We start from the raw sequence: 144179 nt of genomic DNA on the forward strand, positions 1-144179 counted from the left end.
ACACAGATGGGCACAACCTATATGTTCTTTGTAATACAAATTTAAGCTATTCTGTCAAAATAAGACTATGCTTGATATAGGTAATGATAACACATTTATTAATGGTGATGGTAGCAGAGGAAGGAAGTTCAAATTAACTGCCTGTATCAAAAGACTTGCCTTACTGTACACATGTACCTCACATCACTCATTCACTCCCTAACTCACTCATTCACTCAGAAAATACATTGTATATGTGTGCACACGGAAATAACATTTGTGGCAACTCATTTATTCCAGAGGTACCTGGTATGTAATGCTGTCATCAGCACTGCACTGTTACATTTCCCAGTGGCTAATTATCTCAAAGCTAATGCCACTTTACATCTGCAGATAAAAACACGCAGCCGGCCGGGGTCGGACGGGTTTCGAGGACTGGTTGGATGTGGGATATGTGTGTGGCTAGAACTAGCTGGGATTGGGCGTGACTGGACGTGGGATATGGGTGTGCCTAGGAATGGTTGGGATTTGGGCGACATCAGACGTGGGATATGGGTGTGGCTAGGACTAGTTGGGATTGGGCGTGGCTGGACGTGGGCTACTGGTATGGCTAGAACTGGATGGGATTTGAGTGTGGCTGGACGTGGGATATGGGCGTGGCTAGAACTGGTTGGGACTGGGCGTGTCTAGTGTAGGATTTGGCACTGGCTGGGCGTGAGAGTTGAATGTGGCTGAGCTTGTGGTTGGGCATGAGATGCGGGTGGGGCAGGGAGGGGGATTTGGGTGAGGCGGGGCGAGGGATTTGGGTGGGGCGGGGTATGTGATTTGGCCATGGTTGTGCCTGGTAATTCCGCGTGGGATCTGGGCGTGGTTGGGAGGCTGAATGATGACTAGACATTATTCAGGTAGGGCTGGGTGGGATTTGGGCGTTTGGGAATGGGATTTAGGCGTGAGATCTAAGATGGACGGAGGTTGGGGGGGATTTGGGCGTGGTTGGTGTGGACTTTGGCCGTTGCTGAATGCGGAGAGGTGTGGCTGCTGGGATTTGGGCTGGAGGTTGGAGAGATGTGGTGGAGTAAGGATCAGGGGACACATCAGATGGTATAGCTATATGTGAAAGCAACTTGGTGCATCATACGTCCATCCGTAATGGACTGGATTTAAATCTGGTGGATCCGGATTGAGAGCACACCTCTAGATAGCTGCCAGTAAGTGAGCTCTACAGACATGCTTTTCGAATGTTTCTGTAGTCGGTGGAAGAACTTTTATATCCGGTGCTGAGTTGAGCTTGTTGTTAGACATCTTACTGGACCAAACCACATATCAGAGTAATTGTAATGCTGTGTTTTTAAGGAGACTTCTCGTCGTAAAAACACGAGCTACTGGAACGGGGTCATCTTGCTAGACCGGATGTAATGCACTAACAAAGGAACAGGACATAAAAATAGGCAGTATACCGTATCACATCTATTACTTAGGTCCTACTCATCACAGTGTACATACAATGATATTTAGCATATAGGGGAACAGAGATACAGGATTACACTTGGCTTCACAGAATGATCACATATATATTAACACTATGGCACAGGGAGATCGCGGGTATCCTTTAATGTCACCTGGAGGATAATTATGCAACTGGGGTTGTTCGTTTGAATTAACTGTATAGAATTATTATGTCACTTCAAGATAATAATAAACTGGGGCTGTTCACTTTAAGATCACTGAGATTGGGAGTCTGTTTCGAGGATATTACCATAATAGAGGTAGGGTGCGGATAGCGACACTCGACACTGTCACCTGGTCACGGGGACACGTACACTTGCCTTTCGACTCGCCTGCGCACCTACCTCTAGACTCTCAGAAAACTCCCTGGTTCCTTGATGCGGGGAGGGACTGAATTATTTATCAATATACACTTCTTACCCTGATGACATGAGTTTCTGTTAGGCCACTGTTTAATATATTTTCCGTGTAAGCACTGTCACTGTACTCTGGATCACTGTCACTGTCACCGTCTTACCCTTGTTTCCTGGGTTGTTAGATCACTGTTTCACTTACTGTCAGGGAGGCTCACCTGTCTGGGGCCTCGACCTGAGGGGCGGCTCCTATATTAGGGCCGCGCCGGTGGGGTGCAGGGAGGCCCTGTGGTCTGGGGGCCTCGACCTGATCGGGAGCCCTCGGGACTAGGGCCAAACAGCCGGAGCAGTCGGGCCTGCTTCCTCTGCCTCCGGGGAGTGAGGGAGCCTGGATCTCCTTCGTTGTAGACTGCGGCGGCAGGCCTGGGTGTCCTGGGACTGCGGGTGCTCAGGGGGAGAGGTGCCGTCAGGGCTGGGCTGCAGCAGCGTCTCCTGTAGGGCTCCGGCAGGGTCAAAGAACTCCCGGGTGTGGGCTGTAGGTCCGTTATCAGGCCTTGCCACCACTCTAGTGTCTCCTCCGGGCCTATAAGCCCAGATGGCGACGAAGGGCTCCCCGAAGGGAAAGAGGCTAAAGGGAGACTCACGCTCTTCGTGGTCCCTTGAGTGTGTCTATAGGCCTGAGCCGGGGCTCTCCTTCCCCTATTGTGCACTTTGGCTGTAGCCGTGAACTTGCCCGGCGTACAGGGGACACCTATAGGGTGATCGAGGTCGCCCTTTCGCCGTGGCAAGGTACCGCCGGCGTGGTGTTCCTCCCGCAGTAGGGGACAAGCTGGAGTGAGGGGCTCAGAGGCCACACTCTCTCCAATACGGACAGATCCTACCTGCAGGGAATTCTCCACCCTGGTACGTGCCCTAGCCAGAGCCGAGTGTCTGCCCGTACGGAAGACGACTAACGGGTAAACTGGTTCGCCCGTCCGTTGCGGCAAGGTACAGACCCCGGGACGCCGCTTCCGTAATTGGGTAGCGCTACACGTATGGTAGCAGGGTCTCTCTACCCTGGACCGTATTCTGGCCGTAGCCAAAGAGCAACTGGAGAGGGATGCACACAGGCAACTCTCTCTCCTCAGTGTGTTAAGGCCGGAGCCTGGGATCACCTTCCCCTCTACACACTCTGTTAGGCCGTAGCCTATGTCTATCACACTCTGTTAGGCCGTAGCCTATGTCTATCACTTTCTCTTTCTTTAGGCCGTAGCCTTGGGCCTCCTGCCCTTGGGCCTCCTGCCCTAGAGGGTGTAACAAGACCGTCAATACGGTGTTACCTGGGACTGAATTCTTTTCAGTCCCACCCCTGGTCTGACGATCACTACCCCGCCCGCACAGTAGTTCGGTTTCCCTGAACACCTGGGGTTGGGGCACTTGCGGGGAATAGGGGCTCAGGGCCGGGATGCCCCGATGACCCTCTTGCCCGGAACTACTAACCTCACCAGTGTGTCCTCCTGGGGTGGTGGTGGGGTGGCGGCTCGGTGGTGGTGTGGGGGGTGGTGAGGTGGGAGGTCCTGCGGCGGGCACGGCGGGCATTTTACCACCCTCCGCGTCGTTGAAGTCACGGCCCCGTGACTGGAGGTGGTAGGTGGTAGAGGTGGCTGTCTGGTAGGCCGGGGTAAGGTGTTGGGTGAAACTGACCCAGTGAGTGGTGAATTGGTTGGGCTCCTGGTGGGGGTTGAGCGTGAGGTGGAGGGAGGACAGCTGGTTGGTCCGGCGTAGGAGGCATAGCAGGTGGTCGGTGCCTCTGACTCTGGTTGGTGGGTGGTTGTACGGTTGCCATCGGACTTTCGTCACCTTCATCTCGGGGAATGGTGCCTGGTGGGGAGATGAAATTTGAATGCTGGAGAGTGATGGGAGGTTGGTGGTTTTATCTGGGCTAATTTGGTGGGAGGAGCGTTGTCCTTTGGGAAATTGGGAATTGGGAAAGTTCCAACGTGCTTGGTGGAGGGGTAGGGTTATGGGGGAGGTGTTGGGGGTGGGTGGGGAGGATGGGTTTTGGGGTGGGTGTGTGATGGGTGGAGGTGTCGGGGTGTATCTTGCGGGTGGGCGTGAGAGTCGTCCTGATCTGGTGGTGGTAGTGGTTATGGTGGGTGTGGGTGGTGAGGCTGGTTGAGTGCGCGGTGGTGGTGAGGGTGTACGGTGGTGAGGGGGGGGGGATGGTTGGTGGTGCGGTGTGGCGCGTATAATGGGAGTGGTCATGAGGAAGGGCGGTGGTGGGTGTGGGGGTGGTGTGGCTTTCGGGGGGGGGGGTTGTGGTGATGAGGGCGGCCTGAGTGGAGTGGGTTGAGAGGTGGTGGGTGGAGGGGTGTTCGGTGGGTGAATGTCAGGATGTGAAGTAGTGGTGGTGGTTTCAGGCTGTGGTGGTGGTGTATCGGGGGGTGGGCTGGTTGCTGGAGAGTTTGAGGAGGGGGGTGAGAAGGAGTAGGAGTAGGAGTCTGGGGGGTGATTCTGAGAAAGGTCGGGGTGCAGGTAGGCTTAGTGCGGGGGTGGGTGGTGTCGGGTGGGTGGAAGGGACGCACGTGGCGATTTCTGTATGTGCGGTGTTGTCCTTGTTGATCCACAGTGACTTGGTATGGGTTGGGTACTCGCACAATTTTGTAAGGTCCGTTGAATCGGGGGGAGGTCTTGGGTGGGGTAGGCAGGTTTGCAACAACAACAGACTGGCCAGGTGTGTATGGGTTGGAGTGGGTTGTGTCAGGTGCTAAGTCTTGTTTTGAGTGTAGGTGGTGGAGGCGGCGTTTGAGGTGGTGGAGAGGGTCGGTGGTGGAGGGTGGAGAGGGTCGGTTGTAGGTGGTGGCGGAGTGGTAGGAGTAGGGGTGATTCTCCGAAGACTCTTTCGTGCGGGGTTATTCCATCTTCTCTTGGGCACGTATTTAATCCCCATTGTATGATCTTGACGTGTGCAGGCCAGTCTTCGTTCCCCGTTTGCATAAAGCGTGTGCGGACCCGATTCATAAGGGAGCGATGGCTTGTCTCGCATATGCTGTTGCCTTGGGGCCAGTAGGGGGATGAGTGAGAGATGTTGTATCCGAATATGCTAGCTAGTTCTTCCCAGATTTTTCCCATAAATTCTGGAGCATTATCCGAATGAAGGGCCTGTGGAATCCCAAAATAAGGGAAAACATGTCGGGTGAGGGCGTCGGCAACTGATAGTGCGGTGTGATCCTTGGCGGGGCAGGCGATGATGAACTTAGAATATCCATCCACGAAGGTAATTATGTACTTGTAGCCTGCTTTTGGTGTGAGAGGGCCGACGACGTCTAGGGAGAGTAGTTGCCACGGTTTTTGTGCTGTTAGTTTTCCTGTAGGGCCTGGTGTTCGGGTGATGTCCTTTCCAAGGGCGAACGCTCGGCATGATTGTATGATCTTCTTTGCGATGGTGGATGGGTTTGGGGTCCAGTACATATCGTTAAAGACTTGTAGCAGCTTCTTCGTTCCCAGGTGGATGCCGTTGTGGGCATGGAGGTGGAGCATGGTGTCGTGGGCAGTGGCTGGGCTAAGGACAATGTGTCCGTTCGGGTCAAAGAGATGTTCGCCGTGTGGGTGGAGTTTAGTGAATGTGGTCCGTGGAATCCAGGTGGGGCGTTGTTTATTGTTCCACATTTGGACCAGGTTGGGTTCTGTCTTGATGGCGTTGATTGGGAGACGGGATAGGGCATCGGCGTTGGTGTGGAGTTTGCCTGGTCGGTATGCGATTTCGAAGTCATATTCTTCGAGGGTTTCTCGCCAGCGTATCAGTTGGGCATTGTTGGTGTTTGATTGCCGTAGCCATTGTAGGGATTGGTGATCCGTAATGACTACTACGTGGGTGCCTGAGATGTAGGACTTGAAATATTCTAGGGACCAGATGATCCCTAGGCACTCACGCTTTGTGGCCGCATAGTTTCGCTCTGCCGTATTCAGGGTGCGACTGGCACAGGCGATGATGTGTTCTCTCCCATTTTGTACTTGTGCAAGGACAGCTCCTATGGCGATGAGGGACACATCGGTATACAGGCGGAATGGGAGGTTGTAGTCTGGGAACGCGACTACTGGGGTGGTGGTTAACTTTGATTTGAGGGTGGTATATGCCATTTTTCTTGTCTCGGTCCACACAAAAGGCTCACCTTTTTTTGTTAGCTCGTGAAGGGGTTTTGCGATGTCAGTGAACCCTTTGACGAATCGTCTATAGTACGATGTTAACCCCAGGAAGGCTCTGATCTCATGCACGTCGCGGGGCAGGGGGATGTCTGCGATGGCTCGAAGTTTATCTGGGTCTGGTGAGATGCCTTCGGCATTAATAAGATGTCCCAGGAAAGACACGGATCTCTCCGCCAAGACGCATTTTGTAGGTTTCAGCTTTAGTCCTGCTTGGCGTATGCGGTGAAACACTTGCTTGAGGCGATGAAGGTGGTCGGTCCACGTACGACTAAAAACGATGACGTCGTCGAGGTACGCCAAGCAAGTCTCCCAGGTTAATCCACTAAGGACGGACTCCATCAAACGGGAGAATGTGGCAGGGGCGTTGCAGAGTCCGAAAGGGAGGACGTTGAATTCATAATGTTTGCCATTCGATGTGGAGAAGGCGGTTTTGTGTTTGTCGTCGGGATGTACAGGGACTTGCCAGTAACCCGACTGCAGGTCTAAGGTGGAGAACCATGTCGAGCCATGTAACGAGTCTAGTGAGTCGTCGATGCGTGGTAGGGGAGTGGCATCTTTGATTGTGACATCGTTGACTCGGAGGTAGTCAACACAGAAACGCATTGTCCCATCTTTTTTCCTTACGAGTACCACCGGAGAGGACCATGGGCTAGTAGAGTTGGAGATTACGCCGGCATCTAGCATGTCCTGGACCTGCCGGTCTTTTTCCTCTCATTGCTTAGGATTCTTTCGTCGCGATGGTTGGCGAATTGGAGGTCCGGTCTTGTGTATCTCATGGCTGAGATAGGTGGTATGGCCAAGGTCGGTTGGGCCGGAGGAGAATAGGTCTTGAAAATCCAGGAGGAGTTGTCGGAGGCTGTTGGTTTGGGCAGGGGATAGGTGTGATGGTAGGGCAGGGAGAGTGGGCGGGTCAGGGGGTGGCGTTTGGCATGGTTCGGCTTCTTCAGTATCGCCGATGATGAGTCCTCTTGGTAGGGTTAGTGGTGTAGTAGCGAGGTTGGCGATACGGATTTCATGGGCATGTGGGGGGAGGAAGGTGGGGCTTACTAAACAGGAAGAGAGTGGTCCGGTGGGGATGGATGGTGAGAAGAGAACGGAGGTATGGGAAGGTTTGTTTAGTTTTACCCAAGCTTGATGGTGTGGTGGAATGGTGATAGAGGAGGCGACAGTGGCAGGAAAAGATGGGGAGGGATGCAGATGATGTGTGGTGGGTGGTGGTGACGGGGGTCTAGTGGTGTGAGGGGTTGGGTTGGGGTTAGGTGTGTGTGTGGTATGGGACAGGTGAGTGTTTGATGGTAGTGTCTGAGGGGGGGTGTTCTTGTTGTGCCTTCGATGTTGTTGTTTTTTTTTCTCTTCTTTCTTCTTGACTGCTGGTTGGTTGGGGTGGGCTGGACTGAAGTGGAGGCGGCGTTGATGGCAGTCAATGGTGGCGTGTAATTTCTGGAGGAGGTCCAGCCCTAAATATCCATCACTCTGACTGCATGTCGAGTCGAATATGATGAATGGGTGGCTAGTGGATATTTGCTGGTGGGTGTGGGTTTGAAGGGCCTGAGTTTCCCCACGGATAGGCAGGGGGCCGTCCCCTGCGTCGACGAGGTTGGCTGAGGTGGGGAAAAGAGGGCCGAATGCACCCATGTGGCGGGAGTAGAAGTGGGAGTAGAGGCACGATCTGGCTGCTCCCGTATCCACTAGTAGACGTGCCTTGACCCCGTTTAGCCAAATCTTGTCGTAAACTGGGGGTCTGTAGTTCTGTGAGGTGGCCCCCGCCACCGTGGGGAGGTGCGGGGGCGGGCCTAAAAACCCATCTGTTGTGGAGTGGTGTCTTCTTGGTGGTCGTCGTCCGTTCCCGAGTAAAGTTGTGGCGGTGCGTCGTCTTCTGGGGCGTCGTCTTCCGGGGCGTCGTCGTCTAAGGAGGAGACTTTCTTGCGCCCTTGTTGAAAGGTTCTGCGCCTGCTAGCTTTAAGCTGCTCCCTAATGTCGTGTAGAGGGCAGGTGCGACTGCAAGCCGTGAATTCCCAGGGATTAATAGTGATGAGGTTTCCTTGTTCCCTGGGGTTTGGGCGTTTCTTCTGCGGGTAAGCTCTAGGGACTGTGGGAGGCGGCTCAGTAGTTGGCTGGTGAGGCGGCAGCTTAGGTTTGGAGGGGGGGTGTTGCTTTGTTGGAAAACGTGTCACCACGTGGAGTGGCTGTGGTGCGGGGCGGGCGGCAAGCAGACGTTGGACGAGTTGTAGGTCATTTTCCATGTCCCCTGAGGGGTCGTAGATTGAGAAATGCTCCCTGACTATGCTGGGGAGGATCCTCAATAGAGCATTGAATGTATGGATATCCCGGGCATTTGGAGGTGCCTCAGGATAGGCAGCGCTGACGAGGCGCCGAGCCTGGGTGAATGTGTCATCCAGGTTTCCGTCGTAGGTGAGGGCGTCGAGTTGAGAGAGAGCGACAACTCGGCCTATTGATGGCGTAAATGCCTGTCTCACTATTTGTGAGAATTGGTCCCATGACAGTTCTGGGACGATTTTTGGTGCGACACTAGTGATTATTTTACCCAGGTTAGGTAGTGTGACTGCGATCTTTTCTCTGTCTGAGTCGAACCCTATGTCCAGGAGGGGTTTGACCATGTCTAAATATACATCTATGTCGCACAGGTCCGGGTTGAACCTCGGCAATTGGATGTGTGGTTTGGCTGCCATTGTAAGTTTCCTTTCTGTGTTCCTCCGTGCGTTACTCGGATCTAGAACCACCGCTTGCCACCGGTGTAATGCTGTGTTTTTAAGGAGACTTCTCGTCGTAAAAACACGAGCTACTGGAACGGGGTCCTTTTGCTAGACCGGATGTAATGCACTAACAAAGGAACAGGACATAAAAATAGGCAGTATACCGTATCACATCTATTACTTAGGTCCTACTCATCACAGTGTACATACAATGATATTTAGCATATAGGGGAACAGAGATACAGGATTACACTCGGCTTCACAGAATGATCACATATATATTAACACTATGGCACAGGGAGATCGCAGGTATCCTTTAATGTCACCTGGAGGGTAATTATGCAACTGGGGTTGTTCGTTTGAATTAATTGTATAGAATTATTATGTCACTTCAAGATAATAATAAACTGGGGCTGTTCACTTTAAGATCACTGAGATTGGGAGTCTGTTTCGAGGATATTACCATAATAGAGGTAGGGTGCAGATAGCGACACTTGACGTTGTCACCTGGTCACGGGGACACGTACACTTGCCTTTCGACTCGCCCGCGCACCTACCTCTAGATTCACAGAAAACTCCCTGGTTCCTTGATGCGGGGAGGGACTGAATTATTTATCAATATACACTTCTTACCCTGATGACATGAGTTTCTGTTAGGCCACTGTTTAATATATTTTCCATGTAAGCACTGTCACTGTACTCTGGATCACTGTCACTGTCACCGTCTTACCCTTGTTTCCTGGGTTGTTAGATCATTGTTTCACTGTCAGGGAGGCTCACCTGTCTGGGGCCTCGACCTGAGGGGCAGCTCCTATATTAGGGCCGCGCCGGTGGGGTGCAGGGAGGCCCTGTGGTCTGGGGGCCTCAACCTGATCGGGGGCCCTCGGGACTAGGGCCGAACAGCCGGAGCAGTCGGGCCTGCTTCCTCTGCCTCCGGGGAGTGAGGAAGCCTGGATCTCCTTCGTTGTAGACTGCGGTGGCGGGCCTGGGTGTCCTGGGACTGCGGGTGCTCAGGGGGAGAGGCGCCGTCGGGGCTGGGCTGCAGCAGCATCTCCTGTAGGGCTCCGGCAGGGTCAAAGAACTACCGGGTGTGGGCAGTAGGTCCGTTATCAGGCCTTGCCACCACTCTAGTGTCTCCTCCGGGCCTATAAGCCCAGATGGCGACGAAGGGCTCCCCGAAGGGAAAGAGGCTAAAGGGAGACTCATGCTCTTCGTGGTCCCTTGAGTGTGTCTACAGGCCTGAGCCGGGGCTCTCCTTCCCCTATTGTGCACTTTGGCTGTAGCTGTGAACTTGCCCGGCGTACGGGGGACACCTATAGGGTGATCGAGGTCGCCCTTTCGCCGTGGCAAGGTACCGCCGGCATGGTGTTCCTCCTGCAGTAGGGGACAAGCCGGAGTGAGGGGCTCAGAGGCCACACTCTCTCCAATACGGACAGATCCTACCTGCAGGGAATTCTCCACCCTGGTACGTGCCCCGGCCGGAGCCGAGTGTCTGCCCGTACGGAAGACGACTAACGGGTGAACTGGTTCGCTCGTCCGTTGCAGCAAGGTACCGACCCCGGGACGCCACTTCCGTAATTGGGTAGCGCTACACGTACGGTAGCAGGGTCTCTATACCCTGGACCGTATTCTGGCCATAGCCAAAGAGCAACTGGAGAGGGATGCACACAGGCAACTCTCTCTCCTCAGTGTGTTAAGGCCGGAGCCTGGGGTCACCTTCCCCTCTACACACTCTGTTAGGCCGTAGCCTATGTCTATCACTTTCTCTTTCTTTAGGCTGTAGCCTTGGGCCTCCTGCCCTAGAGGGTGTAACAAGACCGTCAATACGGTGTTACCTGGGACTGAATTCTTTTCAGTCCCACCCCTGGTCTGACGATCACTACCCCGCCCGCACAGTAGTTCGGTTTCCCTGAACACCTGGGGTTGGGGCACTTGCGGGGAATAGGGGCTCAGGGCCGGGATGCCCCGATGACCCTCTTGCCCGGAACTACTAACCTCACCAGTGTGTCCTCCTGGGGTGGTGGTGGGGTGGCAGCTCAGTGGTGGTGTGGGGGGTGGTGAGGTGGGAGGTCCTGCGGCGGGCATTTTAGTAATGTCATATTCTCCTCAAGTGGGAATCCATAGCATGCAGCAATGAATTTGATGGCCTCACACACTTCGTTCGGTGTTTGATCTTCAATGTTGCCCAACTTACTAAGAGTTTTTTAGATTTCAGAATATTGACCACGGTAGATTTGCCAACAAATTAAAGTCAATGACATTCCTGTATTTGACACATCACTAACATACTTGTGGGTACTGGGCTTGCAAAAGGCGAGGGACAACCTGAAGGATGTGCTCTCATATGAGTAGGCAGGGATACCACCATCAGTGTTTGATGCGAGGTCAGGTGAGATGCGCATACAATCATCAATATCTACTCTGAAGAAAAAGCTGTCAAGCTGAGGTGAGTAACCCTACATCATCTCCAGCTGATGGTATAGTTCTAGATGGATGTGCTGTTGTCTGGGTTACTGCCTGGGCAGATCGTGGTGTTGTAGATTTCATTAGAAATGTAGTGACCTACTTTACTGGGTGCCTCCAGACTGCTAACACTCACCTAGTATTGATAGATATTACAGCAAAAGCATCAAGCAGATCACACGAACTGCTCGAACAGGAAAAGATGCCTGCCGTCACCACCAGCTATCTCTTGACACCTCACTACCACCTAATAAGGTGCGCCTCACAGAACCAGAGAACAAGGTCCAGCTTATTTCTGTCATATGTGATTACCTCAGCGATAAACATCATCTGCTGCCACATAATGGAAGGGGACTGGTAGTTACAGCAGCAGAGCCAACACCAGTAGAAATATGTAATGGGGACATGGCAGAGACCAGGCGCGGGATTCACTAACACTGATACTACGCCAAGCGACTATGCTCGCCACTCATGTCTCCTTACACCCTCCAGTGCTGCCCGCGCTAGATGATATTCACAAAGCAGAGTGTTAGCTCAGCTGATCAGCCGTAAGGGCGAAAGTTTGAATGCGCATGCGCCATAATCTGGCCAATCACGCAGTTTCTACTTGACGTTATGAGTTAGAACTGACCATTCACCGCGAATCCAGTGATGACGTCACGAGCAAAACACGCGCTTTGAAAACATTGTACATACATCGCCACTCGGTAATTGTTCGTCATGCGCTACATAAAACACCAACATGGAAAGGAAAGTGATTTATCACCGGAGGAAAGACAACTTCACCCCTCAAGAGTGTGATATACTCGTTAGTGAGGTAGCTTGTAGAAAAACAATTATTATGGAGAAGTTATCTTCCAGGGATAGTGCTCAGCAAAAGAGAGCCACATGGGAAGCAATAATCACTGCAGTGAACAGCGTGGCCCCCGGCATCAGAAATGTAGAGGAGGTCAAAAAAAGATTCAGCGATTTGAAAATGCAGTTGAAGAGGAAGGAAGCAGAGAGAAGGCGCTCAGCAGCTCAGACTGGTAAGTTAAAAATACAGCAGACAAAACCGTCATTATCCCCAAGCATGCACATGACTGTCCTATGTTACATAATTTACAAGTACATCCACAATGGCACCAAAAAATCTAATAAATCTACCGTAGTCATTGTAGATCTTGCTGTGTTCATGTTTTACAGTGTTCATTATTTGAATATAGGAAAAAATGGCACATTCTTCAGGCTAGGAAAAAATGGCACATTTTGAGAATTTATTCATACACTTTAACCTCAAAGTTTACATATTTCTTATTACCTTACCTAACATAACCCAACCCAACCCAACCTAACCTAACCGACTTATCCTAACAACCTAACTTAAACCTAACCTAACCCAACCCAATCTAAGTCAACCTGACCTAACCTAACGTAACCCAGCCAGCCTAACCTAACCTAATCATAATTCTTATGTGCCATTTTTTTTCCCTACACAAGAACAAGTTAGGTTAACCCTTTAACCGCAGGCATTGTTTTGCCCCGACCGGCCTCTTCCGTGGGGGTTTCAGCCAAATGTAAACAAACCTTTAAACCTTAATAACTCTGCACAGAATAAAGCTAGAGAAAAAAATAAGGTACCATTAGAAAGTACTAACCTTCAGCTTTGCAGTGATGTAGGTTTCATGACTTTGTTGACTTTCACAGGACGGGCAGTGCCATTAGAAGTGAGGGGTGTAAAATCACTATTTTACGCCCCACACACCAGTACCAAATGCCAACCACTCTCTGATAATAGTACTATAAACATATATGAACACTGCACATACGATAAACACCCACTCTGTGTTCACTGATGTAGGTAAAAGGCACTGTAATTGCCCGCACTTCACTGCGGCATCACACGCTCACTGACGTTTGGTTAGCGGCGATGTTTTCATTATTTCTAACTTCTATTACTATTTTACATATAATCTGGGCAATATACATTATATTTACACTGCACTTATTACTATATTGCGTCACTGTCGCATCACAGAATTACAGCAGTGCCGCAGATTTTCTTATTACCATATCACATACACTGGCCATATTTACATAATTTTCTAGGTAAAATATCTCTTCTTACTATATTATGCAATTACTGGTAAAGCACGTCACTGTCGCATCACAGAATCACAGCAGTGCCGCAGATTCTCTTATTACAATATCACTTATTATACTGGCCAATATTTACATTGTTTTCTAGGCAAAATATCCCTTATTACTACATTATCCCTTATACAATTATTGGTAAAGCACGTCACTGTCGCATCACTGTATATCACTGTCACTGTCAGTATTTACTCAGAGAGTGGTACTCGGCAAAGCACGGAGTCACACAGAGAGCGACTTGGCATTCCTGGCACTGGTGTGTGCTCATTTTCTCGTCCGAGGCCTCCATGTGGTGTTATGACACACTCTGCAGCGGCCCTGTGACAACCTGCCGCCTGCGGTGAGAGGCAATTTCACAAGCTGGTGCCGGCTCATGTAATTGCGGCACTCAAGACGGTCAGGTTGTGTGTCAGAGTGTCGCCTCGGGACCAATGCCGTCACCTGACCAAATCGTGCAAGCAGCTGCTGCACGACAGTCTTGGAGAACTGTCTCAGGGATGGTTGCCTTATGCCCCCGACTTGTGTCTTGTAGAGGAGGAAGGCGTTGAGCATGCACATATCGAGCATGTGGAGGCAAGCCTTCCTGTACCATCGGGTGTTTCTCCTGAGACAGTCTATTTCGCCAATCATCATGTCAGACTTATCAACAAGTCTCATGTTGATATTGTAGTCAATGACGGCATCGGGCTTCATGATTGGCTCTCCCGTCCTGTAGCTGACCTTTCCAGTTCTCTGCAATTCCCCCTTGTGGATGGTGCTGAGCATATTCACGACCTTCTTGTCGTGCCACCTGATCGCCAGAAGCTTGTCTGACTTCTTCAGGTGCACATCTCCCTTGGATGAGGATGATGCTTCTGGGAAACTTGGCCACGCTTTCCTATGGCTCCGTACAGTGCTCACAGTGCCAATGCCGTGTTCAGCCAGGTATTTGGCGAGTTTCGGTGCTGTGTAATAATTGTCTGTGTACAGCACATGATTCCCACCAAAATACCTCTCCATCAGCACTTTTACAACAGAGCCAGAGAAGCCAAGGAGGTCTTTCCTGTCCACGTCCATTGTACTTGCAGAGTAGATCACGAAATCAAGGATATATCCCGTCTCACAGTCACACAGCACAAAGAACTTTATCCCAAAGCGGTGGCGTTTGCTGGGGATGTACTGCATGAATTTGAGACGTCCTCTGAACAATACCAGGGATTCATCTATGACGACTTTTTGCATAGGACGGAAAAATCGCATAAATCGATCCCTAATCCTGTTGAGAAAACCCCTCACTTTCCACAAAGGGTCAGTTTGGGACGGGTTTCCATTGTCAGCGAAGTGCAGGTATCCTAGTAGCTGTCGGAACCGATCTCGTGACATGTACTTCCAGAATGTTGGGATAGAAGTAATGTCATCAACCAGCCAGTACTCCTCCAACTCATGTCTCTTGATATGGGGCATCAAGAACATGACAGCAAAGAACACATACAGCTCTCTGATTCCGACAGGCAACCACGACACTTGCTTTGGTGAGCCAATAGGTCCCAGCCCTTCTGTTGCATACTGAGCTGCATACCTATTGGTCTCATCGCTGACAAACTGCACGATTTCGTCATCCATGAAGGCCAGGAAGTAGTCCACAAAGTCATCTCCTTCGTTGCATGGGAAGGCAGGCTGTATTCCAGCATTTGTCATGTCAAACGGCGGATTGTGTGGCTGAAAATCAGCACCGTCAGATCAAACAAATGCATCCACTTTCCCGGTGCGTGGTTCAGTGGCAGTGGCAGGTCGCATTGCACTCTTTTCCCCGTGAGAAGGAGCTGAGGTGGCGGCAATGGGTGAGGCAGGAGGTGAGCGGGACGGGGATGAGTGGGGGGGTGGCGAGGGTGAGGGAGCTGGGCGGGGGCCAGGCGGGGGGGTTACTGACCTGGTGTGTGGTGAAATCCGACCCTTTCTTCCCCGCTTATCACCCCGCTTTGCCCTCCTACTGCCACGCATCCCCTTTGTTCTAGGCCGGCCTGCCCTGCTTACCCTGCCTGCATGGCCTGCCTTCCCTCGCTGTGAAGGCTCTGGGAATTCATATTCCTCAGATGATGTAGACTGAGGAGAGGGCACGGCAGAAGATGAAGAAGATGTGAGGGCAATAGGGCTAGGGGAACGGGAAAGTGGTGGGAAATGCTTGCTAGGGCCTGGTGTAGGAGACGTAAGTTTACGCTTCACTCCCTTCCCACGTGCAACACCAATTTTCCCCATAGGCGCCTTCCCTTTCCCAGAGTAAGTTGGGGGCGGTGGGGGGGAAACAACATGTTCACTTTCATCAATGTCACTGTCAATGCTAAACGGTTCACCACCAATCACTGCAAAATCATCACTACTACTTGCTGTAAGTGTATCACTCTCACTGCCACAATCCAGAGTTGTACTTACAGTTTTATCCAGCTCTGTCCTAATTTCTGGGGTGCTCAACCCCTTCTGCCTCGCTGTCGGCAGTTCCTTCCTCGGTGTAGAGGTCGAAGGCACACTAGCACTAATTATTTCCGAGGAGGAAGCGAGCGACAATGACTCGGGACGGAGCGCCATTATCACTCACAGAGCTGGACAGATACTGACAGATGCATGTCAGGGCAGGGGTGGGGGGGGGCCCCCTCGGGGTGGGAGGAGGGAGGTGTAGGATGGCTGGCGTGAAAGAACTCAACAGCTACTCTTGCGTGAGACAATTTGCGCACAGGAAAAACGCGCGGTGTTCAAAATATTCATGAACATTCCAGAATGACACCAGCGGTTTGGTCCAGTTTTGTCGATGTCATTCTGGAATGACACCGGCGGTTAAAGGCCCAGGGTGCTTTGTGGGTGTGCTTGTAAATATATACCATAAAACAGGCATGGATATTATATTGTACATTGCATTATAATTTTGAAAATTGATAAAGGGTCTAAGTACATTAGATGCAGTGCACATATTTTTATATATACACTATTGAATTATGGGAAAGTTAGGTTTAAGTTAGGCAACATCTTTAGTGCATGACTTTATTTTTTAAGAGAGACAATGAATGGAGGAAGGAAATATAAAAGGTCCATTTTGAACTGTTGCAGATTGAATGATTCTGGAAAGCAACTCCAAGGAAGTGAATTCCAGAGTGTAACTTAGTAGTTCTGAGGATAAAATAATTTTGATAATTGGAAGTTCTACATAGTGGTGGTGAGAGTGTAAAATTATGGGCATTCTCAGCAGCCCTAGTACTGCAGGGAAACATGCAAAAAGGTGGTACAATGAAGTAAGTTCCTCGGAACATTTGCCGTAATATTATCTGTAGAGTAAAGCAAGGAATGCAACATTTCTTCGCATGAACAATGGAGGAAGGTCCTGCGTGACTGCAGGGTTGTTGATTAATCTAGTAGCTTTGTTTTGAATTTTGTCCAAATGCCTCAATGCCACCACTCCACAAGGGTGAGCAGTATTCCATCTGAGAATGCACATGCCTTTTATATACTATAGTGACCAACTGCTCATGTATGAAGAATTCTCAAACTCGTTACAGTAGTCCCAGTTTTTTAGAAGCAGCTTTAGCAATAGGTCTGACATGAGATGTCCAACTTAGGTTGGCTGTCAGTGTTACTCCAAGGATATCAATACCAGAGGAGACAGGGATATTTACATTATTAAAAATTATAAGGGTGTCACTACATGTGTAAAACATGCAGCATTGTTAGCAAAAACAGTTTTTTTTCCTTAAGTTTAGGGAAGGGACCGCAATTACAGTACCATACAGTATACTTTAGTGTCAGTGTATCCTGCTTGTGGTTTTGAAATTTCATGGTGTCCTTTCAACGATGAAAAAATGAAAGAATTTCCTGTACATCTAATGCTGGTGCTTATTATTTTAGGTGGAGGGCCACCGGACTGTAAGGAGCGCACACCACTGGAGGAGATCTTGCTCTCTCTCGTTGGCGACAAAGCCATTGAGGGGCAGCCGTTGCCAGAGACTGACCCATCTCATCCAGCTACCCTGCCTGTTGCTGCAGCTACCTTTCCCTTCCCTGCTTAGCCTGCTGCATTGACTCAATTTAATCTGCCTCACACATCTGCCTCTCAGCCAGCACCAGTGACTCCAGCAGCCCTTCCTGTTCCTGGAACTGCTGCTGAGCAAGCATCAGCACCCCGTCATGTCAAACGATGTCTCTTGGCTGAATATCCAGCACATGCAGCTACAGCATCAAACAATTCAAGCCTGCCTGATGATACCCTTGTTGGAGGTAAGACTAGTTCAGTGTTGTGGTGATGATTACTGAGCAATCAATACATGTAATTCCTTCTTCCTAATGCACTGCGGCATTTATAGCCGGTAAATCACATGCCTTGCTTTAAGGCTGATGTTCAGTACAGAGCCGTACTAATTATTACTTATTAGGTTTGAAATGTTGGAATGGCTCTAATGAATGAGGGTGGGGTGTGGGAGCTTGTGGTGTTGTCAGCTGATGATATTGTATTGCTGAGATTAATGGCATAATAGGCTTACTGCAAAACCTTTACTGGACTGGGAGAAGAAGAGGCAGGATAGTAAAAGGTATACTGTGTATATATATATATATATATATATATATATATATATATATATATACAGTATAAATATATATATATATATATATATATATATATATATAGAGAGAGAGAGAGAGAGAGAGCAACAAGTTAGTGGCTGGGTTGGGGTTTAGGTTTAGTGAATGGAAATGTCAGCAATGAAGTGTTTTAAGGGAGGTCAGTCAAATGGTGAGCGGCTGGCATGAAGACTTGTGTGTGGCATCCCGTTCTAGGAAATTTACACCTTTTGTTTCATACATTAAGCATGTCTTTTTATTTCAGGTGTAACAGAGGACACACCTTTTGAGGATGTGGGTGCACGGCCTACACCTAGGAAGAGGAGGCGTCGTTCACTTAGTTGTAGTGTGGCTGTGAACAGTGACTCCTCCAAGCAGATTATCCGCCGGCAAGAAGAAATGCTGACTGCAGTACGAGGGATGGAGGCAGGCATAAATACTTTAAATACAACGATGTCCTCCATTGATAATTCTTTTAAGTCTTTAGTGAAGATTTTAACCAGAATGGCACCAGAATAGCCTTTGACAATGGTGACATTCCTAAAGCAATCTGGCCATACAGCCTAGAGTCCCTAAGGAAGGCCAAGAGTGGGTCCCCACAAAGCAGCTTTGCAGGAAAGCCTGGGTAACTTATGCCACTCCCAGGTTCTTTGGCCTTTATTATTTAGTACTATCTGTACTATGGGTAGCCAGTATAAAACTGTGACAGTGTACTGAATGCAATGCAGATAACTGTGACAGGTGTGAAACTGTGATAATGCAATGAAGTCAGCACAATAAATAACTGTGATAATGCAGTGAAGTCAGTGCAATAAATAACTGTTATGGGATTTAAACCTAAGTACAAATCTTTTCTTACTACACTTTTACTTCATTTATATAGATAGTACAGTAGAAGTCCGATTTTTCGGCATCTATGGGACCAGGCAAGTGCCGAAATATCAAAATTGCCGAATTATCGAAAACCCTACCCACTCAGTACCTTATATGTTTCGGTGAACACTATCATCATTACTCATATCATTACAAATGTGTTTGGAGAGAGTACTGTATACTGTTTGATACTGTACAATACTGTAATGAATACAGTACTATACAGTGGAAGCTCGATTATCCAGGCTCGGATACGATAGCTCCGGTTTAAACAGGAAGCATCCAGTTTCTAGGGAGAGAGACATGGATAAACCAGAGAGAGTCTTGCTCACCCTGCCCCCACCCACACCTCCTGCTCACAACTCGATCACAAGGGTGGTAGGATGGAGTTTGGTGAGGCAACTGTTACTCCTGACGTAGCCTAACCTTGCTTAACTACTTAATAATTTAACCTAACCTGACCTAACCTGGGCTCCAGTTGGGAAATTGGGAAACTAAATCCACTTTTGTGTACGATGAGTTTCATCCATTATGCCCGAAGCAATCGTAGGTACGGCTTAAAGAACGTGATAAAAGAGAAAATCTTTCAGCAAGAGAAGGTAATTTACTACCCTCAAAATAGAAAAACACAGAAAACAAACTGGAGGAATATGAAGTGATTTGGTGAGGTCTTTAGGCTGTATGCTTAGACGAAAAGTAATGGGTTTCCTAGTTTTAGGGAACGAAATGAAACAAGAATGTCTGCTAATCAGAAAAAAAAAAAATACTCATGTGTTCTCGTAAGTTAGCATTGAGTTCTGCATTTTTCGTTAGGTATCGCGCCTCCCAACACATTTCGGACCAACAGAGCATTGTTATTTCTTCCTCTTACATTTACTGTTCACTCTTTTGTTCGTTCTTAAGTGTACTGTATGTGTGAGAGAGAGAATTAATACAAACAATAATGCATTCCATTAACCCCATCATAGCTGTCAGCCTCGAACAATGCTTTACTGTACCGGTGTCAGGGATGTTGGGTTAGGGAGAGCTATAAAAAACTGCGAACAATTATGGGAAGGGAACGAAGGTCACTGGTATGTTTTCACGACCCTCCTCTACCATCTCAAACAGTCAGGCGGCCTGCCACTTCATCTCAGATGTTTTCACCGATATGTTTAAATGCTAATGTAACATGCACCCTAATTATGAGTAAGTTTCTTCCAATATGCCCGAAACAAACGTAGGTAAGGCTTAAGGAACGTTATACAGTAATAAGAAAACAAACTAGAAAAATACAAAAACAAACTAGAGAATATGAATTGAATTGGTAAGGTTATTACGCTGTATGCTTGGACGAAAATTTAAGAGTTTCACAATTATAGGGGACGAAATGGAACAATTATGTTTACTAATAAGAAAAAATACTTTCATCTCAAGTGTTCTTGTAAGGTGGCATGCAGTTCCACATTCATTGTTCGATGTTGCTTCCCAACACATTTCGGACCGACAGAGCATACAGTTATTTCTGCTCCTTACAATTAAGTGTACATTTATTGCACATTCTTTTGTTCGTTCGTGTATGTGTGAAAGAGAGTACTGATACAAACAATAATGTATTCCATTAACCCCTTATGGCTGTTAGCCTTGAACAATGCTTTACTGTACCGGTGTCAGTAACGTTAAGTTAGGGAGAGCCATAAAAACTGCGAACAATTATGGGAAGGGAACCAAGGTCACTGGTATGTTTATACGACCCTACTCTACAATCCCAAACAGCTCGGCAGTCCTTTCATCCCAGATGTTTTCGCCGATATGTTTAAATGCTAAAGTAACATGCACCCTAACTTTATGTTTAAATTCTAATGTAACATGCCCCCTAATTTTCTTTCACGAATCATAACAAATCACAAGATGGGTTTAGGGAGGAGGGGAAAAAGCCAGGTGTACCAGACGAGTCTTTTCACATCTGTAAGAAAAAGAAATTGACTTTATAACTTTGAAAAAATGGTTTCAAGGTCTGCCACGGGAGTACACAAATTTCTGAACTCACGAACATTGAATATTTGAGGGGGGTAAACATACGCTTTGCTGTAAGCAGTAAAAGCACCTTACCAAATCAGTTCATCCTGATAGTCTATTTTTCTGATTATTTCTGGGTTGGTAAATAAACATTTCTTGTTAAATCTTTCCCCGCTGTTTTTATCTGTTCTGGTGTGACGACTCTTTGATTCGTTAACGTAATGGCAGAAGACACTGTTCTAATCTAAGTGTTTAAGGCCTAACCTAGCTTAACTGCACCTAATAATGTAACCTAACCTAATCTTCAGTTGGGAAGTTGGGAAACGAAGTCCACATTTGAGTACGATGAGTTTCGTCCAATGTGCTGGAAACAATCGTAGGTACAGCTTTAGAACGTGACGATACTAACAGGGAGGAAATCTTTCAGTAAGAAAACGTGATTTACCGAACTGAATATAGTCTGAAAAATACTGAAACAAGCTGGAGGAATATACATTGAACTGGAAAGGTCTTTCTGGTACTTAAATGTTCAATTACCGGTAAATAAATCAGTCTAACAGTACAGTACTTGTGTTTCCGCCGGATTAATCGTGCTTTCGGATTAATCAGCCACCCCTCAACACCATGTAGCCCGGATAATCGGGCTATCTCTGTACATGAATATGAAAAATAAAGAAATTAGTGAACATACTGTATATAAATGTAATGGTACAGTAGGCCTACAAGTTCACATGCACTTACCTAAACTTATAGTAGGTTCCTTATTTACATATGTACAATAGAAGGGGTTGATTGGAGTCTGCTACTGCTGGAAGAAGTCCCCAGCACACTCGAATAGTAATTTCAGAGGTATTTCGGTACGAAGTTCACAAAGCACACAGAAGAATCAAGAGAAGTCGGCAGCAGCACGGCAACAACTCGGAAGAATGGCGGAAGAATGGCGAAACAGATTCTCTTTCCCATGCTAGACCCACTTCATGTTTGTCCTCTCTTTATGCTATAGGAGAAAGAGCTAGCCTCTGAGCTTCATGGCAGTGGTAGACTCGTTCCATCACTTTCACTATCTCACTCACTAAGGCGGGTAAAGGCAGGTAGCTAGCTGGCGAGCCTCATGGAGAATTTCAAGACTGACGAAAAAAATCGGAGAATCTGCCGAACGATCGGAGATTTTCGTAAATGGGACTATTTCTCAAAACTGCCGAAATGTCAGATTTGCCGGGGAATTGGATGCCGAAATATTGGACTTTTACTGTAGTTAAACTATAGTGTACTAACTTCTCTTATCCTTGTGAAATAGTTTAAACAGGCTGGGTTCATCCAAATAGTCTAGTTTGTCTCTGACTACAGTGAAAAGGGGTTGCAAGAAATTCGGGGAGGATGGGACTGGTTTGGTCATGTGTAGAGGATGGGAGAGAATAATAGGGTGCAGAGAGAAGGAATATAGCCAGTTTATACGTCAAGTGGGGTTGGTGGAGGATTAGTGCCCCTCCCTGTAAAACAATTAACTCCAAGCCCTTGGCCACCCCATTTGGGATACATGGTGTCTGGCAATGAATGATGAAAACCGTGATAATGCAGGTAATTTTTTTTTTTTTTTTTTTTTTTTCTGATTTTGGATGACTCCTCTGTAAAACCTAATCCTTCAAGCCAGTATTATAAAGACTGATAATGCAGTTTTTTTTTTTTTTTATTCCTCTGTAAAACCTAATCCTTCAAGCCAGTATTATAAAGACTGATAATGCAGTGAGTGTGTAATAAATAACTGTGATAGGTATTTTTCTTATTACAATACATGTATTTTGTATACAAAATAAAAGAAACTACACTATACTAATTTTATCATATCCATGTAAAATTAGTTAAGAGGCTGGGTGCTCTACTTGTATTAAGGCCATATGGAAGTGACAAATAACGTACTGTAAATCTTACTGTACGTTAAAGTTCTAATGACGAGAGGGAGGATTCATACAAATAGTCTGGCTTATCTCTGACAAGAGAGGGAGGGTTCATCCAAATAGTCCGTTTTATCTCTGACAAAGAAGTGGTTGCACGAAATTTAGGGAGGATGGGACTGGTTTGGTATCAAAGACAAGTTTGTCTTTTTACCAGGACATTTCGTGAAATACTATTACACTCCTCAAAGTTCCCGTTATTCACTTCTTGTTGTCAAGGAACTCCTTGACATCATTGTAATATCTTGTGCTTTGGATGACTTCTAACCATTCAAGCCAGTCTTGCAAAGGCTTTGCAAGAAGCTTATTAGACAGGTTAAAATGCATTTTTAAATTATAAAAAAGTTATATAGCAGCTGGCCTACAGTTAACACCAAGGAGGATTTTACATAATCCCATACTCCACCTGAAAGTTGAGTTCCCTCCCATCTCCAGAGAGGAGTTGTTTGGGTTATGGGCCTATTTGCACCACAAATGTGGTGGGTGCTGGGGTTTCAATATCTCTACACCTCATCCCTTTTAGATGTTTGTTTAACCAGCCTAATGGGCTTACTGTAAAGCTTTAACAAGACTGGAAGAAGAGAATGGGTTAAGAGAAAAGGGAAAAAAATACAGAGCAGGGAAGAAAAAGAACCCTCCCCATTTATCTGGCCTTGGGACTGGCACCAAGGTAGAGGGGGTCCATCTCAGGTGTGACATTGTATCATCTCATGGTAGCCTAGCCAAAATTTATCACCTCGTGGGAGAATAACTGATCATGCAGTGAAATCAGTGGAAATACGTAACTTTACTGGGTATCATCAAATGGATTTAAACCAAGTACAGCATTTTTCTTGTTGTTTATTACTTTACATATATAAAACATATTTAATACAAAACACTGTCTCCTGTGCTTGCGGGCAGTGTGCCCCCAAAGACGAGCAGGCACAATCTCTAGTGTTCCCCAAGCTGTCTGGCTGAACAGCCCCTGGGAGTTCAAGAAGGCAACTGTGAGGATTGGGCCTTCCCACAAAGCACTTCCCAGGGAAAGCACCAGGCCCGTCTTCGGCCGACTGAAGCCACTCCCAGGTTCACAGACCCCAAAAGGGGGCCGGGTAAGTGTGTGGCAGTTTGGCCCCCAGGTTGTCGCCTCTCCCTTGTCGACAACTGCAGGGGGTGGACCCGGGAATGTAAATGCTGTCACGCCAGGCCCTCTTCACTAAGTCCATACCAACAGAATAAAAAATCTGGTGGTGCTGTTCCACAAGCTGTATGGCCAAACAGCACCTTGAGAGAGTAACATCAACTACTGCACTCTTTATGAAAAGTAGGACCGTACAACCTGCAACCGCTTTTCTGCTCCCATGTTGCCTCTTTGAACTGGAGGAGGTTCTACTTCAGGGACAGGAAAATCATTTTGAAGAAGGTCCTCCTCAAGGGGTATATTTCTGCTGATGCATCGATTGTGGAGGAAAACACAGGCATAAAAAATTTTGCCACACTTAAGGGGGATCGTACTGCAGTGCACCACCAGATTTGTGCAGACATCGGAACCTTGACTTAAGTATCCCAAATGCCTGCTCCACCACAACCCGAGTCTTGCTATGGGCCCTGTTGTATCGGTCTTCTGCTGCAGATGTTGGGTTAGAGAAGGGAGTTAGCAGGCACTTCTGTAAGGGGTACCCACTATCTCCTGAAAAAAAAAAAAAAAATATATATATATATATATATATATATATATATATATATATATATATATATATACAGTATATATATATATATATATATATATATATATATATATATATATATATATATATATATATATATATATATATATATATATGCTCAGCAGTCTGTTGGTGATGCTGATTAAATTAAATATATAAAATTAAACAGGTTTATGCTGAAAAGCAGTTCTGAACATATCTTGTTTGCTGTGCAAGTGGCACCCCTCCTGCCATTGGTAGCACACCCAGCACTGATGCACTGGGGAAAACTTCGGGACACCACAGAAACTGGCTACAGGGAGCTGGAGCAATTTTTACATCCCGAATGCTCTATGTTACAGGCAACCAACATTTATCTGGGCTTAGGAAAGCACCGGCCATGGAAAAGCCTGGGCAACCAAAGCCACTCCCAGGTTCTTAGACCCCAAAAGGGGGCTCCTGTGGCAGTTTGGCCCTCAGGTTGTCAACTATAGGGGGAAGGGTTGGAAAGTCACAGAGACTTTCCAGTCAGCCTGGTAGGCTGATTTAATATATTAAAAAGAAATTGCATACCTGAGTAAAGAAAATGACTTTAGTAGATTAGCACAGTTTTAGACTTTCCGGGCAATTACAGTATATTGTTCCCTGTTATTGTTCTGTTGTCATGATTGTAAATCTCATTATCAATGGATGGATTTTTTATTTTTTTGTTCCTCTCGTGCAATTTATAGAGCCCAACATGGGCTGAATCAAGTCTAACTGCCTTTTTATAGCTTGATGTCTCAATCCGAGAAGGGGTGGCTACAGACATAGCCCCTACAGTATTATGTAAGTCTGCTTGCTTTCAGATAGTGGAAAACTGCAACCTTTTCAACCTGGTTGATGGCAAAGTATAGTCACACTGAAGTTAAATAATAACACAGGAAGATTCGAACCTACATTGTTTGTTTGTTTAAGTTTTGCAAATAGTGAAATTCCACCATTTGATAAACACATTTTTTTCCTTCCCATATTAAACATTACTTACCCAGTAAGTAGGACTGCCCAAAGTCACCTCTGATGAGCCTGTTGTGAAGCTCTGAATTTCTACAGATGAAACTGTCGTGGGATGACCCCGGATATCTTGCTAGACAATGTGTGATCTCGTATTGACTATTGCACACCATCTGAACATTAAGTGAATGGTAGTGCTTACGGTTAATATACACTGCCTCATCTTCATGTGGTGCTTTTATAGCTATATGGGTACAATCTATAGCACCTATAACATGAGGGAAGTTAGCAAGTAAATAAAAACCGTGTTTGACTGCATTCATTTCATCATCAGTCACAGGCATCCTTATGTCTCTCATTGCTTTCAAAAATTATATTTCAGTCACCTTCCTCACGACTCTGCTTGTGCTTGCTTGACTTAATCCTGTCGTATCACCAACCACAGACTGGAAGCTACCACTTGCAAAAGAACCTTAGGGCAGCTAATACTTGAGTATGTACCGGGAGTGCTCTAGATCTATTTGTTGGTCTCTCTAACCCTTCCCTCAGTTCATCGCAAATCTGAAGTATTTCATTGCGTGGGAATCTATAATATCTTAGCAAATGTTGATCATTCACTGCCAGTGGGTCTAGAAGATCTCTAAAGATACGAGGCACTACTGCCCTGCGACGTCTTGCACGTGCTTCTTCCGCCTGTGCCACTGCTACGAATAATAATTCCATCTTGCTGAGTTGCTGGGTAAATGGAGGTAGATGCAGGACAACTCTCACGTGCCTCTGACTTCAAAACCCATTAGAGGTGTGGGATAAATACGTTTCGGTGATACAGTAGTTTCAGATGTAAGCGTGGTTCTTCATGGATGAATAAGTATTTTAGTGGATATGTGTATCAGTGAGTAGTATTTTGATAAATATCTGATAAGCATTTCTAATAAATAGGATACTTTTCCTCAAGATTGCGTTTGCTTGAGCCGAGGTACTTATGCTACCGGTATGGAGATCCTTTTGTTTTGGGGCCGTCGATATGCCATATCTATTCTTGCATTTTTTTACTTTTTCGAGAATAATGTGCTACTACCCATAGAAATGTACACAGAATATCAAGTTTATTGAAAATGTTACCAATGTTGCATGATAATTTGCCATTATATATAAATATGTTAGTATCTCCACTAGAGTCCCAAGTTGATGGTGTATTTGTAGAAATGTGACAAGGTCGCATTAGCGTAGTATGCTTTGTGAATACCCCCTACGCTCAACATAGGGTGTACGCTCAGTGTATGCCTTTCGTGAATCCGGCGCCAGATCTTTGCACCATACATGAGGAGGCTGACGTAATCATCATCCAACAGGTTGTTCATATGACTGAGACAGGAAAGAAGACCATCAACGTTACTGCGGTTGATACCGATGTGTTTGTTTTGTTGGCTCACTTTTACGAGTATATGGAAAAAACTGTACCGTACCATCAGCTGGAGATGATGTAGGGTTACTCACCTCAACTTGGCAGCTTTTTCTTCAGAGTAGATATTGATGATGGTATGCGCATCGCACCTGACCTCGCATCAAACACTGATGGTGGTATCCCTGCCTACTAATATGAGAGCACATCCTTCAGGTTGTCCCTCGCCTTTTGCAAGCCCAGTACCCACAAGTATGTTAGTGATGTGTCAAATACAGGAATGTCATTGACTTTAATTTGTTGGCAAATCTACCGTGGTCAATATTCTGAAATCTAAAAAACTCTAAGTAAGTTGGGCAACATTGAAGAACAAACACCAAACGAAGTGTGTGAGGCCACAAAATTCATTGCTGCATGCTATGGATTCCCACTTGAGGAGAATATGACATTACTCTGATATGTGGTTTGGTCCAGTAAGATGTCTAACAACAAGCTCAACTCAGCATCTGATATAAAAGTTCTTCCACTGACTACAGAAACATTCGAAAAGCATGTCTGTAGAGCTCACTTACAGGCAGCTATCTAGAGGTGTGCTCTCAATCCAGATCCACCAGATTTAAATCCAGTCCATTACGGATGGACGTATGATGCACCAAATTGCTTTCATCTATAGCTATACCATCTGATGTGTCCCCTGCTCCAGTAGAGGTGCTGAAGCTGATCGAATGTGGATGTTCTTCCTCACAACCCTCTTCAACATCCTGATGTAGTTGTGCCTCAGCCCATTTACCATGCTCCCTCTTCTGTGCGTGTTGTGGTGGTGATGAATGCAGACACCAGAGAACAATTACTGCAATCTCAGTAATAATGATGATAATGAGGATTTTGAGTAGATTCTTGAGTGACTGGAAACTAGTGACAGTATATCATGACAAATGGATAGTTATGAAACATTCTAAATCTTATGCTATTTTATCAATGTTTATGTTTCCCATGATATTATAAATTTAATTTTTGTTTATAATGGAATACTATGCATTTAGAAAGAACATCTCTAGAAGTTATTTGAGGATATGTACAAAAGAGATCTCTAAGTCAACTGGTGGCTCTTGTAACCAAAAATGTATTCCGACAACTTTATTTTTGCCAGTTGAAGAGAAGTCTAGTAAAATGTTACTGGATGTTTATGATATATGCTTCAATCGATTCCTAGCCCCTGAAAACATATGAAATGACACCAAAATCAGAACTCTAAGAAAAAAATAGGCCGCGTTATGGTCTCAAATGTGTCGAAGGCGGCCATTTTGAATTTCGGTAATAAAAAAATTTCCTCAAGAGTGCAAACTTTGCACTCGACTGATTTATGATCAATAGGGTCAAATCTACCAGAAACAGCAATAAAACACTGTATATGTCTCAAATCCGGATTCATTCGTCTTCCACAAGACTATGTAGAATAGAACTACAGAAAGCCTTGATCAGCTAACCTAACCTTTTGTAGGCTGGTGCCCGCTGACCCTATCTAGGTCAGTATAAGGTTAAAAGAGAAAATCTATTTCTAGTGGATGGCTGTCCTTACATTACACTGTACTATTCCTCACCAACGTTCTTGTGATTTGCAAGGGTTGTTAAGACTAATGAAGTTTCAATAGGATTGGGTTGCTCACAGAAAGAGAATGGAGCTAAATGAGAGAGAGAGAGAGATGGGGGGGGGAATCAATCAAAACACCTCTCGCACTGCGAGTCGTAGATGTAATCAGCTCAGTGACTGGACAACAACAATGACTGGCATATATCACGTTTACAAAATGGTAATCTTTATAAGACACGACCATCCTATTGTATTTTGCATTTTTTTTTTTTTTAACCTTCGTTTGCCATGAGATTAAGTACTGAGTATTTTCTGACCGCATTTTCGTTTCGATTTTTTTTTTTTTTAATGATGAAAAGAGTATAAAAAGCGGTTTGTTTACAGTCCCAAAGACAGGACACCATCTTGTGGGATGCGAGGAGATGGACGCCATCTTGTGGGGCGTGAGGAGAGACGGACGCCATCTTGTGGGGCGCGAGGAGACGGATGCCATCTTGTGAGGCGCGAGGAGAGACGGACGCCATCTTGTGGGGCGCGAGGAGAGACGGACGCCATCTTGTGGGGCGCGAGGAGACGGACGCCATCTTGTGAGGCGCGAGGAGACGGACGCCATCTTGTGGGGCGCAAGGAGACAGACCACTGAGCTCTATAACATGAGGAGGCTATCTCCGCAGCGAGCGTGTAACTTTAGCCGCCACACTGAAACACCTGCACTCGTCGCCTCCACAACGGTAATGCAATTGGATCACTGTTCTTAGCTTGCTGTTTCTGTTTCGCTGTTGCTTACATCAGCTACCGTAAGCAGTGGGTCATGGCACTATGTTTTCCAAATTCATTGGCTGATTTCAAAAGGTGTGGGCGTCGGTGGTGTAGATAAATATCAGCGCCGCCCTGGGCCCCTGGCGGCGGTTACACAAACTACATGATATTACCCATGAGAAAGCCTCTCCATACCAAGGTGTATATAAAGAGAGGTGTCTTCACTCCCACTGAGGTCTGTAGTTAACACATTATGAAAATGACTTTTTAAGGTTTAATGTAGATCAAACACTTAGTTAAAATAAATAAAGCAGGGGAATTTTTGTTTTATTCCTGATACTTTTATTAACACCAAATAATAAAAATAATTCTCTATATAGCAGTATCTGGCAGTCCCATCTGTGTCCTGACTGGCAAGCTATTATGAAGTCACTAGCTCCGCCCCCTTACCACACGTCTCTTGGCGGGAAAGCGCCTTGTTTGTGTTTACAGTCTACAGTATATTTGTAGCAATTTTGTGTTGTGCTGTCGCTACATGCAAAGTTAATTCGAGAAAGAGAAGAAAGTTTGTATCTTTTCATGTACTTCTGCGAAACCAAGACAAAAGTAGCTATAGATGCCTGCAAAAGAAAAGATCTATCACACGTCAAGCAAGTAAAACCATGGCATTTCACTTGCTCTATGGATTTTCCCCCTAAGTGTTTTCACTTTCACCTGTCATGTGACAATGTCAAGCTCTCTTTACAGCACAGTTCGAGCCCTACCTTAAATCTACCAAGCCTAGGAAACATTCGCAATCCTGTTTCGTATGAGGATCACATAAAGTAATTATTATATCAATGCCGACTTTCTGCTTTCAGAACATTAGATTTTTATTGGAAATAAAAGATTTAAGCTTTCGGTACCTTTTCAGTTACCCACTAAGTGACGCTATGATAATACTTGTCAGTTTCAGCATTACTTGATAGTTCTCTGGATTTTGTTTTGCACTGCTGTGGAATTGCAGTATTTTCATCAGACTAGACTATCGCTTTCACTGCACAGAATGGGCTACTGAATATGCAGGCTGTTTAGCAAGTATTGTCATTAATGTTATGTATGAAATAATGTATATATGGAATATTGCAATAGTTTTCCAATATATTTTTCTTTGTTTACACGATAGACAATTTTCTATGAATAACAATACCGAACAATTGTGTATGACTATTGCAAAAAACATATGTTAATAGAACTTTTCTTTTTTTTTTGTTGGCTTAAAGTCTTGAATACTCATCACCAGTTGCTAATGACAAACTCGCTGAACACTGTATTTGCTACTGTGTAATTAACAGCAGTTGGTTCTGTCGTTTAAATTCTTATATAATCAAGGTTCTTATCAGTAATGTCTTAGCCTATGCCTTCCTTATCGCAAGTTTGACAAGATAAAATCTTTCAGATTACGCTTTGTATTTATTACAATAAGGCATGACCACTGGGCATGACGGAGTGAGGATTATTTTAACCCACTGGATCCCAGGGATGCTGGGCGAGGCATGGCAGTGGGAGAGTACTATGCGTACCGCCCTCTGCCTATCGGCTCATAGTCGCGAAGCTCATAGGTCCTTACCCGGGGGTTCCCTACTTTATAAAGACCTGAAAAATCCCAGTTCTGTCCAATACTCAGGACACTGGGCTCCACTGGGATATAGTTAGGACGTTTTTTTTTTTTTCTTCCTAGTTTCGGTTGGTTTTGTTTTTAAGTTTACCAGGTTACTACAGATTCCTATACTGAGTACTGTCTTTGCTAATATAATTGCAGTATCAGTTTTATGCCAGGGTTTTTCCCCAGGAAGCTACTGCTATTTTATATCTGTGCGTGTACGGATAGGCTGTGGTAAGGGGGCGTGGCCAGGGCGGGCCAGAGTTAAAGTTGCCAACTAGTCAATTTCCTTGAGCCCCATAAGCATACATATCTCTTTATACACACCTTGCTCCATAGAGCTCAGTAGGAGACGGACGCCATCTTGTGGGGCGCGAGGAGAGACGGACGCCATCTTGTGCAGCGCGAGGAGACGGACGCCATCTTGTGGGGCGCAAGGAGACGGACGCCATCTTGTGGGGCGCAAGGAGAGACGGACGCCATCTTGTGGGGCGCAAGGAGAGACGGACGCCATCTTGTGGGGCGCAAGGAGACGGACGCCATCTTGTGGGGCGCAAGGAGAGACGGACGCCATCTTGTGGGGCGCAAGGAGAGACGGACGCCATCTTGTGGGGCGCAAGGAGAGACGGACGCCATCATACAACATTATTTTTGAACGAAACTACAATTATCTGTGCGTACTTTTCCAAACCTAATTTTTCTAAACCCAACTTTAATTATCCTATCCTAACCTAACTTATCCCTTATGTACCGTAATCATATTTTCCTTGTTTATTGATAGATCTTCATACTCGAAAAAGCACTAACCGGTATTATAAGTACTGCACACCTTTACAAAGCTGCTGAATCAGTTCAAAGGAAGATAATTTTCTTAAAGTGGTCCTGTCTCCTTAATGATTTGCTACAAAATAAGGCTTGACACAGGAAGGTAAGTGCTACGCTCAACATACCCTTTAGTCTAAGCACCAGAAATACCTTACCGATTCACTTCTCCCAGGTTGTTTTCTACGTTTTTAATAAAAGTTTTTATGGTGGTAAACTTATTTATTTTTTCCCCTGTTGGTTTTGCCAATGCTCATTCTGAATCATTCATGATGGTTTATCAAGCGTTGTGGCCGACTTAGAAAAAACGTACTCAAATCAACCGAACTTCATTTTTACAGCTGTACTATGGCCAAGCTGGTTTGAAGGTAAATGCTCCACCTCTGGGATTTGACGCCAAATTAATTTCATCTGGGGACAGCAAGTATAAGTCAACTGAACATGTTAAAGGGATTATGGTAGATCTAAACTTATGAGGCAGTCCTACCAGATGTCAACATTTCTCTCTCTCTCTCTCTCTAACAGTAAAAGGAAAGAGAACCAAAAATAGAGGCAGTATAGCATGTCACTTAAATATCAATACACAATTAAAATAAATAAATAAAGCTCAATACATTTTGAGACGCCTGAGCACATAGCATTTTGCCCCACAGCACCTCTTTTAATATTTCATTTTTGCTCTCTTTGATGATTTTATTCACATTAATACTGACCCAATGAAGTCGAGGGCTTAGAGACAGGCTTAATAAACCCCTTTAATATTCACTTTAATATTGACCCAGTGAAGTTGCGGGCTTAGAGACAGGCTTAATAAACCCCTTCAATATTCACCTTAATATTGACCCGATGAAGTGGAGGGCTTAGAGACAGGCATAATAAACCCCTTCAATATTCACCTTAATATTGACCCAGTGAAGTTGCGGGCTTAGAGACAGGCTTAATAAACCCCTTCAATATTCACCTTAATATTGACCCGATGAAGTGGAGGGCTTAGAGACAGGCTTTATAAACCCCTTCAATATTCACCTTAATATTGACCCAATGAAGTGGAGGGCCTAAAGACAGGCTTAACCCCTACACCGCGGGCATGTTTACCAATGTTTTGCGTGTCCCGCGGGGTTATTTGGGCTCCGACAGACTCTCAAAAAATATTTGCCAAAAATCAGTTATTAGTCATAGAATATTAAAATTACATATGCTTTTGGCACATACCTTCAGCTTTCTCCTGGAATGTTTGTTGAGCCTTCGTCGGTTACCGTAGGACTTGTGGAGACCTCTGAAATTGGGTAACGAAGTCTCCACTTTACACTTCCCGACAACCCGTAATATGATTACCATAGCCAGATATAAACACTATAAACACTACTCTATGATTTTCAAGTAGTTTGGGATCCATACTCCAAAAAAAAAAAACACTGTGAAAGCAATGGAAATTACGAGCGCGTTTGATCATCGCACTTGCGCTAGTTCGCTCTTGGTACTCTGTCGTTTATTATTCATAAAACCCCTCACACTTTATATTTCTATTACTATATCACACTTATATATATCTGGAGTCTTTCTCCATAAGTTTCCTTCAGTCGTATTAGTTTATTGTCACTGAAGTCATTCAATTTTTCATTCAGTAAAATACGTAGAGAGCCACGGATTCACTTTCACTGTTATAACATAAATTATTTGTACTCATATTCTTATATTACTAATTACTTACATTACTATTTACATTTTCTATTCTATTTTCAATATTTACCCTTCTATTTTACTTACACTATGTTATTCACTGTCACTTTCAGTAAGATAAAACTATAATACACTGTTCAATCATATGTACTGAACATCCATTGCTTTCACCTGCTATTTACATATTATTTCCAAATTATTCTGCTTTCACACTTGCACTGTTAGAACTGCTTCTGGCTGTGGTAATCGAAGAAGCAGGTAACACAGAAGGGAACCTGGCACTCAGCGCACTGCCCAGAGGTGCGTTTGTGCTCAGGTGTGCGGCGGGTGGTATGTGCACACATCTGACACCTGCGAATCGCAGCCTTCCTTTTCCCTGTGGCAGGCATAAGCTCAAGTCTGTGCCGATCCATATACGCCCTCCGCTCAAGTCGGTCGGGAAGTGTTACTGGATGGCGCTTTGGAGTTGCTGCTGTCACCCTACCATATCTTTCTAGCAGCTGCTGGACACAAGTCCTGGCGAACAACCTCAGGGAGAAGGACTTGGGTGGCTTGAACTTCATCTTGTACAGGATGAAGGCGTTCAGCATCGTCATATCTATGAGATGAAGAAAAACTTTCCTGTACCACCTAGTATTCTTCCTGAGGCAGTCGATCTCACCAATCATCATGTCAGACTTGTCCACCAGCCGCATGTTGATATTGTAGTCCAACACAGCATCAGGTTTCATCACAGGTTCGCCTGTCCTACAGTCGACCTTCCCACTGTCTGTCATCTCCCCCTTATGTACGGTGGTGAGCATGTGCACGACCCTCTTGTCATGCCACCATATTGCCAGCATCTTCTCAGACTTGCGTAGGTGCACGTCTCCTCACTGTGAGGTTCCTGCCTCTGGGAATTTGGGGAAGTGGGCACGATTACTTTTGACAGTGCCGCAGGAGCCAATGCCGTGCTCAGAAAGGTATTTGGCAAGTTTCGGTGCTGTATAGTAGTTGTCTGTATACAGCACATGATTCCCACCAAAATACTTTTCTAGGAGCACTTTCACTACACAGCCTAAGAAGCCAAGGGGGTGTGTTTTATCCAGATCGACAGTGCTGGCTGAATATATGACGAAGTCAAGGATGTACCCCGTCTTACAGTCGCACAGTACAAAGAACTTAATTCTAAAGCGATGGCATTTGCTTGGAATGTACTGAACAAACCGAAGACGTCCTCTGAACGAAACCAAGGATTCGTCAATGACAACCTTCTGAAAGGGGTGGAAGAATGACAAACTTATCCTTTATTCTGCTCAGAATCTCCCGCATCTTCCAGAGTGGGTCGGTTCGGGAAGGTACATCGTTGTCGGCGAAGTGCAGGTTTCCCATGATGTTCTGGAAGCGATCTCTGGCCATGTACTTGTTGAAGGTGAGTGAGGGTTGTAAGGGGTCCATGGACCAGTATTCTTCCAACTCATGCTTCTTGGAGTGTGGCATGAGAAGCATGAGGGCAAAGAACACATACAACTCCTGCACTCCCAGCATGGACCACTGTTGCATCTTGGCTGCACCTGTACCACTTGCAGCACGTTGTGATTCATACCTGTTGGTCTCATCACATATGTGCTGCATGACTTCGTCATCTAGGAAGGCAAACAGGTAGTCCACACACTCAGCATTTTCGTCAATAGTGAAGGCAGGCTGAACTCCTGAGGAGCTCTCATCAAATACTAAATTTTCAGGCACAAAATCTGACCCTTCCGTCCACGCGAAGGCGTCCAGTATTCCCTGTCGTGGCGGTGTAGGGCGGGTGGTGGTGGTGGTGGTGGAGGTTGGCTGTGAGGCAGATTTATCTCGTTCAAGGTCACTCGCACTGACCCTGGGTTGCCGTACAGCACTAGCAGCTCTTACCCTACTAACTACACTACTTTTCACTGTCCTTGATTTACCTCTTCCTCTACGGCCTGCCTTCACTGTTGATGCTGGTGGTGACTCCGACGACGAAGACTCCGGAGATAACTCAGCCGACGATGATGAAGAAATGAGTGAAGTGGGGCTTGGGGAACGGGGAGGTGAATGCACTCGTGACTCATGGCGGGCTGGGTCACGTGGGGGCATTGTTCTGGGGCTAACATGCCGCCTTTTCACTCCCTTCCCAAATTCCTTGCCTTGCTGCACTAAAGGCTCCTTTCCCTTGGAGCTACAGACTACTTCTGACACTGAAGCACTCATTGCAGCAGTTTCTGGCACAATAACCTCACCCAGCTCATCACACGATTCACCCGAATCGTCAAAATCACTGTCCATCATCACCATGGACAATTCTGCAAGTTCACGTGCCACTGCAGAGTCACTAAGGCCTTTCCTGCTTCCCTCACTACTTTTCTTAGGGGTAGAGGTCACGGGTCCCTTTGCAATGGGCGCAGAAGCGGCAGGAATGGCGGGGCGCGAGTGCGACATGGTTTCACTACAGCAGAGGACAAGGAACTAAATGCCGCGGCTTATCTGAGAAGGGAAGAGTTGACAATGACACTTAGGCTGACTGCTGCTAACTTACATGCTAATTTTTTATAGGTAGAAAATCTCGGCAATACATAAAGAGATAGGTAGTTCCAGGTGAATGTAAATGTCACTTAGGCTTCTCCCTTCCTTTCTGATATATATTTTTATTACAGACATCGATTACAAGGCATAATTCAAACGGGAAATTACCGTGGTAATGTAGCGAATGAATGCACGTGAGGTGTTGTCAGGTGATAATTAGCCAATTCCTGGTATATAACACTATCACTTACCTGAATTTTTTTTGGTATATATTATTTTGTATAAGTATAGGGCATAGGGCTTATTTCAATGGATGAAATCTGTGGAAAAATCCGGGGGAAATTTGCGTAGCACAGCGCGGCGTGGGAGGTGAGAGGACAGGGTAATGGAGGCCAGGTAGGGAGGGGAGTCATGAAGGGGGTAAAATCGCTAAAATGTCAACAATGGATGGGAGTACAGATGAGATTTGGAGTGCTGACTAGTGTTGGACATTGGCAGTACTGATAGATGATACAAGCCACCACTTGAGAGCCCGAGATAATTCAAAATAACACAGAATCACAAAAGTGACGCCCTGCGGTATGATCCATTGTGGCCGAGCGTCACAAAAGTGACGCCCCGTGGTTAAGGGGTTAATAAACCCCTTCAATATTCACCTTAATATTGACCCAATGAAGTGGAGGGCTTAGATACAGCCTTACAAAAAAATCCACATTTATGAACTGGATGGGCAAGATCTTGGCTTCAATAAAATCCTTCAATATTCATGACCTGGGTGGGTTAGATCCAGCTCTTCCGATGCTGAATATAACTGTGTGGCAGCAACAGCTGTAAACTAAAAAGGATGTAACCTGGCCTGAAAGGGTAAAAGACTGGAGGCCATAGGGAGGGAAAAAAAAATTCCACAGTTAACCAGTTGTGTACATGTAATAAGAGTACCAGCTAACACTTACATCAGAGAGTTGGGACTATACTTATAAGTTTATTTAACACTGCACTATCATAACATCAGTTACAAAAAATATCTCTGGGAGCATTTGGTTCAAACTTCTGGTTCCAGTACAGCACCTGAACCAGAAAAAATAATGGCAAACAGCAGAGCTGTGAGAGAGGTTTACAAAAAATTACAAATCAATCAATCAATCAAGAAAGGGTAAATGATGCGGGGTTCATAGCCTCACTCACCCTCCAACTCCACCCACGAGGGTCCCTTTGTGCAACCCTCCAGGCAGTGACTCTTCCTCCTCTAAGTATCTCCCGACAGGAGTGATCGACTTGCTCCAGCCGTGAGTTATGTGGCCTTCCCCTTGGCCTCCTCCATCCTGGGTTAACTCATTCAGAGATCACCCTGTGAGCAGGAGCAGCCTCAGGAATGCAGGCCACTTGCCCATATGGCTGGAGTTGGCGTTGACGCATTGTGTGGGTAACAGGCCCTGATTCAGTCTCACCGAGTAGTTGCTCATTACATGCCCGGTTGTACCGGCGATATCCCATGCTCATTCAAAGACACTTAGTACCAAAGGAGTCAATTTGCCACTTCAAGTCACTGTTTAGTGTCTCTGTCTCACAGCCATAAAGTATGACAGGGTGCAACAGTGTCTTGAAGATGCGAACTTTCGTCCTTTTACACAAATAACGAAAGCACCAAATACCCGAACTGAGTGAATCCCTATTCCCGTAGGCCAGATCAATGCGACGAGAGATCTGTCTGATCTACTGTTGTTATGGACCACACTTGGAGGATAGGTGAATCTTTCCAAGACTTCTATATCGTCACCCTCATAAAGACTGCCTACGTCATTTTTCGGCGATTTCTTAATTTTTGCCTATATCAATTCGTCATCACGTGGCGCATCTATTGGTATAGCTGTCTTTGCCCGGTCTAGGGTGTGAGTGGTTTAAAATGCGCCTTAAGTTTCTGCCTATGTCATTGAAAATTAAGAAAGTGACTTTTTTCTTTTTATTTCCCGAATAATGACTTAGGCAGTTTCTTTATGAGGGTGACGATATATATCCTCACCACATGCTTACACAGACTGAACTGCTGCAGCCAACAAGCCACCAAATGCCTGGACCTCGGTCTTGACCCAACAGACCTTTAATCCCAATGGCTTCGTATTCTCGTGATATTCCTCAAGAGCAATCAGCAGTGTTTCCAGCGACTCTGCTAGGATAACAGCATCATCAGCAAAGTCAAGGTCAGTAACTCTGAAATTGCCAGTTGATACCCCAAAATGACTTCAGCTCTCAGCCCGGTCCAGTACCCAATCTGTATGTGTTGAAGAGTGTAGGGGCAAGAACACATTCTTGTCTTACACCAGAACTTGCTGGGAGAAAGTCAGATGTCCCCCCCCCCCACTTGGTTGAGTACAAGCCAGCAATCAGTTGGATTATCTGATTATCCCTGTGGGGATCCCATGGAGTCACAGGAGTTCCCATAGTACCTCCCAATTTACTGCGTCAAACGCCTTCTTGAGAATCTGCTTGCAGACCTTGTCGAAACTCATGATGGCATTCCACAAGAACTCAAAGAGGTACGATACGGTCAACAGTAGACTTCCTGGGCATGAATCCGGATTGCTCAGGCCTCTGAGACTTTGGCAAATGTCCTCGGATACACATCAGGAAAATGTGAGCAAGAACCTTGCCCAGCACACTGAGCACTGTAATATCACGGTAGTTACTACAGTCACGCTGGCCACAAAGACCGGCTGCTCTACCATTTTTCAAGCTAGCCACTGCCTTCCTGATTTCATCTGGAAAAGGCACGGCTTCATCAAACTGCGGGACTGCAGTCAATGGTTGTACGTACATCAGCCGATGGAATCTCTCCATTGGGAGGTTCAACCATGTACTCGTACACCTGCTCATCGCCAAACGTGCTCTATAATCACTTGCCCCCGACACGAGCCATCAATCTGCTGTCCGAACAGAGTTAACTTGAGAGGTGGGTCTGGGGTGGTTTCTTCAGGGCTCGGTAGGCGAGTCAAAGGTCATATGCATGAAAACTGCCTTCCACCTCCTCAGCGATTTCCCTGACATATCTCTCCTTGTCCCTTCTCAGTGAAACTCGTGCCTGTTGAGACAGAAGTCTGTGCTGTTCCTGACAGCTATATAATGAAGCGAGCTTTAATTCCGTACAGTTGGCTCTCCATATTTGTAGGCTACATTACAAACCTATTTGTGACAAAATAACATATACATAACTGGCATCCCATCTAAAGTGGCCACTGCTGTTGTAATTATCCATGTGATTGCCTAAAAATACCTTTCAGTACCACAAAACATCCTCATGATCATCAAATGTTAGAATCTAACATACTTGTTTATAGTGTGTTTCAGGATGGCTTAACAAAGGTTGTTACACCACTTCCGTCAGGGACGTTCCACAGGCAATCTTCTCACCTACCTTTCAGACTCCTGGTCATCCTCCTTTCGGGACTTTGGCGAAAGCTTTGCCATTGCACTTGACATCTCAAAGGCTTTCGATCGAGTCTGGCATAAATCTTTAATTTCCAAACTGCCCTCTTACGGTTTCTATCCTTCTTTCTGTGTCTTCATAATCTAGCTTCCTTTCTGGTCGTTCTATAGCCGCTGTTGTAGACGGCTATCGTTCTTCTCCTAGATCTATTAACAGTGGTGTTCCTCAGGGCTCTGTCCTATCACCAACTCTCTTCCTTTTATTCATCAATGACCTTCTAAGCTGTACATCTAACCCTATCCACTCATACGCTGATGACTCCACCCTTCACCTTTCCATTCGATTCCCACAACGTCCAGCTCAGCAGTTACTTCACCAGGCAAGGGATGAGGCTATGGCACACCTAATGTCCGACTTGGCTTGTATCTCTGACTGGGGTAAAATTAATCTGGTTGTTTTTAATGCATCAAAGACTCAGTTTTTGCACCTATCAACCCGACAAAATCTTCCACAGGTATACCCACTTGTGTTTAATAATACTCAACTTAATCCTGCATCATCCTTGAACATGCTTGGGGTTTCATTTGCTCGGGACTTGTCTTGGAAAGATCATATTACATCTCTTGTAAAATCTGCTTCCAAGCGATTGGGCGTGCTAAGCCGACTCCGTTCCTTCTTTGCCCCTGCACAATTGTTGACTCTATACAGGGGTTTTATCCGTCCCTGTGTGGAGTACAACTCTCATGTGTGGGGAGGCTCCCCACATACAGCTCTTCTCAATAGCGTGGAGTCAAAGGCTTTTCGTCTCATTAACTCTCCCCCTCTTACTGACTCCCTTCAACCTCTGTCTCTTCGCCGCAATGTTGCATCTTTATCTCTTTTCTATCGCTACTTCAATGGTCACTGTTCCTCTGAACTGTCCGCATGCATTCCTCCACTTCTACGACGGGAGCGTAGCACCCGTCTAGCAGCAAACTCTCACCCCTTTTCTGTCCAACTCACTAATGCAAGAGTTAACCGTTACTCCCAGTCCTTCATTTATGCAACAGGTCAACTCTGTAACTGTCTCCCTCTGTCTATATTTCCTGCTTCCTATGATTTCCAGTCTTTCAAACGCAGTGTGTCCAGGCAGCTCGAAATGAATGGATCTTGAATTTGGCTCTCTCTTGTATTTTGTTTTTCTCTTGGAAGGAACAGTTCTGCGGGCTCATGGCCTTTGGTTCCTTCTTCCTCATAAAAAAAAAAAAACTTCACAATACAATGGTCTGCTCCACCAGACTGGGGTTGATCAACAATACAATTCAATTTCTATTTATCTATCTACTGCCAGAAGCCATAATCCCGTAAGGGGTGGCCACAAACAAACTTCCTCCACATTGCCCTGTCCAATTCCAATGCCCCGTTCCCAGCTTACACCCCCCTCTCTCATGTTCCTCTCCACTCCATCCCTCCATCTCATCCTCGGCCTCCCGTTCCCTCTTCCCCCTTCCACCTCAGTTGCATACACTCTCCTCATTAGTCTCTCGCTCTCCATCCTCTCCACATGGCCAAACCACCTTAGTGTACTTCCTTTAAAGCCTTCTATCACGTCCACATCCACAACACAACGCTCTTTCACTTACTCATTTGTTAGTCTGTCTCTCCATGTAACTCCACATGCTCCTCTCGAATAACTCATTTCCACTGCTCTCACTCTCGACTTGTGTCCCTCCAACAAGGTCCAAGCTTCACTTCCATACGTTTGAGTTGGTATCACAACACCTGTACTGTCATCCAGCAACTTTTTTACTTCCATGCGCACTTCCCTATTCCTTATCACTGCTTTCAAAGAACCAGCAACCTTTCTTCCTTGTTGTACCCTTTCAAGCACTTTATCCTCTAAACTTCCATCCTTACTCATCACACTACCCAGGTACTTAAACGCACTCACATTTTCCATTTCCTCCTCATCTAGCCTCACTGTACATTCAGTGGTTCCATTTCCCTCAAAGACCATAACTTTACTCTTCCCTACGTTCACCTTTAGATGACGTTTCTTCCACACTCTCCCAAACTCATTCATCAAGCCTTGCAGCTCCCTCTCGTCTTCACTTAACAATACATTACATCTGCAAAGAACATTACAGGGAGTTTCCAAAAACTGCCCTCTCTCATTAGGGTCGTTCCAATATCCACTGCCCTGCCTTGTATCACTTTTATAACCCCATACATATACACTGAACAACCGTGGGGACATGACACATCCCTGTTTCAATCCAACATTGAGATAAAAATTTAAACAAGTTTATTATTTATGGCTTATTAAACTACAAATAGTTCAATTCACAAATAGCCAACCTGTAAACATGGATTGCTGCCTGTATCTAGCCCATGGCACCAGACTGAAAGACTTTGCTTATTGCATGTGATTTCTGACACTACTTCCCATTGATACTATCCAACAAAAGAACCACTGGCAGTTCAATCACTCACTCAAGACAAAAGCCAAAGTGGCATAGCCTCACCCACCTTTTGGTTCCACGTATACAATGGTCCCTCTGTGCATGCCTCCATGGAGGCAGTGACTCTTACCCTCCCAAGTAACTCCCAACAGGAACACTCGACCTGCTCCTGCTGTGTTTAGTAGCCTTCCCCTGGAAAATTTAGAGGGAAGATAGGATTGTTTCAGTCACACCAGATGTTACCTAATCCTGGGTTTTTGTTCAACTTTGTCTACATACATTTTTATCCAATGGTTTTTCTTACAGGAGTGCATTATGAAATTTTATTTTCTTTCCAGTGGTCGTCACATACAGTTTTAAATATATATACGCTACCTAAACTATTTTATAAAAATATTTAATGGAATGTTGGTTATAAAATGAAACTTACAAAGTGGGGTTCAAAAATGTAATTTAAACAAATCCACAACATGGACTTCAAACCTCCACACCTCCCTCTCTTAAGGAGCAATGTATCTAAGCCAGCCAGAAATCAGTGCACATAACCTTGTGCCACTGCTGTCATCCATAACCACACTCCATGACCAACATCATACCTGCACTATACTCTGTCTACTTTTTAATTTGGCATAAAATCTTATGGTGTTATCTGGAAAAAAAAATACAATCTACCTCAGTATATGAATGACTAAAATCCAAGCTTTGCCTATCTGGATTGCTGTTTTTTGCACCAAAACTCTTCACTCAAATCAATATTCCTCTTTACCAATATCCTGCCCCTCAAAAAATAAAATCTTCATCTACACAAACCACTAGATATGGAGATACGCACAGCCAACTCCTCAGAGACTTTTCCTGGATTATATTTTTTGCAACCAAACCCAGTCGGTGTTTCAGTATTTGGGTTTACTTGAGAGTAACCCTTTGTGATCACGTAACCCCATAAAACCCATGTATTACTAAGTGTTATTCAAATGCAGTTGCAGGTATTGTGCTGCTGTGTGTACAGAGTATATTATGTCTAGATATATACTTGGAGTGGCACATGAGAACTATGGCCACTGGGCATAGCTCTATGCAACCCATGTATTAAAGTGATTATCAGTATCATCGAAGTTATTATGCTGCTGTAATGTGTATTATGACTGGCTCTGTACTTGGCGGGAGGTAACCATCTATGGCCATTTGTGATAACCCCGTATAACATATGCATTACTGAGTGATAACTGAATTCTGCTGTGGCTCTTCGCTGCTGTAGGTGTGTAATGGGTATGATGGACATTTTCCTGGGGGAGGGTGACCAAAGCCACACAAGAGTAAAGCTGTATGGCTACATCACATAATCCCTTGTAATCCATGTACCAGAAAAAACAAATAAAACTAATGTATCTGAACAAACTTTACCTGAAATACTGCTCTTGGATACAGGAGTTGCCTGAAGCAGAGAGCACCAAGCAAAGGTTAACGGAATGTCCAAAGCCCAATCAAATCCATCCACTTAAGTGAATGTTTGTGGACACATTGCCAATAACTGATTCCAATTTCAGTCCATTATGAAGCCCAGATAACTCAGACTGGCAGCATAACAATTTGCTGATGGCTACTCATTTTAATATAAACCCAAATCTGTTCTGTGAGTGGATGGTTTAGCTAGAGAATTTGCAAAAAAACTGTGCAACCAACTTCAGTCCATTATGCAGCCCTGATGATGCGGGACTGGCTGGGCAGCAGTAGTACTTGCAACCTGAGTCCATTATGCAGCCCTGATGATGCAGGACTGGCTGGGTAGAGTCCATTATGCAGCCCTGATGATGCAGGACTGGCTGGGCAGCAGTAGTACTTGCAACCTGAGTCCATTATGCAGCCCTGATGATGCAGGACTGGCTGGGTAGAGTCCATTATGCAGCCTTGATGATGCAGGACTGGCTGGGTAGAGTCCATTATGCAGCCCTGATGATGCAGGACTGGCTGGGCAGCAGTAGTACTTGCAACCTCAGGCTCAATGAAGATGCCCTCCTCCTGCAGTCCACCATCCTCCTTTTGGGGGATGGGGAGATGGGGGACATTAATTTTGTATAACAGCAGAGGATCAGCTCAGTTATATCAATGCCACTACATGAAGGCATCCACGGGTAAAACGGCCAATATACAGAAAAGATACATCACTTGGAACCTCCATATTGGATGGTTAAGTTACGTTAGGTTTGTGTAATTCCCATAATAAAAACAATTTCAGTCTGCAGTCCACTGGGTTCATGTTTACATGAGGGATTTGCTGCATAATCGGTCAGTACAGTATACAGAAAAGATCATCACTCAGGACCTTAATTTTTTGGAAGGGTTAAGGTAATAGATCTGGCTTGTGTAATGCCTGTAAATAAGGGCAACTTCAGCCTGCAGTCCACTGGGTTCATGTTCTGGTGAGTCTGGAGCCACAACAACCACCTCGCTAGTGTGATGCTCAGGTGACGACTGAAAAATGTCAAAGTTGGGACCAAAAAACGCCAAAGTCAGGATTTTAAAAAGGCAAAGGTTAGAACTGAAGGATGCCATTGTTATAACCCCAAATGCCAAAGTTAGGACAAAGATGCCAAGGTTAGGACTCACATTTGCCAAAAGTTAGGACCCTAAATGTCACTAAAGTGGCAATGGTTATGACTAAACAATGCCAAAGGTTAGAACTTAAGAAATAGCAAAGTAACAGATCAAAAAATGCCAAAGGTAAGGAATGGAAAACGCCAACAGTTAGGACTGAAAGATGTCAAAGTTAGGACCAAAATGGCCGAAAAAAAAAAAAAAAAAAAAAAAAGGCAAAGTTTCCGATGTAAAAAAAATGTCAAAGGTTAGAACTGAAAAATGCCAATAGTTAGGATAAAATGCCAAAGTTAGCACTAAAAAATGCTAAAGTTAGGACTGAAAGTTGCCATAGTTAGGACTAACAAATTCCAAATGTTAGGATGCAGAAATAATAAGACTTAAAACTCGGGAAATGCACAAGGGTCACCCCCTAAAATGCCAAAGATTACAATTAAATATGCCAAATGGTAAATTAGAACTCGAGAAATGCCAAAGGCTAGGAGTGAGAGATGCCAAGGTTAGTACTGAAAAATGCCACAGAATCCAACAAATGCCAAAGGACTGGACCACAAAATGTCATGTGTTGTCTAGCCTGGGTTGGGGTAAGATTAAATACATTAGTTTTCCAGCAAAACACTAAATAAACCAATCAATAAAGTGACAATAACGGGCCCAGTAGTGAAGATGTATTAAAATGAAAGATGGACGGAAACACGAGTGGTGTATATAATCAGTATGGCACCAAATGCTAACTGTCAAGGCCGGCCTGTATTACTGGAGAAATATACTGGTGAAATTCTTCTGCCAACTCCCTAACATTGCCAACCACACGCACTTCATCATAGGACTCCGGATCAGTCCTATATGCTTTGGCAATTTGCTCACAGGTCCAATCCCATCTATTGCTGATGTACATGGCCACATTGAGACTGTGATATACACAAGTACCGTAATGATTACTCTGCAGCTAAATGGAGTTACAAACAAGCCGATCAGGGGGGCAATAGTTAACAAGATATTGAATAACTTGTAATGGTGGTGGATTACCTTCACTGTCAAAATAGTAAAAGCCATCATATTGATCTCTGTAGAGAACCACTGCATGTGTCCAACTCTCACACACATCCAGTATCAGAATAAACCCACAACACCGATCCAGAACATACTCGTGAAGATGCCCCTCCTCCACCCAGCAGAACCGTCCCTCAAAACGATGCCAAGTTAACAGCAGAACAACTTCATCTTTGTACAACAGCCTTACCTTATCCAGCTCCGGCACCCAGCTGTTTACACCCCTTACTAATCCCCTGCCAGACATTCTGTACAACGATAAAGGTTTCAGACAATAATACACCCGATAAGCAAGGAAAAGCTATGAAAGCGGAGGGAATCAGGAGAACTCACCAACAAACGCCCTTCTCTGATCACGATTCCACTCCAACTGAAGCATCGTTTTCTATCACATTATTTTATACTGGCCAGTCCAGGGTTACTACTCAGTTTAAAATTTACCGCCCGTCATATCTTCCGAAAGAGGAGGACGTGTTGGGGGTCGCTCTGTCTTTGACCCCTTTGGAAACCTAGATTCCGTGGCTCATTCTTTCTTAAGACATTCCTTCCTAGAGCATTGACCAAGTGGCTGTTATATCCGATTGTTATAATTGCTTGCACATCTCGGGAGGACTACAAAGTTTGAAAGCTACAGCGAGACATCCCGGAACGCTGCACATTCAAAATTCAAATCTGCCAAATTCAAACCAGCCAAATACAATCAGGACGGGCAAGGCTGGCGGATCGACATGGCCTCGAAGGACACCATTGGAGTGAAGCATGGAGGTGAACTGGGAGTTGTATCAGTAGCACAGATGAACTTGGCATTGTCTAGCGAAACGAGTGAGGATCCATTCACGGCTAGAAAGAAGAGGAAGAACAAGAAAAAGTCGCAGGGTTGCCAAATACAAATAGCTGATGCAGCAAAGAGTAATAACGACGATGAAAACTCCTTAATCAACAAGAAGAAGAAAGTAGACAATGACGAATGTGTGGTGGACAACTTTAGATCTGGAGCAGTCATGGATGTGGATAAGGAAGACACAGATGCAACCCATTTCTTCACCAACCAGAAAGACACTAATGAGGACTCTGGCCAAAGAAAGCGCCTGTATTTCCCCAGTGTGCTTGATATGGACTACCAGAGCAAGATGCAGTGGACGGTAAGACTTTTTAAGAAGTATCCTGATTTTGAGGTCTTATTTAAGGAGGGTAAATATAGACCGTATGTAACTGTGAAGGATGATAGGGCAGTTACGTTTCTAACTACTACAGGCTTTGAAGAGATTGTTTTGGAGAAACCTAGAGATGATGGAAAGTTTACCAAAGTGCTTGTGTTCAACTACCCAATATGTCTGGATCCGGAAGATTTGCTTGTTGATGAGCGAGTTGTTTGGGCCAAGCGCCGAGAGCTTAAACATAATGGTCAAACTAGTGTAAAACCGCAGGTGATTGCACTCATAAGAGGTGACATTCCAGAGAGAATATTTGTTCCTTGAATTGGGTTTAGGAGAGTGTCTGTATATGAGGAAAGGCCTGTTTTATGTTTTAAATGTAGTAGATGGGGTCACATGGCATTTAAATGTCAAAACAACTTTAGATGTAGGTTTTGCAGTAAGTACCATAGTTCAAAAATTGTTTGGATAAAATCAAGGAAAATGTGAAGATTGTGCCTAAATGCTGTAACTGTGGCGGTGAACACAATGCAAATTCAAGGCTGTGTAAAATGAGACCAGCTATGGGAGGCAACAGATCAGTGAACTCTGTGCAGTATTCATTAGCCAGTAAGCAGGTAAACAATCTTGTTACACCAGCTGTTAATGTATGGGAACGCAGAGAAGAAGAAAGGCGGCGACAGAGTGGAGTGGTCAACCAAATGAGAGAGAACTTGGCTTGTGATACACATGACAATAGTGTTATGCATGCACTCCAGGCAGAGATCAGGGAACTTAAAAAGGTAATTATGAGTATGCAGGATAAGATCACTAAAGTTTGTAATGTTAAAGACGTGCCTTCTATTGGAATTCGTAATAGTGGTGATTTCCAGAATGTTTCTTCTTCCAGGCAAAGAGGTGGGGGTAACCATTCACGTAAAGTAGTTGGAGTATGTGAGAGTACTCATGTACAGAATGCTTCTGGGTGGAGTGATGAGGGTAGCAGTTCAGATATGGTTGGTCAAACTAAAGTACTTTCTACGGATGTGAATCACTGTGAAATAAGGAATACTTTGCCACTGGAAAGGAAAGAAGTTAATAAAAAGCTGGTTAATAGGCTTGTTAGATACAGTATTGGATTATATGCAGCGGCCAAATGATCTGAAAACAAATGTAGTCACATTTGCCAAGAAATTTAGGGAGGAGATTATAGTAAATGGAGGGGTCGGATCTTAAAATTTTATCTTGGAATGTTAATGGTCTCCAAAAAAGGTCAACTGATGTCCATGCTTATGTTCTTTCCCATGATCTTGATATGATAACTTTCCAAGAGGTTGGTGTTAATGGTATAGGTTTTAAGCTGGCAGGATATCAAAGTTTTGAAATGCATGCAGATAATGCAAATAATACAAGAGGTCTGATGACACTGGTTAAGAATTGTATTCCTTCTGATATATTTACAGCTACGGCAATCAATGGTACTGAATGTCTATGTGTTAAGTTATATTTGAGGGATAGTGTGCTTTACGTAATCAATATGTACAATACGTACATACAGGCAAGTTAGATCTCGAGAATTTGTCCCTGTGTATTTTTGATGAGTGCTGTTTATTGGTAGGCGATCTGAATGGCCGGCATCATAATTTGGGAAGTAGAGGTAGTCAAAATAGGAATGGTTTTATATTGAATAACATCCTTAACTCACTGGAGAATGTACGAGTCTTAGGGAACGGAAAACCTACACATACAAGAGGTGGCAGGATTGATTATGCATTACTTTTTAACGTGTGTGAATATACAGGTGATGCTTCTGTTGTTGGTGAACTTGTGAGTGATCACTTTGCAGTTGAAGTTTCTTTAGGCATAGGTAAGATATCTCATAATAAAAGACGAAAAAGGTATAACTTAAAAACAGATAAAAAAGCTGCATTCATACAGAAGGTTGGCGAGTGGTATAGAAATTATAAGTATGTTAATGGTCATGGTAATGATGAAAACAAATTTTATGACGACTTGCTGTCTGTGGTTGATGGTATTTTAGATGCCCCTAAGCAGAATTGTAACAGAAGTACGAAAAAACTAATGTATGCAAATGACAAGGTGGTTCAGGGTTGAAACAAGTTGCTACGAAAAGCTCAAAGTAATTGGAGCAAAAATCCGGATGATAATCGGAGTAGAGAAACTGGTGCAAATAGCTGATGGCACATCAGAGATAAGAAAGAAGATGAGAGGGAAATATTGGCTTAATTTCTTGGAAGCTATTTCCTTTACTAAAACCATTGGGGGTGTATGGAACCAAGTCAATAAAGTGAGAGGGAAAAAGAATAGATTTGTTGCTCACCCCGTCCCGAAGGGTGAGGCAAATGAGTTGATGAAGAAGTGGGCTACTGCTGCTAGTTTCAGTGGTCTCCCACACAATGTCCAAGCTTGCTTGAGGGATGAGAGGTATAAAAGAAGACAACTTGTGACACTGCAAGCGGCAGTGAATGATGAGACTGGTTTACCATTTACACAGGATGAACTTTTGTCTGGCATTAAGAAGGGCAAGTCAACTGCTCCTGGTGAAGATGGGATGACATATGATGTGATTAATTGTTTAATTTTGATGGAAGATAGCCCTTTGTTAGATTTAATTAATCTTTCTTATAAGAATGGTAGATTACCTATCAAGTGGAAACATGCTCTTATTGTACCTATACCCAAGGGGAATGGACAGTATAGACCTATTTCATTAACATCTTGTTTATGTAAACTAATGGAAAGACTTATACTTAATAGGTTATTATTTGTGATTGGAGACCAATTATCTCCAAATATGTTTGGCTTTATAAAAGGGAGAAGTACTTCTGATTGTGTTATCAAGGTTTTAAGTAGTGCTAATGTTAAGTGTAGGGTATTTGTGGATTTAAAAGGCGCTTTTGACTGGGCCAATAGTGATGTTATTTTAGAAGAGCTTGATAACAAGGGCGTTAAGGGTGCTTTACTGAGGTGGACTGAGAGCTATTTAACTGAAAGGAGAGCAAAGATATGGTATCAAGGATGTGAATCAGAAGAAATGATGGAATTAGGCACGCCTCAAGGTAGTGTGCTTAGTCCTACTCTATTTAATGTCCTGATGGATAAAATAGCTAGGCATAGTTTTCCCAGAGGTACTGAAGTTACTATTTATGCTGATGATAATACAATGTAATAACGAAGCAACCTTGACAAGGGCTATGGCAGAATTACAAAACCTGTACTTGCGCATGGGACTGGTGGTCAATGAGGATAAATGTAAAATTCAATCAAGGATGATTAATGGAAATAACTTTGTAATTAGCATGGGACTGGTGGTCAATGAGGATAAATGTAAAATTCAATCAAGGATGATTAATGGAAATAACTTTGTAATTAATGAGAGTGTTGGAAAAAGTCAGCTCTTATAAGTACCTTGGTATGTACATAGGTTTTAATAAGACTGTGGATGAAGTTAATTACTTAAAAGATGTTTGTCTGGCAAGATTGAGACCCTTGCAAGTGTTAGCAAATAGAGGTAGTGGTGCAGGGGTTCCCGTCTTAAGGGTGGTGTACATCACCACGGTGCGTTCAGTTACTGACTATGCAGCGCCGGTGCTGATGAATTACTCCGAGTGGGAACTGAGACCTTTAGAAATTATACAAAACAAAGCTATGAGAATAATTTTGGGTTGTTCTTTAAGTACAAGGGTACAATTAATGAGGTTAGAGTTAAACTTGCCAAGCATTATAAACCGAATCCAGGAGGTGGCTGCTGTAGCTGCTGTTCGTATGATTAGGAGAGGAGAGAAAACCCTGAAAATGGCTGTTGATACCTTAACAGGCTATACAGGTGTTCCTGTTAAATGTAATACTTATATTAAGCCACTGTACAGAGTTATGATGAAATATGGTATTGTAAAGTACTGTGTCAGACTGAAAAAAGGAGTATGTCTTAAGCCTTGGTTATGTTGTAGACTGAATGTTAATATTTATTCTTTGGAGTATAAAAAAAGGGACTGGAACAACTATGAGTTGAAGCAATTATTTCTATCCAAAATTAGTACAGTGCCAAAATGTAACTCCATCCACATGTACTGTGATGGTTCTGTTAATGATGTGAGGGTTGGGTGTGGAGTTATTGTGCGGGAATATTATGACAATGATGCATGTGTTGAAATGCTGTCCAAGAGAATTGAAGATGGGACTTCCACCACTGCTGCTGAATTGCATGCCATTCATGAAGGCCTGAAAATGGTGGTGAATAAAAGAAAGGATGTGTTTGTTTTTGTTGATTGTCAGAGTGCTCTGTTTGCCCCAAACAGTAAAAGACCTGTCGACACTGATTTAGTTACTCAATGTAAGGAATTAGTATATGTGATAGAAGGGCATGGATGTTTTGTAAATTTTTTCTGGGTACCCTCTCATGTTGGTATTCATTTAAATGAGATTGCTGATAATTTGGCTAAGGATGCAACTAATAAGGATGTTATTGATATAAAGAGTATCATAAGTCTTAACAGAATTGAGAAAGGAATGAGGCTTAAGAAAGGTGTATGGGAATCAGATGAGGTTCAAAGAATCATAAACAATGGCAGTGCAAGTATGAGGCATTATTTGTTTGTTTCAGAGAATACACACAGCACATGGTAAGGCTTTATCCAAAGTAGACACATTTATAATGAGACTGCGGTTGGGTTATAAATACTGTTAGCAGTATATTGATGGTGAGTGTTTCTTGTAAATTATGTGGTGAATCACGTAAGCATACATTACAACATTATGTATTGGAATGTAATAAGTTAGCAGAATTTCGGAATACCAGTATTGGTAATGTAACACACCAGGTCTGTTATTTCTTGAAAAATGATGTATGTTCTAAAATTGTTAAAAAGTTTCGCAAGTTTTATTGGAATAAGTGATTTAGGCACTGTATCATATGTAAGGTACCGGGTATATTGATTAGATATATTTTTTTTTTACTCTGTTGGTGGGTATATTAGCATGCTAATACACCCCATTTGATGTAAACCTTTACATCAATAAATCTTTTGAATTTGAATTTGTTCTTACTTCTTTAAATTAGACCTGATTTGTTGCATTATATGGGAAGCTAAAGCAAGAAAAACACGGATTCTGCTAAATAAAACCTATTTGTGTTGTCAATATTTTTCTTCAATTCAAACAAATCACAAATTCAAGGCAAATTTATTCATTAGTATCGCTATTATAATTAATTCCCTATTTTATGTAAAACTTTCAAATTTTAATAATAACCAGTATATACTTCTTGTCCTAATTCAATGACTACGATGGAAGTGTGGAATAATGAAGACTTTTTTTTTTTTTTTCGTTAATTTTGAAATGACTATATTTTGTTATACTTCTTTTACAATAATCTAATCCTGACTGTCGACTCTAATTTTCATGTAACCTAGCTCAGCTGCAAAAACGGACAATGCTACAGCTCTACAGCCTTTCCATAGCAGTTCTTTAATCACAGTCTAAGGATGACTTGTTACAGTTCAGCAATGATGACGGGCAGATTGCAATTGTCGGCCAAGTCAGAGGAATATAGTTAGGATTAGTGGACTACTGGTAGCCTATATCCTTGTAATGCCCTAAATAAGTAAGCTATCTGAGGAATAACTATTTCACAAAGGATTTTAACTCAGCTGCAGGATTAACAAGTCTCCATACCAGAATTAATATTGTTGGACATTTAGCTTTGGTGTTGGAGACGGACGCGTATCCCCTAAGTTAGCCCTGCCTACCTACTGGCCAGTGGTAATTTACGGGTACTGTACTTATCTTGGCTGATGAATGTTTGGGTATACTGGCGGTTGTAGTACCACCATATGGTTAGTACACTGCTGGCAACTATAATTATGTTATATTGTCATCTCTCTCTTTCTGTCTCCCATTCTTTATTTTCTATATTAGCTCTCGTTTTACTTTGCTTTGTTTTCTCTCATATTCTATCTTTATTTTTACATTATCTCTTTCACGCAAAACTTTCTTTCAATTTTATCATCCTTTCTTTCTGCGTTGTAATACATCATCACAAACTACAAGAGAGGTGGGAGGCGATAGGAAATAAAATGATCATGATTAGTACTAACCTACTTTACCAGCGCCATCATCACAGGCATCATCATCACCACCATCATCGCTACGATCACTACCACTTTTATCATCGCATCCACGATCACTGTCATCATCATCATCATCATCATCGCTACGATCACCAACACTTTTATCATCGCATCCACGATCACTGTCATCATCATCATCATCATCATCGCTACTAAAATGCCCGCGACCGGACCTTCCGCCCCGCCACCCCCCACACCACCACCGGGCCATCACCACCCCACCACCCGAGGAGGAGATAACGGTCAGATTAGTGACCCGGGACAAGAGGGTCATCCGACCACCTCTGACCTGGGCCCCTTCTCCCCGCAACTACCCCAACACCAGGTGAGCCCAGACCCGCAACAAGTTATACGGCGGGTTAACCCTCGACAGCAGTGGGGTGGGACTGATACGTCAGTCCCTCGTAGTCTTGTGGTGACGACCACAACTTCACCCCAACGGGACAGGAGGTCCCTAGGTGAGCCACGGGGTGTTTCCACCTACTGCCACCGCGAGCCACGAGGAAGTCCCTTCCTCTGCCGCAGTAACCCACGTGAGCCACGAGGGGCTTGTCTCCTCTGCCACAGTGAGCCACGAGGGCGTAATACCCTCTGCCACTATCAGGACAGGAGGTCCTTTGACGAGGGAAGAGAGCCCTCTATAACAAATAGGGCAGGAGGCCCAATAGTGGATTGTACGGGGCTCACGCCCCTAGCCACTCTAAGGGTAAGAGACCCTCACACACCGCCACAAGTGGGTCCCAGTACCGATCAACCTGGTGCCACGGCAATTATAAAGACAAGAGAGAGAGTCGCCTCTGTGCTGCCCTCCATAAGTGTAAGACAGACCACGGCCTCCGTGTGTCCTCTAGAGCCAGCTAACTCCTGCAGGAGTAGCCGGACACCACCCGGGGGAGTTACCCCTAAAGTGTCACCTGAACAGAGGCCTGGTCCCAGTCGGGACCTACCTCCTACCCCCGGGAAATTCTTGTCCTCCCCAGGTACCAGCGGGAGACGAGGCCGCAGCCCACACCTGACGGCGCGTTCCCCGGTAGACTTCCGCAGTCCTCGGACCCCTAGGCGAGCCCGGCAACCCGTCAACGCCGACCTCCCCCTGCCGCAGACCCTACGACGTCAGGCCCGTCTGCTACACCTGTTTGGCCCCAGTCCCTAGGGCCAACACAGACAGGCCTCCCTTCACAGTGACCAGAGGAGGGCCTATAACAGGTCGAGACCCCAGGCAAGAGGGTCTCCCTGTACCGTGACCAGAGGAGGACCTACAACAGGTCGAGACCCCAGGCAAGAGGGTCTCCCTGCACCGTGACCAGAGTGGGGACCTACACCTTACAGTGACAAAGTGATATCGCCCCAGAAACTCGGGCAAGAATAGTGACTTCCCCTTCCCTGTACTGATCCAGTGACAGAGTGAACCAGCGGGAATACACCAAAAAGTGTCCGTAAATACCTTCCCCTAACAAAGACTATAAGTTCTGGGTTCATCCGAACAGTGCTATCCCAAAGTCCAATCTAGAGTAGTCCCCCCCCCATTGTCAGTGTACGCACGGGCGAGAGTTGCCGCGCCGAGCCTAAACAGTGAACTCTAGTGCTCTACCTCCCTTGCTAACTTATAGTAATAATCCCTCCTCGGCTCATCAAGCCCAGACATCTCCATTGCCCCGACACGCTAAGACCTTTTGGACTTTGATACAAGTGAATCCCATCCACTTACGGACTCTTAACCTATTATAAAGCATAATTAAGGAGTGTGTGAATATCCCATATTACATTAACGTAACTCTGTATGTCTGTATCCTCTGTTTATAATACCATCCTATGTGATATTGTTAAGGTGTTGTAATTAAGGTAATAGATGTGTTAAAGGTGGACTGCCTAGTTTTTATGTCCTGTTCCCTTGTTAGTGCATTACTTCCGGTCCGGAAAAAGGACCCCGTTCAGTAGCTAGTGTCTTTAGTACGAGGAGTCGGCCTAAAAACACTCAGCATAACAGCTACGATCACCACCGTTTTTATCATCGCATCCACTGTCATTGTCATCACCACCACTTTTATCATCACATCCACTATCACTATCATCATCATTATCGCTACGATCACCACCACTTTTATCATCGCTTCCACTATCACTGTCATCATCATCATCATCACCATCCTCATCATTGCAACGATCACCACCACTTTTGTCATCGCATCCACTATCTGTCATCATTATCATCAACATCATCATCATCATTGGTATGATGTCACGGAACCTCCTAACTGGTTCCAGCGGGGGTAAGGCTGAAGGGAAGGTCCTAGAGAAACGCAGAGGACTGGGGACGACTTTATTACTGAAGATACAGGCAGGGCAGAAAACAGGGTACCAGCGTGTAGTAACAGGGAGAAAAGTGAGGAACTAACTGAGACTGGGCTGGCTAGCTAGATGCGGCGTTGTCACGTCTAACTGACACATGGGACATATATATACAAGTCATTGAGTCAGCGAGACACAGTACATACAGTACAGTAGTATGGCAACATGGTATTATTGCATATCTATTCCTTTACAGGTGGCTTTACATTGAGTGACAAGCCAAATGGTTTCCTGTAAGCCAAGAAACCATTTACAACTCTGGGTGATAACCATATGACCAACTCATACGTGCTTCCTACGTGTCAGCAAGTGGGTTGGTGGAGGGTTAGTGCCCCTCCCCGTAAAACAAATAACTCAAAGTCAAATGGCCATCCCTTACGGGATTATGGCGTCTGGCAATAGATGGATATCTATACACCTCCCCCCTCCCTTTACGTTCTTAGTTCACTCTCGAGCGGATCTTACGAGACGAGTAGAGCGGCGAGGGTCAGTGGAGTGGTCAAGTGAGGACCTTGGTGTCGTCTGCACGGAGTGACTTATGCTGGAAGTTACTGTTCCGCTCAGTGCGCATGGGCAAAGTGGCCGTTTAGCTTCTGCTTTGAAAGTATCCGTATGTTATCTCAAATTTTGCGCCATTTATCAAATACATGTGTCAGGAAGATAGTTGGATGTCTTATCGACCTGTAGGTAACTATAGGTCGATATATAGATACATATAAATAAAGATATATATGTATGTTACAGGCAGATTGTGAAATTAGTCATTTTGTGAATTAAGATTAGCTTAGTTTAGGTTTATTTAGGTTAGGTTGATCTAGGATAAGGTTAGGTTGTTAGGTTAATTTAGCCTTAATAGAGAAGGAAACGGTAACTTCCAGCATAAAGTCACTCCGTGCATATATATATATATATATATATATATATATATATATATATATATATACCGTCTGCTCAGGAAGATTTAAATATAGAAACAGGAGAGTTGAGGCTTGCAGAAGTGGAGAAAGCAGTAAAACAGTTAAAGAATAATAAGGCACCAGGGGAGGATGGTTTATTTTCGGAAATGTTTAAAGTGGAGGGGGATAGATTAATAATGATCTTGACCAAGCTATTCAATAAGATATGGGTGACGGGGTTACTACCATCAGTTTGGAAGAATGGTGTAATTGTTAAAGTTCCGAAGAAGGGAGACCTGAGTGAACGTGGTAATTGGAGGGGAATCTCTTTGTCACCGATAGCTTTGAAAGTTTTCAGTAGAGTGTTGTTAAATAGGTTGGAGCCGGTGGTTGAGGGTATTCTGAGGGATGAACAGGCTGGTTTTAGAAAGGGACGTGGTTGCAATGATCAGATCTTTATAGTTAGGCATTTGATGCAGCAAGTTAATGAAATGAGAGTACCGTTAAGTCTTTGTTTTGTTGATTTTGAAAAGGCTTTTGATAGTGTTTCGAGAGAGACTATGGGGAAGATCATGAGACATTATGGAATACCAGAGGAGTTTGTGAGGGTCATTATGAACATGCATGAGGACACATTTTGTGAAGTGATGGTTGATGGTTGTCTGAGTGATTCGTTTGAAGTCAAGTCCGGAGTAATTCAAGGTTCTATCGCCTTTACTATTTATATTGGTCATTGATTACATTATGAAACGCGTTGGAACAGAAACCGGTGCAGGTATACTTTGGGGAGAGAACAGGAAACTTTTGGATTTAGATTATGCTGATGATATAGTTTTGATTTGTGATGGGCCAGAAGAGATGCAGAGAGTGTTGGACTGTTTGGTGAGTGAAGGTCGCAAGGTGGGTTTGGTTATTAATTGTGGAAAAACTGAAATAATCAATATGAATATGGAAAATGCACAGGAATGTGTAATTGGAGGTATGGTTGTAAAGCAAGTTGATAGGTTTAAATATTTAGGTACTTATTTAGCCAAGGATGGTTCTTTGAACTTTGAATTCGAGGAAAGGTTAAAGAAGGCTAATCAGGCAATGGGAATGCTTAAAAATATTTGGAATAATAACAATTTCTCTGTGCATACAAAAATCAAACTTTATAAGGTAATGGTTAGGAGTATCTTAATTTATGGACACGAGTCTTGGTACAGCACAGTGACTATGGAAAATAAATTCTTGGTGTTTGAAAATAAAGCACTTAGAAGAATATTAGGAGTTAAGTGGTGGGAAAGGCTACCAAATAGTAGAATTAGAGAAATAACGGGAGTGCAGCCGATCGATGAATATGTTAGATTCTCACGATGGAAGTGGCTAGGACATGTGTACAGGAGACAGGGAATAGTACGAGGTACACCAGGGTGGGTGGCACTTGGTAGGAGAGGTAGAGGAAGGCCAAAAGAGACGTGGGTGAGGACAATGAGACGGGAAGCTGGAGATGAGTCTTGGGGAGATCTTGAGGAGTTGGCACAAGATAGGATGTGGTGGTGTGAGTTCATCGAGGCCCTATGCATCCCCGAGGGTGCCACAGGAAATGATTGACTGATTGATTGATATATATATATATATATATATATATATATATATATATATATTAACCCCGAGAGCAGTTATCATTTTCCCCATTCACTGGAGTAAAAAAAAAAAAAATCCACATATTCTTTGAAATTGCAGAACTTTCATTCACATGTCATGTTTTAGGTTGTTATGTACCCATTGCCATGCGGTATCCAGTCTGCCCATTTGCTCTGATACAGGATCGGTGAAGCAGAGTTAAATTGTTTTTATTTACCCTGATAGACTATACTTGAAGTGAAGTCTGACAAACTGATCCATATAGCGAAGACCCTCACGGCATGGTACAGCAGCAGGCACATGATTTGGTGGTTCATCGACATCCTGCTGATCTTCACCACCATTGTCTTCTGCAGGGAGCTGTCCTGGTAGCTGTCCAAGTATATTGATATTTCCATCTTTGCTGATGTTATGCAACATAGCACAAACCACAATGATCTTGCATATTTCTGTTGGAGGGCTGACTCATATTTCAATGTTGAGAACAGGGAATCGACACTTCAGCTGTCCAATTCCTCTCTCCACAACACTTCAGGTTTTCTTGTGTGCCCTGGAAAGAATGGTGTAGTTTAGTAGAAGTGTACTGTACTTCAAGGTACATTAGCGCATAAAGCTAAAAAAAAATTAAAACTGGTAAAAAAAAAAAATAGTATCTCATCCAATATTTAATGGACAAAATGATTGGGTTAAGCAATGTTTATTCAAAGTGTTAGAGGAAGTTGAACTCGTATGAACCATAAAACTGACTGACTTTTTTTTCTCTGTCTCCATATATATATATATATATATATATATATATATATATATATATATATAAGTAATCCCCCCAATATCCAATGTACTGTAATAGAGCCAAAGGCACGTCCGGAAAGTGGTCCTGTCCGGATATTGGGGCCCAGCCTCCTGGACTTGTACTTATGGACCCTAACTCAGAAAAACACCAATACAACTCCCTCTGGACATGCATTGCACCTATTTAAGACCCAAATCACAACAATTAGGGACATAAAAGACTGAAATAAATGCAAAAGAACCATAAAACGAGGTTTTTGAGGTGAGTTTATACAATATTAAACATTCTGGGTACTTACAAGTCCCTGGTTCCTGGACTGGTAGTTATGGACCCTAACCTAGCCTAACTCAGAAAAACACCTCCCTACTGCACATGCATAGCACCTAAGACCCTATTCACACCAATAAGGGACATAAAAGAGTGAAATGAGGTGTTAGAGGTAAGTACAGTATGGAAAATACAGTACAATATGAAACATTCTGGGTACTTACAGCAAGTCCCTGGCCATCTCAATGAATAATCCGCCTCCTCTCAGACTCTGACAGTAAGAAGGAGTTCCTGAAGCACTTGCAGTACACTGTCCATGAAGTCTTGCACTGGACTTAGTCATTTGCACTTAGAATTCCATTCTCTTAATACTGCGCACTCTTGTCTTACTTGTGCTCCATTGTCTATCTATCTATATACCTAGGCTGCTTCCCCCCAGGAAAGGGAGGTAGCCGAGACAGGACGACACACTCCCCATTTACTCATCCACTCAAACACATTCATTAGCATCTTAGCCCCAAAGAGGAGAACGGACAGATCCTCACCGCACCACACCAAACAAGGGTCAACTGCGCAATGCAATCAGTGACATCCGCAACAGGGCCCGACAGCAGAACTGGTTTACCCCTGCCACATCATAAGAGACCCATCCCCTTATCCGCACCTGACCTGACTAGCTGATCAGACCAAATGCGGGAGAATATACCCTCAGGGCTGCGTCATCACTTATTCATTCACAATTTCTCTCCATTTATTTCTGTCACTCTTCCTTGCTCAACAGACATCCCTCTCGCATCCAGTGCTCTCTTCACATTGTCCATCCATCCTGTTCGTGGTCTTCCTCTCAGCCTTACACCTCTCACATCAGATCTAGTTATCTTTTTCACCAGTCGCTTATTATCCATTCTCTCCATATGCCCAAACCATCGCAACACCCTCTGCTCAACTCTATCAGCCATCTCCCGAACAACTCCAGTTCTCCTTCGCACTTCATCATTTCGCATTCAATCCATACACGTCACTCCACACATACTCCTCAGACACCTCAACTCCATTACATTCAAACTTTTCCTCTCTGCTACACCCATATTCCATGTTTCAGCCCCATATAACGCAGTCGGTACCACAACACCCTCATACAGCCTTCTCTTTACATCCATTCTAAGCGAACGACATTTAAACACTTTTTTCATTCCTCCCAGCACCTTTCCTACTTCATTTATTCTAAATTTCACTTCTGCAACTATTCTTCCGTCCACAGCAACATGTGACCCTAGATATTTAAAACACTCTACCTCCTCAAGCAACTCACCATTCAAAACTATATTCATCCCCCTACCATCTATCAACCTCGTACACTTCATCACTTTACTCTTATTCTCATTTACTTTCAATTTCCTCCTTTCACACACCCTTCCAAACTCCTCTACCAACTGTCTCAATCTCTCCTCTGAATCAATCACCAGTGCAGTATCATCTGCAAACAGCAGCTGCTTCAGATTCCACTCTCCACCATCAACATTCACCAGACTCAGACCTCCACCTATAACTCTTGCATTCACCTTACACCATCCATGTAAATATTAAACAACCAAGGCGACATCACACATCTCTGTCGCAGCCCCACTCTCACGGGAAACCAATCACTCACAGCATTTCCTACTCTTACACACGCTCTGCTATTTACATAAAAACTTTTCACCCCTATTAGTAACCTACCATCAAGTCCATACAATCTTAACACAGTCCACAAAGCTCCATTGTACCTTAATGAAATAAGTGTTGCACTCAGCACTTAAAAGTCTTTCCACACATAAAACCATTTTCTAAACATAACACACTCTAGTTAATTTATGTTACATTGAAAGTCAATTAAATCTTTGTCTTTTCACTCAGAATTCTAATTCCTTAACAATATGCACGTTTTTTTTCACTGCACAACACTGTAAATTCCCGTGTGGTCTAATGGAGAAGTTCTAGGCGTTTAATCACTGGGGCCCAAGAGCCCCATCTCCCTGTCGCAGTCCGGGTGTTCCAGGTAGTCGAGAACAAACTCTAGGTGTTCCCGGAGTGCGCTCAGCTTGGGGATGGCTGGAGTTGTGTCATGCTGAGAGGAGTCTGCATCATCGTCGCCGTCCTCGTCGGAATCTTCAAGCTGGGTACTGACACCTGCAACTGAAGATGCGATCTCGATATCAGACAAGGTCTGATACCCAGGATCACCCTCGTCGTCATCCAACCACTCACACACATCGTCCACATCAACATCGTCGCCATGCGTACGTAGACGTGCATGGAAGTCATCCACGTCAAAACCTAGGAAATCGTACTCCACATCCGTTCCGAGAAGCAGACGAGACCAACCATTTTCCATAGTCTTGACAGGGATTTCCTTCCACGCACTGGCCCAGTTGTAGATGGCAGACGATGTTGTAGCGGCGAAGGTTTTCCAAAGTCTGCTGGCCTAGAGTGTCCCATCCCTCCCTGCGCTCGTCCTCGTCCTCGAAAACAACCATCACCTCGTCCAGGAACTTCCGTCGGTACAGCCTCTTCGTTGCCACGATCACTTCTTGGTCCATCAGTTGGATGAGAGCAGTAGTATTAGGTGGCAGAAACATGCACCTAATGCGGCCATTCTCAGCCACAAAGTCCTTGTTGCACGGGTGAGCAGGTGCATTGTCGAGGAGAAGGAGGGCCTTTACCTGGTCGCGAGGGATTCACAGTTTCTCTGTCTGGTAATGGATGACCTCCTTGACGAAATGGCGGTGGAACCAGTCTTTGAAGATCTTGGCAGTGAACCATGCCTTCAAGGAATGGTACCAGACGACAGGAAGGACATCCATCACCCCACGAAGACACCGAGGCTGCTTTGCACGGCCAACAATAACAGGATTCAGCCGTTGCATGCCATTAGAATTGGCACAACACAAAGCAGATATCCGTTGCTTGTAGAGCTTGCGGCCAGGTACACGCTTCTCCTTCTCCTCGGCTAGAGTGTTCGTAGGCAAAGAGCGATAGAATAAGCCAGTTTCGTCAGCGTTGTAGACTTGACCGAGAGTGAGGCCCTCCCTGTTGATCAAGCACTTCACCTTGTGCCTAAACTCATCTACTCCATCCTCGTTGGCGTCCAAAGCTTCGCCATGAGACTTATGGTTGGTAAGGCCACGTCGTAACTTGAACACGAAGAGCCAACCTTCGGATGCCTTGAAGTCTAGGGCATCATGAAGCCTTGCGAACTTCTCAGCAGCAGCCTTCAGCTCCATACCACGCACCATCACACCAGCAGCACGTTGCTGTTGATACCAAATCAATGTGGAGCGGTCAACTTTGCATACTTGGGAGTAAACATCACCTTCCTCTCCATGTTACATTTGCTTTTCAATGAGAAGTCAGCCGTGTTCCTGCATGAGTTTGTCTTGGGATCTCTTGATATCAAACAAAGTAGATCGAGCCAGGTTGAATTCATGAAGGATGCGTGAGGAAGACCATCCCGCATCCACCTTGTCCAATATCTCCCTCTTCTTCTCCAGAGTCAAAACCACTCTCTTCCTCTTCTCAGGCGGCGGGGCCATCATCACACACACAAAGAAGAGGCACGAGAGCAGCAGGAGAGCCTGCAGCAGGTAAGGTACCACCACAAAAGCGAGCACGTGGGCGGCCATGACGACGAGCGTGCACACACAATGAGAGACGGGCGGTAAGTGGGGAGGATGCAGGGGCGCTGTAGCGGACATCGGTGGAATGACGCACCAAAACACAGCTGGCTCATGCCGCGCGCGCCAACTTCAAATTACAGGTGGGTAAAAGTGATTTTTTTTTTTTTTTTTTTTTTTTTTTTTTGGGAATATTGGATCCTGGGACGAAAATTTCCGGTAATTGGGGATGTCCGGAAATTGGGCGTCTGGATATTATGGGGATTACTTATATATATACCGGTATATATATATATATATATATATATATATATAGTAATCCCTCTAATATCCGAACGCCCAATATCCGAACATCCCCACTCACCGGACATAATCGTCCCGGGATCCAATATTCCCAAAATGGTCCGAAAACCGCACCCAAAAAAAAAAAAAAAAAAAATCCCGCCCATAATTTGAACTTGGCGCACGGGACAGCTTTGTTGTGGCGCATCATTCCTCCGACGTCCACTAGAGTGCCCCTGCATCCTCCCCACTTTCCACCTGTCTCTTGTCGCAAGTGCACGCTCGTCGTCATGGCTCCCCACGTGCTCGCTTTTGTGGTGGTGCCTTACCTGCTGCTCTTGTGCCTCTCCTTCATGTGGGTGATAATGGCCCCGCCGCCTGAGAAGAGGAAGAGAGTGGTGTCGAGTCTGGAGAAGAAGCGGGAGATATTGGAGAAAGTAGATGCGGGGTGGGCTTCTTCCCGCATCCTCCGCAAGTTCAACCTGGCCCAATCTACTTTGTTTGATATTAAGAGATCCTGAGACAAACTCATGCAGTACACGGCTGACTTCTCATCGAGAAGCAAACGCAACGTGGAGAGGAAGGTGATGTTTACTCCCAAGTTTGCTGAAGTCGACCGCTCCACGTTGATTTGATACCGACAACAATGTCCTGCTGGTGTGATGGTATGTGGTATGGAGCTGAAGGCTGCTGCTGAGAAGTTCGCCAGGCTTCACGACGCCCTAGACTTCAAGGCATCCGAGGGTTGGCTCTTCGCGTTCAAGTTACAGCATGGCCTTACCAACAGTAAAGCTCATGGCGAAGCTTTGGATGCTAAAGAGGATGGAGTTGACGAGTTTTGGCACAAGGTGAAGGGCTTCATCAACAGGGAGGGCCTCACTCTCGTTCAAGTCTACAACGCTGACGAAACTGGTTTATTCTATCGCTCTTTGCCAACGAACACTCTAGCCGAGGAGACAGAGAAGCGTGTACCTGGCCGCAAGCTCTCCAAGGAATGGATATCTGCTTTGTGTTGTGCCAATGCTAACAGCATGCACCGGCTTAAGCCCGTTATTGTTGGCCGTGCAAAGCAGCCTCGGTGTCTTCGTGAAGTGATGGATGTCCTTCCTGTCGTCCGGTACCATTCTTTGAAGGCATGGTTTACAGCCCAGATCTTCAAAGGCTGGTTCCACCGCCACTTCGTCAAGGAGGTCATACATTACCAGACGGAGACACTGGGAATCCCGCGCGACCAGGTAAAGGCCCTCCTTCTCCTCGACAATGTACCTGCCCACCCATGCGACAAGGACTTGGTCACTGAGAATGGCCAGATTAGGTGCATGTTTCTGCCATCTAATATGACTGCTCTCATCCAACCAATGGACCAAGGAGTGATCTTGGCAACAAAGCGCCTATACCGATGGAAGTTCCTGGACGAGGTGATGGTTGTTCTTGAGGACGAGGAAGAGCACAGGGAGGGACGTGACACGCGAGGCCAGCGGCCTTTGGAAAACCTTCGCCACTACAACATCAAGTCTGCAATCTACAAATGGGCCAGTGCATGGAAAGAAGTCCCTGTCAAGACTCTAGAAAATGGTTGGTCTTGTCTGCTTCTCGGAACGGATGTGGAGTACGATTTCCTAGGTTTTGACGTGGATGACTTCCATGCACGTCTACGTACGCATGGCGACGATGTTGATGTGGACGATGTGTGTGAGTGGTTGGATGACGACGAGGGCGATCCTGGGTATCAGACCTTGTCTGATATCGAGATCGCATCTTCAGTTGCAGGTGTCAGTACCCAGCTTGAAGATTCCGACGAGGACGGCGACGATGATGCAGACTCCTCTCAGCATGACACAACTCCAGCCATCCCCAAGCTGAGCGCACTCCGGGAACACCTAGAGTTTGTTCTCGACTACCTGGAACACCCGGACTGCGACAGGGAGATGGGGCTCTTGGGCCTTGTGGAGGAAGTGCGTGTTTCAGGCAGCGCATCATCAATCGTCAGAATCGTCGTTCCTTACGTCAATCAACGATTGACAGTTTTTTCAGGCCCATGACCCCTGCTGTGCCCAGCCCTGGCTCCACTCCGTTGCCTCCCCAAGACAGGCCCTCATGCTCTGAGCCACAGGCGAACACATCAGCCACGGTGGAGTCACCGCTCGACGTGAGTTTGCGTCTGTCTTCAGAGTCGTCTGCAGTGGGTATGCCATCACCACGACCCAGCGACACACCCCTAGGTCACCTGCCAGTGATACTCTCAGACTCTGACAGTGAATAGACGCCAAGAACTTCTCCACTAGACCACACGGGAATTTACAGTGTTGTGCAGTGAAAAAAACAGTGCATTGTGTTAAGGATTTACAGTTGTGAGTGAAAAGACAATTTTTGAACTAAATTTAACATAAATAGACGTGTGTGTTTTTGCTTTAGAAAATGGTTATAAGAGTGGAAAAAGTTAAAGTGCAGAGTGCAACACTTAGTAAGTTACAATGGAGCATAAGTTAGACGAGTGCGCACTGTGAAGAGAACGGACTTCTGAGTGCGAATGACTAAGTTCAGTGCAAGACTTCATGAACAGTGTACTGCAAGTGCTTCAGGAAATCCTTCTTACTGTCAGAGTCCAAAAGGAGGCGGTTATTCATCGAGATGGCCATGGACTTGCTGTAAGTAGGCAGAATGTTTCATACTGTACTCTACTGTATTTTCCATACTATACTTACCTCAAACACCTCATTTCACTCTTTTATGTCCCTTATTGGTGTGAATATGCTGTGTCTTTGGTGCTATGCATGTGCAGTAGGAAGGTGTTTTTCTGACTTAGGCTAGGTTAGGGTCCATAACTACCAGTCCAGGAGCCAAGGACTTGTAAGTACCCAGAATGTTGAATATTGTATGAACCTACCTCAAAAACCTCATTTTATGCTTCTTTTGCATTTATTTCAGTCTTTTATGTGCCTTATTGGTGTGATTTGGGTCTTAAATAGGTGCTATGCATGTCCAGAGGGAGTTGTATAGGTGTTTCTCTGAGTTAGGGTCCATAAGTACAAGTCCATAAGCTGGGGCCCAATATCCGGACAGGACCACTATCCGGACCTGCCTATGGCTCTATTACGTCGGATATTGGAGGGATTACTATATATATATATATATATATATATATATATATATATATACTCTTGAGTTTTACCCCATGAACCATCCAAATTACTATTGTGGGAAAGTGAAATACAGTGACCTTTTATCCAGTATGGTAATCGGATCACACATCATTGCCACACTGGACTAACTCCACACTGAACAAATAATAAACTTTATGGGGAAAATTATTTAGATAAGACAAGACTAATTCATGGCAAAAAAATCACCAGAATGTTGTAAACAGTAATAGGCAAACACAGAAAATTGCAGTTTAACATATGTATTGCAACACCATGAGATTATTGTATGGCATGAGAAATTAGGGCAGGTAGGAAAAAAAAATGTCCAACATATGGTGAAACTGCAGGAGAGTCCCTATGCACAGAATTTGCATTTGTATTTTTGTCACAATACTAAGTATCACTGTGGTAAATTTAAAAAGTTGCAGAAATCCATACAGATACTTTTGAATCTATCAGCCTGACAACGTATCAGTTTAACATGGCAAGTGGTCACCTGCCGTGTCAGAAATAAAGGCTGATTCACCTTCTTAGTCAATCTATCAGCCTGACAACTTATCAGTTTAACATGGCAAGTGGTCACCTGCCATGTTAGAAATGGAGGCTGATTCACCTTCTTAGTCAATCTGTCACTAATTGCTCATCCCTACAAACCAAACCTAATATGAACTAACATAATGTAACCTAGCTTAATTTAACCTAACTTTAGAAAATGGAATGATCTGGGTCTAATGAATTTTGGATCCAAATCAATCCATTGTCCTCTGCAGGATGCCACTGCAAACATCAACAAACCTAACTTGGTGCCCTTTAGTACAGTAACATAAATGCTATTTCTACAGAATTTGGGTGTCATAAGTGGATTACACAATTATGAAAGATAGTCCTTGTCAAAACGTTCATCATTTATTAATGGGAGCTCTCCTGCAGTATATACCAACATGTTATTATGGTGTTGTGCCAGACAGCACAGGAAGACTGACTTGATGATATCACATGCAAATGAATGTTTTGATTGGCCGCTGCACCTCTCCTGGCCAATGCATGTCCTCAGTCGCTGCAGCACCTCTCCCTGGACATATGGGACTAATGGACTCCCCCCCCCCAAAAAAAAAAAAAAAAAAAAAAAAAAAATCTTGGATTTTGTTAATGTCTTGCATTAAACTAATTTATTTACTGATTTTTTTTTAGTGTGTACCACTTTAAAGGGGATTAGTAGTAAAGAAACGTCAGATGCAACACCACTGTATTAGCATGAATACAGTGAATGCTGAGGGTAATGCAGAGTAGGTGGATGTCAATTCAGTACATATGACTGATGGTAGAGATAAAAGAGTTCCAGTTTACTGGGGGGAAAAAATCCAAAGCCTCCTGATTCTAACAATTTTGGATTTGGGGAACTGCACTGTATTCTAAATGTCAAGGATCACCTTCACATGAAAGGGAATGACTTATGGTACTGCATCAGTACACAATACAAAAATCCCTTTAAAAGAATCCACTTAGGGGTGACTTCAATCTGGTGGGGAGGTTACATACAGTCTTCATTTATCCCTTCATCACCACTAGACATAATTCCAAACTATAAAATCACCTGGAGGTTGTAAGAATAAACTAAAATGATGCATTACGACAGTTAAGGGTTTAATGATCACTCAGTCATAGTCCTGACCAGAAATAAAAATTAAACATAACATATTAGTCAGCTATAAGCAAGAGTCCCTGAGGGAATGCATTGTTGAACGTTGTCTTGTAGATGATTCCCCTTTGATGGCTATGTGCCATACTTCTGTAATGTTGAATGTATGATCTCTCAATCACCATACTTGCAATACCAAGATTATTTTATTTTTTTAACGAAACAACTCATTATTTCTGTACTGAAATAATATCCAAGGGGTGGTTGGGGTTTATTACTCATGTATTGCTAGTCAGGGATGAGTGAGGGTGGTCACTCTCATCTTCAATGTCAGGAAGTGCCTAGCCCCGGGCTCCTACACTCCTCATGGGGCAACACTGGATCAGATGATGAACTAATGAATAACTAAGTTCTCTGTTACAAAAGGTCTCCCCTGAGCTTAAGAAATCTGACCACAGTATCATAATTTTAAAATGTCATCCTACTCCTGAAAATAACAGTGAGTAGTGCCACAATTTTTTATTATTACAATGAACCTCTCATCAGGTGATTTAATTTTGCTTAGGGAACTCCAAACCCCCATAATAGTTAATGGAAATGGTTTCTAAATACAGTACTTTAATACTCTAGGTCTCCCCTAACCTGGATATAAACCTTCTGGCAATTGCAAGAATTCATCATTCAATCCTGTATTACTCCATCAGGGGCATACAGGGATGCCAACAGTATCTGTTGTTCCCAAACTTCCAAGCAGACACCAATACAAGTACAGCAATGCATTAACCAGATCCAACACTAATTAACTTGGCTGATTTAACAAGAAACTATGCACTCAATGCAGTAAGACCACTGACATAATGCAAACATAATACTGTAAACAATAAGCTAGCTACATGTAGGTTGAGTGACTGGATAACATCAACACTGGAAGGTACTACACCATCAATATCTCTGCAGACTTGCAACTTCTTACATTATGTAGCTACAGTAAGTGGGAGTAATTGCAGTGAGGCACTTGGCTGCAGTTCTAAAGCTTTGCAACTTGTGCCTCTGAGCCTGTGACCTGTTATTCACCTATTATTCTGGGATACAAGGCCACTGTACTATTCAGGTTACCACAATTATCTTCCCCAGGTCATTATCTTACCTACCAACCCACAATAGGTGAATGGACACCTGTGTTGCTTGGCACCAGCTGCTCACACCAGGATTTGAACACTGGTGCTATTGGGCCATCAGCTTCATAGCTAGTAAAGCCAACCATGTAGCCATTGTGAATAAGTGGTTAACAAGCATTATTTTACATACAAGTATGAGAAGTGACTTTAAAAACTCATCTTCTCTGTAACTTTATATTTATAATTATGGAAAATTACCTCTAAAACTCATCTTCCCTGTAACAACCAAAAAAAAAAAAAAAGAAAGAAAGAAAAAAAAAAAAGACCACTATAACCCCATGGGATAAAGATGCTCACCAGCAAGCATTATAGCTACATTACTTGCTTTTAGCAAATGCTGGACATCTGGGGGCTCCTGGAAAAAAAATCATATATGGTAAATACAGTACTTAACAATAACTTCAAAAAACACCATCTCACACATGTAAGAATATGTCAAATATCAATTAATCTGATAAAAGAATACAGTATAAAATTCCAGAAAATATGAAGAGGAAACTTGTGTGACAAGCCTCAATTTGTACATACATATGGAGGGAGTCTGTGAACCACAGGAACACATGGACAATGTAGACTAAACTGTACTATTCTGGGACACCTTTTTGTACCTATGATGACTGGAGCTAATTATGCTGGTCTAATAAAAAGTGGTGTGTGACATCTCAATTTTACTAAACCATCTTCAGCTAATTTAAGATACTTCTGTATTATGCAGAAATGCATACTGCTTTATTACAATGGTTTCTAGGAACTCTTGATCCTTTGGCTGTGAACCTCCTCCACCAACCGGGTCTCACAACTTTACAAGTGAAAACTGATTGTACAGTAAATTGGTGGATACTATGATAAAATTCTCCATTTTTTAGATCATCAGATTTAATGCCTTTTTATAATCTTAGGGCCCATTTTAGTCTACCCTCCTGCCTACACATCCTACCTCTCTCTTTCTAGAGGAGATTTTGTTAAATGTTACCACCCAAGCTCCCTCATTCTGTCCTCTGCTTAAGATCCTTGTGGTAACTCGTGTCATGCTGAGATACATCATGGCCAGAGTGAGGTGACCATAATGCAGCATGTGTGACAATACCCTCTACAGAAGTGACACTGCGACCTGCCAAAAGGAGCCAAAAAGCTGAACACAGCTCTAGAATTCAACAAGCGAAGGAAAGCACCTGGCATGTTTGTAAAGATGTGACACATCATAAGAGTTGGTAGCAGAGTGAGGTGTCAGTGATGCACCATACATGATGCTGCATTCCTCATAACAGGCACTGCATTCAACCTAGACACCAAAATGCTGAGCACATCTCCATCCATCCATCTATCATCCAATCCTAAGTTGCCCCATGAGGAGTGTAGGAGCCTGGGGCTAGGCAAGTTGGTCCTGACATTTAAGGTGAGAGTGACCAGCCTCACTCATCCCTGAGTGACAGTAGGTGAGCCATAAACCCCAACCACCCCTTGGATATAAACCTTCATCGGCTCAATGCAACTGGAGCACTGTAATTACCCACTAAGCCACCTGGCGCCATAATTTGGTTATATGGTTATCACCCAGCGTAGTACATGGTTTCCTGGTGTACAGGATAACCATCTGACTTGTCACGGAATGTAGAGTCACCCACAGGCAGAAGAAAGAAATAATGATGGAAAGAAAGACAAAAGAGGGAGTGTAAAGTCACCCGTAGGCAGAAGGACGAGGAAAGAATAAAGGAAAGAAAGACAGAAGAGGATGGAAGGAAAGAAGGATGGAGGATAGGAAAGGGTGGACACCGGAGAGCAGCACTATATCAAGCCAAGGATTAAAAAAGAAATGAAAGAAAGCTTCAGGCAGCTGCAGACAGGATGCTATGTGACACCTTGTGGTGACCTGTGCCATAAGCCCATAGCGTGCCAGACATAGTGTTGTCTCCTGACATGATGCACCTAAGGGAAAAAAACTCAAAGCAGAGTTTCTTGCCTACCTCTGTCAGGCCAAGGGGTGAGTCAAGTCACCAGGAACAACCTAGTGTGATGTATCCCTAATTAAAGGGATTTGTGAGAAAGCAGTTCTTCCTTCACTTGGTATGTCCCACGGCAGACAGTCTACGGAAAATTATGCCAAAGGAAAACACAAACCCAAGTGAAAGCAGCAAAACTAACAACTCTAAGGGTAAGAAGCAAGAAAAACAAGAAAAAAAAATTAAAACACTCGGAAAATACAAATAACAAACTACAATGGAAAAGAAATCACTGAAGGGGATACCAACCCAGCAAAATCAAATAAGGCAGCATATTACATGGGCTACATCAACAAAGGCAAGCAGTCTGTCCTGGGGGGCAGGGGGACTGAAATGTCAGGCATGTCCTAACTCAAGAAAAAGCTAAGAAACCCACCTAGAAAAGGCTCTGAAAAACAAGAACAAACAGGGGAAAAAACAATGGCAGTAGGACTAGATGACACAACAGATAAGTGAACAATGCTATGCACCTACAGTTTCATGGCTGTGTTTGAATGCACAAGACCATTCCAGAGGTGGTTAATGGCAAGGAAGTGCATACTTTGCCAACTATTTTAAACTTTAAATTCTTTTCCCTGCTGAGTGATGTAAAGAAAAGGATGCTTACCATATAGGATGTGCTCAGGTATACACTACACCCTTTGTGCCAATAAATAGAGGGTTTTACTCTAAAAACCTGCCAGTTTCACCCAGTCCATCTGCTTATGACATTTCCCACTCCCAATGTGAATACCAGACACAAGCAATTAATAGCTCTTAGAGATGGTAATGGCACTGGTACTATACCTAACAGCTCAAGCACCATTACAGACTCCTCAGTGTTATAAAGTCTTAGTGCAGATGTTTATGATTCACAACACAGGAAAGACAGAAATTATCTTCATTTTGAGTGAATATTCAAGTGAATTTTACCTTCATTTTTTATCACAGTACGAAATCTATGCAGAAAGTATCTGACTTTAGGCTCTAAAAAATAAGTAGCAAACCTGTTGAGCTAGGACACTAATCCCCATCCAAGGAGGCCCCTTCTGACTTGACACATAACCAAGCATTCCTTCCATTACCTGAAACATTTTTCAGTCAGTTTTCGGTACCTCCCGCAGGTGCTTAATCACATTCATGATCTCTTGGATGAACATTGGTCATGTCATGTTGGAGTGTGCAAATCACGATCCCGACTTTCTGAAGACTGCTATCACTGGAGATGAAACTTAGATGTGTGGGTACGACCCAGAAACCAAAGCACAGTCATCCCAGTGGAATCGTGCAGAGTTGCCTCGGTCAAAAATAGCACGACAGGTCCACAGCAAGGTGAAATGCATGTTGACAGTTTTTTTTCTTCTTTTTTTTACTACCATGGCGCTGTGCATCACGAAAGCAGTACACACCAGGTCAGACTGTTTACAAACATTACTACCTCGACGTTATCCATCATCTTCATGACTCAGTTCGGCAGAAGAGACCAGACCTTAGGAAAGTAGCAAGTTGGAAGCTGCACCATGACAATGACCCTGCCCATTCTTCTCAACTGATTCAGGAATTTTTGACCATGCACAACATCCCACAGGTCCAGCAGGCTCCCTACTCAACATACATGGCTCCATGTGACTTTTGGTTATTCCTCATGTTCAAAACTCCGCTGAAGGATTCCCGATTTGAGATGAGAGAAAAGATCATGACAAATGCAACGAAGCACCCACAGGAGATACCGAAAACTGACTTTGAATAATGTTTCAGGCAGTACTGGAGAGAATGCTGGGCTATCTGTGTCAAGTCAGAATGGGCCTACTTTGAGGGAGATTAGTGTCCTTGCTCAACAGATTTGCTATATATTCTTTTAGAGCCTAAAGCCAGATACTTTCTGAACTGACCATGCATATAAAGCAACCTCCAGAGGACAGCCAAATTTCTCCCCGAAATAAATTTTCCTCTAATTATGAATCCACATTCTACAAGTAAACCTGGGGTGAACAGATTCAGAAGCAGCTGACATGCAAGTTGCACTGGTAAGTCTAGCTTACATGGATGCTCTGATGAGTGGCAATGTTCACTCTAAGGGTATTTTAAGTGCCTGGGTGATGTAGTTAACCAACATGAATGAGATTCTGACCACAGTGATTAGGAGATATGGCACCCTGTTTTAGGCACAGAACCGAAACACAACACTGCAGACACTGAATTCTTTTACCTAGTAAATGGAAAGGAAGCAGAGTACAGTACAAACTAGCCCAGTGACATCACACTCCAACTGCACCTTGTCCTGGCCTATCTGCAACTTGCCTTCCTCAATGGTCCCTTGTTTACCAAATGGATGATTTTCACAGGCCTGTGTATAAAGAGTAAGGTAACTATGCCTTATAGTAATTCATTTTTATGTTGCCTTTTATGCTATAAATCTCTACTGCTAGCCACCTAAAAAGCTGATATGATAGTTTCTCCCATTTCACAGTACCGGTACCAGTTGTAGCTATGTCAAAAGTTGTGCTACTTTGAGCACACCCCTGATACATATGGATGAATTACAGTACCATACATTCAGTGTTTACCACGGATATCTACCCTTCTTTTTAATGCCAGATGCCTACCCAGTGTTCATGAAAGACAGCTTAAACAAAATAACCATCCAGGCTATAACAACATATCGCCATTCCATTATGCCACCTTCCCTTCTGCACTCCTCCATGATAACTTTCCACCAACATTCTTGTTTTTCTTGCCTTAGTCTCCCTTCAACTTCACCTTTGTAAACTCTGTTAACATTTCTTTCCTCATCCATTACATACACCCATACTTCTTCAACACATTAGCTACAGTATAGTGCTTACAGGAAAAATAATAGTATATAAGACATGAAGGCAACATCACATCATCTTTTGGTAACAAAGTTGAAAATATTGTTCAGATGCAAGACTTAAACTCACAACTGGAAAAAAAAAAAAAAATCTTGGCATAAACTTTACTAGGAGAAGTTTTGGCCTGACATGCTGTCTCTTCATGTGTAAGGACAGAGACTATGGGACTGACAGTGTTGTATCTCCCAAAACAACCTTACAACTACTGGCATAATTATTCCAATACCATGTCTGCACTGAACTGATTATATATTTCTGAGAAAACATGTCAGAGGTACCATATTGCCTTAGCCCTTACCAGCGTCTAAGTTAGTGATATAAATCAGAGGAAGACATCAGCAGCCATTCCCATATACTGCATAGTGTCCCTTCAGGTCGCTAAGAGATATGCCTTCATGTGCTGGCAACAATATGGGTTGAACAAATAGCTCCCTTCCTATCCTTTGACAGGAGGGTGGCAGACTAGCAAGAGAAAGCAACTTCAGTCTAGTTCACCACAATCATATTCCAATGAGTCTAAGGCAACAGCAGCAACAACTACAGGCTGTTTGGGCCTGCAGCTAGGTTATTAGTTCACAAGATCTGAGAGTAAACAAAGAACTTACTACTGTACTTCCAATACAGAATTTCAGGAATTTAGTTTATGCTTGCTTATTTTAATCATCCACATCCTGTCCTGGGCTGCATTCACATTACCTTGGCAAGCTGTCATCAACAATGGTAAATGCACTGCTTGCCTTCTGTCTGGCAATCATGGTTGTTTCACTATCAGTCCACATGCAAGCAAAGCAATCATGTTGGGATGTGAAAAGATACCATGACAACAATGCTGTCATCTTAACATAAAGAAACATTTGCCACAAGTGGAAATTCATTCACAAGAGTAGGACCTAACGTTCAGTCAGATTCTCTTGGTGATATTTTGTTTCAACTGTGAAAAATTTACCGAAGAATGAAAGCATTATATTAGCAAAAGAGATAAGAAAAATAAGGTTATTGTCAACACCAAGTGCAGGCTCAAAACTAGAATTTCACAGTATCTTTCAGACATGACAGAAGTTCTGTAGGAGGTAGTCTTAGGTAGACAACAGTGTCCATGATGGTGTTGTCATTTACTATAATTCAGCAGTCACTGTTACCCAGCACCAAACATAGCATCCAGTATTATGATTGCTTTTGTTTCCACGACAGATGGTGTGAAGGGAGTAATCACTCCTGCTCACCCTGCCTCAACAAGCACCAATTTGCTGATATGCCTGCAAAGCTATCATGATCAGCAGGGGTGAACAAAGCCCTGGTTTCTCATTTTATACAAAACAGCAGGATGGTCAGAGCATGATTCTGATCTCCCTTCAGACTCATACTTGGTACAACAAATCTGTTAAAAAAAAAAAAAAAAATCCACATTGTAAAATTTGTGAGGATGATTACAGCAGACTACTTCATCTTTCATATATCAAGAGAATGCTGAGTGTCTAACAACAACTTATCAGAACAGCATCAGCATATAAATGTACATGTTTTGGTCCAACCCAACAATTGGTCTCTCTCTCTCTCTCTCTATTTTCTTTATGATGCCTGGTGGTCTAGCGGGTTAAGGTACTCCAGTTGGATGTGGCCCATAAGTGCTTACATATGAGGGGTGCTTGGGGTTTCTTACTCACAAAATCCCATTCTGGGAAGAGCGACTGGTCACTCTTGTGCTTAATGTTGAGAATTAAGATGCTTAGCCCCAGGCCCTTACACTCTGAAGGGTCAAAAAATGGGTTGGGTGATGAATGGGTGAATACCACCCTCACTACACCATACACAACTAAAGAATTCCCAACCAAACACTCTCTGTATGCACTCCACCAGTTTTCCAAAGCCATTTGCTCCCAATTCACTGACCCTACGTGGTGAGTGACAAACAGGGAGGTCTTAGACATTGCTGTGGATGTCTGGATCAAATATTTGCAAAGATAAATAGTGCATGTGAGAAAGACTGCACACACTTTATGGCACTGATGAACCAAGAAAAATTGTATGACAGGATAAACAAGGTGATTGTAGGCAATTATACATACTATTGTGCTGCATCAATGGAAAGCTGCTGAATGATGTGATTTTTTTTTTTCTATGATGGGGACAAAGCAGGAGTAAAAGTACGGTAGTGGTTGTCTGGGTATGTGGTTCAGTATCAGTGCTGGAGTAATGTCACCATGATTGTTCAATATGTGTGTGAAAGAGGTTATCAGTGAGGCTAGGTAGGAAGAGAGGGATGGGACTGATACTGAACAGTGAAGAATGTTAACTTTGATATGATGTGTGCAGAAGATGCTATGTTGTTTGCTGATGGTGAAAAGGAACTTTAAAAATTAGTTCAGAGATTTATGAATTTCTGTGGGCATAGTGTTTTAAAAGTACAGTATATATTTATAACATGGTAAGGTCACTCACTGCTACAAAAAAATGTCACCAAACAGTTCCAACAGAATCACCATAACTAGTACTTCTAATTTAAAAAGAAAAAAAAAAAAAGAAAAAAACTACAATATCTAAAACTTTAAAATAAACATTTCTGTACAAGTTTTGATTTTTTAAATATGAAAAAAATAAAGAACCAATGGCCAGGAGCCCACAAGGGTGTTCCCTAAAAAAAATAAAAAAATAACAAACAGCCAAATTCAAGATCTCTTCATAGCTGTACTTTGGAGCCTTGATTCCTCACAATCTGCTTTGTAAGTTTTTATCATTATAAAAGAGTATCTCTGGTCTACTGCAGCCACTTTTTTAAAAGTTGGGTTCCTCTGAAGCCTTAGACATCAGGAAATAAATATACAGTAACTGAGATCAACATACAAATAAATTATTTATGTGGTCATTTCTGAGAATTTGTACATTTTTTCATATATCATCTGAACTAATGATGTGGCATACAGACAGCAAATTTACATACCAGAAAGACTTTTGACAGCAGTAGAGCAGATGGCATCCTCGGCTGTTGGCTGGTTGAATGACATTATGCTTTTTGCTGAGAATACTGTATATCAAATGTCACTTCCTTTACTGTTTGATGACCAACACCTCTGAAAACATAATTTTACAATTTATCAAAAAATGATAATATGATGTATCCAAGTTTAACAGGTGTATGAAAGAAGAAAGAATATTTAAATTCTAAATATGGTTTACACTGGCAATACTGTGTATGAAATTACTGTATGCTAACCACTAAGGGTATTACTGTATTTCAGGATAACATCCAACTAATGGACACTGGAATTAATATGTTACCGTACTTGCTATCTATCTATAACCAGAAGCCTTAATCCCACAAGAGGTGATAAGAAATAAGGAAGTGGGCATGGAAGTAAAAAAAAAAAAAAAAAAAGTTCACTGCATGATAGTATGGTACTGTAGTGATACACTCTTAACATATGGAAGCAAAGCTTGAGCCTTGTAGGGAGTACACAAGTCAAGAGCAAGAGTAGCAGAAATTAGTTATTTGAAAGGAGCATGTGGTGGTACATGGAGAGACGGACTGGCAAATGAGGAAGTGAAGAAGCAATGTAGTGTGGGTGTTGATGTGATGGAAAACATTAAGAGAAATAAACTGATGTGGTTTGGGGAAGATGGAGAGTGAAAGACTAATGAGGAGAGTGTATGTGAGTGATGTAGAGGGGGAGACCAAGGATGAGATGGAGGGATGGAATGGAGAGGTATATGAGGGAGGGGGGCATAAGCTGGGAGGAGGGCAGCAAAACGGCAGGGGACAAGGTGACATGAAGGCAATTTGTTTGCCATCACTCCTTACAGGATAAGGTGTCTGGCTAACAGACAGACCTTGAGTTTCAAATACTGTACTGTATATTTTATCTATTCACTGCACAACTCTGGTACCTGGACTTGTAAAATATGAGGAAGAACTGTTTTAAGGATAATAACTTATAGCATCCTTGAAGTTTTCAAAATCAGAATGTTCATATTTTTATTCTGGATAATACTATACAAGTAATGTTTTTCAGTACTCCTTACTGTCTGTGGCTTGGTGATAGTAGTAGCGGTAGTAGTTGTTCCCAAGCAGTCTGGCCAAACAGCCCCGCGTCCCTATGGAAGGCCACGGCCAAGACTGGGTTTTCCCACAGAGCTCTCAGGGAGTGTATGTTGTGTTGTTGCTGCAGGCGTTTGTGTGCAATGCAGTCTTGATTGAGGTCACTGGTGTAAGTGTGTTGCCCAGTATACTGCTGGATCACACTGGCATCTGCCAAGAGAAATGTCCACCATTTTTCTCAAAGACACTGGTCTCAAACAACAACAGTAACCCTAAATTAACATTTTTGCAGAAGTATTTAACAAATGATTTCATTATGTGTATATTTGACACAAAACATTTTAAAGTGCAAACTACAATATATGAGAAATATGAGGACAATCTTGATTAAATATCCTGGTTGGTTTTGCATAATTCTGGATGAAAAAAAGATAAATGCAGCCTGACTAAACTGTTATGCTAGGTGTTTCTAGATTGGCTTCCCGCTCTAAGAACGCCTAGGGTGCAGCTGGGTTACCTTTCTAGACCAGAGCTTAGACACAATCTGAGAGGAACAGGACACAAAAACACAGGGCAACAACCTTACACGTATATTGACAAATTCTTTGATGTGGAACAGGCAGACAATACACACGATATGCTGAACAAAGTTAATACACAGGTTGAGTGATGGATTTCATGTATCACGCAGGATAACAGATAGGCAATGGGCTCTGTCTGAGTAGAGGCAATACACTGTTTTCACAGTCCTTGTATGTGGGTCTTGCTTCAAAGTTAGAGGGAGAAATATGGGTTCCGCTGTGCACGGGATAGTTCAAGAGTCCCAGAGGTGGCACGGACTCAGTTTCTGAATCTGTGACACAGGGATATGCAGTCACTGGATTTTATACTGAACAGATATACACTGCCACAGAGTTATTATGATGACACCAAGTTTTGCCTCTTGTTCTATATAAGGTGAATATTCACTGTCACGAGTGTCCTTTATCACTGCACTGGATTTCACTATTATCCTTACACTGCATAGTCTCTGTCTCTCACTTGCTGTCTGTAGGAACCACCGGTATGTATTCTCAGTCACTGGACGAGCACAGGGGAAGGGGGAAGGCCTGGGGACTCAGAATGAGTGGCCTGGAGTGGATGGAGTCCCTTCAGGAGTCCCTTCGTCCCACGGCCATGGGACAACTCGCAAGGGCGTCGTCTCTCGTCGAGGGCTCGGGCTGGGTGTGGTAAAGAGCCCCTCACTGTCGGGGCTGGGGACACGGGTCCGGCCCTCAGGGCTGGGACCGAACAGGTTTTGGAGGCGCTCCCTCAGGCACTTGGTGGAGGAAGGGCGTAGCCTTCGTCAGGAAGGGAAGAGGTCTTGCCCTGAAGCTCTGGGGGCATCCTCGGAGGTCCGTTGGTTGCGGTCTCCTTCTTGTTGTGCCACCGTCAGGGTAGGGCTGTGGTGTTGCTCCCGGCAGGGGTCCGTCAGGTGGGGGTCCTCTTCGGGGGCTGACTGGATGAAGAATAGCCCTGGGGATAACACTGGGCCTCTCCACCAGTCCTCTAGGCAGAAGTCCTCCTCCTGGAGGTTGCCTTGGTCTGGGTGGACAGGGGCGTGGCCTGTGCTCCCGCCGTTAGGCAGGACTGACCACCGGTCACCCTCACATTGCAGAGTCACAGGGGGCGAGGGACTTTGGCATCCCTCCCCGGCATGGCTATTGTTCGTCGTCGAGTTCCCGTGGGCAATAGATGGAGGGCGGCTATGGGCTGTCGTTGGGGCCTGACTCCAGATGGGACTGCAGACAAAACGTGGCAGTGGGCCGTTGCTGGACTGTGGCTATGGGCCATTCCCAGAGTCCTGTATGGAAGGCGACGTGCAGACAAGGAGCGGCTATGGGCCGTCTCCTGCCTACTGGCACAGCTATAGGCCATCGCCGGTGTCGTGCCCTCCGAGTTAACTGCAGAAGGAGGAGGAGTTTACTGTTCTCTCCCCTCATGTGGCTTTTGGCCGTCACGGGCTCTGCAGGGGGGTTGAGCTACATCTGTCAGAGCGGCTATGGGCCATCTCCTCTTTTGGGGCCTGGCTATAGGCCATGGCCTTTTTACTGTGCGGCTATCGGCTGTCACAAGGGAGCGGCTATCGGCTGTCGCCTTTTTGTTGGAGCGGCTATTGGCTGTCTCTTTTTGCTAGAGCAGCTATGGGCCGTCTCTTTATTACCAGAGCGGCTATGGGCCATCTCTAGGGTTGTGCAGCTATGGGCGGTCGCTGGGGTGCTGCTTAGAGCTGGTAGTTCAACTCCACCCCGATCCTGGCAAGGGTTAGCTCGCCCGGAAGGTATGGTAGTGCACTCAGACTGGGGTGGTCGCAGCAGGTGCACTCCGGGGAATAGGGGCGCGCAGCCCAGGGGGACTTATGACCGTACTGAATGGACATGGCACGCACACCATCTACCCCTCCGTAGTCTCCTTCTGGGGGTGTAGTGGCGCCCTGTGTTGCCATGGCTGGTATTTCATAAATGGCTAAAAATCTGATTCATCAGCCTGGAAAACAAATTACATTTTTAAATACAGTATGATATTGAATCAACAGGACCCTTTTGTTGTGTGCTGGCCTTTTATTTTTATATATATATATATATATATATATATATATATATATAAATGCATATTTTTTTTTTTTTTTTTTTTACCTACACAACGGCACAATGTTAAGCTCCATCCACACTAGGGTTGAGCCGCGTGATCTCTTCCGCCCAACTCATGTTGCTGATGCTGGTGATCTCCATACTAGGACAGTGCAATGGGCATCAAATACCAGTTACCACTGAGCTGCAGGAGGGTGATGATGGATAACAACATCACAGCAGGTCATGAGACTGTGATGGACACTGTGGCACTATGTTGTGCCAAAGAGAAAAGGAATAGGAAAAAGAAGACGTGGTGCAAGAATGGATGTCTCGACATTGTTTTAAATTTGCATTTCTTAAGTTCTTGTCCTTGTATGGCTTGTTTTTCATCTGCCAGATACATGGATGCATTTTCAGCAGTTCTACAAAATGTTGGGTGTTGCCCCTTGACCATTCAATACCAGTACCATACGGTACTGTAGATTCTTCTGACACTGCCTTGTACTGCAGATCAAAAAAGGCCATAACAGAAGCCAGACAGCTACTGTGGGGGCATTGTGGCAAGTGCTGTTACCATGAAATGTCCCTTGGCCAGATATACCAGAAGCATGTGGCACAGACCCACCGCGGCAACAAAACCCGAGTTGGGCAACATAACGTGCAACAGAGCGTGACCTCTAGTGAGGGCGGGACTTTAGTCTACACAGCAGATCCACTATGGCTGGTGGTGCTGTGTTGAAACAACTCACATTTTGGCATTGTGCACAGTGGCTACTGTATATGGTACACGAGTGTACCAGTTCCCCACCTGACCTAACCAACCAAGTTCACCACCACAGGACAGTTCATCTGATCCACTGTGGTTCCTGGTGTGGTGATTGGGTAATTACGTGTTGGTGTTGCACATACAGTAGCTAATTATTGTACACAAGATTGTCAATCTTCATGTTTTCCAGATCCCCTGTCTTTTACCATGTAGTGTTATTATTATCACTTTGGGTAGGGGTTAAAAGAAATAATAATAATAATACTTTGCCACAAGGTCACTGCCTTTCCATATTTCCTATTAAAACTAGTCTTTCAGAGGTTACTTGTTATGCTTCCTAAATTACCAGAGTTTCAGAGAATTCTTTTTAATGATATCTGTGAAATACATAAAGACTGGTTTAGGCTATATAACATCACACATTCTGTCACCTCAACGAAGGTACCAGCAAGCGCTAATCTTGCTGCCAAACATATTCCTTACTTTTGGCATACTTTGAAATTTCCAGCTGATATATTAGGTTTGGACAATTTCAGTTATGTCAGGAATGGTTAGGTATTGGTTAGGTTATGACAGGACTGGATTGGTTGTTTCAATAAATTAGGTTATGAAAGAGTAGATTACGGTTATTGAGGCTCATACTTGGGATTTGGCCTGACAGATATTTGCGGGGTCTCTAGGTTAGGTTAAGTGGCAATCCTAGGTGGTTAACCCGCGCCGTCCCGAGGACGTACTTCCACGTCCTCACGTTTTGTCACAGCTAATCCCGAGGACGTACTTCAACGTCCTGCAATTGCAAGGTTCATAATTTCCACAGTTTTCAATTTTCGCGAGTCATTTTTGGTACGTATACACGGGACACCTTCCTCAACAAGATGCCAGGCAGAGACAATGCCTTACCCAGCATGACCTCCTCCCCCCCCCCTGCATGCCCTTTTCTCAGCAATTCACCTGTTATCAGTGACCTGGCCAGTATAGCCATGTCATGCCACGGTACGAAATTCTGGGCCAGAGTGATTCCCCAATCAATGACAATGTGGAGGACAAACTTTACATAGCATTAGAGGAAGAAACAGTTAGAAATGATGATCAGGTAATGTGGCAAAAAAGGTCAGGTATTAGTGAGTGAAACAATGCTTATAATGCCTATATTACTGCTTGAAAACCAATATACTCTTGTACTACATATAAATTCGTAACAGTAAATAAATAAATACCGTTTATGAGTGGTGTGAAATAGTTATCCTCCCATAGAACTCGTTTTCTTTGGTGCCAGCCTGATAGAAAACCCAGTAAGGTAAGGAGGCTCTCCTACCTGTAATGAGTATTTTAAACCTCAGGTGAGCGATTTCTCTATGAATTTTCGATGTTTCTCACCAAAAGCGAAAGTTATAGCAAAAAAAAAAAAGGATTGAAAAATGGTCGGGATTGGGGGGTACCAGTGGTCAAAAAGTGGTCGGGACGGGGCGGGTTAAAGTCAGGGGTGTATGGGGGCGAAGCCCCCAGTTAGGTTACTCTAGGTAAGGATGGGTTAGGTTAGGCTGGATTAATAGACTTCCTACAGATTTGAATGTCTGGTGCACTAACACATCTCATCGACAAGATAGTCAGTAATCATTGCACCATCAATAAACAGGCTGCCACAGGCAAACTGGTGGCTTCATTAAATAACCCAAAAGAGGTGTAGTCTCTCGATTATCCGGATGGCCATTACCCGGACAATCCATTAAGCAGATGCTGTGGCCTGGCTGTTTGAAACCATTATTTGTAGTGGTATATTTTTTCATAATATCTGGACAAAAACTTGCGTCTGGGAAGAAATTATGGTCACGCAAATAATTTCCACCCAGACGGGCGGGAATAGCCCGCTGGCGCCACCATGTCTGGCTGGTTAGTTTACCCAGCATCCTCTAGAGCCACCCCCCCCTCGCTCAGTCTCAGTTAATGCATGGCGGTTGTTTAGAAAACATTTCCTTATTTCCTCTCAAACAGTTGTTATGGCAGTGCATGTGGTTGCTTTTGTGGTTGTTTCCCACCTGCTTTAGGTCTTGCTATGCCTTGCATGCCTCTTCCTATGGTGTGTTATGATGGCCCCTGGTGAAGGGGCCATCATAACACATAGATATTCAAATACAATTAGTGACTCTGGAGAAGCAGGAGATCTTGGGTAATATTGATGCATGATAGTTGAATTGCGAGTGCTGCCACTGATTTATTCTAGCTTACTATATTGTACCATGATTTTATTCTATATTACCATGATTTTATTCCATTTTACCATTTTGTGTGCCCACTGCATTTTTCTTGTGTAGCCATTTTTTCATGTTTTCATGTCACTGCAGGGTATGGCCCTGCAGTGGTGAAGTGGTTGATGGGTCTTCTTGACAATGGTAATTGCTCGGCTGTGGTTTATAGGTCTACTTGACCAGACAGAGTTGTGTTAAACAACAAGAACAAATGATGTACGACGTACTGTTGTGGCCTTTAACACTGGCTTTCAAAAGGTTATGTACAAAGAGGGGCCAGGGGAGAAGTCCATTATCTGAACGGAGCCATTACCCAGACATGCCTTTGGCTCTATTACATCAGATAATCAAGGGATTACTGTACTGTATTTTTCCTCTACACTTTTTGCTGTCTAAAATAACTAGATAGCTATTTTTGTTGCATTAATAAAATTACTTTCCTAAAGATCATGAGATTGTAAGACAGTTGCAATTGCTCCACCTATTTTTCACCAAAAAAAATTAAAGAAAACAAAATGAGAGTCTGTCCATTATAAAAAAAAAGTTATACAGAGAAATGCAACAACACAGCAAGAAATATTTGTAAATAAAAACAGCAAAATGTATTTTTCCCCCTTTAGAGCAGAGGGGCCTGAGGCTGGGCTGGTGTAGTGCAGAACACTTAAGGACAGAAGGCTGACCTACGCCCCTGGTAGTGTGTACAAGTCAGAAATACCTGTGGGACTCCAACCACAGCACACAGCCACAGGCCACTGTCCATTGTGACCCACACCACCATTAAAAAGGTAACAAAAGTGGTAACAAAGTAACAAATAACTCAGCACAGAAAGTATACTCCCTCTGGCTACCTCTGGAACTTGAACCACAGCACATTTTGACCCGAGGGCTCTACCTCCACGCCACCATTAAAAAAAGTAACAAAGTGGGTAAAAAAGTGAGTAACAAGTAACATCAAAGTAATTGTCCCTCCAATAAGACAGAGTAAACTGAGAGTAACAAATAACATCAGAGAGTAATATCTGTCCATAGAGAAAATTCTCAGCACTGAGCAAAAAGACAAAACAAAATGTATATTCCATTAAAGTAAAACAAAAACTTATAAGATGAATCAAATCACACCAGGTGTGGGGGTGGGGCCTGCCGCTGTGTGTGGTGGTGGTAAATCACACCAGGTGTGGGGATGGGGCATGCTGCTATGTGGGGTGGTGGTAAATCACACCAGATGTGGGGGTGGGACCTTCTGCTGTGTGGGGTGGTTTTAAATCAATCCAAGTGTGGGGGTGGGGCCTGCCACTGTGTGGTGTGGTGGTAAATCACACCAGGTGTGGGGGTGGGACCTGCTGCTGTGTGGGGTGGTGGTAAATCACACCAGATGTGGGGGTGGGGCCTGCCGCTGTGTGGGGTGGGGGTAAATCACACCAGGTGTGGGGGTGGGGCCTGCCGCTGTGTGGGGTGGTGGTAGCGATGGTTCAGGTACAGTGCCAAGACACTGACCAACAGTTTGACCACAAACCACGCCACCACCCCCACCCAAGCCCCATTCCACACCTCCCACACCTGTATCACCCCAACTATGGCCTCCAGGGGGTGAAGCAGCTGGGCACAATAGATGGCACTCAGTGCCCGCTGCCAACTCAGCATACTGAGACCCAGCATTACACTCAGCACCAACAGCACAACCTGAAACACGTCATTTTTGACAAACCAAAAGCCAACCCAAGTGGTGAGGAACCAACAGTGATAAACAATAAGCCAAGTTAGACCCGCGTTGAGCTCATACCGCAATTGTGAAGAAATTACCATCCCGGTCAATTCAGACAACATTAGCCTACCGGGATAGTGACTATATTGTTCTCCTAATGACTTAATTGCCCAGTTAAGCCTTAATGGCTCAATATTATGTCGCAAAATTGTGTTAAGAGGAACACCATTCTCAACAAATTTGTCAGCAATATCTGAAATATCTTTACGGAAATAGGGAACACATGTTTTGACAAAAATGGTGAAACCTAAATCAGTAAGTGACAAAATTACGAAGCAACAAGTTATGAGTACGAACAATATCTTTTTGAGGAGGGGCCGAATCCCGTTATTGTTGACGGGGATAGTGGTGGGGCGGTAGACCCCGTTGTCCATGTGTACAACTGTGTGCCACATTTTGGGAGGAGCTAACTCATGCACCGTCTCCCTGACATGCAAGGTAAAGGTGGTGTCAGCATAAGTCACTCCGTGCATACGACAGGTACTGGGATAAGGGAGTAATTTTTTTAAATATTATCGAAACGTATCGTAATTACATATAATTTTAAAATTAGTTAAACTAGCACCAATCTGAAAACCTGAAAATAATGAATCCCAGTTGGTGCATTGTAACCCCATTGCGCCAGAGCAAACATTCAAATGCAAAACTCACCGCAACCGGGATGATAATAGCGGTAATTCATGTTTTATAGAACTAAGGTACTGTATATATAATAAGTTTGAAAGTTAAACGCTGCCAAAAGAAATACACCCGTATAATGATAAGCCATATTTTTCGTTAGGTCCTTAGATATTCAAATCCAATTAGCGACAATGTAGCGACCAGCTACATATTTTTCCACAGGTGTAGCGAGATTCCATACTATTATTCTAGATGGCGTAACCCTTGAATGCGGTGACGTCGTTTTTAGTTTATTCCAGTCATATCCTGACGATTTTATTCGACTCAGGAAAAACTCTTGCAACTGTAAAGATCAGTTATATCCTTAAACCCCTTCAGTGCTCAATACAAGCGCTCATTGGTCTATCAATCTATCTATCTATAGCCCGACGCCCTAATCCCGCAAAGGGTGGCCGCAGACAAAACGCCTCCAAGTCGCTCTGTCACCCACCATTTGACTACCCTCCCCCAACTAACCCCCCCCTCCCTCATGTACCTCTCAACTCCATCCCTCCACCTCATCCTCGGTCTACCCCTCATTCTCCCTCCCTCCACCTCACCTACATACAATTACACCTCTTAGTCAGTCTTTCCTTCTCCATTCTCTCCACATGTCCAAACCACCTCAGTGTATTTCTCCTAATCTTCTCAACTACTGTACATCCACATCCACCCAAAACGTTCCTTCACTTCTTCATTCGTCAACCTGTCCCTCCATGTCACTGCACATGCTCCTCTCAAGTAACTCATTTCCACTGCTCTTACTCTTGACTTGTTCCCCTCTTGCAAGGTCCACACCTCGCTTCCACACGTCAGGGTAGGGATCACAATACTATCATGCAGTGACTTCTTAACTTCCATACTCACCTCCCTATTTCTCATCACTGCTTTCAGTGAACCAACAACCTTCCTTCCCTGCTGTACCCTTTCACGCACTTCATCCCCCAGTTCCATCCTTACACATCACACTACCCAAGTACTTGAATGCACTCACACTCTCCGTATCCTCACCATCCAACCTCACTGTACATTCTGTGGCTTCATTCCTCTCAAACACCATAACTTTACTTTTGTTTACATTAACTTTCAGCTTCCTCCTCCTACGCACTGTCCCAAATACATTCACCAAACCTTGCAGCTCCCATTGATCTTCACTCAATAATACTGTATCATCAGCAAACAGCAACACCGGAATCTTCCAAATCTCACCCTCATTCATTAGAGCCACCCCCACATCCACTGCCCTACCCTACAGCTCCTTTACAACCCCATCCATGTATATATTAAACAGCCATGGTGACATCACACAACCCTGTTTCAGTCCCACATTGAGATCAAAGAACTCACTCAGCTCACCATCCACTCGCACCGTAGCCCTAGCTCCTTCGTACATACTCTTCACAGCATTCAACAGTTTCCCCTCCACTCCATATATTCTTAGTACCTTCCACATACCTTGCCTATCTATTCTGTCATAAGCTTTCTCCAAGTCCATGAAGGCAGCATACACTTTCTTTCCCTTCTCTACATACTTCTTCACTAAACATCTTAGAATAAATCTCTGATCTACACACCCTTTTCCCTTCCTAAATCTCCCTTGTTCTTCTCCAACTAGCTCCTCTGTCATATGCCTAACCCTATCAGTGAGTATTCTACCATATATTTTACCAGTCACACTAAGGCAAATACCCCTATGGTTACCACATAGCCTACTTCTCTCTCCCCTTTTCCTTTATATAAAGGAATAATTATACCTGATTTCCAGTCCTCTGGAACCCTTCCCTCTTCCCAAGCCAATCTACACAACTTCCATATCCACTCCACAACAATCTCACCCCCATACCTCATCATTTCACCACACACTTCATCAATTCCTGGGGCCTTTCCCAACTTGACCTTCATCGCTTCCACTACTTCCGTCCTACTGATCTCTTCCTCCCTCCTCTCATCTCTTCTTCTCCCAGCCATTCCCCAACCACTTATACTCGCACTGCTGTCACTCTCTACATTCAACAAATCCTCAAAGTGCTCCTTCCATCTCCTCAATTTCTCTCTCTTCTCCACCAACAATCTATTATTCCTATCTTTCACTCCCCTACTATTTCCCCTTTCACACTGCCTTACTTTCTTTACCTCCTTCCAAAACAATTTCTTACTTTCCCTCCATTTCACACTCAGATTCCTCCCAAACTCTTCATCCACTTTCTTCTTACTCTCCCTCACCAGTCTCTTCACCTCCCTTCTCCTACTCACATATACCTCTCTCTTCTCTCATCTTCTCCCCTACCTCTACTCGCTAACCATTCACTATATGCCTTCTTCTTTTGTTCCACAGCTCGTTTCACCTCATCATTCCACCATGCTGTCCCTTGCACACCCTTGCATCTCCTCCTCACTCCACAAACCACCTCACACGCTGCGTCTATCTCTTCCGTAAATATCTTACATACGTCTTCCACCCCTTCCATCTGCTCTAGCTCATACCTTCCCAATCTTTCTTCCACTATGCTCTTATACTCTGCCATTTTCTCACTATCTTGCAAATTCTCCACTCTTCTCACAGGAGCTGTTTTCTCCTGTCTTCCCCTTCGTCTCCTCAACCATTTTCTTTGCAGCTCTACCTTGGCCATCACTAAGTGATGGTCCAAGACTCCATTCCCAACCCTCTCCACACTCTTGCATCAAACACTTGTCTTCTCATTCGCTCATCCACACACACGTAGTCTATCATTGCCTTTCGTTCAACAGGTTCACCATCCATCCTCCTCATTACTCCATGTATACCGGTGGATCATCCTATGTCGAAAGAAGGTGTTGGCTACTGCCAACCCCTTACCAGCACAGATGTCCACCAAAGCACTACCATTCCCATCTACGTCAGCTGGCACACCCCACTGACCAGCCACTCCATCCACTCGTACATCTGGTAGCAGCAAGAATAAACAAAAAAAGGATGTCACAGGATGGCACAGTACTGGCGCTTTTACAATCTCTTGCATGTTGATTAGGGAAACTATGTTGATACTACAAAGGCATAAACAACATACAAGAGAAGAGTAGATGTAGTAAGCATAATAAATCGCTAAGGAAGAGGTGCTAGGGAGCCAACTTAACCAACGAGGATATGGGTGGTGATAGCCTTGGTGGGGCCACCTGTGCTGCATTTGGCGAGGTATAAGTGCCAGTGACCTCTATCCCACAGGCGTTATGAAGTACAGTACATGTTTGCGTGCAACCTTTGGACTGTCAGCAGATGGAACTTTTGAAGCCTTCAGTAATGAGTTATAGTCGATCTGTTTTCACCTGACTAATAATTACCTTTTTTTTTCTTTTCGGTTAATGGTTAAGCGCAGATTGGAGGGGTGGCTTGTCCACTAACAATGGAGACTCGTTCCTATATCACAACTAAGGGTCATCGAATTTTATGCAATCACGATTCAGTATTTCAATTGACTGGCCGTTTCTTCAGATAAAAACAATTCCATGTAAAAACAACCCATTTCACTTGATACTCTGTTAAATGTTATACTTTTGTGCTTCTTGTTTAACTTTCTGAATTCTACCATCTCATGTTGTTGTTGCTGCTGCTGCTGCTCCAGGCTCATCTGGATGTGAACCAAGTGGACTGCAGGCTGAATTCGACCTGCTGCAGTCCACCATTGACCTCTCGGGGGAAAGGCAGTTGAAAGACGCTTGTATAACCAGGCAGCAGAGTTGCCTGGTAACATTTGTGCCACCACGTGAAGGCGTCCCTCTCCAGTAACTGCGGCAAACAGGATTAGCATGATGAGTCCCATTGCTGCCTTCAGTACATTTGTTAGTTTGGTAGCCTGCTGGATCCTTTGCCCCACTTATACCTACACACCATCCATCCATGTTATTGCCTGCTGGATCCTTTGCCCCACTTATACCTACACACCATCCATCCATGTTATTGCCTGCTGGATCCTTTGCCCCACTTATACCTACACACCATCCATCCATGTTATTGCCTGCTGGATCCTTTGCCCCACTTATACCTACACACCATCCATCCATGTTATTGCCTGCTGGATCCTTTGCCCCACTTATACCTACACACCATCCATCCATGTTATTGCCTGCTGGATCCTTTGCCCCACTTATACCTACACACCATCCATCCATGTTATTGCCTGCTGGATCCTTTGCCCCACTTATACCTACACACCATCCATCCATGTTATTGCCTGCTGGATCCTTTGCCCCACTTATACCTACACACCATCCATCCATGTTATTGCCTGCTGGATCCTTTGCCCCACTTATACCTACACACCATCCATCCATGTTATTGCCTGCTGGATCCTTTGCCCCACTTATACCTACACACCATCCATCCATGTTATTGCCTGCTGGATCCTTTGCCCCACTTATACCTACACACCATCCATCCATGTTATTGCCTGCTGGATCCTTTGCCCCACTTATACCTACACACCATCCATCCATGTTGAAGCCTCCTCCTCATCATCATCATCAGTATCAAACCATCACCATGTTTATCATCATCATCCACAACATCATCACCATCAATATCATCATCACAACCATCATTACAATCGTAATCATTGTTTCCAAAATCATCACCACCATCATCATCATTATCAAAATCATTATCACCATCTTTAGCATCATTATCTACATTATCATCACTACCAATATCATCATCCCCACCAAAATCTTAACCATCGTAATCATTGTGACCATAATCATTATCATCACCACCATCATTATCACTATCAAAATCATTATCACCATCTTTATCATCATTGTCTAAATCATCATCACTACCAATATCATCACCACCACCATCATCTTCACAATCGTAATCAGTCACCATAATCATTATCATCAACATCATCATCACTGTCAATAATCATCACCATCTTTATCATCATTATCTACTTCATTATCACTATCAATATCATCATCACCACCATCACAGTCGTAATCATCATCATCACCATCATATCCTCGTTTGTTCATTTCAGGAAAACAAATCACAGTTATGACAGGGTGTTGGCAAAGTGTTTGGACCCATGCCATATAAAAGGCTGTAGTGTATTTGACGTTGTTCTTATCAGGATTACAAAACACAGTTATGACAGGCAGTTTTGTAGATCTGGACCCATGCCATATAAAAGGCTGTAGTGTATATGACGTTGTTCTTATCAGGATTACAAAACACAGTTATGACAGGCAGTTTTGTAGATCTGGACCCATGCCATATAAAAGGCTGTAGTGTATTTGACGTTGTTGTTTTCAGGATTACAAAACACAGTTATGACAGGCAGTTTTGTAGATCTGGACCCATGCCATATATGAGGATGTAGTGTATTTGACGTTGTTTTCAGGATTACAAAACACAGTTATGACAGGCAATTTTGTCTCTTCAAAGAAGACTGGAGATAAATAACTTTTCACCGAGACTTATCCAACCTCCTTGGAAAATATCATGCATAGTTATGACACCTGACCTACCACAATACTAACCTATGGTTCTGTGGCTCCATATCTTTTCCATTGCACCTTTTCGTGACTTGCACCACAGTCTAAGTCAGTGCTAATCTCTTCTTACAGGTCCACACGGAAGATTGTTAGATGGCAATTTTACGTCAAGTACACACAGTTTAGTATCGTCACTGCTGTACTTTCCTCTAACTTCTCCTAAAGGCCCTACTTTGATCAGCTGGACTGGTGATAAAAGTAAACAGCAGATTCTGTAGCTAATAAAGGTGCTTTTAAAAACAAAATCAAACAATTTATGGATGCTGTGAGCTCTCTCCTGCTACAATTAGGGTGAGGTGGGGGTCAACCGTACTATTAGTGGCAAAATATTCACCATTCAGAACAATGTTTTATTATTAAATGTAAATACCAAAAGAAACTTCAGGAAAGGGGCTACCTGTATCTTTGGGATGGTTATCACTTCTTTGTAAAAAAAAAAAAAAAAAAAAAAAAAAGCTGACGTAAACGTGTATTTTCAAAAAGGTAGCCATGTGTATAGATAGTGGGGGTGAAGCCTACATCCTATTTGACAACACTTTAATGTGTTACCAAAGTAAATCTAAGTTTATATATGAAGTAGGCAATGTAAGAATTCAGAGCAGGACATTTATCTACTCCATGACTTTCATATTGCCTTATAAGCAACACAAAAATCTAATATCCCATTATTAAATGTTTAACCTGGCTGAATACTGAAATGTGGTGCTAAATTATTGTAAAAGTAAATGACATACTTTGTCCCAGTACAATAATGTTAGCCACATGTTATAGAAATATATATGCCATGAATGATGAAAAGCAGGCCAGGTTAAGATGTAGGACTGTTATTATTTTAAAAAGATATATGCAAAAACACTAATAAATAAAGGTGAAGTACTGCACTCTTTAATCTATCTCGGGTGTTATGCCAGCATGTTAACCTGATGTTACAAGTCTATTTCATATTGTACTGAGTTTAAGCCACATTATATTTGTCTGGCAAGCCTCTGAGTTACCTATCCACCAATCCCTATTGACAAACAAGGCACCTTGACAAATCTGTGCAAGACATATTACATTTCTTCACACACACACACACACACACACACACACACGTTTTTACTGATATTTTGCAATCTGTGGGGGTGGACCATACAGAAATGAATTGGCACTGTACGCCCTACAAATATCGATAAAAATAAAAGGACTTACTATTTTTATTGGGCTGTAAGCCAAACAGTTCAATTTGTAAGACTCAAATGCATATGTCAATTTAACAAAATTACGTACCTACAACATCTATAACAAAACCGTACCGTATAACCGAAAATCATACTGCACCAAACTCATGTATATAATGTCATGCTGACTTGCTACCAATAATGTTCTGTGAGTATCCAGGTACTTTCTAAGTATTTATTATGTTTGATATGCCCAATACCCACGCCATATTATTTATGAAGTCGACACCGGCCATGAGTTTGGATGGTCACCAATTTCTTCAAATTCTATAGAAGACAGACTCTAATTAGGATAGAATGCACCACCATCAGAATCTACCAGTATTCATAGTCGATATAAGCTATATCAGCAGTGCTAAATATTATACCAGACATCTGAAAAACTGATAAACTCACATCCCACACCCAGCTATCCAGCTGTAAACATGGCGCCACCAAGCAGGCCCGAGCTGGGCCAGCTGTCGTGCCGCGTTTTCTTCTTAAGCGGTTGCTATACTAGGTGCTAAGTGGTGGCAAACATCATCCACTCACTTGATGTAGTGCTACCTACTTCCTCCTTCAACTTTATCACTCTTTTTCTATGTCTGGCTTCTCTCTTCCTATTTCTCCCAACTTTCCTGTCACTTTCAATTACTCTTTTTCCTTTTCAAGTGCAGGGCTTTACACTGAGTGACAAGTCAAATGGTTTCCTGTAAGCCAGGAAATCATTTACATTGTTGGGTGGAATTCATCTAAGGGTAACAAAGGTGTCTTGGAGACCAAACATCAAAGGAGTCCTACACCAGGGAGATAACACAGGAAGATGTGACTCGGCCAGTTACTTACATGGGCAATGAGAGAGACGGAGAAGGAAGGCATGGAGAACCTACACCTGGCGTCCATTTCCCCAGCAGACAGTCTAGGGAAAATGACGCCGACAGCAAAACACAAACCCGAGTGAAAGCAGCAAAACTAACATCTCTATGGGTAAGATGCAAGAAAAACATGGTTAAAACACATGGAAAACAATCAGAAAATACAAATAACAAACTACAGTGGAAAAGAAATAGCTGAAAGGGAGACCAACAAAAATGAGGTAGCATATTACATACATAAATCAGCAAGGGCAAGAAGTCTGCCCTCAAAGTAAATGGAAGAAATGGAAAAAAAGAACTCGTTTAAAATGGATGATAAAAGAAAAACCTGAAATGCGACGCATATCTTAAAACAAGAAAAAGCTAAGAAACCCAACTAGAAAAGGCTCTGAAAAACATAAAACAGGAAAAAAACAATGACAGCATGACTAGATGACAACACAACATATAAGTGAACAATGCTATGCACCTACAGTTTATGGCTGTGTTGGAATGCACAAGACTTTCCCAGAGAAGGTAAATGGCAAGGAAGTACTGTACAGTATATGCCTTGCCAATTATTTTAAACTGAAAATTCTCATCCTTGCTGAGCAATGTAGTTTACCACATTCTAGGCTGTACTCGGGTATACTGTACAGCACTACACCCTTTGTGCCATTAAAGAGGGTTTTATTCTAAAACCTGCCAGTTTCACCCAGTCCATCTGCTTATGACATTTCCCACTCCCAATCTGAATACCAGACACAAGCAATTAATAGCTTTTATTCGTAAATACACTTGCACAAATGAGGCAAGGGATGGTAATGGCATTGGTACTATACCTAACAGCTCAAGCACCATTACAAACTCCTCAGTGTTACAAAGTCTTACTACATATGTGTATGATGCTGACCCACAACACAGGAGAGACGGAAGATTCTCTTCATTCTGAGCAAATGTTCAAATGAGTTTTCCCTTTTAATTTTTGGTCATAATACACAAAACAGCCTCCGTGAATGCCCAAATTTCCCCCTGAATGAAATTTTTACCAAATTATGAATCCACATTCTAAAGGTAAACTACAGATGAACAGATTCAGAAGCAACTGACATGTAAGTTGCACTGGTAAGTCTAGCTTACATGGATGCTCTGATGAGTGGCAGTGTTCACTCCAAGAGTATTTTAAGTGTCTGGGTGATGTAGTTAAACAACAATGTGATTTTGACCACAGTGATTAGGAGATAGGGAACCCTAATTTAAGCACTGTACAGAAACAAAACATTGTAGGCATTAAATTCTTTTACCTACTAGTAAACGGAAAGAAAGTAGAGTACAGTACAAACTAGCCCAGTGACACCACACTCCAACTGCACCTTGTCCTGGCCTATCTGCAACATGCCTTCCTCAATGGTCACATCATGTCTTGGTAGCAAGTTTAATAAACTGTTCAGATGGAATAATTATACTCGCAACTGGAAAAAAAAAAATTATTGGGATTAACTTTACATGGGAGAAGTTCTGGCCTGACTTGCAGTCTCTTCAGGTGTAAGGATAGAGACCAAGAGGCTGAAAGTGTCTGCACACGGGTTTATTGTATTTTATTCCTGCTGTCTGCACACGGGTTTATTGTATTTTATTCCTGCTGTCTCCACACGGGTTTATTGTATTTTATTCCTGCTGTCTCCACACGGGTTTATTGTATTTTATTCCTGCTGTCTCCACACGGGTTTATTGTATTTTATTCCTGCTGTCTCCACACGGGTTTATTGTATTTTATTCCTGCTGTCTCCACACGGGTTTATTGTATTTTATTCCTGCTGTCTCCACACGGGTTTATTCAGTTTCCGGGACAGGCAGATATTGAGGCCATTGCTGCCGCTGATTATTTTGAACTTGTGTGTTTTCTTTACTGCGATAACGTGTCTACAGTACATATTTCTTTACTTGCTGCTGCTGGTGGTAGGTGGTGGCCACCATCATCCACTCACTTGATGTAGTGTTGCTTACTTCTTCCTAAGGTGACTCTACAATGAGTGATAAGCTTAATGGTTCCTTATAACCCATGAAACCATTTACAACGTTGGGTGGCAGCCATATAATATGAAATTTGGCTGACGTGGAGCCTGCTGAGGCGCCCCTGTTAACTGGGTGAAGACGCAAGTGCGCAATCCATCCAGGAACCTAACTCTCACTCTCTTACCTGCGCCTCGATGTGCGGAGACGCTGGCCATCGCAGGGGAACATCGGTTCACTGCATGGGACAACCCTGCAGGGGCAACTGTTTGCCTATGGTTGATGGGTCTGCTCCCCGAGACAGACCGAGGCTGCTCCATTACTACTGCTTGCTGCTGCCACAACATTTTATTCAGCGAAGGGAAAGCAGATGTAATTTTCAGGTCAATTCGTCACTACCCATTCGCTACGGAAGGTTTTTCGTAAGTTGTGTAAGTTTCTTGTGTATAAGATGGCGTAATTATTTGTTACACTTCCTGCTGCCAGACGATTTTATTCGGCTTAGGAGAAAATGGGAGAAATGGAGTTCCCCCGAGCTAAGCCCTGTATTGGACTATATAGCCCCGCTAGGGTTACAGGAGGGAGCTACCCCTCCCGGCACGGCAGCCCGGGCGAGGCTCGAACTTGCAATCCCCCGATCACAAGTCCAGCGCGCTACCACTGTGCTACCGCGCCCCCCATTCAGCTTACGAGAGCGTGCTGACAGTGAAAGGATTCATGAACAGCTGTAACCTAACCACTGCTGATCGTCAAGTGTGTTCTAAGCTGAGTCAAGCCGTCCACTGATAGCCGGAATAAAACAAAAATGACGTACTCGGGGTAAAAGGTATAAGATCCATCGTACTGAGTCAACTGTCAAAGGCAACATTCAGTACGTTGACGTCTTTCATTGTCCTCTTGCTACCGCCAGACGATCCTGTTGGTGGGATCTGTGCCAGTGAGTGGGTTACAAGCAGCCTCCATAACACCCTTCAGTACCATGGCGTCTTATAGGCTTGCTTAGAGTCCATGTGTGACGCGGGCAATAAACAGTACCTTGGAGCGGCTAATTAGTTTCTTGGTGCTGAGTGACCTCCAAGGATAATGAGGTATCGCTGGTATGCCCAAGTGCGTAATGACCCATTACTCCACCACTCTGAGTGGAGGCCAACTTCCTGCATAATATTACGTGAACGCCAACCCCGTCTACATGGGCACGCGGCACGTTTCCCTGAGGCTGATCTTTCTCATAGGATGATATCTGAAGGAGTCAGCCTGGAGTGGTGAAGACCAAAGGAACGGCCGCAACACTCATGGCTGCAGCAAGTGGAACGTTCCTGTCGGGGTTTACTTAGGGTAATGGAGGAAGAGTTGCTTCCTGTAGGCGTGCAAGGGAGGGACCCTTGTGGGTGGAGTCACAAGCTGGGTGAGGCTTTGTTCTGTTGCAGGGTTCAGCCAAGTCATTGCCAAACGTTCTTATTTTCATCTGTCTCTTTGGCAGTTTATGGACTTGGTTGCAACTTGTGTGTCTGTCCAGGTCTCAATGACTAGCTCTTTGTCGAAGTGTGGGTGCCATGTTCTTGTTGTATAAGACATACCCACCACAACACAAATACACACACATACATCCACTCACATCCACGCAAACATTCTTACACACACACACACACACACACAAACGTACAACTTAAGTGTTATTTGCTTCTTACCTGTGTCATTTTCTGTACTTGACACGTTCATTTATTATCATATTTCTTGTATACAGACACTCAGTATTACCCAGTGCCAGAGAGAGAGAGAGAGAGAGAGAGAGAGAGTGTGTTTTACTTCGTGTAAGGGATTAGATACAGTCACCATTTGCGTCTTCAATACATGTACATCTAAGCATTTCTTTCTAATTAATATCACACCTTTACTTAATCTGGAAAACCACAATGATAGATAAATGTGTAGACAGAGACAGAAAGAGATACGTAGAGAGACAGAGTCAGAAAGGGATATGTAGATAGACAGAGACAGAAAGAGAGAGATATGTAGATAGACAGAGACAGAAAGAGATACGTAGATAGACAGAGACAGAAAGAGATATGTAGATAGACAGAGACAGAAAGAGATATGTAGATAGACAGAGACAGAAAGAGATATGTAGATAGACAGAGACAGAAAGAGATATGTAGATAGACAGAGACAGAAAGAGATATGTAGATAGACAGAGACAGAAAGAGATACGTAGACAGACAGAGACAGAAAGAGATATGTAGATAGACAGAGACAGAAAGAGATATGTAGATAGACAGAGACAGAAAGAGATATGTAGATAGACAGAGACAGAAAGAGATACGTAGATAGACAGAGACAGAAAGAGATACGTAGATAGACAGAGACAGAAAGAGATACGTAGATAGACAGAGACAGAAAGAGATACGTAGATAGACAGAGACACACAGATAAACGCACGTAGCTAGATAGATAGCTAGATAGATGCGGTTCTTAGTCTTATTATTAGTTATAAATATTATTATTATTATTATTACTACAATTTCTATTATTATTGTTATTATTGTTGTTCTTGTTGTTGTTTTTGTTGTTCAAGTGATGTCTTGCCCCCGAGGTCTTCTCTTCCCCGGGGTTGTCTTGCCCCCGAGGTCTTCTCTTCCCCGGGGTTGTCTTGCCCCCGAGGTCTTCTCTTCCCCGGGGTTGTCTTGCCCCCGAGGTCTTCTCTTCCCTGGGGTTGTCTTGCCCCGGGGTTGTCTTGCCCCCGAGGTCTTCTCTTTCCCTGGGTTGTCTTGCCCCCGAGGTCTTCTCTTCCCCGGGGTTGTCTTGCCCCCGAGGTCTTTCCTCAGAGGTATTCTTGTCCCGGGGTCTTCTCTTTCCCGGGGTCGTCTTGCTCCCGGGTTCTTGTCCCTGGTTCATTAACCCCAAGGGGTCGTCTTTGTCAGGGGGTCTTCTCCTAGTGGTCGTCTTGCGTCTTCCCCATGGGCTCTTCTTGCCCTCAGCTGCTTCTCTTTCCGGGGGTTGTCTTATCCCCGGGTTCTTCTCTTTCCCGGGTTCTTCTTTACCCCGGGTTCTTCTGTATCCTGTGGTCGTCTTGCCCCAGGTTCTTCTGTTTCTCGGGCTCTTGTTGCCCCCTGGTTCTTCTTGCCCCCAGGTTCTTCTGTTTCTCGGGCTCTTGTTGCCCCCTAACCGGTTCTTCTTGCCCCCAGGTTCTTGTGTTTCCTAGGGCATCTTGCCCCCGGGTTCTTCTCTTTCCCGGGGCCGTCTTGTCCCCGGGTTCTTCTCTTTCCCGGGGCCGTCTTGCCCCCGGGTTCTTCTTCTCTTTCCCGGGGCCGTCTTGCCCCGGGTTCTTCTCTTTCCCGGGGCCGTCTTGCCCCGGGTTCTTCTCTTTCCCGGGGCTGTCTTGGCCCCGGGTTCTTCTCTTTCCCAGGGCCGTCTTGCTCCCATGTTCTTCTTTTTCCCAGGGCCGTCTTGCCCCTGGGTTATTCTTCTCTTTCCCAGGGCCGTCTTGCCCCCGGGTTCTTCTCTTTCCCAGGGCCGTCTTGCCCCCGGGTTCTTCTCTTTCCCAGGGCCGTCTTGCCCCTGGGTTCTTCTTCTCTTTCCCGTGGCTGTTTTGCCCCCGGGTTCCTTTTCACGAGGCCGTCTTGCCCCCGGTGTCTTCTATTTCCCCGGCCCGTCTTACCCCCGGGTTCTTCTGTTTCCCGGGGCCGTCTTGCCCCAGGGTTCTTCTCTTTCCCGAGGCTGTCTTGCCTCCGGGTTCTTCTCTTCCCTGGGGTCGTGTTGCCCCCGGGCTCTTCTGTTTCCGGGGCCGTCTTGCTCCCGGGTTCTTCTCTTTCCCGAGGCCGTCTTGCCCCCGGGTTCTTCTGTTTCCCGGGGCTGTGTAGCACCAGGGTTCTTCTTCTCTTTCCCGGGGCTGTCTTGCCCCCGGGTTCTTATTCTCTTTCCCGGGGCCGTCTTGCCCCCGGGTTCTTCTCTTTCCCGGGGTCGTCTTGTCCCTGTGTTCTTCTCTTTCACAAGGCCGTCTTTCCCCTGGTGTCTTCTGTTTCCCGGGCCTGTCTTACCCCCGGGTTCTTCTCTTTCCCGGGGTCGTCTTGTTCCCGGGTTCTTGTCATTCTCCGGGCCGTCTTGTCCCCGAGTTCTTTCCCGGGGTCGTTTTGTCCCCGGGTTCTTCTCTTTCCCTGGGTCGTCTTGCACCCAGCTTCTGCTGTTTCCCGTGGTCTTCTTGTCCCCGGGTTCTTCTCTATCCCGGTGCTGTCTTGTCCCCGGGTTCTTCTCTATCCCGGTGCTGTCTTGTCCCCGGGTTCTTCTCTATCCCGGTGCTGTCTTGTCCCCGGGTTCTTCTCTATCCCGGTGCTGTCTTGTCCCCGGGTTCTTCTCTATCCCGGTGCTGTCTTGTCCCCGGGTTCTTCTCTATCCCGGGGCTGTCTTGTCCCCGGGTTCTTCTCTATCCCGGGGCTGTCTTGTCCCCGGGTTCTTCTCTTTCACGAGGCCGTCTTGCCCCCGGTGTCTTCTCTTTCACGAGGCCGTCTTGCCCCCGGTGTCTTCTGTTTCCCGGGGCTGTCTTGCTCCCGGTGTCTTCTGTTTTTTGGGGTCGTCTTAACCCCGGGTTCTTCTGTTTCCCTGGGTCGTCTTGCTTCCAGGTTCTTCCCGGGGTCGTCTTGTCCCCGGGTTCTTCTCTTTCACGAGGCTGTCTTTCCCCCCCGGGTTCTTCCTTTTCCCGGGGCCGTCTTGTCCCTGGGTTTTTCTCTTTCCCGGGGTCGTCTTGTCTCCGGGTTCTTGTCATTCTCGGGGCTGTCTTGTCCCCGGGTTCTTCTCTTTCCCGGGGCCGTCTTGTCCCCGGGTTCTTCTCTTTCCCGGGGCCGTCTTGTCCCCGGGTTCTTCTCTTTCCCTAGGTCGTCTTGCCCCCAGCTTCTGCTGTTTTCCGGGGTCGTCTTGTCCCCGGGTTCTTCTGTTTCCCGGGGTCGTCTTGTCCCCGGGTTCTTCTGTTTCCCGGGGTCGTCTTGTCCCCGGGTTCTTCTTTCACCGGCAGTCTTGCCCCCGGGTTCTTCTCTTTCCCGGGGTCGTCTTGCCCCCGGGTTCTTCTCTTTTCCAGGTTGTCTTGCCTCCGGGTTCTCTTTCCCCGGGCCATCTTGCCTCCGGATTCTTCTATTTCCTGGGGTCGTCTTGCCCCTGGGTTCTCTTTCCCGAGGCTGTCTTGTCCCCGGCTTCTTCTTTTTCCCGAGGCTGTCTTGCCCCCGGGATCTTCTTTTTCCCGGGGCCGTCTTGCCCCATGGTTCTTCTCTTTCCCGGGGCCGTCTTGCCCCATGGTTCTTCGCTTTCCCGGGGCCGTCTTGCCCCCGGGTTCTTCGCTTTCCCGGGGCCGTCTTGCCCCCGGGTTCTTCTCTTTCCCGGGGCCGTCTTGCCCCCGGTGTCTTCTGTTTCCCGGGGTTGTCTTGTCCCCGGGTTCTTCTCTTCCCTGGGGTTGTCTTGCCCCCGAGGTCTTCTCTTCCCCTGGGTTGTCTTGCCCCCGAGGTCTTCTCTTCCCCGGGGTTGTCTTGCCCCCGAGGTCTTCTCTTCCCCGGGGTTGTCTTGCCCCCGAGGTCTTCTCTTCCCCGGGGTTGTCTTGCCCCCGAGGTCTTCTCTTCCCCGGGGTTGTCTTGCCCCCGAGGTCTTCTCTTCCCCGGGGTTGTCTTGCCCCCGAGGTCTTTCCTCAGGGGTCTTCTTGTCCCGGGGTCTTCTCTTTCCCGGGGTCGTCTTGCTCCCGGGTTCTTGTCCCTGGTTCATTATCTCAAGGGGTCGTCTTTGTCAGGGGGTCTTCTCCTAGTGGTCGTCTTGCGTCTTCCCCATGGGCTCTTCTTGCCCTCAGCTGCTTCTCTTTCCGGGGGTTGTCTTATCCCCGGGTTCTTCTCTTTCCCGGGTTCTTCTTTACCCCGGGTTCTTCTGTATCCTGTGGTCGTCTTGCCCCAGGTTCTTCTGTTTCTCGGGCTCTTGTTGCCCCCTGGTTCTTCTTGCCCCCAGGTTCTTGTGTTTCCTAGGGCATCTTGCCCCCGGGTTCTTCTCTTTCCCGGGGCCATCTTGTCCCCGGGTTCTTCTCTTTCCCGGGGCTGTCTTGTCCCCGGGTTCTTCTCTTTCCCGGGGCCGTCTTGTCCCCGGGTTCTTTTCTTTCCCGGGGCCGTCTTGCCCCAGGTTCTTCTCTTTCCCGGGTTCTTCTGTTTCCCGGGGTTGTCTTGCCCCAGGGTTCTCTTTCCCGGGGCCGTCTTGTCCCCGGGATCTTCTGTTTCCCGTGGCTCTCTTGCCCCCGGGTTCTTCTCATCCCCGGCACCTTCTTGCCCCCGGATCTTCTGTTTCCCGGGGTTGTCTTGCCCCAGGGTTCTCTTTCCCGGGGTCGTCTTGTCCCCGGGTTCTTCTCTTTCCTGGGGCTGTCTTGTCCCCGGGTTCTTCTCTTTCCCGGGGCTGTCTTGTCCCCGGGTTCTTCTCTTTCCCGGGGCTGTCTTGTCCCCGGGTTCTTCTCTTTCTTTGGGCCGTCTTGCCCCCGGGTTCTTCTCTTTCCCGGGGTCATCTTGTCCCCGGGTTCTTCTTGCCACTAGGTTCTTATGTGTCCCTGGGTCATCTTGCTCCCGAGCTATTGTCTTCCCCAAAGTCGTCTTGCTCCTGAGGTCGTCTTTCCTCGAGGTCCCTCCTCCTCCCTACGACGCTGCTCCGCCTCTTCCTGCCCCCTGCGACGCTGCTTCGCCTCTTCCTGCCCCCTACGACACTGCTCCACCTCTTCCTGCCCCCTGCGACGCTGCTCCGCCCCGCATTTCGTTTTCACGACGCCTGCGTTCGGCCTCCTCCCGTCGTTCCTTTTCCAACGCCTTCAACCGGAGCTGGGCGGCCTTTTCGCGTCGTTGCACATCCCGTCGCAGCTCATTTTCCTTCCTTTCTCGCTCTTCCACCACGCGCCTCTGCGCCGCATCCCGTCTCTCTTTGGCCTGCTGGCGCTTCTCGTCCAACTGCTGGTTGCGGCGCCGCTCGGCCTCCTGCCGCCGCGCCTCGGCCTCCTTCATCATCTTAGCCTCGTCCCTGACTCTGGCGGGAGCGAAGCGCGGGGTCTTGGGCCCCTCTGAGGAGGTAGTAGAGGAAGGGACGTATGAGGAGGATGAATTGGGGTGGGAGGAAAGGGAGGAGGAGGAGGTGGGGGTGGAAGAGGGGGCAGCGGTGGTGGTAGAGACTGTGGGGGTGGAGGTGGGGTCGCTGCCCCTCTCCTTCCGCCACTTGCGCGCCTGTATCCGACCACAAAGTCCATAGAAGGATCGAGTGAACGCCATTTTGCACTCAATACAAGGCGCCCCTCGACCCCCATGCTGGCCCACTCACCCTCTCACACCCTCTACCACGCTCTCTCCCACTCCCTCCACCACTCACGCCCCCACGCACCTTCTCACTCGCACCGGAAGCTGTCGAAACAATAACCATTTTTTGTTTGGCTAAGTTTTGTTGTGGAGCCGAAGTTATGGACCAGCGACTAAGAAATAGAATTTGAGTGGCGGAAGGGGTGAATTATTAGGGGAACTGGGATGAGAGAGAGAGAGAGAGAGAGAGAGAGAGAGAGAGAGAGAGATACAGACGAAGTTATGTTGGTGAAGGTTTGAGCTGTGTACAGGTGTAGTAGTGCCAGGCCGCTGCACCTTACTTCATCTCGCCTCCTGTTCTCCTGTAGCTTGTGATGCGGATATATAATGCCAAGATCTAAGGAGTTCATAGTGGCGATGGTGGTGGTGATGATTGTCGTGGTGGTGATGATGATGATGATGGTGATAGTAGTGATGACGGTGATGATGTTTTCGATGATGGTGATAATGATGAAGCTGAAACTGTATAGATATTGATGATGATGATAGTTTTGCTGTGTTGCTGTAATACAGAGAAGGAAGAAAGGAGACGAGAGAAACAGCGGAAGGACAAAAAGACACACACACACACACACACACACACACACACACACACACACACACACACACACACACACACACACACACAACTTATATTCACCCACATTCCTGTTACTATTATAACTATTACTAGAAAACAAAAAATATTCTTCTAAAATTATTGTTAAGAAGTAGGAATGGCAAAAGAGCACAGATAAGAGATGAAAAAAGCACAGAAACAAGAGAGCATTCAGGCTGGCAGGAGATTGTAGACCTATACCCATTACTACATTGCACCAGCTACAAGTTTGTGGCTAAAGTGTGCAATGTAGTAATGGGTATAGGTCTACAAATCTCCTGCCATCCTGAATGCTCTCTTGTTTCTGTGCTTTTTTCATCTCTTATCTGTGCTCTTTTGCCATTACTACTTCTTAACAATAATTTTTGAGGAAAATCTTTGTTTTCTAATTTATGATCTTTTTGTGGAAGTATATTTATGCATAAAGCAAGTGTTAGAGTTGGATTGTTACATGCATAGCATACTGAAAGACTAATACGAGGCTGCCTTCCCGTGAAAAGAAGTGTTTTGGTCCGTTCATTAACCGTAAGGGGGTTGTAGCTAACCAATATTGCGCAAAATGGCGTACTTAATGGTTCAGGCTGCAACTCGCCAACAGCAGCCTGAATGCTTTTCTAAACATGAAAACAAACATCTACATTTGAGAAGCGGCGTTTTGGTGTAGTACGCTCGCGTACGCGTTTTTGTTTTAAACATGACAGATGAAGAAGAAACAACAAAATCGATATTTTTGCGGTTCGATTTTGCGACTCCTACGGAAGTTAGCAAGATTTTGCGAGTAGTTTTGCACTCGGATAGCGAAGGTCTTTTAGTTCATAAGCTTTGAACTGGGTTTTGCGACAGCTTTTGCGCGAATGCTCCTTCACCCTGCGTCATTCCTACCGCACTCCGTCATTATTATTATTATTATTATTATTATTTCAAAATTATAATTATAATCAGTAGTAGCAACAATTGTAGCAATAATAGTAGTAGTAGTGTTGGTGGTGGTAATTAAACATACCACCACCACCAATGCTATTACTACTAATACTGCTGCTACTACTACTACTACTACTAGTACAAGTAGTACTTCTACTACTACTACAACGTTGGCTTTGTTTACATGCTACTACTACTAGTACTATTACTACTGCTACTACTACTACAGCGTTGGCTTCGTTTACATACTACTACTACTACTATTAGTACTACTACTACAGCGTTGGCTTTGTTTACATGGCACTCCCTGTGCATCAACCAGACTGATGTGATGCACCAATCCACCATAAACTTCTCTAGCGCTACTTTTCTCTGCTATATAAATGATATATCTTATGGATTCCTTTACATTATATAGTATATACTCTACCTACTAAATATATGCTACTACATCTCTGTTTGCTGAAGGGTGTGTGTGGCCAGACCCACCACCTCCTTTTGTTGTACACTGTATGTACAAATTTGTACCACACACTGTATAAATGTGCTTGCTGAAGGGTGTGTGTGGCCAGACCCACCACCTCCTTTTGTTGTACACTGTATGTACAAATTTGTACCACACACTGTGTATAAATGTGCTTGCTGAAGGGTGTGTGTGGCCAGACCCACCACCTCCTTTTGTTGTACACTGTGTGTACAAATTTGTACCACAGACTGTGTATAAATGTGCTTGCTGAAGGGTGTGTGTGGCCAGACCCACCACCTCATTTTGTTGTACACTGTATGTACAAATTTGTACCACACACTGTGTATAAATGTGCTTGCTGAAGGGTGTGTGTGGCCAGACCCACCACCTCCTTTTGTTGTACACTGTATGTACAAATTTGTACCACACACTGTGTATAAATGTGCTTGCTGAAGGGTGTGTGTGGCAACCCACACGTCTTCTGTATATCTTCACAACAATAAATATTTCAATCAATCAATGTCTTACCCAGGAATACACAACCAGTTGCCACAGTTTCATCTGTTCCTCTTGCCAACACACAAATATCAGCAATAACATTAACACGAATACACCTGAAGAACTCTAACATCTCTGCCACACTGGTAATAATAATAATATTAATAATAATAATTATTATTATTATTTCTATTATTATTATTATTATTATTATTATTATTATAAATAATACAAAAGGTTGAATTTTCCTTAAACTGAACGAGACTACCTGTACTTCCTATTGGTCCCCATAAAGAATAAAACCACGAGATTTGTTACACGTGCCCTGATCGACTATCATCTGTCCTTTCACACCTCACACACTCATTACTGTATACTCTTTACCTTTACCTAAAACTGCCATCTCTCTGTCTGGAGCTGCAAGAAATTAACACTGGAATATGATGCTACGTCACAAAGAAGCATTATGGAAAGGATTCAAAGTACTTAATCTCATTCTGCCACTAAGCTCCAAGCAACAGGCTGAATGAAAAACACATCTGAGACAAGTTAAATTGAAAAAAAAAAAGAAAAAAAGTGACGAAACTGTTGGGTTCAGTAACGTATTACTTGAAGAAATCAACAGTAAATTCAGTATAACAAAGTGTAATGTTGTTGTGCATCATTCCGTATCAAATAGGGTGAAGGAATGTCACTCAAAACACGCATTACTTGAATGAATCAACAGTAAATTCAGTATAACAAAGTGTAATGTTGTTGTGCATCATTCCGTATCAAATGGGATGAAGGAATGTCAGACTCACAACATGTATTAGCTGAATACATCAACAGTAAATTCAGTATAACAAGGTGTAATGTTGTGCATCATTCCGTATCAAATGGAGTGAAGGAATGTCAGACTCACATTATTCTGGACTCACCGTGTTACTTGGCATTGCCTATAACGCATTACTTGAATAAATCTGCAGTAAATTCAATATAACAAAGTGTAATGTTGTGCATCATTCCGTATCAAATGGAGTGAAGGAATGTCAGACTCACATTATTCTGGACTCACCGTGTTACTTGGCATTGCCTAAGACTTATGCTAACCGGGATGATTGATGCCACAAGTTGCAGCTGCAATAAACGGATCTGAGGAGGGTCACAGCTATCAATGTGAAGGAAAACATGGCCAGAGGTAGACCAATTAAAGACTTAGGATGAGGTTCTGCATGGGAATTGTCGGCATTGTGGGTTTGAGGATGGAAATGACTCAATATTGCGACACGAAAGAGCTGCCATCAAATGAAAAGACCTATACATGCCAGCATAGTCCATGGCCTTTAGACATAATGGTAATACAGTTGTTCATCTAAGTGTACGAATAGCAACTGTTAACTCTTGTGTTAACCAACTAGTTAGTTGATCAGAAAAATGGTGAAAGTGTGTGTGGATAAGTACGTGTGTGTGCCAGCATGGTTCATGGCCTTTACACATAAATAGTAATACAGTTGTTTACTGAGTGTACGTATAGCAGTGTATTAACTAGCTTGATAGCTGATCAGAAGTGTGTGTGTGTGTGTGTGTGTGTGTGTGTGTGTGTGTGTGTGTGTGTGTGTGTGTGTGTGTGTGTTTTGTGTGTGTTTTGTGTGTGTTTTGTGTGTGTGTGTGTGTGTGTGTGTGTGTGTGTGTGTGTGTGTGTGTGTGTGTGTGTGTGTGTGTGTGTGTGTGTGTGTGTGTGTGTGTGTGTGTGTGTGTGTGTGTGTGTGTGTGTGTGTAACCCATAATATGCACACTATAAAGGAAATGCTACGGTGTTTGGACAACACAATAAGGGGCTGATGGTGCTCATGCAAGTGGTGCCAACGAGTGCACAGTTTGCTCAGTGAGAAGGAACCGTGACAAGATTGATGTTGCAACTCGGATGGCATTGCAACGTGTGGAAAGATGCCACGTGAGGGATGATGTGTTGATTTAGAGACAGAATATTTTAATGAAGTATATCTGTGTCCAACGTAAACATAATCTGCCCATCAGTGACAGTTGTGTCACATGAACAAGGAAGTTTATGGTAAAGTTGTACATCACCAACAGTTGTGTCAAAAGAACGAAGTTTATGGTAACGTTGTCCAAGTAATGTAGGTACAATCAATCCAAGAGTTTTGTGTAAGCTGAGGGTGGCTGACCAGTTTGTCAAGCAGAATGTGTTTCACTACGATCAGTTGCATGGTAAAGCATCTGCTGCCTGTCACTACTATTCCTCTTGTGAAGACACTGATAGGAAGGTGGCTACAAAAAAGCCAAGATTTTCAATATGGATAAGATTGGGCTATTTTGGAAGTGCCTGCTTTCCTCTATACTGTACTTTTCTACCACAGGAAGAAAGGCAGGCCAGTCATTGTCGTTTGTCAAGGTGACTGACACAATTTGCTGCTTTATGCCCTTATGATGTTACTGTTTTATGCTTCGTTTTGTTAGTGAATAAAAAGGCAAATATGTCTATAAGAGGCAGGTCAGTAAGCAAGTTTGGACAACACCCTTTGAGTGTGGGGGAGGGGGGAGTGAGAGTCAGACTTGAGATATAATTACCACATCAGCTTCTATACGCCATACAGAATATTAACGGGTTTAATGGATTGAGATACAACGGTTGGAATTACACGTAACCTGAGGTTATTATATATGCCTTGTGTAACAGTGGTAGGTGGGGGAGCCCATCATCCACTCACTCAGTGTAGGGATGCCTTATGGTCTCTACATTGAGTGACACGCCAAATGGTTTGCTGTACCCAGGAAACCATTTACTACGCTGGGTGGTAACCATATAACCTGGGCTTCTGGCCGGGTTAAGTGTCTCCCAGATTTCCCTATTTCAAATCACTAAATCATGGCAGTCGTTTCGGAGAGCCTCGGGGGGCCCAATACCTGCCCAGGGCCCCAACCAAATGGGCAGATTCGCATGGCCATGTGGAATGTGAGAGCTGTGAATGAGGACAGCAAGAGGGTGGAAGTGGTGAATGTGTTCAAGAGTGCGAGATATACCGTGATGGCATTGTGTGAAATAACGATGAAAGGGTGTAAAGTGGAGGAGTGGGAGGGTGTGAAATGTGAGGGGTCGGGCATGAATGGTTGAGGAAGATGCGAGGAAGGAATTGCTTTGTTGATGAATGAGGTGTGGCAGAGCGGAATGAGAGATTAAAAATGTGTCATCGCGAGATGTATGCATTTCAAGTCTGAGAAGGTGAAAGTGGCAGTGACTGTACAGTACGCACCATGTAATGACAGGAATGAGACAGGTTTTGGGATGAGCTGGATGAAGCAGTGGAAGATGCCCAGGAGTTATATGGAGATTGTAATGGGTGATATGAATGGAAGAGTAGGCACTGGTCCTGTGAGTGATATAATGGGTTGTAATGGAGTACCAGGAGAGAATGATAATGGGATGTGACTGAAGGACATGTTATTTCAAACACAAAGATGCCCATAAATATATATGGTATAGAGGGAACGGAGACCATGTTGAAAGGAGCCTGACTGATCACATGCTCGTAGAAAAATCGATAATGGGAATGGTTGCTGATACGAGGGCCGTGAGAGGACGTTGTGGAGGTTTGTCAGATCATATGACTGTGGTACGCAAGATCAAGCTGAAAGGTAAGAGGTGGACCAGGAGAGAGTGGAGCAGTCAGGGAGAGACTGAAAGTCGAGAAGATGAAGGTCAAAGACATGGCAGATTGTCACGAATCAATTCGCGACATTTCCTTTTTGTGAGAAGCCACGAACTATTAGTGGAAAACTCACTGTGTATCGCTCAGTTAACCGTTTCTCTCTCCATTTCGGGGTATACTTTCCAAATCATTCGTCACTTTCAAAAGTGACCGATTTAATGCACGCCACTAAGTGCGTTACTGAGCGATATAATTGTTTCTTTATCGTTCGCCTCTGCTTGCATAAACCGTTAGCCACGCCTTCTTTTGGTGGCTTGTCGTCCTGCCTATGCATTATTTGAATTCAGTTTAGTGTTTGCTGTGACGGAGACAGGACCTGTGCAGCAGTGCGAGAGGTCAGCTAGTACCCAAACTCCACTTACAGTTTCTCCAAGCTCCCACCTTTAGTTCTCCAGCTTTGGGTGATACACCGCATTCATTGACTAGTATTTCCTTTGTGTATTTTGTAGTCTTAAGAGTTTAGTTAAGGTGTTTTTCCTAGGCGTAAGTATTTAGCTTCTGTGTGAGTGAGCGAGTGCGTCTCATTTAATTTGATTTGAAATGTAATGTTAAATTTGTTTTTGTAATTAATAAATTTAACAGTTCTATTTCTTGAGCTTAATGTAGAGTAAAAATCTTGTTTCATTTCTCCATAATTAAGCTTATTTTCCATATAGCTCCTAGCTTGCATAAACGTTTGCTTTCATAACTGGTACTTAGACCAGTCTTGTTGTATTAACTTAAAATCCGTTGTGCCAGGAGTTAATGCATCAGCAAGAACCTGATGTTATTATTATTAGTATTAGTTATTTATTGTCAGGGGTGATGTAACTTTCTCCAGAGGCTAACAGTACAGTAATTCAGCAATTGTGAGTAATTAGTCTCTGCTGTGTACTGTTGAGAAAGTTTATAAATTCTCGTTCTTAGAGAATCGTGCACAAGCCAGCGTAAAGTAATCGTTGCTTGATGTAGCAAGACAATCATTGTCTCTGCGCTTCAATATTATTGAATATAAATATCAATTTAAATAATATTTAACCATTTATATCAAAATTACCGTGATATTATAAAAACCCCCGTGACAATTGGCGACCTCGCCAGGATATTAACTCCTAGCTCTAAAGCTATTCACGAGATAGTGCTCACTCATTCATATTTAGGTATTTATCATTAAAGTTTATAGGCACAAGCTTACTGGTGTTTACCCTTAATTTAGCAAGTGAATTTTGCTTTATTAATCAATAGAATACTTAACTCTAGTTTATTTTTGGTAACGCCAGACAATTTTATTCGCTTCTGGGAAGTCGCCGTACCCATTGTGTTTATTATTGAGTCTTCCCAGTCATTTACATTTTTTATTTATTCTTTGCCAGTTAACTGGATAAGACTGGTCACCACTAGCTTGTGTCTGTACTCTTTACTTGTGTTTATTAGTATTCGTCGCTAAGCAGTCAGTACTCAATTTCGGTTTTGCTTAATAAATTAGCGCCATGGCTACCGCTGTATTTGTACAGGAAGCCAAAGATATGGGTCTCACAGACCCAGAGAAAATACAGAGTTACGTTCTCTCACGGTTCAATTACGAGCAAGAACGTGAGAAAGATGCTCGTGAAGAGCGTAGGATTCAGCGCGAATACGAGCGAGAACAGCGTGAGGAACGCGAAAAGGAGCGCGAACACGAGCAGAAACAACGCGAGCTCGAGTTAGAAAAAGAGCGAGAACAGCGCGAACACGAGCGAGAACAGCGCGAATACGAGCGTGAACAACGAGACAAAGAACGAGAACATGAACTTGAAGTGCTGAAGCTCAAGCGAGATTCCTTGGCTTCAGACACGTCTGGTGCAGTTGGTCAAAGCTCCACGAGCGTTCTCCCTGCACATGTCCTGGCGACCCCACGCATCAAGCTTCCTTCATACAAGGAAAGCGAGCGAATCGAGCCGTACATAGCTCGTTTTGAGGACATGGCAGACTTATATCAACTGGATGAGGCAGCTAAGCGGCTTCAGTTTCTTAGCCTATTTGAGGGCCCTGCCCTCGATATTCTCCACAGAATTCGTGGAGACAATTTCACATATGAGATGATGAAAGCTGCACTCATTAAGGCGTATGGTCTCACAGTAGACGACGCCAAAGTTCAGTTCATGCGAGCTCGTCTCCAAGACAAGGAGACAGCTGTTCAGTTCCTTGATCGTCTCACAGCTTACTTAAATGAGTGGATGGAGAAAGATGAAACTCCTTCCACGCGTGAGGGGATAATTGACCTTATGCTGCGTACACAGCTAGAGAGGTCGTGGCCTGCTGAGCTCATAGCACAGCTTAAGATCTGCCAGGTGAAAGATGCCAGCCAAATGGCAGAGAAGGCTGACGCATTCTTTACTGCATACGGGTATCAACCTCGTAAGCAAAACACCTGGAGCAGAAAAGATACTGCCAAGTCTGGGAAGCCGTCTCAGACTGAATCCCAGCACCAAGGCCGTTCTCAGAGTAATGGTCAAGGTCCAAAACCGCAGTGGAAGGACCAGGGGCAAAACACTCAGAAACCTGAGTGGAAGAGGTACAACAAGTACCCTAACCAGCAGCAGTATCAGCCACGCAACCGACCGACGGGACAAAGTTTTTCACCACCAACTCAAAAGAGGCAGGAAGCGAATGCAGCCTTCATTCCTCAGCAGCAGCCTGGTGGTCACGTCCCTACCAGTGTGGGTACTTCCCCACAGTTCACTAGTCCCACAGTGACAGTGAATCCCTCCACAGATGGCCAATGTTCCATCTTCCCAATATAACCCTCAAGGCACAATGTTTGCCACATCAATTCAGCAGCCTCATGAGTGGCTAGCTGCTTCCTCCACAGGCCCTCCCACAGGTGACAGTACCTTCCTTGTTCAGCCAGGGTTTGTGGGAGACATTCCTGTGAAGGTCCTGAGAGACAATGGTTCCTCAGGTTGCTCTGTTAAACAGAGTTTAGTTCGGCTTGAGCAGTATACAGGTCGACAGATCCATGCAAAGCTTATTGATGGATCAGTGAGATTGTTCCCTGAGGCATGTATCCAGGTGGCATCTCCATTTTATACTGGTACGACACTTGCGGTTGTCATGCCAGAGCCTCTATTTGACTTAATAGTAGGCAATATTAATGGAGTCAAGGATAGTTGCTCCGATGACGCTACTCAGACTTCGGCTGCTGCGGTAACACGAGCCATGACTGAGGCTCAAGACTGTGTCACCCCAGTGATCATTGAATCGCCGCAAGATCTGATGTGTAGTCAACTTGTTGTACAAGAACAACATTCTGACCCGACACTTGCTACCGTGCGGAACAAACAAAAGGGTCGAGTGATAAAGTATTCACGGGGAGGTCGAGCCAAGTTCCTTCGTAAACAAGGACGGCTCTACCGTGAGTCACGAACACCCGAGGGCGAGGTTCGACTGCAGTTTGTCGTTCCCGCCAAGTACCGCCTAGCAGTGTTACAATGGGGTCATTGTTCAGCCTCAGGAGGTCACATGGGCAAAAGGAAGACCCAGGGCCGTATCCGAGCTGACTTTTTCTGGCCAGGGATGGGACGAGACATAGATAGTTTTGTCCGTTCCTGCAGTGTGTGCCAAAGTATCACCACTAATCAGGGACATGCCCTTCCTGTGCCATTCATAACCACACCCGTAATCTCCGAGTCAGTTGAGAGACAGGGTAGTGGTGAAGTGGGTGCAGACCTGACGTCTCGCCCATTGGCTCCACAGGACACATTATGTCCAGGGCCTGTACATACATATTATGTACCGTAAGTTAAGGGGGAAGTTGAGAGGCGACTTGAGGCTATGGAAGACCCAAGTTTGCATAAGGATTCTCAGCTTCCCAGTACTAATAGAAGTATCGTAGGTTAAGGGGGAAGTTCGAGAGAGAACTCCGCAGAGGCGACTTGAGGCTATGGAAGACCCAAGTTTGCACAAGGATTCTCAGCTTCCCAATACTAATATAAGTATTGTAGGTTAAGGGGGAAGTTCGAGAGAGAACTCCGCAGAGGCGACTTGAGGCTATGGAAGACCCAAGTTTGCACAAGGATTCTCAGCTTTCCGGTACTAATATAAGTATTGTATTGTAGGTTAAGGGGGAAGTGAGAACTCTGCAGAGGCGACTTGAGGCTATGGAAGACCCAAGTTTGCACAAGGATTCTCAGCTTCCCGATATTAATATAAGTACTGTAGGTTAAGGCACAGGTTGAGGACCCGTGTGCGGTTCGAGGCTATGGAAGACCCGAGTTTGCACAGGGATTCTCAACTTGCCGACCATAATCGTGTGCTATAATTAATGGCGACCTCGAGTGTACTTTTCATAGCATGTACTGACTGCTAGCCAGAGAGAGTAATTGTAACATAATAAGAATTTTGTCTCATTGACACTTTTGATGCTCCACCTTAATTGGTTTTGCAGGTTCAGCAATGGGTGTAGCAGTTTTGCTGTGCGGGCCAGCTGATCGTCTGCCGCACGCTGCCGCCTCTTCTCCTCTGCCTTCGTCGTCGCCATATTATTTACTGTGTCATTTTACACGTAGGTACAGTTACACTACAACTGTCACACCTACACCGCGTATTACATACACCACGCTACACAACAATTAGTTGTCAGTGTAAATGTAGCGAATTTTCGCTCAGTTTGACCTGAGTACAGGATTTTCACCGTCGTCACGGAGTTTTTCCCTCAAGCTTGCTTCTATTAACGTAAATACGAGGTTTTTTCGCTCACTGGCGACTGCGATTTTCTCCTGTAGCAGGATAGCACACACACACCACAGTGTGAATCTTGTGTGACTGAGTTAGGATTTATATATATGTATATTGAAATCTTTCTTCTGAAGGAAGAAAGATTTAATTTTCATGGGGCGTAATGTCACGAATCAATTCGCGACATTTCCTTTTTGTGAGAAGCCATGAACTATTAGTGGAAAACTCACTGTGTATCGCTCAGTTAACCGTTTCTCTCTCCATTTCGGGGTATACTTTCCAAATCATTCGTCACTTTCAAAAGTGACCGATTTAATGCACGCCACTAAGTGCGTTACTGAGCGATACAATTGTTTCTTTATCGTTCGCCTCTGCTTGCATAAACCGTTAGCCACGCCTTCTTTTGGTGGCTTGTCGTCCTGCCTATGCATTATTTGAATTCAGTTTAGTGTTTGCTGTGACGGAGACAGGACCTGTGCAGCAGTGCGAGAGGTCAGCTAGTACCCAAACTCCACTTACAGTTTCTCCAAGCTCCCACCTTTAGTTCTCCAGCTTTGGGTGATACACCGCATTCATTGACTAGTATTTCCTTTGTGTATTTTGTAGTCTTAAGAGTTTAGTTAAGGTGTTTTTCCTAGGCGTAAGTATTTAGCTTCTGTGTGAGTGAGCGAGTGCTGTCTCATTTAATTTGATTTGAAATGTAATGTTAAATTTGTTTTTGTAATTAATAAATTTAACAGTTCTATTTCTTGAGCTTAATGTAGAGTAAAAATCTTGTTTCATTTCTCCATAATTAAGCTTATTTTCCATATAGCTCCTAGCTTGCATAAACGTTTGCTTTCATAACTGGTACTTAGACCAGTCTTGTTGTATTAACTTAAAATCCGTTGTGCCAGGAGTTAATGCATCAGCAAGAACCTGATGTTATTATTATTAGTATTAGTTATTTATTGTCAGGGGTGATGTAACTTTCTCCAGAGGCTAACAGTACAGTAATTCAGCAATTGTGAGTAATTAGTCTCTGCTGTGTACTGTTGAGAAAGTTTATAAATTCTCGTTCTTAGAGAATCGTGCACAAGCCAGCGTAAAGTAATCGTTGCTTGATGTAGCAAGACAATCATTGTCTCTGCGCTTCAATATTATTGAATATAAATATCAATTTAAATAATATTTAACCATTTATATCAAAATTACCGTGATATTATAAAAACCCCCGTGACACAGATGAATACAGGGTCAATGTAGGGTACGAGTTGGAATCAGTGAATTGCAATTTATGGAGCTGGACAACTCGTGGAATATAAATAGGGATTGCTTAGTTAGGAATGCTAAAGTGGTGTGTGGCGTGGCAAGAGTATCAACAAAGAAGAAAGGTACGGCCTGGTGGGATGAAGAGGGTAAGAGAGCAGTGGAGGAAAAGAGGAAGAAGTGGCTAGAGTGGTCCCAGGACAGGGGTTCAGCTGAAATAAGACCTGAATATACTGAGAGCAAGAAACACGTAAAAAAACAGTGAAGAGGAAAAAGAAGGAGGTAAATGATGATCTAGGAAGAAAAATAAATCAAATTACTCTGAAAATAGGAAGTTTTTCTGGAAAGAGGTGCGGAAATGTAGAAGTGACAGTGGAAAGAAATGTATACGTGTGAAGGATGTAGGTGGTAGATTATTAACCCATGGGGATGAGGTAAGGACAAGATGGAAAGAATATTTTGAAAGTCTGTTGCATGGGAATGGAGAGAGCAGAGCGGCTGTAAACATGACTGGTTTTGGGGGTGTACAGAGAAGGAATGCAGTGCCAGGAAACGTGACACTCGCAGAGGTGAAGAGTGCTGTGAAGCGGCTGAAAAATGGGAAAGCAGCTGGGGTTCATGAGGTGTATGCAGAGATGATTACGTGTAGTGCTGAGAGCGGAATGAAGTGCTTGTTGGAGATATGTGAGGCATGGATGAGTGAAACTGCCAGTAGACTGGAAAAAGGCTGTGATTGTACCCCTGTACAAAAATAAAGATGAGCGAAGGGAGTGCATGAATTATTGTGGCATAAGTCTGTTGAGTGTTGTAGGGAAGGTGTATGGAAGATACATTACTGAGAAAGTAAGAGAGATGCCAGAAGGCCTAGGGCGCAGGTCTAATCCTTGCTGCTCCAGCCACCTCGATGTTTTGTGAGGCATCACGACTGGGCACGAGATGCAGGGTGGCTTTAGGTGTGGCAGAGGATATGTGGATCAAATATCTGCAGTGAGACAGACAGTGGAGAAGGCTTGCGAGAAAGACTATAAGGTATTTATGGCACTTATGGATCAGGAAAAAGCATACGACAAAGTGAACAGAGAAGAGTTTGGAAGGTTTTGCACATGTACGGTGTAGATGGTAAGCTGCTAGGTGTAATGAGTTTTTATGATGGTAGTGAGGCATGTGGAAAGGTACATAGGCATCTAAGTGAATGGTTCACAATCAATGTGGGTGTGCGACAGGGTTGTGTGATATCCCCATGGTTATTTGAAATATATGTGAATGGGATGATGAGAGATGTAAAGACAAGAGTAAGGGAGTGAGGGATGTCATTGGTAATGAATGGTGATGGATGGAATATCTCAAATTTGTTGTATATGCAGTGCTACTTGCAAATACCGGACAAGACCTTGGTAGACTAGTGCAGAGTTTTGTAGATGTCCGTGGGCGTCGTGCCTTTAAAGCAAATGTAGAAAAGAGTAAAGTGATGGTTACTGAGAGAGAATGTGACTCCCAGTGCAATGTTTCAGTGAATGGAGGGCCTAGAATTGGTGAGAGTTCAAATACCTGAGTACAGTGTTAGAAAAGAGAGGAAAACGTGCCAAAGAAGTGGAAAGTACAGTGACACAAGGAAGGAAAGTAGCTGGTGTTATGAAGGCCTCGTTAAGAAACACAGACTTAAGTGTTGCAGCTGTGCGAGGTTTACATGAAGGAGTGTTAGTGCCAACTTTAACATACGGGTGTGAGACTATGGTGTGGCATGAAAATGAAAAGTCTGGAGTAAGAGCAGTGGCGATGGGACTGCTGAGAATTGTATGTGGAGTACAGAGAGCGGATAGGATACGGAATAATGTGATTCGTGAGAGATGCGGAGTGAGAAAGTCTGTGAATACCAGAATCAAAGACAGTGTACAGAGATGGTATGGTCATGTGGAGAGAATGGATGACAATAGAGTGGTGAAAACTGAGCGAATCTGAAGGAAGGAGGCGAGGTAGACCAAGAATGTGGAAAGATATGGTGGATGCGTGTGTGAGGAGGAGAGGTAAGGAAGTTGATGAGACTAAAGGACTGATTAGAGATCGAGCTGGCTGGATGAATTTTGTGCGAAGCGCAGGACCAGGGATTTGACACCCCTTTTTAACGTGACAGCGTTCGGATTGGCTCTATCGGATAAGTATATATGAAGCTACAGAACGTGGTGAAATTTCTTGGCCTATCAGATGGAGCCAGGATTCCGTGGGCTTGAATGGTGAGTGAATGGAAGCGTGGCCCATTGAACTGGGCAAACTTTGGCTATATGGACACTGCTAGTCCTCACCCTGCCCTAGGGTGGGAAAGGAAGTCCAGATGATAATGATAATGAACATTCTTTCGTAAAACTTACTAAGAGAAGCAATATCATTTCTGTTATTAAGGGAAACCTGTCTCCGTGTATTTGTAATTATAACTAATATTTTAGATCAGGAAGATTTACTCTGCGTGCCATACTCTTTGTAACATAATAGGAACACTATAAACGCTTCAGAAACACCCGTCATCTGAGTTTAATATCATGCCCTTGTTACTTTTAGTAGCTTGAAGAACTATATAGGTGGTAACATTATACCATGTAACTTAGAGGGCGCCACAGCATATAACAATCACCAACCAAACTGGTATTATATTGGAATTACACCCAACTAGCGGAGACTGGCATTATGTTCACTATTTGGTCTGTGTTTTTATCAATTTCTCTATAAACATCTATCGCATCTCCGTCAAAATGAGGTTTGGTTAGGTTGTTAGGTTGGCTTATATTAGTTTGTTAGGATAAATTAGGTTAGGTTGGTTTATCTTAATGTAGATGCAATAAAAGACAGAGACAAGAGCAGAACTCCCCTCCTTAATTACGTACAAAGCATTTGAGACGGATGGTTATACATGAAAAGGTGTTTACAACTGATTAACTTCAGTAATGAGCCTATTATTCTCAGTGGCCGATAGTTGGGTGTAATTCCGACATGTCATAAAAATCTATCTATCTATATAGCTAGGCTGCTTCCACCAAGGAAAGGGAGGTCATAAAAATACCCCCGCTAATACCAATACACCAGTCCTGTATGAGGCAGCCCTAGCATGTATTTAATATGGACGGCAGGTGTTAGCGCCCAAATGGTGACATGTAGAGGTGTATGGTATGTAGGAGGACTACTGGGCCTTGGGAACAGGCTGTGAAGCCCATGTCCAGAGTCGAGCACACACACACAAAATCCAAAAATTTTCCACAAACTAAACCTAAAAGTGGTAGGCCTTTGGCTGGATTGTACTGCCTTACTACAGTACTGCACAATCCATCACCCCTGGGGGTTCGCGTAAGGAATTATCATCAATCTGAGGGTTTTGTTTAGCCAGGGATGGGCCTCTTCCTCAGTCTCCAATTCCTTACAACCCAATTCCTTGGCCAAGAACTTCAAGCAAGAAAAGAAACAGCAAAAAATACTGCAAAACGTATACGATAAAATGAAGAGTTATTTCTTGTCAAAAACTAAGGTAAGACAGAAAACAATTCAAATCAAAACCAACTGCTCAGGGATAGTGATCATAAAAGAGGTGGTCATTTTTGCCATAGGTAACGGTCAGGAATGGGTTACCTGTTACCACTACCGGTTCTACTTGCCTTACAGCCGCGCCTCCCTCAGTTTCCTTCTCAATACCATACCTTTCCGTGCCGGCCATCTGCTCCACAGCTTCCCAAAACTGCTTTTCTGCCTGCCTCATTCTGATCTCGTAGCACACTGTCAGGCGTTCAACATCCCGCTGCCAACGATATACGGACCAGAACACCAAAATACAAACACCATACTGAACAAAAGACCACACAAACACCCAACCCACATACGTTACCTTAACATTCCATAGCGTGCCAAATTCACCCACTTCATTCTGGTGGGGACGCAACACTTCAACATAAGAAAGGGAGCTTGTTGCCCACTGCAATGCAAAATACGGAAGGATTTTCAGCAACACACCAACTACCATCACCGGCAACAGATCACCTAGACATGAGAGGCACCCAGTTTCTTGCTGCAGCCTTCACAAACCCACAACATCCACTACAGTACATGGCAGCACATCCACCCACACCAAGGAACATCAAAACAACACTCAGCACACGATACCATACACAAATACTGTCATCTCTCACCCCTCGCCCACCTCAGACCAGCTTCCAGAAGCATATCCACACTCAGATCACTCGCTGCTCCATTCAGTCACTTAAAGACAACACACAGCTGCATGCACGGCCTCCTGACATCCACCCTTCTGAATCCTATCATCCTCGTGAGGACAGGGTCCACCTGGCCAGGCTGAGATGTGGGCACCATCCAGCCCTCTTAAGCTACAAGAGGCTGGATGACTCCGTCGCTGATGCCTGTCCAGGATGCAACACAGCACCTCATACTATTAAGCACATTATGGAAGACTGCATTGCATACAATCACCTACGCCAACAACACAACATACACTCTTTGAGAGCTCTGTGGGAAAGCCCGGTCTCGGCCATGGCCTTCCTAAGGAACTCGGGGCTGTTCGGCCAGACTGCCTAGGGAACAACTACTACTACTACTACTACCGGCAACAGATAAAGCACATTCCAAAAACACTTCATCACACATCCCAACATTACAATCAATATTTCATTGATAAAGTAACACCAAATTTCCATCCTAAGTCTAGGCAGGACAGGTCCACCCAGCCAATCCTGATTGTGAAGTTCAGGCGGGGATCCAATCACTTCATCGGGATTCCTGGCAAGAATATTAAACTCCAGGATAAAAACACAAACATTACACACAACTACTGACAAATAGACTAGTTCAATTACCCATTGCCAAAAGGGTTTGGGAATCCAACATTTTCCAACAAAACCGCTCTTCACCGCGGTCACCATCGCCTTTTTCCACGTCAGAGGAAGACATTTTGATGTCTCGAAAAATCCGATAAAACTACACCTTAGCGGATAATAACACAGTGATAAATGTATATGACTTACCACTTTTACAACGCTAAGGAGAGTGACTCGCTCACGCAGGTGCTCACCTTTTATAGCCCCAAGACGCCGGAAGTGGATATTATGAATACTTAGCGCTGCAAATATTTCGTTATTTTTCTTCCATAATTACCTCAGTGCCATTCAGACCCTTTAGAATTACACATTTGAAGAAAAACAAAATCCTTATTCTTCATTCATTCATTCATTGCCAGACGCCATGTATCCCAGACAGGGTGGCCAAGGGCTTAGAGTTAATTGTTTTACAGGGAGGGGCACTAATCCTCCACCAACCCCACTTGACGTAGGGATGCCAACAGCATCTGGTGTTCCCCGGCGGTCACCCATCCAAGTACTAACCAGACCCAACGTTGCTTAACTTTAGTAAATTAAACCCTTGTTCTTAACTTTAGTAAATTAAGATTAATTTAGTGTTACAATTACGTATCAGGAAACGTCAAGTAGGTAATATTTTTGAGATTGACTTATTTTCGGTCTTAGCTATAAACTTAAATTCAAATCTGCGTTTGTAGTTTTGAATACCCCATGGTAAAGGCAACATAAAGTAGCCATATTCCTTTGTGATACTCATTGTTTCCTTTTTCATTTCCTAACTGTTGTTTCTTCAAAGACAGGAATAAATAAATTTTCACAATGGCTTATCCAAATTCCTTGGAAAATATCACTCATAGTTAAGACACCTACCACAATACTAACCTGCCACCCTGTGGCCTCCAAATCCTTTCCACAGCACCTCTTCGTGACTAGCACCATAGTCTAAGTGCTAATCTCTTCTTACAGCACAACACTGAAGATGGTTAGATGGCAATTTTACGCCAAGTTAAAGTAAACAGAGTTTGGTATCATTACTATTGTACTTCCCTATAGCTTCTCAAAAAGGCCTTACTTTGATCAGTTGGACTGGTGATAATTATGGAAAAACAACAACAACAGATTTTGTAGCTACTAAAGCTGCTCTTAATAACAAAATCAAACAATTTATGGATGCTGTGAACTCTCTTCAGCTACAATTAGGGTGAGGTGGGGGTCAACCGTACTATTAGTGGCAAAATATTCACCAAACATTCAGATAAAGGTTTTATTATGAAATGTAAATATCAAAAGAAATTTCAGGAAAAGGGTTATTTCTGGGATGGTTATCACTTCTTTTGAAAAAAAGATAAGTTGATTTAAAAGTGTATTTTCAAAAAGGAAGCCATGTGTATAGACAGTGGGGGTGAAGTCTACATCCTACTTGACAACACTTTAATGTGTTACCAAAATAAATCTAAGTTTATATAAGAAGTAGGCAATGTAAGAATTCAGAGCAGAGACATTTACTCCATGACTTTCATATTGCCTTACAAGCAACCAAAAATTTAATATTCCATTATCAAATGTTTAACTTGGCTGAATACTGAAATGTGGTGCTAAATTATTGTAAAAGTAAAGGACATATTCTGTCCTAGTACAAAAATGTTGGCCACACGTTACAGAAATGTAATATATAACCTGGTTGAATACTGAAATGTGATGCTAGATTATTGTAAAAGTAAAGAACATTTGCTGTCCCAGTACATAAATGTTGACCATATATTACAGAAATATATATGCTTGAATGAACAAAAACAGGCAAGGTTACGACGTAGTTAATTATGTAAAAAACGATATAGGCTACAAAACTAGGTAAACATACGCTCCCTTTGAGGCAGTAGAAGCACCTTACCAAATCAGCTGTTCCTGACAGTCTGTTATATTTTTCTGAACACTTCTGTGGTGGTTAATAAAAGTTTCATGCGATATTTGTTTCCCCGTTGTTATTAGCTACTATATGTTCCACATTGTCAACTCGTTTGACTGGTCGGCTGTGAATCATGACATGGCGGAAGGACTATCCTAACCTAAGTGTTTAACGAAATCTAACCTAACGGAGCTTAACTGTGCCTAGTAATTTTTCTAACATAAGCTAACCTAACCCAACCTAACCTAAACTACCCTGGCATCCAGCTGGGAATTTGGGAAAGGAAATCCACCTTTCAGTACGTTGAATAAGATTTCTTCCATTACGCCGTAAACAAACAATCGTAGGTACGGCTTAAGATGGGGTTGGCCTTAAGCAGATCTCTAGGCACAATTTCGTCTTAATTCAAGGAGGAACCGAGGCTTCATTAAAGACACGGGTGTAATCCTTGCTGCTGCAGCCACCTCGATGTTTTGTGAGGCATCACGACTGGGCACAAGATGCAGGCACACCACAAGTCTGCAAAGAATGGCTCTTCTTGGTGGTTGAGGGAGTTCCCATATGTCAACAAATGACAAGTGAAGGTACACTGGCGCACCAATCTTGCCATTTTTCTTCCCACAATGCATGTCAGCTGCACCAACCCTACCGTTGGTAAACTCTTGCACGAAGGCCGAGCCAGTGGTTTTAACAACACCAAATAGGCAAGACTGACTTCGTGCGGCCGCTTCATCGAAGGGAAGAGTATTTCAAAGGTTGGTAAATAATAATATTTACGAGGTGGTACTGTCTCCTCGAAGATTGCCTTTGTTTTTCTATCTGTCCATTTGGCTGGATTGACTTGGTCCTAAACTTGGGTCCCTGCTTGGCTATGGTGACCTGTTACTGTAAGATAAAAGGCCGTAAAAGAAAAAGGAAGGGTTAGGTATAGCCGAACTTACGGAAACATGGCATATGTAAACAAAAATATGATAGGCCTATGCACATATTATAAACCTGTTTAACGAGAAGAATAAACAGTTTTATAACGTGGGCACTGGTCATAATATACATCTGATTAAAACCCACAGTTTCTCCTTCAAGCAGAGGTGCACTGATGACTAAGCCTTCTATAATTAACAAGAATCTGGATAGCCAACACTGACACAAGACGTCTGACCTAGCTTCTGTGTGTACTGGTTTAATTTAAATTTTTGAATTTCAAACCTCTTCCCGGATCACTAACTGGGAACTATATACAAATCTAAATATTCTCCTAAAAGACTTTGCTATAATAACAACAATATTTATGTACTATTAGTACAAGTTTGGACAGACTTACAGTATTTACAGAACCTCCCCTTCGCAAAGGATGATCTCCAGAGTTGATTATATCATCAAACAGCGAAATTATCCAATGAACTCCGGGTTAAGGAAAAGAAATCACTTGTCTCAGGCGCTGTTTAGTAGCACAAGGCGGGTAACAGCAGGGAGTAATACAATAATAATTATCACAGAAATGCTAATAAAATTCATGAAGTTGTAATAATATAAATAATGTATCATATGATTGATATTGAGTCATTTTATATGTGGACATTAATCGTAAGTTAATATAAAGACAACTTACAACAATTTTCTCTAGTGTAGAAGGGCTAACCTGGAACGGGCTATATAAAGGGGTGCACGATGCCTCCTGGTTCTATATTAGGTTGTGCCTCGACTGACAGTCACCAGGTGATGAGTGCAGGTATGTAATGTAGAAAGGCATTACATATCTGCAGTCGATGGTGTTCTGTTAGTCGAGGTATTTTTACCATTAGTGTAGGTCTAGCTATTTGTCTCTGTAGGATTTAGTATAGGTTAGCGATTTGTCTGTTAGGTGATTAATTTTAGGGTCTTTAGATTAGTTTTACTTTATAATATAAGGTATAAAAAATATAAAACCAAGAAAAAATTAAAAAAATAAAAATACAAAAAAAATTAAATAAGATTAAAATTATTATATATATATGTACGTTTGCATGAAAGTGTCTGTATGTATGCATAGAAGCGTGTGTGTGTGTGTGTGTGTTTGTATATATATGTATATATGTTTAAATGTACTGTATATACATATATATATATAAATGGCCTTAATAACCAGGGACTTCGGCCCCAATGGTTGATAGGCCAGAAAAAAAAAAAAAAAAAAAAACTCCTGGTTCGTTATTCACCTGATACCAGCAAGGTAAGACGTGTTGGGTGATACTCGTAGCAGAACTTCGCTGATCTGTTAGTAAGTTGTATATTCTTTGAATTAAGTTCGAAGTACTTGTTTAACTTCTTCAACACAAAATGCATAAAGTTCAGCTTGAGAACAAGGATGGGCTTGCTTACATCAGGGCAAAGTTTGGCGGCAAATGGACCGAGTTCCTGATTGATTGTGGTTGTTCTTTTACGGCGGTACCCCTGCAGATGGTGAAGGAATGTGGGATGCTAGATAAGATGCAGAAGCCGGATGATAGTTTGAACCACGAGTGTGTTGCTGGAGTGCCGGGTAATGTGGAAATGCAGTGCGAAACCCTGGACGGTGAGGTTATTTCTTTGTTTCCCTTTGTGATAGTTCTTACCAAAATTGATGAGCCAAACATTGGTTCAGATATTTTGTATACATACAAGTGTCACATGAGGGATTTGCACATTTTCGAGCAATATTTAGAACTTACTCTGACAAATGTTTTGCCTAAAAGAGAATGGCCAAAAGAATCTGTTTAAAATTAACGGGCAGGAGATTTCCGGGCTAACTGACACGGGTTCGGGCACTGTAAGTATGTCAGAAGCCTTGGCCATCAAGTGTGGTTTGGAGATGGAGCCTCTTGATAAACCTTTTGTTTTCCTCGAGTTCGACGGTCGAAGTGTTAGCACCAAAACATGCCGTGCAGACGTCACAGTGGATGCTGTTCCAGTTCCCTTCTCGGCCTCGGTTCAAATATACATCTCGGATAAACTGGCTTTACCGTTATTTGGACTGGATTTTTGGCTGCATTTTGATCACATTAGTTTTACAGAGACCGGGGTTGTTTTAGCGAAGGACGTGCAGAAGGAGGAAGAGATTTGATTCGGTTCTGTTAACTTCTGATTTTCTTTTTCCATGACACCACATAATATTATTGGCACTGAAATAAATGTTGATAGCAATGGGTTGTAAGGAATTGGAGAGTGAGGAAGAGGTCCATCCCTGGTAAAAATAAAACCTCACATCGATGAAAATTTCTTACGCGAACCCCCAGGGGTGATGGATTTTACCGTAGCAATGCAGTACAATCCAGGCAAAGACCTACAGGGTTCTGGAATGGTTGATCCAGTACATCGTTCATAATATGCCAGGCAAGGAAGCACAAATGCCACTTACTCTACTTATTTCTGAGGACATACCACTGAGCTCTATAATATGGAGAGGCTTTCTCATGGCTAACACAGAGTAACCGATGTAGCCGCCGCCAGGGCGGCGCTGGTGTACCGACAGCCATGTTACACTTAGCCTGATGCCCACGGTTTTTGAACTGGTGTTCGTTGGGTTTTTGAAAGCAGCCGATGATTCCGTAATATATAGTGCCATGGTCAGCTGTGCAGCTTCTGGATGCAAAAATGGATACAGGACTTCATCAGAGAGATGTGGCATTACATTTCACAAGAATTATATCTTGTTGCTAATTCTATAAGAAAATTGCCCCCCTGGGGTGGGGCGGGAAGAATCTTCCCCGGTATCCCTGCATGAATCAGGCCTCCAAAACGGACCCATTTATCTCCAGTCTTTCTCTCCATGTCCTCTTCTCTTCTGTTCACACTCTCTTGTAGATATTTCCATGTTTCTTCCGGCCTTTATCAATCTAGACATTCGGTTTCATGACATGGATAGTGCCATAAAGGGTAAGTTCTGTACTGCAGCAACCTATGGCGTTGTTTTATATTCAATGGCTAAATGTACCCGATATATTTCGTTGAACTAGGCAGAAAAAAATCATAATCCATATATGTTTTTGTATAATAAGCAAAAAGTGTCTCTTTATTAATAATCACTGCTTAATGGAAATGAAGTATTTGAATTTGAATATAAGTGTCGGTGTTTCAATATGGCCGCCAAAATCACACGCCCGCGGCGGAGGTAGCCTCTCCACATTATAGAGCTCAGTGGGACATACTCACATAGACCAAAAACTCGGCTCTCTGGCGTCTCTCTAACATGATTTTCTTGGTGAATGGTGCACATGTATTTGAATAATTTTACCCTTCACTGTTGTGCGAATTCTAACCTGCCGGCCATTACACACCATCTTATCCCTACGGGTGAAATGGGCTGCCACACTCACAAAGCATCTCTTTTGTCAAATGGCCACATTTTCAAAATACGACCTAGTTGACTCTACCTCTCTCACTGGCGTGTCTAAGTTGACACAGGCTGCCAGGTTTGTGAAGTGACAGCAGGACTTCCTGGGATCCATCTACAGGGGCTGTGGATAAGGCATGGCAACGTTTGTGGCTGTTTACTGTATATTGGTACTCTGTCTCGGGTTTTTATTAGCAGTGCTTGCAGTCGTTTTGGGGCAGGAGACACAGCTTTAATCTTAGTGTTAAGTGAATTGTGACCAGTAATTGCATGAATCATGTAACCGTATGTGTTATGGCGAAGCTTCTCAAGACCATAGACAATTGTCAGTATTTCTTTCTCTATTTATGCCTAACTCTTCTCCGTCTTACTTACTGACCTACTGCCAAAGACAATAAGTTTTCCTTCTTGCAAAAGCACTGAGCAAGAGTCCAAACCCAATAGCATAGTTCTCAGGGTTAACTCTTTAATGGGGTCATAGAATACCAACAAGGATGTAACATTACTCATGTCTTTGACTGATGGCAAAAGAAATAGGTTTTACTCCCTGCAAAAACACTGAGTAGAGTCCAAACCCAGTAGCATCATTCTCAGGGTTAACCCTGTAATGGGGTAATAGACCATTAGCACGGAAGTACCAATACTCATGCTTTTGACTACTGGCAAAGGCAATATGTTTTCCTTCTGTCAACGTATTCAGCAGTCCAAAATCAGAAGCATCATTCTCAATGGTAACCCTTTCATGGGGTCATGGAACACCAACAGTGAAGCAACAACACTCATGCCTTTGAATACTGGCAAAGCCAATAGGTTTTCCTTCCTGCAAAATCATTTAACAGATTCCAAATTCAGCAGTATCATTCCCAGTATTAACCCTTTAGTAGTTTAGTACAGCCATAGGCCACCAGCAGGGAAGTATCAACACTCAGGCCTTTGATGTTTTACAAAGGTATTCTTCATTGCACTGGACCAGGTCCAGGATACATCACTTTTTAAAGGTATTATAAAGTCTGCCCGGTGGCATGGTGGGTGAAGTGCGTGACCGTAAATTAAAGGACCGCAGATCGAATCCCATACTTTTGGCCACCCCTTGTGGGATTACGGCGTCTGGCATTAGACAGGTAAAGTCTATGCAAAACATCACACACTTTAGTCAGGAATTTGGGCATATAACTCACCGTAACTGACTGACCTACAGCAAGGTTTGGAAACTGGAAGGACCATCCTCTGTGTGGGTGTATCTATCTATGGCCAGACGCCTTAATGCCGTAAGGGGTGGCCACAAACAGTGCCTCCAAGTCACTCCGTCCCCTGCAGTTTCGCTGTTCTCCAACTTTCACCCCCCTCTCATATACCTCTCTTCTTGATCCCTTCATTTCATCCTCGGTCTCCCTTTCCCTCTCTCCCCTTCACCTCACACGCAGACACGCCCCTAGTTAGTCGTTCACTCTGCATCCTCTCCACGTGGCCAGACCACCTTAATGTATTTCTCCTAATGCTTTCTATCACATCCACTTCCACACCACAATGTTCCTTCCTCATTGGTTAGACTGTCTCTCCATGTAACTCCACGTGCTGTTCTCAAGGATTTCCTTCGTTTTTGCGTTCACTATTTATCTGATGACGGCATATACAGTAAACCTCCCTGGCTTTTTATATCCTATGATGTGTAATAATAAGAATTCACATAAATCTTTATAACCAAAAACATTTTTTTTTTTCAAGTCTGCTAGGTAGAAAATTCAGTTCATATCACATGATCTTAAACATTCAGAGAGTCATTACCCTTAGTCCAGAAAGTGTTAATAGGAACATACATTAGCCAGAATTAAATTCAAACTACATACATACATACATACATACACATACACAGTGCATCCTCATGTTGAAGGGGTTACGTGTATGAACCTTACCCTTTCAGCTCCTGTCCTCAATTGCAGGTAGTCTTGCAGGTGTGTCCTGCTGAAGTCTTTATTGTCCCCAATTATGGTGAAAAATCCACTGCTGATGTCACATCACGACCTGTATATGCCTTCACCAGTGATGACACCTGTGTAAAAGAAAACAAGGTCACTACGAAGATTGGAAGTGAAAACAGACAAGGTAAAAACTAGGATAAAGTAAGGGGAGGTACCCGAATCGTAGGTGAGAGGAAAACAAATTCCTATTGGGGGGTAGTACAGAACCCATGAAAGGAGGCTGGAGGGCTGCAGAAGACCAGCTTCGGCCTGCAGTCCATCGGGTGCATGTTTAGGTCAGCCTGTGGTCACACAACACGAGTAAATCCGCAAAGGCAGCAACATCTCCTTTTGACTTTGACCTTTCTCTCCAGATGTATAGCAATCACCTACTCCTCTGGGGGTCTTAGTGCCATACAGCCATATTATGGCTTGCTGTTAGTGCTTCAGTATTCCTTCCTTCCTTCATTATTCTTTCCCGCCTCTGAGGAAGTATCCCTGCTTGTCATAAGAGGCGGCTAAAAGGTGCCTTTTTGTCTCCCGTCTTTCTCTCCTTACTGTCCTCTTCTGCTCGTCTGTCCAATCTCTCTTCTTGATATTTCCGTGTTTCTCCTGGCCTGTATTTTCCGTCTTCTCTTACAGTGCCATATAGCCATTTTATGGCTTGGTGCTAGTTCATTATTCCCTCCTTCCTCCGAGATTCTTTTGTTTTAACATTTGGTGCAACATTATCCAATAGTTGTGCAACACTACTGCAACCAGACGGGCAGACAAACCAAGCCAAAACCATAACCTTCATGACGGAGGTAACAACAAATGCAGATTATAATCTGCTTGTTTAAGTGTCGAACAATACCACCTCGTAAACTAATTCCATGATAAAAAGCACATCACAGTGTTTGTGTCACTAACAATATGTTTGTGTGTATGTATGTATGGTAACCAGCTGTATGTAAGTGTGGGGTGTCGCTGGTGTAAGCTGTTGTGTGTATGTATGTATGGTACCCAGCTGTATGTAAGTGTGGGGTGTCGCTGGTGTAAGTGGTTGTGTGTATGTATGTATGTATGGTACCCAGCTGTATATAAGTGTGGGGTGTCGCTGGTGTAAGCTGTTGTGTATGTATGTATGTATGGTACCCAGCTGTATGTAAGTGTGGGGTGTCGCTGGTGTAAGCTGTTGTGTGTATGTATGTATGGTACCCAGCTGTATGTAAGTGTGGGGTGTCGCTGGTGTAAGTGGTTGTGTGTATGTATGTATGGTACCCAGCTGTATGTAAGTGTGGGGTGTTGCTGGTGTAAGTGGTTGTGTGTATGTATGTATGGTACCCAGCTGTATGTAAGTGTGGGGTGTCGCTGGTGTAAGTGGTTGTGTGTATGTATGTATGGTACCCAGCTGTATGTAAGTGTGGGGTGTTGCTGGTGTAAGCGTTTTTTTTTTTTTTTTTATGCAAGGAAGAAGGAACCAAAGGCCATGAGCCCGTAATAACAGTTCCCTCCAAGAGAAAAACAAAATACAAGACAGCCAAATTCAAGATCCGTTCATTTCGAGATGCCTGGACACACTGCGTTTGAAAGACCGGAGATCATAGGGAGCAGGAAATACAGACATAGGGACACAGTTCCAGAGTTGACCTGTTGCATAAATGAAGGACTGGGAGTAACGGTTAACTCTTGCATTAGAGAATTGGACAGAAAAGGGATGAGAGTTTGCTGCTAGACGGGTGCTATGCGCCCGTCGTAGAGGTGGAGGAATGCATGCAGACAGTTCAGAGGAGCAGTGACCATTAAAGTAGCGATAGAAAAGAGATAAAGATGCAACAGTGCGGCGAAGAGACAAACGTTGAAGGGAGTCAGTAAGAGGAGGAGAGTTAATGAGACGAAAAGCCTTTGACTCCACCCTATTGAGAAGAGCTGTATGTGGGGAGCCTCCCCACACGAGAGTTGTACTCTACACAGGGGCGGATAAAACCCCTGTATAGAGTCAACAATTGTGCAGGGGTAAAGAAAGAACGGAGTCGGCTTTAGCACACCCAATCTCTTGGAAGCAGATTTTACAAGAGATGTAATATGATCTTTCCAAGGTAAGTCCCGAGTAAATAAAACCCCAAGCATGTTCAAGGATGATGTAGGATTAAGCTGAATATTATTAAACATTAGTGGGTATACCTGTGGAAGATTTTGACGGGTTGATAGGTATAAGAACCGAGTCTTAGATGCATTAAAAACAACAAGATTATTTCTTCCCCAGTCAGAGATACGAGCCAAGTCAGACATTAGGTGTGCCATAGCCTCATCCCTTCTTTGTTGAAGTAACTGCTAAGATGGGCGTTGCGGGAACCGAATGGAAAGGTGAAGGGTGGAGTCATCAGCGTATGAGTGGATAGGGTTAGATGTACAGCTCAGAAGGTCATTGATGAATAAAAGGAAGAGAGTTGGTGATAGGACAGAGCCCTGAGGAACACCACTGTTGATAGATCTAGGAGAAGAACGGTGGCCGTCTACAACAGTGGCTATACAGTAGAACGACCAGAAAGGAAGCTAGCGATGAAGGCACAGATAGAAGGATAGAAACCGTAAGAGGGCAGTTTGGAAATTAAAGATTTATGCCAGACTCGATCGAAAGCCTTTGAGATGTCAAGTGCAATGGCAATCCTTTCGCCAAAGTCCCGAAAGGAGGATGACCAAGAGTCTGAAAGGTAGGTGAGAAGATTGCCAGTGAAGCGTCCCTGACGGAACCCGTACTGATGATCAGAAACGAGGTTGTGATAGGAAAGATGCCTTAAAATTTTTCTATTGAGAATTGACTCAAAAACTTTTGAAATACAGGATGTTAAAGCAATTGGACGATAGTTGGAGGGTTGGGAGTGGTCACCCTTCTTTGAGACTGGCTGAATAAGAGTAAACTTCCAGCAAGAAGGAAAGGTACAAGTTGACAGACAAAGGCGAAAGAGTTTGCTTAGGCAGGGTGTAAGCACAGAAGCACAGTTCTTGAGAACAACAGGAGGGACTCCATCAGGCCCATATGCCTTGTTAGTATTGAGGCCAGTGATGGCAGAAAGTACATCAGCTGAACAAATTTTAATGTCAGCCATGAGGAAGTCAGAGGGGGGAAGTGATGGAGGAACAGCACCGGAATCGTCTAAGGTGGAATTGGAGGAGAAAGTCTGTGCGAAGAGATCTGCTTTATCAGTAGAAGAAATAGCTACAGAACCATCAGAGTAGAAAAGAGGAGGGAAGGGTGATGAGGTAAAGTTGTTAAAAAAGCTTTTGGCAAGGTGCCAGAAGGAGCGGGAAGAATTCGAGTTGGAGAGTTGAGAGCATTTAGTACAGATGAAATTGTTTTTAGCAGAGCGAAGAACAGACTTAGCACGATTCCGGTCAGAAACGTAAAGATGATGTGATTCAGGGGTGGGTTGGCTCCGGTACCTTTTGTAGGCCCTCTCCTTGTTGTGGACAGCATGAGAACAAGCGTGATTAAACCAAGGCTTTCTTGCGTTAGTCAAAGGATATGAGAAAGGAATGTATGCTTCCATGCCCGAGAGAATAACTTCCATAATGCGCAAGGCACACTCAGATGGCTCACGGCCATGGAAGCAATAATCATTCCAGGGAAAATCAAAGAAGTACTGCCTGAGGGCCTCCCAATCCACGGCTCCAAAATGCCACAGACGCCGTTTCCCTGGAGGGTCCACAGGCCGTACCAGAGTGATAGGACAGGTTAAGGTGATAAGGTTGTGATCGGAGGAGCCCAACGGAGAGAAAAGATTAACAGTGTAAGCAGAAGGATTAGTTGTAAGGAAGAGGTCAAGTATGTTGGAGCTCTTTCCAAGGCGGTCTGGGATACGGGTAGGGTGCTGTACAGGCTGCTCTAGGTCATTAAGGATAGAAAAGATGTAGGCTTGTTCAGCAGGTGGATCAGTGAAAGGAGAGGAGAGCCAAAGGTGGTGGTGAACATTGAAATCTCCTAGAATGGAGATTTCAGAGAAAGGAGAAATGGATAGAATGTGTTCCATCGTAGAAGATAGTCGAAGAATTTTTGATAGTCAGTAGAATTAGGGGATAAGTAAACAGCACAGATATATCAGTCAGAGAATGACAGGAAAGCCGAAGCCAGAGTGTAGAGAATTCAGAAGAATCGAGTTCAGGAACACGAGAGCAAGATAAGTCGTTGCGTATATATACACAACAGCCACCTTTGGCTTTGAAATGAGTATAGAGAAAGTAGGAGGATACAGAAAAGGGTTTGCTGTCAGTTGCCTCAGACAGCTGAGTCTCAGTTAGAAAAAGAAGGTGAGGTTTAGAGGAGGAGAGGTGGTGCTCAACAGAGAGAAAGTTAGAGGAAAGGCCGCGAATGTTGCAGAAATGAAGAAGGAGAGAGTCAGACAGTGGTTCCAGGCACCTCGAGTCGTCACCGGGAGAGGGGCGGAAGGTGAGGGCATTTATGGTCCCCCCCCCCTGGGGACTCCGAGGCTGGGTGATGAAGCGCCAGGATTCTTTTTTGAATTTTGGAAAAGGAAATGTAGTGTGTACTATGCATGTAGTTTGGTGTAGATAGAGAAATTTGTGTTGGAGATATGCTGGCGTACTCTCTGTGTAACTGAGACACTGAAAAAGTTCAGCAAAGGAGGATGGTCAGGAACTAGTCCTGAGGGCTGATGAAACGGGAGCTCCAGCACTCCCTGTCATCAGCTTTCCATCCATCTCGGGAGTACTGCCCTGCTCGACTGGTGCTACAGTCTACCCCCAGCTGAATATAAGTGTGGGGTGTCGCTGGTGTAAGCTGTTGTGTGTATGTATGTATGGTACCCAGCTGTATGTAAGTGTGGGGTGTCGCTGGTGTAAGCTGTTGTGTGTATGTATGTATGGTACCCAGCTGTATGTAAGTGTGGGGTGTCGCTGGTGTAAGCTGTTGTGTGTATGTATGTATGGTACCCAGCTGTATGTAAGTGTGGGGTGTCGCTGGTGTAAGCTGTTGTGTGTATGTATGTATGGTACCCAGCTGTATGTAAGTGTGGGGTGTCGCTGGTGTAAGCTGTTGTGTGTATGTATGTATGGTACCCAGCTGTATGTAAGTGTGGGGTGTCGCTGGTGTAAGTGGTTGTGTGTATGTATGTATGGTACCCAGCTGTATGTAAGTGTGGGGTGTCGCTGGTGTAAGTGGTTGTGTGTATGTATGTATGGTAACCAGCTGTATGTAAGTGTGGGGTGTCGCTGGTGTAAGCTGTTGTGTGTATGTATGTATGGTAACCAACTGTATGTAAGTGTGGGGTGTCGCTGGTGTAAGTGGTTGTGTGTATGTATGTATGTATGGTACCCAGCTGTATGTAAGTGTGGGGTGTCGCTGGTGTAAGTGGTTGTGTGTATGTATGTATGTATGGTAACCAGCTGTATGTAAGTGTGGGGTGTCGCTGGTGTAAGTGGTTGTGTGTATGTATGTATGTATGGTAACCAGCTGTATGTAAGTGTGGGGTGTCGCTGGTGTAAGCGGTTGTGTATGTATGTATGTATGGTAACCAGCTGTATGTAAGTGTGGGGTGTCGCTGGTGTAAGTGGTTGTGTGTATGTATGTATGTATGGTAACCAGCTGTATGTAAGTGTGGGGTGTCGCTGGTGTAAGTGGTTGTGTGTATGTATGTATGTATGGTACCCAGCTGTATGTAAGTGTGGGGTGTCGCTGGTGTAAGCGGTTGTGTATGTATGTATGTATGGTAACCAGCTGTATGTAAGTGTGGGGTGTCGCTGGTGTAAGCGGTTGTGTATGTATGTATGTATGGTAACCAGCTGTATGTAAGTGTGGGGTGTCGCTGGTGTAAGAGGAAGTATACTCGCCTCACAAACGACAAGTTTCTGGTTCGATTCCCTGAACAATCATGAGACCTGATGCTGGTGAGGCACGCCTTCACGCACTGGCACGCGCGTGTGTATCCTCTCTTAATTCTCCTTTCTCTCCCACACCCTTGCACGCTTTCCTTCCCCCTCCCTCATCAGTGCTCTCATTCTCTTATCCTGTCCTTTGTCTCAGACACTCACATCACCCTTTCTTCCCCTTCCCCCTCCTTTCCTCTCTCTCTCCTCCTTCCCCTCCCCCTTCTCCTTCCTACTTCCTTAGTCGGTCCCTATCCCTCTCCCCACTCTTTCCCATATTCCTCCCCTCTCCTTCCCCCTCTCTCTAATGTCGCCTAATTAAGTAAAGACCTATGTTAGAAACTATAATTTGTGTTTTCAGTACGATGGCGTTCCTTGGATTAATTTTTGCTGCCGTCAGACTATTTTATTTGGGTCAGGAAGGGCTTCTGGTACTGCTGAGATCAGACTGAATAAAATCGTACAGAGGCAGCAGGAAGAAACTAAATGAAAGTGTGTGACAGTGTTATTCCCCTCACTATCTTCACTATGACAATATCTTTTGTATTTTATTCCTGCTGTCTCCACACGGGTTTACTGTATTTTATTCCTGCTGTCTCCACACGGGTTTATTGTATTTTATTCCTGCTGTCTCCACACGGGTTTATTGTATTTTATTCCTGCTGTCTCCACACGGGTTTACTGTATTTTATTCCTGCTGTCTGCACACGGGTTTATTGTATTTTATTCCTGCTGTCTCCACACGGGTTTATTGTATTTTATTCCTGCTGTCTCCACACGGGTTTATTGTATTTTATTCCTGCTGTCTGCACACGGGTTTATTGTATTTTATTCCTGCTGTCTCCACACGGGTTTATTGTATTTTATTCCTGCTGTCTGCACACGGGTTTATTGTATTTTATTCCTGCTGTCTCCACACGGGTTTATTGTATTTTATTCCTGCTGTCTCCACACGGGTTTATTGTATTTTATTCCTGCTGTCTCCACACGGGTTTATTGTATTTTATTCCTGCTGTCTCCACACGGGTTTATTGTATTTTATTCCTGCTGTCTCCACACGGGTTTATTGTATTTTATTCCTGCTGTCTCCACACGGGTTTATTGTATTTTATTCCTGCTGTCTCCACACGGGTTTATTGTATTTTATTCCTGCTGTCTCCACACGGGTTTATTGTATTTTATTCCTGCTGTCTCCACACGGGTTTATTGTATTTTATTCCTGCTGTCTCCACACGGGTTTACTGTATTTTATTCCTGCTGTCTCCACACGGGTTTATTGTATTTTATTCCTGCTGTCTCCACACGGGTTTATTGTATTTTATTCCTGCTGTCTCCACACGGGTTTATTGTATTTTATTCCTGCTGTCTCCACACGGGTTTATTGTATTTTATTCCTGCTGTCTCCACACGGGTTTATTGTATTTTATTCCTGCTGTCTCCACACGGGTTTATTGTATTTTATTCCTGCTGTCTGCACACGGGTTTATTGTATTTTATTCCTGCTGTCTCCACACGGGTTTATTGTATTTTATTCCTGCTGTCTCCACACGGGTTTATTGTATTTTATTCCTGCTGTCTCCACACGGGTTTATTGTATTTTATTCCTGCTGTCTGCACACGGGTTTATTGTATTTTATTCCTGCTGTCTCCACACGGGTTTATTGTATTTTATTCCTGCTGTCTCCACACGGGTTTATTGTATTTTATTCCTGCTGTCTCCACACGGGTTTATTGTATTTTATTCCTGCTGTCTCCACACGGGTTTATTGTATTTTATTCCTGCTGTCTCCACACGGGTTTATTGTATTTTATTCCTGCTGTCTCCACACGGGTTTATTGTATTTTATTCCTGCTGTCTCCACACGGGTTTATTGTATTTTATTCCTGCTGTCTCCACACGGGTTTATTGTATTTTATTCCTGCTGTCTCCACACGGGTTTATTGTATTTTATTCCTGCTGTCTCCACACGGGTTTATTGTATTTTATTCCTGCTGTCTCCACACGGGTTTATTGTATTTTATTCCTGCTGTCTCCACACGGGTTTATTCAGTTACCGGAGAGACAGAGATATTGCGTTCTTTATTACCAGATTCTTTTTAACTTTAATCATATTGTCTGGTGGCACATTAACCTCGTTACTAAGATAACATATCTCTATATTTCTTTACATACTGCTGCCACTGGTAGGCGGTGGCGACCATCATCCACTCACTTGATGCAGTGCTGTCTATTTCTTCCTACACTGAGTGATAAGACTAATGGTTTCCTGTAACCCAGGAACCATTTCCAGTGCTGGGTGGTAACCAAACAACCAAATAATGGGGTTATGTGGATCCTACTATGATGCCCCTGAACTGAGTGGAAACGCAAATGCGGCGTCCATCCAGGAACCAAACATCCACTCTTCCCTGCCCCTTGATGTGGCGAGGTGCTGTCCACTGCAGGGAACGTCGGTTCACTGCATGTGATAGCTTTGCAGGGGTGACTGTTTGCTTGCGGATGATGGGTCTGCTGGGCCAGACAGACCAAGGTTGCTCTAATACGACTACTTACGGCTGCCAGACGATTTATTTAGCTTAAGACAACCTCCTGGCAGTGAAAGGATTCATGAAGAGCTATTACATAACCACTCATCATCATCAAGTGTTCTGAGTAAAACTGTCCACTGACAGTCGGAATAAAACAAAAATGACGTACTCGGGGTAAAAGGTATAAGATCCATCGTACTGAGTCAACTGTTAAAGGCAACATTCAGTACGTTGACGTCTTTCATTGTCCTCTTGCTACCGCCAGACGATTCTGTTGGTGGGATCTGTGCCAGTGAGTGGGTTACAAGCAGCCTCCATAACACCCTTCAGTACCATGGCGTCTTATAGGCTTGCTTAGAGTCCATGTGTGACGCGGGCAATAAACAGTACCTTGGAGCGGCTAATTAGTTCGTTGGTGCTGAGTGACCTCCAAGGATAATGAGGTATCGCTGGTATGCCCAAGTGCGTAATGACCCATTACTCCACCACTCTGAGTGGAGGCCAACTTCCTGCATAATATTACGTGAACGCCAACCCCGTCTACATGGGCACGCGGCACGTTTCCCTGAGGCTGATCTTTCTCATAGGATGATATCTGAAGGAGTCAGCCTGGAGTGGTGAAGACCAAAGGAACGGCCGCAACACTCATGGCTGCAGCAAGTGGAACGTTCCTGTCGGGGTTTACTTAGGGTAGTGGAGGAAGAGTTGCTTCCTGTAGGCGTGCAAGGGAGGGACCCTTGTGGGTGGAGTCACAAGCTGGGTGAGGCTTTGCGCTGTTGCAGGATTTTACCAAGTCATCGCCAAACGTTTTTATTCTCATGTCTCTGACAGTTTAATGGATTTCGTTTGTCCATTACTCGTCATCCTTAGTTGACCCTTAGGATGCCTCTCCTCTTCTTCCTGCACACCCTGACCACAGCAACACGCATAGGGCTCCTGTATGGTTAGCACAGGGGAGGCAAGAAGAGTAAACTAGATCATTAAAAGGCACCCAACTTAGCACCAGCTTATCAAATCAACCTCATGAAATCTGAATCACCTACTATACCGTACAGTGTTTGTTTTTTTATGTTTCAGATTCAATATTTGATCATTACAATACTGCACATTCCTTAATTTACACCATGAGAATCAGAATTTGAGGTATTTTATATAGTGATTAACATCACTACTTTTTTCTGGGAAGGGGGATTGCCGAGTGAATGGAACAGTGAGCATCTACGCGCACCAACAGTGAAGAGAGAAGTATAGTGTGATTCATTTATACTGGAAGCAGATAAGGACTACAGTACCTTACTAGTGCCTCACTCTCCCACAGCAAGGACAAGACAACACAGAACATCAAGCATGACTGATCACTTTATAACATGAGAGTATTAGTTCAAAACAAACAAAACAAGAAGCAGTGCCAAGGCACTGCAAACCCGTCCCCGGCAGTCATTTTAGTGCTGACGTATAAACACAACAGGATATCTAGTCAAAGATGTCACATATCAAATTTGGATATTGACGATTTTATGCCCAGCTGAAATTTTAGGCCCGACCCCCCTGACATTGACCCCCCTACCGCTGACTGGGGGGTGACCCCTCCTGATGTCATGAGGCATGTTATAGGATGAAGATTTGAAAGATGCACCTTTAGGTTTTGGTTTCATGTCGATATGACGAATTTGAAAGGAGTTATGGCGAAAAAACAATTTTTTTTTACATTTTTTGGGCTTACAGCCTGGGCCTTGGCCCAATTCAAACAGGTGATGAGAGGGTCATAGCCCATCATCCCTAATATTTTAGTCAAAATCGCACCAGAAGTTTTTGTATCAAGTTGTTAACAGACTGACAGGCAGGCAGACAAACAGTCAGACAGAAAGACAGGCAGACAGACAGTCAGACAGAAAGGCAGGCAGACAGACAAATTGAGTGAAAACAATACCCGTCCCCGAGTTCCTCCGGGGCGAGTACGGATAATAAAACAACGCATATCAAAGAACATAATTCGTGTGAGGAATATAATACAAGAAACTGATGTAGAACACACTACAAAAACTAACTGCAGAAATCAGAAAATTACTAAACAAATTCTGTCAGAGACAAGCATCCATTTAGCGTGGTAAACAAAAGTCAGTGGGTGTAAGTGTGGCGGAGTGTGGCAGTTGAAAATAAGACAATGCAAAATGCTTTAAAAAGAGAAAATTGTATTGTCCTCATAGCATATCTTCAAATGTGAATATTGATGACAATGAAATTGAATTCCTGACTGTCATTTATCATAATCTTCAAACATGGGGTGGGGGAGGACTAGTGTGGAACTGTACTGGCAGGGAGAACATTATTTTACATAAACATTTTCTACCAGTACCATTAAGGACAGCATTCTTCCACCATTTTAGTGATGGGAAGATATCAAGCAGGCGTAATCACATTAATTTGCACGTACTTTTCAAATACTTATGCCCAATAATTTGATCCATTAACTTCATACTAACAGTTGCGCCACCTACGCATTCTCTTGGTGGCATATACTACAGTGCAATGTAAGTATTACGTGATGTTTACACTGAACAGTACTACATAGTGTTATTACATAATCATTTTTTTTCTTAATTTACTGCTGTTCTTACTAATACTTTCTTTACTCTCTCAGCAGGGAATTTGGCTATTTCTTTCCTAACAAAAGTACCGCTGCCAACCTTGCCAGCACAGAAATCCACACTGGGAGCATGAGCATGGCTACAGAAACAACTTGTGCCAGAATAAGTTCCTGAACAAACTGCATGAGATTGTTCGTTGCTCACTCTGACCTGAAGTTTACCACCCATTGCAGTGGTCCACTAGCTACTTCAGCCTGAATCTGAAACAACACATTACAGTTGGTGATTCTGCGACAAAAGCAAATCTAATTTTGTGACATTCAATTAAATCCAAATAACAATGATAAGACATGGAAGTGGTAAACACGCGACACTCCACTTGGGGTGATGGATCTGAGAGTGCAGTACTCAAAAACCTGTGATTACATGAGAGCACCACTGCTGACTCACCACCATCATGCCCGAACGAAATACACCCTTCCCACATCAATGTATAACGCAATATGCCTTAAACAGAGACTACGTAATGCAACTTCTCTAAAAGTTTGCATCCAGGTACATTAAGAGCATTATGTAAGACTAGAAGGGAGAGGGACAAAGATAAATATTTTACTCACACACGGTTGCAAGTCCTGAACTTAAGCTGTAAAAAAAACTCAACATGGCCATTTTGAAGGCTGAGGACAATGAAGTCCGCTCTACCCCCAACCTGGCCTTTGTAGAGGACGTCATCAGAGGAGCGAGTCAGGAACCACAGCTCTAGCACCAGACTGACCCACATTTTCTACTGAAGGCAGCTCTAGATATGTATCTCCATTGAAATCTGGGATGACTACCTCTCAGCGAGTCTGGTGCACTGGTGAGAAACAAGTACATGAGTAAAAATACCACGGCAACCCAACACTGACTGGGTTAGCAAGGTTAACAACAATAAATATAGTTGAGGGATTTATCTTCCTTATCCACTGAAAACATCTCAAAAATTTCAGTAGCATACCAAACAAAATATCCTCTCCTCAGACATCCTGGCATTAAAGATAAATGGTGGTCAAAACATGTCTTTCACAAATCAACTGTTGGCGACATTTTAAAAACATACACGAAAAAAAAAAAATGAGATACGGTCTGAGGGTAATTCTTACCTTTCTCAGACTCCTGGGCCCATATCTATTTTAGGTATATAGTTATACAAGCTTTCCTGTATCTATCTTGAAGTCTGTGGCTGTGTAATGTGTACAATATTGAAAAACAAAATGTTATATAGATATGCCAAGATTCATAAGTTGTAGGAAATCCTGAAGACTGTTCAGATCTATTATTTTTAATGGTTTTCAGTTACTTGGTTAATTTTTCAACGGCTTGTTAGTGCAGTATCACTGGTACAGGACAGTACTTCACAGTTCTTTCTCCTCCTAAAAATAATAGTGAATTTCTGATTCAGTGGGCACTGTATAAAACGGACCCCTCTTAACAGACACTTTCAGAATTTTCAAAGTGACATCAAATCCTTTGGGATGAATGCTGCTGGGCATACAATTGCCTTTGTTAACAAGCGGTTTTCCTCAAGGATGGTCGAAAGCAAACTTGGCCAGTCAGTCTGTCCCGTACCCTTGACCTGTAATCATTACTGAACTTCTCAGCAACCAATCTGTACCTCAGTTCTGACTTCTGTGTTATTTATTTTTCTAATAATTATCTATAAACACTTATTCTATACGTGTGGGTTCTGCTTCCTCAACAACCAAGAAAAATATGAACCGAGATCTTATCATTATCATTAATTGTAAAGCTGGAGGTGGTAAAAAACATGAACCCCACAGTACAAATTACTCGTATATCTACGACAGACTTGATTTCCATCCAATTAATCTATCATAAAGGTGGTTTATTGCACTTATCTCAAGTCAAGAATCAAATGTTAAATCTTGGTAATTAACTGAACTATGGTATAAAACATTTCACATTTTGCCATAGACCATACAGCCATATGGCTACACCTCGCGGTGGCTGAGTGGTTAGCATCGTTGACTGCGAAGATGCCGGCCCGTTAGCGCCAGGGTTCGAATCCTGGTGCGGGCAGCTGGGGTCACTTGACTCGGGTGTCCATCCACCCTTTGTGGGTCGGCAGATAAAATGAGTGCCTAAGGTAACACCTAGGGGAGGTAACTGTGGTGACCTGGATGATGTAGTGGCCTTGCACCCAGGGTTATTGGGTGGATAACCCGCTACAGGCTCAAAGGCCTATGTTACAGAGATGAGCACCGTGGCTAAGCACCTCATGGTGTTTGCGTCCACCTTTACCTTTACATGTAGCTACACGCTACATAGTTACTCCCTCTGGTCCCAGAGAGTGTCAGTTCTGCCTGGAGGACACTTGTAAAGGAACCCATCAGAGGGGAGGGAGAGGCAGGTGGCTTCAGCCAGACATGGCTCACTCTAACATGGATCCAGCCTCACCTCACACTACCTGCAATACAGCACCTTTGGTTAGCATCATCAGTAACCCCTACAGGCTGGGGAAGTCTTTTAAAAATAAGTTTTTTATTATCTACAAATTAGTTTATTTATTTACTTATTAGTTTGGGAAGATGTCTCATTTGACAAGTCTCTAATCCACTTCTTGTTTGAAGTCTCTAATATGGATCAGCTTGAATGGGTCAACTCTTTCACTGTGCTTGGTGCACCTGGGTACTGCATTTTATTCTGTCTGCAAAATATTTGATTCAATTTGCAATATTTGGGGTGAAAATAATCAAGTAACCTTTTCTGCTGTTGATAAACTAATGAGTTATGCTTAATTTAACACCGAATGACTTTCTTCAGCTGACAGAAATCTTAGTATTCAAAGGACTAAACAAGCAACGGTTAACTGGCCACAAGTTCTGTCTTTTTCAGTACACATCAAATAGCAGAATCATCGTCATCATCATCATCATTATGGACTTTTTTTCCCACCTAAGGATGGGGTAAGATAAGATTCAGAAACTGAAAGAAGAAGTATTAAAGTGGGAGAACTGTTCAGTGTCAACAGCATGCTTGGTGAAATGGGCAAACACTCATTCACACATCACTACTTAAGCCCCACATCACTAACCTAACCACATGCACATTTATTTATTTACAGTAGTTACCATTTACATCGCTGGGGGGTTAACCATTCAAACAGATCACTGGATGAAATGGAACCTATACTATGATGCCCCTGTTAACTGGGTGTAGAGACACAAATGCAGCATCCACCCAGGAACCAAACTTTTCCCTGTGTCTCGCTGTGGCGAGGTACGGTCAACCACAAGTGAACATCACCTGCACAGGAGTGGTCAGGAAGTAGCTCTCATTTCCTAAACTGCTGAGTGGCCCGATAAGGCCACACAGCACTTTTGACTACTATTCTAAAACTTAAGGTCTGATAATTAGCTACTTTAAACCATTCTTAGCCTAACCTGTGTTGCCTCAGTGCAGAGACACTCAAAAGTTGATGTCATGGGTGGGTCTGCAGGAACCAGCACTGAGGCAAGATAAAGAGACACAAGGTGAGGCTGAACACTCCCCTACATGCTCTGCTCTTGTAACATGGGGTGACCCAGGCCACATCAAGTCCAGTGGGCGTCCATTTATTTGTGCGTCACGTAACTATCCCACCAGCCCTTCAGACGTCCCTGCATTCTCCCATACCCTGGTATGATTGATATTAAAATGATAGCATTAATATGCTTTGACAAGCATTCTACAGGATACAGAGTGATTACGAGCGAGGGCTCTCGCTAGTCTCTCGTCAAGTAGTGGTAGTTTCTCACAAATGAGCGACCAGAACCGGCCCGATCGTAACATTTTGGAGAAGCTTATATCTCAGCAACCACGGGGCCGACCACAGCCTAATTCTTTAAGATTTTTTTTTTTTTTTTTTTTTTTTGACAGATTTCATCACACCCAGTCGGTGCACGTGGCACGTGACACGCGCCAAGCACAGCAAGTCGAAAATCTTCAAAAGAGGGCCACAGGCCAGACAGTTTGTTGTAAAGGCATGAAACTTGATAAGTGGATACCCATCAATATACTCCAGGCATTCCTGGGGTGTAAGTCGACATTTCAATGCTTTCGGATTTAAATGCCCTCGCTCGTACCTCGCCAACAAAGGTGTTTTACTGGTAATTTACAGATTACAGGTTTTCGTTGCATAACGATTGGGATATGGTTGCCAAAATCATAACATTAAAGTGAAGATGGGTTCAGTGGGGATATGTTCCCATGGCTGACCATGTGGGTGATACTATTACCTAAGCCCACAATTAACTTATATGCCATCACACGTTGGATTACTGTCATCTGCAGAAAATAGGTATATGATAAACGCTGCCCTTACAGGTGTCAACGACACAGACATACAGTACCTTGGACTATACCTGTGGCTGATGCCACGCGTAAAGGATATTTTGGTTAGAATCTGGTGGCATCAAATATATTACATACTAATTATCCCAACAGCATGCTAAAATACCATAAAATATTCGCCTACGTGGATATACACGTATAAATACTTTTCTACTTCATAGAGTGCACGATTAACCTACAGTATACCAATTCTTCGCAAACATTCATATATACTGGAAGTCAATGTATAACAAGATTATTTTATAAATACCTTTGACAATTATACTTACATAACACCGTGGCTGAATGTTGTTGTTGTAGTGCTTACAGTATATTCTTTTACAGTAACTGTACAGATAAACTGGTATACACCACTTTTATGTGATTATACTGTGTAATATGCATTACGACTAGCCATTCAACATACCATGCAATGCTATCTGCAGCTGTGGTAGTCCATCTCTGTTCACTTCCAGGAGAGTTTGACCATGCAGTGTCTTCTCCAGCTGTGGTACTCTATCTCTGTCCTCTTCCACGGGAGTCTGACCATCAGGGTGGAAGGAATGGATGCTGCCATCTGTGTAATGTCATAAATAGTTTGGGATCATTGTGACATACCTAACCAATGGTGTTGCTATATGTGTGTAATAGACATGGGGTAATAGTAATATGTAACAGTAATAGTAATAGACTATTACAGGGTTTTCAAAGTAATAGTAATAGATCACAAGTTCATGGCTGTAATAGTAATTGTAATAGTAATAGAAGGCAAAGTAATAGATAATTGTATATTACTTTCCCATTAGACACTTCTTTAATACCGTTTACCATAATCAATAAAAACAGCCTTCTCACTTTGGTTACCTGTTGGCTGCTCTTCAAGCTGCAGGTACACCACAGGAGACCGTGCAGAATGGAGGATGGTCAACTGGCCATCAGGTGATCTAGACATACTTGTGAATTCAGTGGAACAGCCTCCAAAAAAAAAAAATAAAAAAATAATAATAATAATAATAATAATAATACCGTTATCGTAAATAATATATTAATAGCAACGGTAATACTAATAGATGACCAAGTAATAGTACTAGTAATAGTAACAGTAATAGATGACCACTAATTATAATAGTAATATAATAGAGAGCAATTGATATTAACAGTAATAGTAATAGAAATCCAGTAATAGACCCCATGTCTGGTGTGCAATATGGAAAACATCAGCATAAGGAGAGTGCACTGATAAAATGACAGTTTACAAGCATTATCCTCGCCATTATCATTGGGACAGGGGAGACTACCGAACT

Source organism: Coenobita brevimanus, chromosome 101 (assembly GCF_032717465.1).
Source record: "Coenobita brevimanus isolate Jiangsu-jjx chromosome 101, ASM3271746v2, whole genome shotgun sequence".
NCBI lineage: Eukaryota > Metazoa > Arthropoda > Malacostraca > Decapoda > Coenobitidae > Coenobita > Coenobita brevimanus.